Here is a 131,091-nt window from a genome sequence, read left to right on the forward strand (position 1 = left end):
TCTGGGGGATCATTGTAACTCGTGGAGCTTCTTGAAAAGTGCCATGAGTTAGAATGGAAAGCTGTTCTTCTGTCTGTGCCTACTGTGCCTGAAAAGAAAAGGAAGCTCTGAGGGAGCTGGAGAGGAAGAAAGCAGGAGTCCCAGGGGGACAGGGCAAACTGTGGTGGCACAATAAAAACTCTTTGTTTGGAGTAGAGCTGTCTGCTGTGCTATCTCAGATGTAACATTCTGACTGCACACCACTTTAAAGAGTCAATCCTGCTTCCTGGAAGCTGAGCAAAGGAAGTTACTCTTCCTATTGCATTTCTCTGGTCTTTCATCTTATGCTGATAGTCTCTTTGTTCTTTTTACAGCCCTGCTCCATTCCTTTTAGCAGACTTTATTTACAAATCGAGCTGTTTACAGGCTACATGCTGTTCTTCTACTTGTTACTTAGTTCAGGGTGTGGTATGCTCCTTTTTCAGATCTGAGGAACAGCAGTTTGTGCTTGACGACTCGTGTAAACTCTCTCCCAACAATTGGTCCAATAAGAGATGCTACCATCCATATGCTTAGAGAAGAATCAGCATATTAAACTTTGTCAATCATATACACCTTCCCTAAATATAGTAAGATGTTTAGCATCATCTGTCACTTGTGAATCAGTTACAACTACAAGCAGGACAAATTTTAAATGCCTTGAGATATATGCTTCATTAGCAAAGGGAAGAACATTAACCAGCTCTAGCTGACACTATTCTAGTACTGCAGCCGCTATGTTCTTTTGCAATATTTGATTGCTCCCTGCTATCCCAAAAGAACCAGATCACTTTAGAAAAAGAAGGAGTCAAGAATAGCATTTTAGCTTATCTAAATTCGGTTCGCAAACTGCTACAGATACTTCGATAAAAGTCAATCCTTCAGTTGCATTACCTCATAAAGGTTCACAGAACATCCCACTGACCACAACAAATGTTAAAAATAGCTTCTCTGTAACATACACATTTAGGATTTACTAACCCAAGTAACTTTTATTTTGAGCACATTGAGTGGGAGTGTTTGACAGATCCCTCATATCTGTTATACTTCTTATGACAGCCTCAATATCTGTGCAGCTAGGTATTATTTCTCTGCTACAAAGTTATTTTCTGTAAGACAATTGAATAGCTTAGATTTAGCTTCAGTTCTATTATCTACCATTTAAAAATTGTAGAAGGAATTTCAAGGAGCAGCTAGTATGCTACAAAAGACAAGCCAATGAGAAAATAAATACTTGCTTTCTATAAAAATAATTAAGTACATACAGGTAAAAATCATTGGTTTTTATGTAAATTCCCCACTTTATTTTAGCTAAGTTGTAAAGAACTAACATTCTAATATTTCAGCTATTAGATTCATATCACAAGTTGCAATTATACCATAAGAGCAACTGAAATGCCACTAAATCTATTATACCTATTATGCTTTTATCTGTTAACTTTTTCAATACGAGACATATTGCTATAGTTAAATTCTGCTAGAACAGTAAATGCCAGTATATTTCAAGATTTTAAGCAACCAAACTGGGCAAAAAAATTGCTGGTGAACTTAAATACTATGAATGCAAATTTCAGATAGCGGATCTGTGCTACCATTCATAAACAGACAGAATGACAGGCCTTAACGAAATCAACACAAATTCTAGCTTCCTTTACAGTCTAAAATTCTGACTTCTTAATTCCAACCTTGTCCCTTCTAATATACCATTTTCAAGTCTCTCACTTAAGAAAGTATTCTGTGTGCCCCAAAGTCAAGGCTTAGTCATTGATCTCTTCAACAGTTTTACTCATTGCAACAGGCAACACCTAGCCAGGTGGGCTCCCAGCTCGCCTCTGCTTCAGTTTCCCTTCTCTCATATACTTTGCTTCTCTCAGTACTTATCTGGCTAGGTTTAGGGAAGTGACTTGGCCCTCCAGCAAGGTACAAAGCCAGGAGTCTTTCACCCTAGTTTCAGCCTAGGCAGTCTTTTCTTCTAAAAAACCGTATTTTGAACCTACACACATTTTCATCCTGCTCAAACCTCCTTGGACTCCTGTCAAGCTCTTATTATTTCCTTAATATGAGACTGTTTACTTCTCATGGCCTTACCTTATAGCTTAACCTAACACAACCCCACTCAACCTGATAGACTTCCCCTCTCACAATCCCAGGCTTTTTTACTATCTTGCCAGTTTTCCTTACTACTCCACTATGGTGGCATAACAAAGGTAGGGTAACTAGGTCCCAACCCTGGGTGACAACCTGAGGAAGGGGACGGGGAGAGAAAAAAAATAGATGCTGTGCTTCCAGACTGCCACCATGCCACCAGCAGTGCATTCAATGATGTTGCATTGCCCATCACTGCTCCCAGGGTACTCAGGCATGTTACGCTTCTGTCCTCCTACTCTTTATAGAACTCTGTTGGCACTGGATTTATGACCCAGATACCTTTTTCCAGGTAAACTCAAACCCTTAGACCAACCATTACCTTTCTATTTGATAATAGGTTATTTTTATTGATACACAGTGATAGCAGATAAGAATAATGCAAATAATTCTATATCTACCAGTCCTAGAGCTGTCATCAGAGTCAAGGAACATCTGGCCAGTACGCAAACTTCATCCTGAGGGCCTCTTTTGGGTCTTAGATGTCAGCAGCCTGGAGGTCAGAGGCCAAGGCTCACTCTTCTCCCACTCTCCACCCCCACCCCCCCGCAGTGGGGTGGATGATATGGGCTGGTGGTGTGCCCTCTGTCCATGGTGGCCTCCGGTTCTCCTCTTGGGGACCTTTCGCTGCTCTGAAATCCCTCCTTTTGTATTCTTTTTTCCTTTGTGACAACTCTTCATTTCTGGTCATCATTGAGTGGTTTCTCTGTGGTCATCATACTATCCACGTTCTGTCCTGTCAGCATATTCTTTTGTGTGCGTCTGATGGGTTTGTGAAACATTTTAATTTGGGCTTTCCCAGACTCCTCATAATTTGGTCTGTTCCCCTAAAACTGGAAATCCCAAGGGCTTTGCATCTGAGGACTGTAACCTGCTGCCACCTTATCTCATGTTATGGAACAGCGTGCTACATGTCTTTAATTTCCCAGCCTGTGTGTCTGCTCACTGCTTGCTTGTCAGACACAACAGGTCTTGAGGAAACTTTCAGAAACAGGTTTTTAGAAATCAATTAACCCTTGTTGTTACCCTGGACCGTTATTCTAATGTGCATCTACTTTACCTATAAGCCAGTTCCCAAAAACAAACCTCCAAATACCATTTTCTACCCACTAAATTCCAACTTCTAAAACTAGCTCACTTCCTACCCATCCTCAGCACTCAGGTTCTCTTCTGTCCCAGAAGGCCCAGCTCTAAGTCATTTGACCCCTCATCAAATCACTTTCCTTATTTCCATCAGGAGAGGAGAACAAGGTCCATCACAGGTGCACATAAGCCCCAACCATTCTGAAAAGCTCACTCACATAAATTTATCTTTTCACCAGACCTTACCACCTATATCTAGTCTCAGCCTTAACTCAGCATTTTTCAAATCTCAGCCTGTGTTCATTTCACATCTTGGCAATGTTTCATCATTAGATTAAGCATGGCAAATACTGAGGTGTGGTCCTATTTTGCAATTCTTGTTATGTAGGTGCAGGCTATGCATCAATCATGGAGAATCCTACAGTGCTACTGCCACCCCCATGGGAGAGTGTAATGGATAGTATTTTTAATATGCCAGCCAGGTGAACACCACAAGATCCATGTGCATGCCCCCTGGCTAAAACAGTTACTTTCTGAAACATTTCCAAGTGTTTCATTTGGAAATATTTCCAAGTTACTTCTGTCCACAACCTGAATCACTCGGTTTCCTATCAAGCCCTGTCTTTTCTCACTATTGGTAGCACCAAAACCAGCCTCTTAGTCACTCTGGCCTGCATGCTGGAGATTACTTTCTGATTAAACTTCATTACAACCTCACACAATTGGTCCACAATGATTTTTTGCTATTTTTCTCCGTTTGCAGGATTGTAGCTGTTCTGTCCACAGTATTCAATTCTCACCAAATCCTTTTCTCATATTGTTCTTCATAACTTTATTTTTTCACCTTCCTGATACCTACCCTACTATCTTCTTCCCCAATAGATCCACTCTAAACACTAAAGATATCTTCATAGCTCAAGGTTATAATTGTATCAACTGCTTAATACGTTGCCTCTGTACCCTCTCCATTCCGCTAACAACGCCCAGCTCAATCACAGATTTAGCCACTTATCTTACAAGCACCTTCAAAGTTCTTTCCACACCATCTATTATGCATGGACAGTTTTCACGTCTCAGCCACAACCCTATCCTTGTGTGTGTCCTTCTTTAACACCTACTCCAATAGATACCTGTCAACTGGCAGTGACTAAGCAGATGACCATTAGGTTTATAGATATTATTAATATCTACAGTTTATTTATACATTTTCAAAACACCCACACAGCCACTGCTACAGTCACCTTCCAAACATGACTCATTTCCTCTGCATTTTACAACCACTTTTTACATCTTAGTTTGATGTAGATTACAAGCTTTTAAAAGTAGGGGTTTTCCCTTACAGTGTTTGGACAGCAACAAGCACAAAGGATTCCTGATGTGATCTGTGCCTGTGGCCACTACTATAATACACATACATTTATTTAACATGTATGTCACTCTCTCATATAAAAATTGTACATGAACCAAAGCCATTGGCAGAAGAATCCATAGGAATTGCTTCCAATGTCAGAGTTGACTTAAATACATCCAGCATGTATTGCATCATAGTCATACATTCATAGATTCTAGGGTCAGAAGGGACCTCAGTGGGCCATCTAGTCTGACCCCCTGCCCCAGAACTGTGCCCTGAGGGACTCTACTGCACACATCTTTCAGGTTGACACCAACCCATCCACCACCACTCTCCGAATGTGACCCTTCAGCCAGTTTGCTACCCAGTCTACTGTGTAATCATCCAAGGCAAATCTCCTCAGTTTATTTATAAGGATGGTATGGGATACCATGTCAAAGGCCTTCTTGCAGTCCAGATAGATAACATCCACCTTGACTCCTGAATCTAATCGTTTGGTGGCCTTGTCATAAAAAGAAACTAGGTTAGTCAGGCAGGACCTGACTGCTATAAACTCATGTTGGTTACCCCTCCACATCACATTAGCCAGTGGGCTCCCACAGATGTGCTCCTTGATAATTTTTTCTAGGATTTTCCCAGGGATAGAGGTAAGGCTGACTGGTCTATACTTCCCCAGATCCTCCTTCCCCCCCTTCTTAAAGATTGGGGTGACATTGGCCTTCCTGACTCCCCAGGTACAGGCCAAAGAAGTGTACTCCTCCTTGCTAGCTACCCCCTGCCTCCACTTCCTGCATGCTTCTTTTTTGCCCTTAAGATATCCTGGATGACCCTGTTTAGCCAAAGGGGTTTCCTGGCCTCCTTGCTCTCTTTCGTCTGCCATGGGATTGTCTCACTCTGAGCCCAAAGGATGATTTCCTTGACGAATGACCTCCCATCCTGGACCCGCAGAGCATCTAGGCTCTTGGTTCCTAGCACCCTGCTAACCAGTCTCCTGAGCCTATTAAAGTCAGCCTTTTTAAAGTTTAGCACCTGTGTCCTGCTGGGTATAATGCCCACCCTTCTCTGGATAGTGAATTTTATCATTTGGTGATCACTGTCCCCTGCGTTACACCTGGTGGGACGCCTTACCTCCTGTGTTAGGTGGAGGTCCTAAGTACAGGTTAAGAACTTGCATAAGCAGTTAGATCTAGCTGATGGTTCCTCCCAGCATATGTCTGGGTAGTTAAGGTCCCCCATGACTACCATAACTCTAGACCACACAGCCTCTGAGAGCTGCCTGGAAAATTCCCGGTCTAGCCCGTTCTCCTGGTGTAGAGGCCTATAGTAGACCCCACCACCAGGTCCCTTTCCCCCCGACCCCCTTGGATCCTAACCTACAGAGCCTCTGCTTGTCCATCCTCTGATCCCAATTTGATTACAGAAGATGTGTAATGTTCTTTGACACAGAGAGCAACACCCCCTCCTTTTTTCCCTCCTCTCTCTCTCCTATACAACCTGTAGCCCTCTATTCCTACCACCCAGTCATGAGCAGAGTCCCACCAGGTTTCAGTTAGTCCTACTAAGTCAAACTTATTGCTCACAAGCAAGAGTTCTAGTTCCTCCTGCTTGTTTCCCATGCTCCTGGCATTTGTATATATACACTTAATTCCCCTGGTGGCTGCCCCTGGTGCCCCCTTATTACTGCTGTTTAATAGGTTCTTTGATACTTACCTGGGCCAATCATGGCTGGCTGGAAAACAAAAATTCTGTTACAGATTTTGGTACATAGATTTGTAGAAAAATTAAGTCCCTGCTCTGCTTGATTCAAGCCTACTGGCTATTCATGGAGAGACTCTTGCAATCTGAACAAACTAAAAAGAACTAATCAGGTATACAAGATTCTTGGAAACCAGTGAACTCAAGATACTTGACTTCAGCGTGTTACAAAATAGGGTCAAAGAGTACATAGTATCCAGGTATCAGAATTCACTGTAGATTTAGGGGGATTTAGGGGAATTAAGAATCTAGTAAGAGCAGCGTTTCATAATGAACTGCTCAATAAAGATGAGTAAATGTTGTGTTTGTTATCACCATAAATAGGAAAGCGAGCATCTGTATGCTCCAGTAAGACTCGTAGTGGAAAACTAGGAGCTCCAAAATCATGTGTAGGTGCTACCTATACAGACTATATGAATTAACAGATCTTTCATAAATATATATATGTATCAAAGAATAAAAAATAGAACAAAGAAGAGCCATTAATAACTGAACAGGCTTTGGTTGAGACTTGATTCCTTCTTGAAATCTGCCTTCAAAGATAATAAAAAATGCAGTAGTGTTTTTAGGAAGGGAAGAAGAACCTATTAAACTAGCTACGGATGCACAGACAGGAAAAAATGTAAGCCTAGGCCCTAGTGGATTACAGTAACTTACAAACATTGAGCCACTGACAGTTTGAGGTCTTTGTAATGTTATGTAAGCTTGAACATATGCCAAAAATGTGGTAAGATGCAAATACGACACCAATCTCTAAAAGACGTTTGGGGGTAGGCCTTTTGGTTGTGTGTCTTTTTCAGCTATCTAAAACTTCTGTTGCCTTTAACATCCATCCTACTAGTTGCCAAGCAACAGTAACAAGTGTTACCACACATAAGACTCTGCCAGGTTAACCTATGAATCTTGTCACTCATTCTCAGTTTTAAAAATGCCTAATTAATGTAAGACTTCTGGGGGACAAACTGAGAAATGTTCTTGTTTGGCAGCATAGTTATATGGAGGGGACTCATCAAGCTTTCTAAAGGAAAAGTAATTCAAATAAATCTATATCTCTCTGCAAATTAATGTATAAATACAGAGGTTTCAACTTCATATCCAGTTAAGCAATGAAATAGACATCATCATCACCACTATTTATGTAGAAGGTGCTCCAAAACAGTTTGTTCCACAGTTGAGTCTCCACTTTTTAAATCATAACCTATTTCCTTTTGCAAGTGCAAAACTGTTTTGATGCATATTTGTCTGTGCTTGTTATCCATCACTAGGCTGTGAAAACATTCCCTTTCAACATTCCCTTTCAAGACAGTTTATAAGAAATGCATAATTCTCACTATGTTGGCTATAGCAGATGCACTGTTCATTATTTTTCATTAATTAGTTTAAAGTTAAGTATTTGTACTTTAACGTTCAATGTTGATTTATAGCTGCTTAGTTTTCCAAGGATGCAATGGAACTATTCATGTATGGGAAGTTATGCAACTGCATATAGTGTTTTTAAGATCATGTGTATGATGAGCAGTTGTCCCACAAAGCTTGTAACTTGCTAAGAGTGACTTTCTGTGTGGACTTCCGAGTGATTTAAGTTAGTATGTGGCTTTATTTAAACACTTCAGAAAACAACTCTGAACAAATTCCTCCCTGACCTTCAAAATTTCTTAGTCTTTGCATACGTTAAAAATAAGTTGAGGGTTTATTCTATACATAAAAATAAGAAAATTAAACAGATATATAAACAAATATACATGCGTTTTATCTTATTCACAATTTAATGAATAAGTTTTAGGTCTACGGTACATTTAAACATTCTAATGTAGATATTTTCCTGCTCAACTGCTGTCTTTAATAATGAATCATTATTTCTGCTAGAAATATATGCAACCTAAGTCTAATACAATATTAGGATATAGAGTTACAAAGAAACAACTAGCTTTGTAAAGGTCTGACTAGTTTCATTAAACTTCCTGATAAAGAAAAGGCCCCTGACTACAATAAGTATCTTTCATATCATTTAATTCACATGATAACATTCTAGAATGAGAAAAATAATAGATATTGGGTGATTAGCTAGTTTAAAACTAGAAATAGAAGCAAGTGTTAACAAGGTAGGCTGTTTAAAGCAGCTTGCTTATAAAAGCACACTGAAATCGTTTTTTCCACACTAAAACCGAGTAGACGGGCTACACAAAGCTATCATTTAAAAGACAATCAATTGAAATTGGATAGATCCCAATTTTACATTCTAAGGTCTGAACTGAAGCTTTAATAAATGGTTAAAGCCTTTAAAACTCCAGCAACATGACCAGGTTGTTGATAGGGCTAGGTACTTTACAATGAGGCCCTGATCCTAACTGTGCTGTCAAATACCATTATGATAGAAATACAGCAGCAGGAGCTGTCTCAGAGACATACACAATTAAAGTATCCCTTGTACAGTAACTAAGGACAAACTTTAGAAAACCCTTAACTCCTCATGCAGGTTTCAAGAAAGGAGAGATCATGATACTCCCCAAATATATCTAAACTAATGAACTGACCGTCAATAATGATGGGGGGGTGGGGCTGGAGCACCACCCATCCATCACTCCAGGCCGCTGCTGCCTCCCAGAAAGCTTGCACACAGCTGCCGCCGCTGGCAGTCACCACCCTGCACTGCCACCGCTCCACATCCAGTCCCACTTTGTCCTTGGAGCAGCAGTAGTGAGGGGTGGTAGGTGATGGCTACTGCATGCAAGCTTCCCTGGGCACGGGGGGCAGGGGAGGAAGATTGCATACAGTGGCTGCCATTGCCACCCACCATACTGTGCTGCCACCCCTTTGGGAATGAAGCAGGGTGGGATATGGTGGGGGGGGCAGGACCTTGCACACAATAGCTGCCACCAACCACCCCATACCGCTGCTGCCTGCCAAGAGCGGGGGGGGAAGCTTGCCCCACTGTACCCCTCCACCAGTACCCCATACCACCACCGCCTCCAAGGAGCAAGGCTGGGGGGGAGGGGAGCAAAGCCAGAAGCGCTGGCCTTGCCCCCACACTCTGTCCCCACCATCATGGCAACCCTTGGGCGTCCCACTTCGTCCCCACGGAGCACTCCAATCGGTTGTTTTAGTAAGCATTGTGATTGGATGCTGAGACAACCAATCAGAGTGCACCAAGAGCATTATGGACAGACATACAGACACACAGATGGACAGACTAAGCCCTTTATATATAGAATTAGCCCCTAAAACAGTTACATGTACATAGAGTTTAAGGCATCTTAATACAATAACTGTCAATGTTGTAATCCCCCAAAAGAAAACAAATGCAAGATCCAGAAACAAAACAACAATAATAATAAAAGACTGATTATGAATGCTGAAAAGTGTGTGTGTGTGTGTGTGTGTGTGTGTGTGTGCGCGTGCACACACATGTTTAAAGGGATAGGAGGACTTTATTTTTTTTTTTTTTAAAGAAAGCTTATCACACTGAGGTAAGTGTTAGAATGCGTATGCTGGCCGCATCTACACATTCATTAATGCACTGCAATTATGGCACATTCAGCACAGTAATCAGTGCTAGTGTGCATCAGCACAAATTCACAGATTCATAGATGTTAGGGGCTGGAAGGGACCTCACGAGATCATCAGGTCCAGCTCTGTGCACTTGAGCAGGAAAGACTGCTAGGTTCAGATGAATACTTTTTTTGTGGCATCTACTGTATATTAGCATGGTTTTTGCCTGCCATGAGAATGAGCAGTAGAATTAGTCTTCTGAGCATTAAGCGTGTCATGTAGACATGCCCAGATTGTCTTAGAAAAGTAATATTTTTTTTCCATTGAGGTTTGTTGAACAATGCTCTCTTGCTAATACTTATTTATAAAATATTATAAAAAGGGAATTTGTTATTATAGCAATCACAAAAATCTAAATGTAGAATATATAATATGGGATGATACTAAGCCTTTAATTTTCTTTGCATTTTAATTGTATAAAAAATAGCATATACACTTCAGTTAAAGAATTATTAGGTACAAAATATCTGTAAAACAGCAAGTTTTAAGCTTTGAATTGCTAGTTTCATTGAGCCTAGATTTGAAAAATGCTGAGCTAATTTGACTCATAAACCAATGGCTTCAATCAGGGTGAATTTTATCATGAAGGATAGATATTCTTTGTTTTGAGGTAAATTTCCCAATACAACTCAAGAGATAAAACCAAACGTTCATATGAAAGAATGCCATATTCTTCTGAACATGATTTATTTCTTTCCAGTGCAGTTAAATCTAATCAGTAGCATACTAATAAGTACTAAAGTATCAGCAAGGACTAAAACCCAAAAACCAAGCGTGAGGCAACGAAACAGTTTATTTTAAAGGGTGCCAATTTTAATGTCAGCAAATCTTTAAGCATCAGCAAGATTTCTAAGGCCCACTAAGTGCAAATACATGCCATAATTAACATAATGGGAATTTCGATATTTCCCCCTGCATAACCACAAGTCAGATGTAAAATAAAGAACTATGTATCATCATCATCATCTTTCATTTTTAATAGTCAGATTCTATTCCAATTGAAAAAGGAGGCTCCATGAACTGCTTTTATGTGCATTTTAGAAAAAAAAAAAACAAATTAATTCTTCTGTTCTGAGTCACTACAAATATTAAATTGCTTAGTAGGTTTAGTAGCTTCTTGCATCAATTCTTGTAGCTGTCCAATCTGTTCACCACGAAAGTGATTAAGCTTCTCTTCTGAAAGGTGGGTTCCAAACCGAGCCTTTTCTCTTGAGTGTTGTCCTTCACTAACTTGCTGCCACAGTGTTGCTGAATAGTCCTAATAGAGAATAAATAGGTCAGAAAAACATGACAAATGCAGTTTACCACCTTTTTATTATGCATCTTTCTATTATTCAGCTACAAATTGACGAAATTTGCATCTTGAATCAGAAAGAAATCCTATTAAGATGTAAATTACAATTCCAATAGATTTCATAGACATTAGGGCTGGAAGGGACCTTATAAGATCATCAGGTCCAGCCCCTGCCCAAAGGGCAGGAAGTCAGCCAGGGTCAAATGACCCCAGCAAAATAATCATCCAACTGCTTCTTGAATGAGTACAGAGTAGGTGCTTGTACCACTTATTGGAGGAATCTATTCCAGACTCTGGAGACTCCATTTAGTTCATTTTACATTTTTGCTTTAAAAAGAAATTGCCTTAACACTATGCTAATTCCAGATATATTTATTTGCAAGCTTGTCACATTATGCATTTTAATGCGCTAAAATGGTAAATTTTATTCTAAAGTCAATATTATTGGATTGAATTAATTTTTTTATTGTGCTAAAATATCAAAAGAATTCATGTTGCACATTGCTATGATTGGACAAGTATTAATTGTCAACATAAGAATAAGAAACACTCTCATTAAGCTTTACTGAAAAACCCAATTCATAATTCTACAGTTTACATACAATATTACTGCCCAACTGCACATTGTTGTTTCACAGACTGCGCTGACTACTCTTCATTTCCATGCTTTCTGTGCAATCAGGTTTGGATCTACTAAGGCTACATTATTTGGAGTCCCTCCTCACTCGCTCTCTAGCTCTGACTCAAGAAAGTACTAAAGTGCATGCTTTAGTCCTACAGACTATATTGACATGCCTAAAGCTATCTATTTATCTGTTTATGTGATGTATACGTAAAAATCCAGATTTTGAGATCAGAAGATGCCATTAAATCATCTTAACACAGGCCATAACATTCCTACCACTGTATTAAGCCTAATATTATATTTGGCTAAGATTTATTATCTGGGAAGACATCCCAGTTTTGATCTGAAGACACCATGAGATGAGAGATTCCATCATCTTTCTCAACAGGTTCTTCCAATGCTTGACATCCGTCATGTTTCAAATTGTACATTATATTTAATTTGATTTTTATCTGGCTTTAAGTCTCAGCCACTACTTCTTTTTAGGTCTTTCTCCAGGAAATTGCAAGTCCCTTTTGTACATGGCATTGTGAAGTTTACACGCTACAGCAAAGTCACTGCTCAATCTTCATTTGGACAGAGAGAAAAGATCACTCCACATCTTCCCCATTCACTGAATACCTTTCATTGGCTCCCTTCTACCCCTTCAACTTTCTAAAAATGGGGATCACTTAACAGTGCCATATATAGAATTAAAAACACTTCCCAACACCTACTCCTTACTTTCCTGGTGTTATATCTTGAACCTTAAACCCTTCTGGCACATCACTGCACTTGAGAACTACGATCCCTAAATAATTTTTTTTGGAAGCAGTTTTGTAGGATGCAGACCCCTATTCTGTTGGCTTGCTACGGTCCAATTTGTATAGTACGATATACAAATTGAATATAATATATCTGCAAGTAATCCAGACCTCTCAATAATCAAAAATAATCCAGACCTGCCCCCCCCAGTCCTCAGTATTATTTACAACTCCTTCCACATTTTCATTCATTTGCAGTTTTTATCAGTGCCCATTTTATTTTTACTTACAGATCACTGATAAAAAAAAAAAACACTAAACAGCATTGGTTGCAATACCAATACCTAAAGAACATCAAAAACTTCTGAATCTGATGATGGCTCCTTACTGACACTCACCTCTTGGAATCTGTTTTTTTTTAATCTAGCTAACATATTATATTATAGTGCTAGTTTTTCAATCAGAATACTTTATGATCTTATGTCAAAAGAATCACAAGAATGTAAATTTACCACATTTATGCAGTTCCTGTTTCATGGAAATCACATAAAATTAAAAGCAAGTTTGTTTGCGGAGTACCAAAATTACACCAACTGGCACTAATTATATTCCAATTTTATAAATATTAATGAAATCCTGTAAAAATGGTCTTCATTATTTCACTTGGGACTGATGTCAAACCGGCAAACTGCTTTGCCCTTTTATATTTATATGCTTTGAATCTCCTGAAAAAATCCTGAGAATTAATAAAAACTAATACCAGTGACCCTAATATATCCTTTGTTAACTCTTTTATGACCGTCTTGGAGAGCAAGGTATCTAAGCCTATTAATCTAAAAATATATCTCTTTTGTAAATACTTCCTAGCATCCTTCTTAGTTATTAATGGTTTAAAATTATTTCACATGGTATAAGCCTAATATCCTGTTTCTTTCTACATGTACAATAGAAACATTTTTTTTTAACTTTTCTGCCTCAGTATGAACAATTTTGTTACTTTTATCCAGTAATGGATCCCTCTTATTGTTAGGATTCTTTTTGTGCTGATGGACTTCGTGCTGATGGACTTTCAGTGATGACTTTAGCTTCCCTTATTAATTCTCTATACTTTATCATTTCTAATTTGTATTGCTTCTCTTTCTTTCCATTTGTTATATATACACTATACATTTCTAATTCCAGGCTTCACTTTCAATCCTAACCATACTCTTACTGGGCTTTTACCAAAAGTTATCCTTCTGGGGCACATTATGCTCTTACTGGTATAAGTGATCAGAAACCAGTCTATACCCATAACAGAACAGAAGTTCATAATACTTAGTCTGGTTTAAAAATGGTGGAACCTGGTCTAAGATATGGCCTGTCCTGTCCTCTCCCCCACCACCAAAGGGCAAATGTGTGTTCTGTTCATTACTGATCTAAACTACACTGCTTACAGAAACCGTGTAACTTAGATCGATTCTGCCTCAGGCTTTCTGAATATTTGTACCTAGTCATCAAGACAAATGACTTGCCTCGTAGTAAAAGAGGGCAGAGATTTTCTGCACATCACCTGCTCCACATTAAGTGCCTCTCTGCAATTTCTACTCTGCAGAAGATTAAAACTAAACTGTGTAGCTTTACCCCTAATGAAACAAAGAATGGTAGCCAAACTGCAGTGACTTAAAACCTGGGAGAGATGGCAGGCATGGGGAAAGAAGGGCTAGAGGGGCCCAATCCCTGCTCCAGTGCCACAACAAGGAGTGGACCCCTCATGGCTTCCCTGGCATCCACCCCAACATGCACATGTCAAGCAAAATATCTTCATGTGACATACTCTGACATGCATGCTGGCGGTTGCTGACCCCTGGTCTGATATATGACTGGCATCAAAACAGATGTAGCACATCATTTACAAACAATGCTTAAATAACAATTAATTCAAATTAGCTGTGATTGCTCTGAGGTAAACTGTTAATTCAGATGATTCAAAGGTACTTAATCGAGATAATGGGCTTGTCCATCTGTAAGGTTTACTGTGAGATAAAAAGCTCAAATGCAAATCTAGCCAGTAATATGTTTCTAGCCACAGACACTTTGTAGGTACTTGAAGTGGGACAATGGGCTTGTATGTCTGTAGTATCACAGGATAAAATGTTTTCTCCCAGGAGAAACCCATCATCTGTTTTTACCCTGGGATAGCCCTTTTTCCTAGGAAACCATGGCTAATTCAAGTTAATTGCCATTCAAGCTACAGGTGTAAAAAACTGTCCTGTGCCTGTTCTGATGCAAGTCAAAGACAATCAGACTCCAGATAAGCCTGACATCATGACATCAGTTTTTCCCCTAAGAGAGAACAGCTGGGATTGTTTACTTGACTGGGACTCTACCTCGGAGTTAACCTAAGCACTACAATTTAAGAGCCTGCCTGCCTGCTGTACTACTGCTGATTAGACAAAGCTGCCTGCTTTCACTGCATGCAACTTTGGAAGTATTCTGTCCCATAGGAAGGCAAAGTTCCTCTCCAGGAGCAAAGCTAGGAGGTAGCTCCCCATGGAAGGGGATGCAGACAATGAAAGGGTCTCAGAGTCCAAGTCGTCAGGAGCTAGAATCGACACCTGGACCGACTTCAAGGAGTATTCACCGGGACCAAGTTAGGGCTGGGGGTCCCAAGGAAGAGTTCTTCTGGAGAATCCAAGACTGGGTAAGAGCATGCACATGACTAACGATCACAAAAGTAGTTGATCTGCTGTAAATCTTAGCCATGTTGAGTTAATTAATTCATGCCCTTAACTATTTTTAACATATTTTCTCTCACTTATAATACTTGAATGTGCAGATATAAATTTCATATTTCAAACCACTTCAAATTTCAAAAAAATAATTTCTCATTTTTATATTCATATTATGAAATAAAACATCAACAGAATGAAAGAAAAATTCTTCTGTTTTGGTAGGCAAGGAAGTTGTATTAGATTCAAATTTTAATTTGCACTCAGAGGACAAAAAGAATAATTACACAGTAAAAACTACAATAACACTCAGTATACATTATCAGCATTAACAAGCTATAGGAAAAGGCCCATTATCTCTGAATCCATTTCTATTTAATGCCAAATTACTAAACCCAGATGCTTATACTATATTTAAGTCACAACAGCCTTATACTATTAGGTGAAATAATGAACGTTAAAGTATTAAGCGTTTTATTTAAGCAAAGAAAATATTATGACACCTCATACCCTAATAATTCATGTTTCAATTTAATAGCAAGCAACTGGCTTAAAGTAGCATTCCAACACTACCTGGGCCACAATAAGTGTTCTTCAAAATCTCTTTGATACAGGGTTGCTCTGCTGTTTCTTTTTCAAATCAAGCTGATAAAGATATGTTCCAGTACAACTACTGTCTCAAGATTTACTAGTCTTTTATTAATATTGTTATCATTGAAGTATCTGTATTATAAAGAAAGCAGTACAGCTTACTATATAATCATATAACATCCATAATTCCTATAAAAAGCCTTCAATTCCATGACTTGCTTTAAAAAAGTTACAACTGCTTTGGACATCAGTCACTGAAACCCTAAAAAGCAGTGTATGAAGGCATGCCCAGAAGAGGGGCCAGATTCCCAAGCCTCACTGGCTTCAGTCGGATTTGACACACAAAGTACTAAACTCAGTCTGAACAATGGTACTGGAAACGGTCTCCAAATAATGCTTTCCCTAAATTAAGCTTCTAAGTTTATATTAGTCGGATCCTACCACACTTGTTCTTGGTGCTCGTTATTTTGGGGGAACAGCCCTATTGACTAGGACTATTCAAATTGCAAGGCACTACTAATGAAGCACAAGTAACAAAAATCTGACTCAAGGGGATCCATTCACTTAGTGCAGAAATCTGGCAATGGTCTTTTCATTAGCATAGTTATAGGGAGAAGGAAAACTTCAAGGAAAAGATTAAATATATCTCTATACTGTTCTAAACATGTTTATTTAAAATTAGCTTGATCAGCGCCTTTTTTTTCCTATTATAAGCCTCTTCCTCTCTCCTCCTGACAGTATTTAAATTAATGACTATGCACAGTCCTAACATTAATAGACATTAAAATCAAGTGCTACTTAAAACACCCCATAATTTAGCTTCCTGAGCCAGCAACATCACCGATGCTTAATGCCCAGATGGCCTCTAAGTGCTGGGATCCAGGAGGGAACTAGTATTGGCCAACATCAGAGCAGAACATGCTGTGAAATATCACTGTGCAACATCCAGTGATGAGGGGACATCCCTATCCAGCCTCATCAGGATTACCCGTTCTTGGGATGGAGTAAAGAGACCTGCACAGGGATGAGCCCTGGAACCTCTGCCCTAAAGCCAGTGATGGATGGGGTACTGTCTTTTGCTGGGACCTCTGGAGGATGAGGATGTCTTGAGGATGTCGGCTATGATGCCTTGAGACAGGGCTGTCCCCAGGGGGTGGGGCAAAGATGGCAAATCGGGGTGACCACTCCGGGCCCTGCTCAGGTCATCTCTGCCTCCACCCCTGGGGTTCCAACAGGTGATACAAATGGACAAAGCATCAGAACCACCACTCCTAGTTTTCATCACACGTACATTACAGTACAGAGATGGCTCCCAGCAGTTGGCCTTCAGCTCTGGAATTCCCTCCCCTGGAGCCCTGCCAAAGCCCAAGCCTGGGCATCTTCTGGAAGCTCTGTAAGATGATCTTATTTGGGTAGGCATTTAGCATGTGGCGCAAAGTTGAGAGATTCAAGGAGGGGGTTATCTCATTTTAATAGTTTACTTGCTTTTGTAGGCTATTTTACCTCTTTTTGTACCCTAAACCTTCATTGGGAAGCACAGCATGTAAGAAAATACACAAATAAACAGTAAGCAATAAAAGTGGCTGACAGCTCCCAGAAGGAAGAGGGCTTTGTAAAATATTATTTGCCCCTCTTTAAAGTAGTCTTTGGCCACTATGACTTCCTAGCAAGGGTTCTGGTATTGCCAGCCCATTCTAAGACTATAAACTTAATCTTGGTAACTATGTAGTACAGTAGTGCCTAAACTTCCAGCCTTATGTGCCAGATAAAAGGTGCAGGGTCAATTCACAGGCCAGATCCCATGCAGGGTTAGTGTATGCAGTCAGTCAGTTTGTGGGTCCAGTGCACAAACTGACTGACTGGCCATACACTGGCCCAACCCCACATGTTTGGATCTGGCCATGTGTTGGTGTGATATTCTGTGCAGAGCCTGCAAGACTCCCCATAGGTCTGGAATTTGGCAGCAGAAGAGCAGCAATTAACACTGCCACCACTCCCCAACCACCAAAGGTCTGGACCCATGAAGAACTCCGCGAGCATGATAACACGGCTCCATAAACCAGATTTGACCTGCAGATCAGGGGTTGAGCACTCCGATCTAGTGAACTGCAGCTGCATGATTGAACTGATTCTCAAAGCAATACAACTAGTCAATGAGCCCTTCTGTCTGCTGATTTGCACAGCTGAAGCTTCAAACCAATGGACACCCAGCTCTCACCCACTCTATGCAACTCTCAGGCTGGAAACAGACATTGCCTTTGCTCATTTTTGTGCCGCCATAAAAATTTTTATGGGAGCACAAAGCAAACAGATGTCCATACCTTTTGTCGTACCACAAATTCTGAAATTTGTAGCTGTGACATGCAGTAATAATTTATGCCACTTTATTGCAGTAGATGTCTATTTGTTCTATGGCTGGAGAGCCTGGGCAGCCCGAAGTTGCCCATGTTCTTCAGCCACCCCAAGCAGGGGCTAAGGAGCTTCAGGGATCTGCTATGGTGCCCCTCTGGCATTCCCATGCAGGATTGGGCCTCTGAAACCCTAGGAGAGCCTGCCCAGATTTCCTTGCTTACTGAGATGCATCTTGGTAAATATAGAAAGTCAGGGTTTCCCTGCTTACTGAGATGCATCCCTGAGATCTCCAGGGCATATCTAGATAAGAAGGAAAGCCTGTCAGTTCAAGACTTGCCAGAGTCTGCCCTGAGCGTGACACCAGTTATAAATGGACATCTGGTCATTCCTGCAGACTGGGAATCTACTGCAATAATTCCATGGACTTCAACAGATACATACCAGGGAGGAACAACTCCAAGATTTGTTAGAGGGATTGTATGTAGATTTTCTTGTGAATTAGTGAAAAAATATCAAACTTTAACCACAGCATATAAGAACATAAGAACAAAACACTTCTTCACAGATTACAAAGACTGCAGTTTCATAGCTTTCACAATTTCTTGTAAAGTTGAATGGCTATAAGTTTGAATCCCGAGCAGTTTGTAGCCTATAAATCACTGACATGTTATACAAGTGAATTACTGTCTCATTCTAGTTGCAAATGTCTACATAAAGAGGAATCCAACTTGTACTGATTTTAAATAGCAGAGCTAGAAGAAAAACAACTCGTCAGACTATTCTTAGTATCCCCAAATTTTTCCTCAGTAACAGTACTGAAAACAAGTATTGTTTTAATTAATTCCCTGTGCAAATGTTTAACATTTGCACAGGGAATTAATTAAAATGTACTGTGTATCCTTCTGCCCCAAAAAATCCCATGCCATTCCTAACGATGGCAGATTCCAGAGGGGTAGAAATTCCCTCCCCTCCCCATGGTGATGACTCTGAGCAGCTATGACAGCTACTACAATAGCAAGGGTAGAGAACTCAGTAGTAACTGAGGGGAAAATCTAGATTGGTTCCTTAGGCACTTCCAATTTAAAGTCAGGCCTGGCACTAGGGTGAACGACTGAAAGAAACTGACTTAGGAACCTAGACCCATCCCATTTCTCACATCCCTATTCAACAGTGGGTAAAGCCAGGAATCTATATTCAAATCTTCTACCCACACCCCTTTCTTGCCCCGACTTCCTGTAACAAGAGCAACAGTGCTCTGCTTCGTGATACTTTGGGCAGGCATCCCCAAAATTGTCATCTAGACATATAATGACACTGGTTCTCCTTTGCTTGTGTGCATCAGAATTTCATTCTAGGTGAGTAAGTGCTTTGGATGCGTCATAAAACTTTCTTCATAGTCACTGTATACATCAAAAATGGATGCAAAATAAAAGACATGAAATAGGAGCTTAGAAACTGCTTCTATTTTTTGTCCTGATAGAAAATAAAACATTCTTCACTTTATTGTACCTCAAAGATAATGATGCATCAACACAAAAGTATATTTACAAAAGTAGTGAATAAAAGCACAAAACAAAAATACTGTACCCAATTTCCTGTGCCTGTGATGCCATTTCAGGCACTGCCAAAACTTGATCTGAATACATGCATTGGGTTTAATATGTTACTGCTGTCTGGGTAATTCAGTTATTCCTCTTTTGTAAAATCAATCATTTGTAAACTGCACTATATAATTTGCTGGAAAGCAGTGCTGTATTTTAAGATTCGGCTTATAAAAATATAAATGTGCCATTCTGTTCACTGCATACATCCTTAGCATTTAGTTTTAAATGAAATGCAACAATACACTTAAAAGATGATGGAAAATCAAGTTAACATTTAGCCTTCAAAAACTGGTGTCAGCAAAATGAGTACAAACCTGTACAAGCAGGTAAGTGAAGCTGTGAAGAACTAAGATGTGTAGAATGGCTTGGTTTTTATTACATGCTCTAAAGACAGATCACCTTTCTCTAATGCTTACTAATGTGTCATCTTTGAAATGAAAACTGCAAGCAATTTATTTGAATGAACTCTGGCTTACTCTTGCTAAGCAAGGTACCTGTAATTTACTTTGGTTCTCCCAAAAAACACTTTTGTAACCTACAACAACAAATCTTCAGTGATCACAGTACAGTATAGAGCAGTGACAATTCACAAGCCCCATCCTCCAGCATTATTATTTTGTACTAAAATACAGTAGGCATTCTGCAAAAAAATACAGACAAAATTAAGTGGTGAGGTGTGTAGTTGTATCTGTATTGAAGTCAAGCTCAAGGTACACAGTAAGATAAGGCAGACACACAAGTGTCTCTCTGTCCCCCTAATCCATGGTACATATCAGAATAGCCTCAGGACTGTAATTAGCACTGACTGAAGTAGCCTGTCCCTTACTCACCCTACCTTTATACTACCTAGGTATTCCCCTGTGCAAGGGAAATCATAAAATGGTTGTTTAAGCAGCTGTCACTTGTGTATCCCTGAGCAATCTAGTGAGGGCAATGGTCAGGTCCAGTTTCTGCCCTGAAGAGTTTACATTCTCAGAAAAAATAAACGTGGAAGAATCCCAGTCCCCAAGACTGGACAATAACTTGCTAACTCAGGACTCATATCTCTTTCTGCAATAGGAGGAGTAGTTAGTGTTTCAGCTATTACTGAAGCTTATGGGAAGTACACATTAGACCAGTCTAGGGACTGTTTATGCATTTTATGTTAAAGAGTCACTAGATAAAAACATAAATAATCCTAGAAACAAGAAACAGAACCCAGGAGTGTGCTTTCCCAGGGAAGCGCACACATTATTGGGCTACAGAGAAATAATCCTTATTCTCTCTCCAGCCCAATAAATCTTGCATTCTCATCTGCACAGCAGTACAACTTCAACAGGAGATGGAGGAGTGCCCCCAACCTAGCCTTGCCACTAGCTTGCTACTTCCCTGTGGGTGAGAGAAAGCTTGAACCTCCAGAACCTAATCACTGGACTAGTATCCTCTAATCACCAGACTATTATATAAAGTGCCTCCTCCAACTGCTATGTTTAAAAGAAGACTGATCCAGCTCTACACATCTAAATGGATGACTCATGCATTTAAGTGTAGCAGGAGTTTTCAGACTGTCAATCCTAATTTCACCAAGGCAGCAGTAGAGACATCCAATGAAGAAGCAGAATTTTGGCCAGGCCCCTCTCTTTAGCATTTGCTACCTAGTTTATACACCTTTCTGATCAACTGAGCAACTCTTGAGAATCCCATTCTTGTGTGCCAAACTGTCTTCTTGTATTGTCTAGTGTAGGAGTGTCAAACATATGGCCAAAAGGCAGGACCCAGTCCATAAACCCATTCCATTTGGCCTGCTGGGCTACCAGAAGTTGGAGGCATGGCTCCACTACCACCAGACCCCCGGCACTGTCTGGCTTTTGCAACTGCTGCCAGGCCCCTGCTGCTGCTGCCAGACCAGTTCCTATTGTAGCCACTGGCCCCTGGGATCCAGCCCAGGAGAAGCTCCATAGCTTGGATCTGGCCTGGGGCCCAGGTTAAGTCTGACACTCCTGGTCTAGGGCACTAAGATACCTAATTTAAGAGGTACTTCAAAAGCCAGGGCCCTAAAAGTTCAGTGTTACAACACTGAAAATCCCAACTATTATGTTAGTTAAAAAGGAGCAACCCACAGATTACAGTATAGTATTTACAAGAGGCAACCACACCGTATGAAAAAAAGTGTGTACATAATTTCCATCCTCTCTCTGAATCACTAACATCCACAGAACTCAAAGGGTAATTGAATGCATAATATTCATATTTGAAGTTCTAAAATACACTGGCTGGCATAAAGAAAAGGACTATCAGTCTTTTTATTTCCAGAGTTTAGGAGGAAAACACACTCCTCTGAATAACAGTCTACAGACTGTTACCTGATCCAGTGAATGCTGAAGGTCCTTAGTTATACTGATACAAGGAATAAATTTTAAAGGAAATCAAAGAGCCCCATTTGTTAAGGAGAATGAGATTCACTGTTTCTTCTACCTGAAGACTATTACATTTCTTTATAACCTTCTTGAGAAAGGCTTTCTCAAGGCAAACTAATAATGTTCCTTTGATTTACAAATAACTGAAAATCAAGAACAATTTTAGAAGTCAAAGGCAAGAGCCCAGAAAAGTAACAATTTCTGGTGACATGCACATATTATTTGCTAGCAATTTATTGCATGATTTGTTTAAAAGCAAACTTTCTAAGATTATTTTCTTTTTTTGAATCAGCTTTTGAATAAATACTCATTTATAGTCTAAATAATCTTTTGAAATAAATGATGAAAAGAATAACACTGAAGAAACAGTATCTTCACCATTGTAAGCCAGGTTGGGCGTTTCTAGTTCTACACAAATCAAATAAGTAGGGGACATAAACATAACTAATTTAAAACAGTTTACACATACAAATATGCAATACTATTTATTTATTAAATTAAGTGTCTGTAAACAATAAACACATACAACAGTGACTTTAAAGAAAGAAACAAAATGCAAGGCCTGTTAAGTTCAAAAAGCATTTTAAATTTGAATTCCTTTCAGGAAAAGCTTTGCATGTAGTTTTAAATATAACAGCATAATAAGGAAAATGTTACAAAGAACACAGCCCAGTTTCATGCACTATCCTGTTTAATTCTGCCTTGAATACAAAGTGTAGCAACCTACACTTTATCCTTAAAAACCACTTTAAAAATGTATTTAAAAGATCAAATGAAATAAAGGTACTGGATCAAATTAAATAATCTATTAAAAATCTAATCTGAACTAACAGCTATTTTACATTTCAATTTGAAGTCATGTACCTAGTTACCAGAAGCAATTTATTATTAAATTATTTTGAGTTACCTTTGTTTGTGGAAGATGTATACCAAGATTGTTTAACAAAAAAATATTAAATAGAATATAATAGCTTTATGTAAATTTCTCTGCCCCTTTTAGGCTTATTTCAATTAATCCAGTTGTGACACAATGTGGTTGTACAGGCATCAAAAATAGTCTGCTGCACTGAAGTGAACTGAATGAAGATATAGCTCTCATTTTCATGGAGATAATACATACCTAATCATTAAACCACCTGGAAGAAATAAAAAGAATACAGGTTGGGGAAAATTTTCAAATGAGCCACAGAGTTAGGTGCCCAGCTGTGATTCAAATTTGAAAATAAAAGTCTTTGGCTCTTCTGAAATCTTCAGCTAACTAACTCAGGTCTGCATAACACAGCATAGTTTATATTCTGCTGAAATTCAGACCTGACAATATAGGGTTGTGCGAAACACCATCATTTCATTTCAACATCCATTTTGCCATTTCAAAAAGACAGCATTTTGTTTTGCTGTTTTGTTTTGTTTTGTTTTGAAGCTCTGTCCTGTTTCCTTTCATCGAAACTGTTTCACTGTTTTGGTATGTTTCGACGTTTCACCCATAGGCTATAACGGGAAATTCTGAAAATGCCTAAAGCTTTGCCATTTCTTGCTTAATTTGGATGAAAATAGCAGAGATGGTAGCCCCTTCTGGGGGCTTGAAGCCTGCCAGATAGGTGCAGAGGTTTCTGGGAAACTGCATCTCAAACTATTCAAACCAAAAGTCCGGACACTTGCCAACAGTGGCAGCCTCCTTCTCATCCAGCATGCAGATCTAGGGGCTTGCACCCCCGAGAGGAGTCCGGCACAGCCCGGCAGCCCTCCTAAGGGTATGAGCCCCTGGATCTGTGCCCTGGATGAGAGGAGACTTAAGCTGCTTCACCCATCTAGGACCAGTGCTGGACGCAGGCTACGCCCACTGCCAGACAAGATTTCTGCTGCCACAGCCTTAGCCTCCTCTCATCTGGTGCAGATCCGGGTGCTCATACCCCCAGGAGGAATCCAGAACAGCCTGGCAGCCCTCCCAGGCGTGTGAGCCCCCGATCTGCACCCTGGTTGGGAGGAGGGTCAGGCTGCCATTCCCACCAGGGACTGGCACCCCCCGCTTGCCCCCCTGCTCGGCTACAGCCCTCTGCTCAGCCCACAGCCAGCTCCAGCCCCCACCATGCTCCCCGCCTGGCTGCTGTCCCTGCCACCCTGCACACTCCCTGTCAGGCTGCGGTCCCTCCACACACTCCCTGCCTGGCTCCAGCCCCCCCACAGCTTACTAGCAATAGCAGCTGCACTCTTGGCCCCGTAGCACAGCCCCCCTGCATGATGGGGGGCAGCAAGGCTCGACCCCATCTGCCAAGTATCCATGCAGCCTCTGCCACAGCGCGCTGCTGCAGCCTGGCTCGGTGTGATACAGGGTTGTGTTCTGCTTGTGGGGACCACTGGCCCAGGTCCTGCGTGCACAGAAGCAGCCAGAAATGAGACCAGTGTTATTTTGTATCCCATAATTATTTATTTAAATTGGTGGAAGTAAATGTACAAGAAGTAAAAGAGGAAGTATTAGAATAATCAAACCTTAAAGTTTAATGATTAATTTTAAGATTAGGATATATATTATTTTTAGAAGACCCTGCTTTATTATTTGAGTTATTTGAAAAATAATTACTTTATCATCTCCCTACACTGGCATGAGGAGTCCTCTCTCTGCTAATTTTAGGTCTCTCAAAGTCACAACAGCTAACATGTTACAGTGTAATGTCACAGCTACCTCAAAACCTCCTTAGATATTGACATTACTTATAAAAGTTCAGAGACATAAAGGGCCTCTGTTTTATCAAAATAGTCTTAAGAAATCTTCAAAAGTGTGCAATATACTAACATATCACCATTTTCCTGCTCCACAATGAACTAGCCCCAGCATCCAGTTGGACTCCGTGGGTGCATCCAAACAAGTGCGCACATGTCTGTCACGGCATCTCAAAGCAGTCTGAGATGCCACAAGAGGCACACTGGGAATGGAAAAATGTTCCCTGCACTGCATATTTGTGGCATGGACTCTAAATTTGATACCTAGAAATCCAGGGCAGGGCATGGATTGTGCCCTGTCCCACTCCAGGACTCTGAGTGGTGCCAGGAACCCCGTGGGGGGTGCAATGGGCTGGGAAGAGGGGTGGAGGTGGCAGCAGGGGTATGTATGAGAGAGATAGACAGGGGTCAGGAGTGGGCTTTGGGTTGGAGAGGACACCAGAGCCAGGCTTAGAGCTGCTCTGTCCCCCCTAAAACAGCCTGTGCAGGGGGAGGCCATCCTGGAAGTGAAGGGCCTTGACCAGCCCAATCCCTGAGCCCCAGTCGAGGGCTTCCCAGAAACAACATGGTAATCAGTGGAGGCTGGGCACAGGCGCAGGAAGCAGAACAGCAAGGGCTGGCAATGCTCAGAGCCACAAAAGAGTGGGTGGGGCAGCTGTAGCTAAGACAAAGCTGCTGCCAGGAGGGAGCTAGCGAGGGCAGGCAGGCGTTGCAGGTCAAGAGTGAGGGGACTGGGTGTGGGGTGAGCTGTGGGTTGAGAGTGAGGGGCCAGGACAGAGGCAGGGCACTGGCATATCAGTGCTCTACATCCTGATGAGTGAAGGGGGCAGAGGCAGTTCTGATTTTTCTGTTAAAAAAATGGAAGTAAACACCAAAGTGTATTGATATTTAGAATTGTTATTATGACGACAGTGGCACAGGTAGGCTTCCGCATTGCTTTAAAATTGTAAATATATCAATAAAACATTGCCCAACTGATCGATCTATCTCCATATACAGATTTAATAGACATTAGAGCTGGAAAGAACCTCGCAAGATCATCGGGTCCAGTCCCCTGCACAAAGGGCAGGGAGTCAGCTGCAGTCATATAATCCCAGCAATATAGACATCCAAGTGTTTCTTAAAGGTACCCAGAGTAGGTGCTTCCACCACTTCTGGGGGGAGTTTATTCCAGGCTCTGGGGACTCGGACAGTGAAGAAGTTTTTCCTTATGTCCAGCCTAAAACGGTCTTCCAGGAGTTTGTGACTGCTAGACTTTGTCTTCCTTTGGGGTGCCCTGGTGAAAAGATGTTCTCTCAGTTCCTGATGCACCCCCCTTATATACTTACAGGCTGCTATCAAGTCACCCCTAAGCCTTTGCTTCTCCAGGCTGAAGAGTCCCATGGCTCTCAGCCTCTCCTCACAAGACCTACTCTCTTGTCCTTAAACATGCACGTGGATCTCCTCCAGGCTCTCTCAAGCTTCTCCACATCCTTTCTAAAGTACAGAGCCCAGAACTGGAAGCAGTACTCCAGCTGCAGCCTCACCAAGGCCTAATAAAGCAGGAGGATGACTTCCTGGGTCTTGCTTGAGATGCATCAGTAGATGCAAGGCAAGGTTTTGTTTGCTTTACTGGCTGTAGCATCACATTGGTGGCTCATGTTCATCTTATGGTCAATCATGACCCCCAACTCTCTTTCAGTTGTGGTGCAAGCGAGTGTAGCACTGCCAAACCTATAAGTATAGTGTAAGCTTTTTTTCTCAACATGGAGCACCTTGCATTTCTCCACGTTGAATGCCATCAGGTTTTGATCCACCCACCCTGTGAGCCTGTCCAGATAGGCTTGAATTGCTAGCCTATCCTCTAGTGTAACCACTCTTCCCCATAATTTGGTGTCGTCAGCAAACTTAGCCAGTTTGCTTCTGACACCAGAATCCAGATCATTTATAAATACATTAAAGATTATTGGTCCAAGTACGGAGCCACGGGGGATACCACTTGTCACCATGCTTCATGTTGATATGGTTCCATTGACTATCACTCTCTGGGTCTAACCACAGAGACAGTTCCTCAGCCACTGGATTGTAAAGTTGTCGAACCCACAGTTCCCCAGTTATACCACGAGGACATCATGGGAGACCAAATCAAAGGCCTTTTTGAAGTCTAAATATATGATGTCAACCTCTTCTCTTTTGTCCAGGTGATTCATCACCTGGTCAGAGAAGGAAATGAAGCTGGTCAGACAAGACCTACTTGCAATAAAGCCACTCTCAGAATGTTGCTTTCCATTAGCCTGTTGTTAATGGTTTCTTTGATGATTTTTTCCAAGACCTTACCAGGGACTGAGTTCTAACTGATTGGCCTGTAGTTCCCTGGATCTTCCTTCCTCCCTTTCTTCAAGATAGGCAACACATGGGCCCTCCAATCTTCAGAAACCTCTCCCAAGCACCACGAGTTCTAAAATATCCTTGTCATTGGCCATGCTATGATGTCAGCCAATTCCTTTAGCACTCTTGGGTGCATTCCATCCGGGCCAGCTGATTTGTGGATGTCCAGCCTCCCTCACAAGATCTTCACCAGTGATGGGTGTATGTTCGCCCATACCCTGATAATCCTGCATCTTGTCTGGCAAGGTGATCCCCTTGGACTGGTGGAAGACTAATGCAAAGTAATCATTAAGCAAATTAGTTTTTTCCTGGGTGTCGGTTGTCAGCTGCTCCATTTGGTTTAACAAGGGTCCAGTGTTGCCCTTGTTTTACTTCTGACTTTCCATGTATCTGAAGAAGGACTTTTTTATTGTCCTTGATTTCTGTAGCCAGTTTGAGTTTGGTTTCAGTCTTGGCTTTCCTAGTTCACTCCCTACAGGTGCAGACCAGTGCTGAGTACTCCTCCTTGGTGGCGCCACATGACTTCCATCAGGATGTCTACGAGTCCCCTATTTAGCCAGGGTGTTGCCCAGCCCTTTTGCTACCTTTCTTATGGGCTGGGATGGACTTTCCTTGTTGTCAAGGATCGTGTCCTTAAAGAGCAACCATTCATTGTGGACTCCCCTCCCTGTCGGGTCATGGCTACTCAGGGCTTCGGCAACCAGCCTACTGAGCTTGTGAAAGTTGGCTTTCCTAAAGTTGAGATTTCTGCATTGCTGACTGATTTGCCAGCTTTGTGATGGATAGAGAAAGTAATCAACTTGTGATCACTGTCACCAAGCTTCCCCTCAATTCTCAGGTCACTCACTAGATCTTCTGCGCTGGCCAGCAGCAGATATATAGTGGCACTTCCTTTTAATCATGGAAGAACACAGATTTTTGGGTATTTTAAAGAGTGAATTTGTATTTTCTTTCAGAGAATTTGCAATTTTTAAACAGAAGACACCAGGATTCCTGCTAGTGAGGCAAGTGGTGGGACCCAGGCAGAGGAGCCTGTCCAATTGGCACTGGGGACCCAGCTGGAAGGCAAATGAGGTGACTGACATCTTACCCATTTGGGGCCAGGAAGATATGCTTTGACAGTTCAAAGCAGGCTACTGCACTGAGCACACTTTCTAGATGATAGATGCCCACATGGCAGGGCAAAGGCAAACATGGCAGCACTGCCACACAAAGGCCAACTGCGCAGCCACAGCCCAACAGCAACTGGCCCAGAAGTTCAGGAGGCTTTGCTACAGTGCCTATGCCCCAGCCCAGGAGGCCAGGCAGTCCCCATCCAGGTTTGGCAGGAATGAACCCATGGGGCTGCAGGTTCAAGGGGGTGGATGCTGTTGCAGGTGGTTTGCCTGATTGCCAGACTGGTGCTGTGGGTAGAGGGTGCAGGGTCCACTTTAGGTCAGGGCTGCTGCAGCAGTCCAGCTGGCACGGGGAGGGCTAGTGTCCCCAGTTACCAATTGGCGGGGCCCCAGAAGCTCCTGAGAGCAGGTAGCCCTGAGCTGCTTGCCAGGGTAGCTTTTTATACTGCTGGGATCAGTACAGGTGTTGGCCCCAACCTCCAGCTCCCCCTGGCTGCAGATCTGGGAAGAGCTGGGCAGGGTCAGTTTGCCCCAAGTGGCACAACTTGCCCAACACAAAATGTTCCGGCATGTGTGCTGAGGCAAAAATCTCCAAAACAAATTTGTGCCACTCTTATTTGAGCTGCTGCAAGCACACGTGCCTGCATGTGTGGATGCACCCCTTGATGTCTGTTACATGCTGCAGCATCACAGAATTATGAGGAGAATGGCAGGAATTAAAATCTCAAAAGAAAGAAAATCAGGGAAAATGAAATTAATTTATATGCTAAATGTGTCTCTCAACAGTTACGCAATTCAGAAGAGTGCTGTAAGGCTAAGTCATTTCAAAGCACCTTAGAAAAGACCTTCATATCCCCTTAAGCTCTTTTCAGAGATCAAATACATGTCAAATCTCTATCACTGAAAAGCCTGTTGCTCTGTTAACTTGATACACTACTTGTTAAATAACATATTTAACTCTCCCTTTCCCCCCAATTCTGCCTTTATAACATTTTTCCTAGGGTTGCATGCACTTTGCTTCGAGCTCAGAGTTGAGGGGGAAAAATCAAGTAAGACTAATTACTTAAAGGTGTGTTTTTCCACATAAAATGACTGCTGTTTTCCAATAACCAAAGCTACCTCAAGAGAAGTCGTGAATGTCTAGTTACTGCCACAGAATTTTCTGCATGTTTCCTATTCTCTGTATGCCTAAAACATTTGTATATTGCTAAGCAAAAATGTTTAACTGGAATAACTAAAGAAACAATCTGAAAGAATACTCAAGTGTAAGCACAGCGATATTGGGAAAGAGCCAAAAAAAGTTAAGGGAAAGTTTTCAGAAAAACAAATATGACATGCACAATTAGGCTCTCTCCAGCAATTTTAATTCTGCTCTGTCTTGCTGCCAACTCTCTATTTGCCCTTTGACAACTTGGTCTCAAGTATTAAGTTCTTAAGTTTACATTTGGATGAAGGATGCTTTATAAAAAGGTTTAAGAAATCCATAATTGTCAGTACCAACACCTGAAGAAATAATAATGAAGCTTGTACAGTTTTCACTATGGAGTATCAAGAATGGAAAAACAGCGTATTTCTTATTACACATAAATGTCTGCAATAACTGCTTCTTCTCTTTATATGTTAAGTGGCATAATTTAGAGCCTTAGCATAGGAGGTTTGTATACAAAAATATATTAAGCCATCAATCTAATGACACCTTTATACTTAGCAGCAAGAATAAAAGGAAATTACTACCTTCTTTATACTGTTTTTCAGTTCACAAATTGGCAAAGTGTATCTTTTTCTATACAACATCTATGGCTGTCAGGAAACTAAGTCTTCACAATCACTGTATAACATACCTGCTGACAGATGTATGCTTGCTCCAGATGGCAAGTTTTTCCTGGAATTTGTTGAAAAAAAATAAGGAAATCCTCAACCAAAAAACATAATCAACCATAAATGAATTTCTTTTTGGAGGCCCATTGTTAACATGAAAAAATGGTTGACTCAAAAAAGTTTGCATTTGTTCTCATGACAAAATGTTAAGAGCAAATTCTGGACGAACTCAGGAGAGGCACCGCCAGGCCTAGGGTCAGAGAGAACCTAGTTAGGAAACTTCTGGTGGGGCTGGACGTGTTTAAATCAGCAGTTCCAGATGATCTCCACCCCAGGGTGGTGATCAAATTAGTTGAGGTCATTGCGGGACCCCAGCACGGCTTTACAAGCACTTGTGGTGCTCTGGCTAGGTGCCAGAGGACTGGAAAAAGGCCAATGTGGTCCCCATTTTCATAAAAGGGAGGAAGGAGGACCCAGGAAACGATAGGCCTGTTAGTCTTACCTCAGTCCTGGGGAAGCTCTTTGAGAAAGTTATCCAGGAGCACATCTGTGAGGGATCAGCAGGGGAGATTATGCTGAGGGACAACCAACATGGGTTCATTAGGGGAAGATCCTGTCAGACCAACCTGGTTGCCTTTTATGACCAGGTCACAAAATCCTTAGACGCAGGTGGCGCGGTGGACATGGTCTTTCTGGAATTTAGGAAGGCCTTCGACACGGTCTCTCACCCCATTCTCACTAAAAAGTTAGGCGACTATGGCACTGATGCCTACACAGTCAGATGGGTCACAAATTGGCTAGATGGCGGCTCCCAGACAGTGGTGGTGGATGCGTCATTTTCGACCTGGAGGGATGTTGGCAGTGGGGTCCCCCAGGGCTCAGTCCTCAGGACCACACTGTTCAACATTTTCATCAGTGACTTGGATGAGGGGTGAAAAGCACCTTGTTAAAATTTATGGATGACACTAAGATGTGGGGAAGAGGTGGGCATGACAGAAGGGAGGGACAGGCTGCAATTGGATCTGGACAGGTTACAGGGGTGGGTGGATGAGAATAGGATGGGATTCAATACTGACAAGTGAAAGGTACTGCATCTAGGGAGAAAGGCTGGGGAACGCCCTTCTCATCAGCACAGAGGCAAAAAAGGATCTTGGAGTCATTATTGATTCCAAGATGAACACGGGCCGGCAGTGTGAGGACATGGTCAGTAAGGCTAACCCCACCTTGTCATGCATCCACAGATGCATCACGAGTAGGTCCAAGGAGGTGATCCTCCCTCTTTATGTGACATTGGTTAAGGCGCAGTTGGAGTACTGCTTCCAGTTCTGGGTGCCGCACTTCAGGAGGGATGTGGGCAGCATTGAGAGGGTCCAAAGGAGGGCCACTCGCATGGTCAGGAGGCAGCAGGGCAATCCCTAAGAAGAGATGCTATGAGCCCTGAACCTGTTTAGCCTCCACAAGAGAAGGCTGAGAGGGGTTCTGGTGGCTGTCTATAAACATACCGGGGCAGCCTGCAGGGAACGGGAGAGTCCCTGTTCCCCTGAGCACTGCCAGGGGTAACTAGGAATAACACTAGGAAGTTTATTGAGAGTAGGTACAGGCTAGACATCAGGAAGCACTACTTCACTGTCAGGGCAGCTAGGATCTGGAACCAACTTCCAAGGGAAGTTTCAGCAGTTGGTGTGTGCTCTTCCTGGATGGAATGAAAAGGAGGTCTTCAAAAGGAGGCTTGATAATCACCTAGCCAGGGTCATTTGACCCCAAATGGCCCCCATAGCAGGAGGCCAGACTTGATGATCTGCTCAGGTCCTTTCCGATCCTACCAACTATGAAACCATGAAACAAATAAAAATGTTTGCGTGATCTCAACTGTGCCTTTCCATACCTTGCAAAGTCTGTTTTTAATGTCTACTTTATCTTGTCATTTCCTAACTTTCTCATTTATCAAGTACTTGAGTGTTGCTTTAATCACTTTTTCCTCTAGCTATTGATATGTGCTGACATTTATTGTTTGAGGATTTTCTTATTTTTTTGACAAATTCAGGAAAAACTCTTGCCATCTATAGTTTTTCTGTCAGCAGGTATATTAGATTATATTAATAATGACTTATCTCACTCTGTGCTCACAAACAAAGCTTTTAGAACTGCATGTTTTAAGTAATTCTCTAATTAAGTTGCTGTCACCTCTTTTTCTAATTTATAATAAAGGCTTTACTATAGCATTAATCTAAGAGAACCCCTAGGGAAAATTTCTAAATCAGAATGCTCAAGAATAAAATGGAATAATATTTATACCATACAGGGACTACTTGAATATCTGCCCTAGAACAATACTCCTGGTAATTATGAAGTTTCTAATGCTGGTTTTTCATTAGTTATTGAAAGTGTATATTAAAATACATTATTGTACAGTCGAATCATTGCTTCTTTAAAAAATGCACAGAACAAAGTTCCAGGTAACATGAATTTTACTGGGTATCTATTCTGCAGTAGTGGCATGGGAAAATGAGATTAAAAAAACTCTAAGAGAAGGTTTATCATTCATGCAGTGTTTCCTGTTTCCCACCACAGGAAAGTCAGCCACTGTCACGCTCCCATGCTTCAGCCCCAGAGGGAAACAGCAGTTGAAGAAGTGGAAGCTGAAGTATGGGGGAGTAATTGTGGCTACTGCCATCTCCCACCTATTCCCCCACAATTCACATGCACCCAGGAGCCTTTAGTACCCCCAGGGGGCACCTAGAATGGCACACCCCACGGTTTAGAGCATTAGTGCTGGCAGTTTTGGCCTTATGAGCTAGATGATGCAGAGCTGGTCCACAGGCCAGGGTGGGCTCTGCATCACCTCTGCCCAGTCAGGATTGGGTTCCAGGGGCTCTGCACCACCTTCACCAAGGCAGGATCAGGCTCCAAGGCACATGTGCTGCCATGTGTGCACAAGTCAATGCACAGGGCCATGGCCTACAGGGTTCTCCAGAGACCTGTGTGGAGCCCTGTGGGCCAGATGACAGTGAGGGGGCTGGATCTAGCCCACCTCTACATTAGTGAACTGATGATATTACAAGAGAGGGATGTCAAAAACACAGCCTGCAGGACAGGTCTGGCCCACAGAGCTGTATTATCTACACACACTGCAAGCTAGCACTGCCCCATGTGCTACATGTAGGGCACAGAGCCCATCTGATGCAGGATGCACAGGGTGGGGCTAGTCCGGGGCACAAGCCACATACAGTGCCTGCACTGGACCAGCCCCGCACACTGGATCTGGGGCTGGTCCAAATGAAGTCCAAAGGTGGTCTGTCTAGGCCAGGTTAGGGCCTGGGGGTGGGAGGTCAAGAGTGATGGGCACCATCAGGACTAGGGGACTGTTTTCTACTTAAACTATTTACTGGGTCAGGACAGGCCACAGATGTTTACAAATGGGTCCTGGAACAAAAAAAGTTGAGAACCACTGCTCCCATGCTACGCCTATGCCAGACCACAGGTTGGATTTGACACCTGGGGCAGATCTATGGGCCCAGTGTGGGTGTCACCTTTTTGACACCCCGATTTAGGAAATAAAACAAGTTTTTACCAAATAACTTCTAATTGTCTAAAATGTCCCTATCAACTACCATACAATGCAGTATAAAGGCATAATCCAGCATCAAAACAGAATCCACTGTAAGTCTATGTAAGTTAACAAATATGAGTAAGGCTTTTAGTTTTGAAATAACACTACAAATGCATGAAGCAGCTAAGATTGTAAACCTTGCAGTGAGATATGCCTGGTGAAAATTTTCAAATATCAGTACCTATCCCTATTTGGAACCACAGAGTTGAAAAGGACCTCCAGGTCACCTGGACCAACCTCTGCACGGATGCTGGATACACTATTCTTAAACTATCTCAAATCTAAAGTCCCAATTCTGAGATGTGTGTGCTAAAGTTTCTTCAAGGTATTCCACAGCTATTGTAAAGCATTCCACACGGTTGTCTGAGTTTTTGGAAGCTTTCCTAACATGTGAGCAACTGCTTTCATATTTTGATACCATTTTGAAAAAAAAAAAAGGTAAAACTGATGTAACTTTCTGTCAGTCAATTTTAGGCTGTAAAATTCTAGACATTAACGCAAAACCAACACTCTTCTAATATATGTTCCTACAAATACTTCTCCAAATTTTCTACTTTTGTATTCTTTCTCTGTCTTATTGACTGATAAAATATCATGTGATCACTTATACTCTACATTACCATTTACATTAAGGAGAAAAATGTAATATTTTACTTTGCATCTAGCCTCGGAGAACTCCCAGCCATTTCTATTGAAAAAATGGCAAAGTATGAACGAGTACCAACCTATTTTTAATCAGTGGCAATGTAAAATTTTCTACTCCAAAGAGAACCAATTACTGTTTTACCAAGTGGATATATAATTTTCTTTGGTACGGTTTGCCATTACTGCTGTCAAAATGATCATGTATTTGAAAAATTTTTGGCATGTTGTGCTCCTACAAAAATGCTGTCTATAAGCAACTGCTAGATACAAGAACAAACAATGTGAAAGTTACAATATTCATGTAAGAGGAGGCCAGCAATTTTATGTACCTTGGCAAGCACAGTAACATAAGCCAATGATATATTACTGTCTGGAAGGTTTTAATCTACAAATGGAATATGATAATTAGTACAAGGTCATAAGATATCCCAGTAATGCAAGAGAACATTTGAAGGTGAAGCACAAAAGCATAAAACAAAAAAAAAAAATCAAACTACACCAAAAGTCCTCCTTCATGCCTTGTAGGAACATATATTTGAAGAGTGTTGGTTTTGCGTTAATGTCTAGAATCTATTACACAAACACTGCTTTTGGCTTGGCTACTAAATGTATTCAAGTGAAGCACTGTTACATATCAGTTTGACTAATTCCTAAAACACTGCTGAAACATGACATGTGTTTTGATCTTTTTTGATACCACAGGTTTGATTTTCAAAAATTATGTCTATTCAAATTCACATATCTAACATGTACTTGCACAAACCCAAAGGGTGAGAATCTGTTGTATGCACACCAGCCCAGCCTCTGGCTTCTTTACTTTTCATTCCATCCAGGAAGAGCACACACCAACCGCTAAAACTTCTTTAGCCTGACTAAGGGTTTTTGAACCCTAAAGCTTACTTAATAATTGTTTTCCAACTATTTAAGTTGCTCTAATAAACGATATCAGATTCACCCAAAAAACCTTGTCTGCAATGTAATTCTGGCATTTTCAGATAAATTGCAAGTGCACAAAGATCCGACATTGTCTGAATTTAACAGAGGCATCACTAGGATGGAGCCAGCACCCACCCTGGGCACTGCTTATGAGGGGGCACTGGAATCCCACCTCCCACCCCCCGTGAATCTTTGCCATGGCAAGGGCAACACTGCTGCTACTGCCTAGCCGTAAGAGCTGGACAGTGCAACACCATGCCAAGCAATGGAGACAGGGAGGGGTGGGGGGGGGTAAGTGGAGCAAACAGAATGCAGCTTCCCCCCCGGGGGACCCTTTTCCAGAGCAGGCACAACCCAGCACCCAATGTGCATGTAACTGTGGGGTGTGGGGAGGGAACGAACAGGGCACCAAAAGCAGCTTTCAAGGAGTCTGGCCATGGGGCTGCTGCTGTTGCTGTAGCAACAAAAGCAGCAACAGCCTTCTTCCACTCATCCATGTCTCACACCCCAGTTAGCATACCTTCCCCCCAGCCAACACCTGAAATTTTCTTTCAGCCCCTCCCCTATGCTGTGTTTAACTCACTGTGTCTAGCTTCCTATAAATCAGAGACCTGAGGAAGAATGTCTTATGTTTAAAAGCTTGTCCAACTTCATCCCAACTACATAGTTGGTCCAATAAAAGATATAATCCTGAGAAATCCTTGCTTCTCACATAATTTCTGGACCATCGTAGCTACAATATCACTCTTACACTACAGTAAGGAAACATGTCAGTAAAAATGTTTCTATGTCAGTAAACTACGTGCAGACCATCAGTAAAGAAATATCACAGGCTGGCAACCCTGATATAAAAGCACTACATAAAGCTGCTACACATCTTTCAAGACATAACTTTTTTCCTGGATTCAAGTGAAACCCTATGTAGTAAGGCTATACATATGTCATACAGCTGCATCTTTACAATACTTATATGGATGCTCTAAGTTACACCTGGGCTAGGGACAGAAATTACACATAAACCAATTTAAGTGATCAGAAACCAATTTAAACCTGTAACAGAACAGAAGTTAAGGATGCATAAACCACTTTCAAAATGGCCGAAAGTGGTTTAAAATAAACCTGGTTGAATGTACTATCAGACTTAACTGATTTAGGTCAAACCGGTTTATGGAACTTCTGTCCCAGACCCCTTCCTGATTCAAGTTAATTCCGTCCCCCAGCAGCCCGGGATGATTTGCAGCTCTCAGTTGGGCTGTGCTGTCTGAGGCAGAGGGGGAGAGGGAGCTTGAAGACCTCTCCCTCCACCTGGGACTTCAGCCAAAGTCTGCCTGGCAGGGGTACAGCAGCCTCTGCCAGGCTTTCCACACTCCCCTCTTGAGCGGAGGAAGTGGGGGCATGGCCAGACACTGGTCCTGGGTTGGCACACTGAAGCAGAAGAGAATGAGAGGGGTTTAAACCCCTCTTCATCCATCAGCACAGGTCTGCCTCATGGGAGCACAGCAAACCCTGCCAGGCGTTTCCCCCCTCGAGCAGAGGGGACATGGAGCCTGAGTGGGGAGCATTCTGCTGCTGTTCCCCTGCCAAGCAGACTGAAGCTGAGCAACGAAGAGGCGTTTAAACCCCTCTCCTTCCCCTCTACTTCAGCATGCTGGCCAGGGGCTGGTGTCTGGCCACACCCCTAACCCCTCCTCTCAAGCAGAGAGTAGGAAAAAGCCTGGCAGACCTCTGCCAAGCAGACCCCTGCATGGGTCTTGTGTGGGTAAGGGGCTTAAACTCCCTTCTCCTCTGTCTCAGCATGCTGGCCTGGGCTGGGGTCTGTCCCCTCCCCCCCACACACACACCAGTGGGGAGCAGGAGAAATGCCTAGCAGAGGCTGCTTCCTCCCTCACCCCAAGGAACACCCTGGCTGGGGGGCCATACAAGCCAGGGTAGGGCTTTAACCCCCCTCCCAATCATACTCAGCAAGCTATTGGGGCTTGGCCATGCCCCGCTCGCTCAGCTCATGCAGGGAATGGGAAAAGCCTGGAGGGCTTCTCTCTCAGCTTCCCTCCAGCCCTACAGCCACTGCCGAAAGGAAGGGAAGTCATCCTCTAGAGCCTCTCAGCTTCTGACCTGAGCCACTGCAGGCATGTGGCTGCATTTCCGAAATGTCTGTTCATTTGCTTCTCAGTCCAATCTATGCATTTTAAATTAACCTGCAAAGATTGAATTGATTCAGCCTTGGGCTTTTCAACTGTTTGTACTCAGCCTTTGACATTTGTTGGCTATTGTCCCAAGAACCTAATCCCACACCTTAGGAAAAAAGCAGTGCACAGAGGTAACCCCACCCTAGGCCCTCCCATCTGGCACATCACTATATTTACTTTACACTGTCCAAGGATTTTCCTTTCATAAAGTAAACATATAAAATCACTAGAAAAAACCACTAAATTTCATATTCAACTTTGTTATAGGTAAATTCTCAAACTAAAGAAATTGTTATGGGAATAGTAACATGTAAAAAAAAAATACATAAATAACCTGAAATATAACCTCTTATTGATTGTGTGGGTGAGTTAATTTTACCCATTTATTCCATTCCATACTTTAATGAAACAGAGATCTGAATTGGAGTCCATTTTTAAGAGAAGAAACAGAAAAGTAAAATGTTCCTCTCCTCACTAAGTTGAATATTCACCAAACAGTTAATTCTGGAAGGTACGAGTGCTGACGGCAAGATATTTGAATAATATAAAGAAGGAAAGGAGTGAAAAGGAGGAAAACTTGCAATTTAAACACTATATGCTCTATTCCAACTAAATCCTGGAGCACCTTAGGCAGATACATGCATGTAATAAAGCCTGATACCTCTCATTCACAAAGCCAAAATCAGATGAACTAAAAAGAAGATACAATACAATCTCTGCTCTAACAAATCTGCTACTTCAGAGAATAAAGTCCCCGGAAGGGGACTTTCAGGCCATTAAGTCCTGTCCTCTGCACTCACAGGCAACCACTTAATTCAATGGGAAAGCAGGCTTGATCCTGCCTGCCTCCTTTTCAGGTTTCTCAGGTAGGAACAATTTTAGTTTTTCCATAGTTCCTTTCACCACTTGGACATGTGCTCACCAGGATCTCTCCTGGTTGCCCTGACAACATTCCTATTCAAGGCAACATCACATACTTTTTAAATTGCTAGGTACTAAAAGGTTCCATGACAAATGGAAGTGAAAGAAATCCATACTGTAGATGCTTAACTCTGCCAGATGCTCAGCAGTTGAGGTATGGCTCCAGACACTGGCCCACATTTAACCCATTGGTTTTGATGAGAAGAATGCATAAAGGATGGAGTAGGAACTGTGCACTTTCTCTACTGAGTTGCAGGGCATCGTGCACCCGTGGCTGGAAGCCCCATCAGCTGACAAGGCTCCCAGCCAAAGGGGAGACCCTGCTACACGTGCAAATTAAAGCTTGACAGCAACCCACTGTAAAGTTAGTACACATTTTCAAGGTCTAACTTTATAGCTGATTGGAGCTTTTTATGGCACAACGAGTACCAGTTCATTGCACAACAGAAGTCAAAGGAACCCTTCTACATATTACAGGGAGACTATGACTTCTCATCTCAGGAGTCTTCCACAATCTTTCCAGATCCAGAATTTGGTTTAAAAAATATTTTTTCTTCTTTGTAGAAAATGGGGTTTTTTGTTTTAAGAATTGAGTCAAAATTGTTAATGCGTTCATCTCTGTGGAATACTCAGAATTGCTTTTCAATAGATGCGACTGCCCAGTTTTGAGGTCCTACTTGCTAAGGCAAAGGCTACATGGTATACCCCTTAAATATGCTGAAAACAGAATGACACCAGGGAAAGGAGTTCAAACTGGTATCTGTTAAAAGTTTTTAAAACTGCATTCAGGTTCCAAGGAGGGCAATTCCCATTTCAGAGATATTTATACAAATCTGACAGTATACAAGAATGTGATAACATATGGATGGGAAGGGATTAAATTTTGTCCATCTGACAATAAAATAGTACTTAGAGCTGACAACTGAACTCTTAAAATGCCAGCGCTGAGACCCAATTATAGCCCTGGCTGTGGAGAATCCAATATTCTCTGCAATGCTTGATTGAGTCAAACCTTTATTTTATAGAACTATTTGAATTTCAGCAATATTCCCACACACAGACAAGTACTGCATTCTATCTGGGAACTCATGGGCTGCTTCTTTCAAGACCATACAGTGTAGCCTGGCAGGAGAGATGACTCCCCGCAGTAAAAATGATCTTACCTGAATAAAAGACAAATTGCCAACACACTCTCCTGATGTCCCTGAAGGTAGCCTGGGATTTTGAAAATCAAAGTATTCTGAAATATTGAATGTTTTACAAGATGGAACAAAAAAGCAGTTTACACAAAAACAAATGTGTACTCGTATACCTACTTATTTTTAAATGATGCATGCTCAGTTTATTCAGTTATGGACTACTGGGAAGGTAAATTTAGACTCCTTTCTCTTAGCTAACTTCTTTTCTATTTGACTCAGTCAGCCTTTATACTGTAAGGTTCCTTTTATGAGCTATATTTCATTCAAATACCTGTAGTGAGACATCATATTTACTTCTAGTGAGAAAGTCGTCTTTATTTCTGCATGCTCCTTAGTGCAGCAAGAGACAACACCTAAGGATGGTTTGTCACATTATCACTTAGAGCTGATAAACTAGTTGACAGGAGATATAAATCTGTGAGATTCTGCCTGCCACCATTTGCCAAAACTGTATTCTGAACTAAATGAAGAACTCTTGCTGGAAGAATTTATGCTTTCTGATTACATGTACTAGCATGTTTCCATTACCTTCGGTATAACATCCATATTCAGCAGTGTGTAAAATAACAACTTGAAACTGCTTGAGTTTCTTTTTCATGCATTCCCAGAGTCTCTCTTCTGAAGCACATTTCAAATTCAGGTGGGTCCTTCCTTGAATTTGTAAAATGTGATTGAAGCCTCCTTGTCCTCATTTATTTCAGTATGCATCTCTTTAAATTCCCTGTTTTAAATGTCTTATTATTTTAATTATTCTTTATTCAAAATCTGGAATAAACTTGGTTTTTATTTCCTTATGAATCCATGTTTTTCCACTTACAAAACCAAAATGTTTTAGCTTGTTTCTAGTGAATTTAACTATTTTCTTTTTTTAAGTGTCTTTGCCTATATTGCAAGTGATATTTATAAATTGTTTGTTTAAAATCTACCATCCTCTGTCTTGCATGGAATAAACCAAGTGACTTTTACAACAGATGCAGATTTATTTTCAGCATGTAAGAGATTTCAAATCTGACTAACCATGCAAAAGAACAAGTATATGAAAAACAAACTATTTTAAAAATGTGTTAAGTGCTTGTTTCTTACATTCAGTTACCACTGCATTTGCTTCAGTGACAGGAAGACTACATTCTAAGTCCCAACAGTAAAGAAAATGAAACTTTTTGCTGTTTGGGGTTCTACAGTATAGGTACAAAAATACCACATGGTTTTCAAAAAGCCAATCATTGTCAAGTAAAACATAGTTTTAAATAAGAGGTTTGAAAGTCTGACCCATGCAGCAACAATTAGAAACCTCAGTTCTGATTGGATTTCAGCCAATTTTTGGAACGTGGTATATACTGCCCAGTGAATTTAGTTGTCTAATATACTTTTTCAGATGAAAACTACCTCAACTTTGACAGTATTTCTTTTATATATTAAATCCAGAGTTCCTCAGATGAAGTGCAAGTGCCTCCAGAAGCTATGCAACCAGTCAGGCAACCAGCTTGCTACACTTTGTTTTGCTTCTCTACATCCCACTGCTTTAAGCATCACTGCGGTTCCTTGGATGTCTTTCAGAAAATTACAGCATTATGAATTATGAACATTTGAGCAAAATCAAACCACAATTTTCATTGTAGTCGCATGATCCTGCCAATTGATGCAGTACATGTTAACTACTCTGGGACAGGGACACAGCATGTAACCTACTGCCTGACTCCTACCCCTTGGTGGACCTCCAAGTCCAACAGAGTCAATGGGAGTCTTTCCATTGATGTTGATGTGACATTTCAGTTGCTACCACTTGTGCTAGACAAGAAACATGACAATTTTCATTCCATCATTTTTTTTCCTTTTCCAGATCAGAATGAAACAAAGACCTCTTTTTTAAATGAAAAAACTACAGAGAGACCAATTCTAGATCCCAGAGGTGTCAAAGATATGGCCTGCAAACCAAATCCAGCCCTAGTATTACGTGTGGGTCTCAGACCAGATCTGGGCCCTGGCCAGTGTGTGTTGCATGCATGCAGGGAGCAAGGCTGGAGCCGCTGCACATGCTCATGTGGCCACAGTGCCAATCCAGGGCACCTGCTGAACGCTGATTGACGTTCTTTGCTTCAGCTTCTATGAATGTTCAATAATACACCAAGACAAAGTAAAGAGGCAATGAACATGTGAACATTCAAATTTTTAAAACAACCTGTGAGTAATAATTAACATACTTCATCGTGTTTAAAATAGGAACTCAAAAACAAATACCTCACATTAAAAAAGACTGCACTGATGATTAGAAAAGGAATGTGTTACAGTGGAAATCAAGGAAAGAGGTTTTTTCTGAAATACAGTGGGAGTAAAACTAAATACCTATGGAAAATTTCCATTTAAAAACTTAATGTAACTAGAAGCCTATAGCAAAAAGAAGGAAGAAACAAAACTGTTACTGGTCCTCATATATTCTTCCCTAGAAAAACAGACTGAGGAATAATATTTGTAAAACAGCAACTTAAGAAAAAACATTTCTTAAAGTTATTTGTCTCCTATTCATGCAACCCTGTTTATTCCATGTAACAACCAGAAAAGGACTCTAGAAAAACAGTTGTGACAATCCATTCTTTCAACTTTTACACAAATGGTCATGCACATGGCTTACATATTTCAACAGTTTAATCATATTTTCAAATACGGGACTTATAATATATGGCTGACCTCTACTGTTCATGTGTTTACAGGCAGATATTTCAAAACTACAAATGGCAAATTTCCACATTTCTTAAAAACAGAATACATTTAGTAGGTATTCATCTAGAGTCAGAAAACATCAGAGAGAAAAGCACATGTTGATCTTTCATTTAACCTCTTCTTCCCATGTTCTCTTTAAGATCAAGTGATGTTTAAAAACCATCAAAAAAACTTCCATTCATCTGTTTTGATTTAGATGAACAAAGAAACACACATCCATTTGTAAAGGCCTGTGCCAATATGACAATTCAAACATCATACACTTGAAACAACTCAAAGCTGGGAAGTTAAATTAAGGAGATGTAAGGCACCTTGCAATCACCGGTCTTCCAGAAGCTTAGCTAACAAGCAATGTTGCTACCAAAATGAGCAGAACTGACTGAACAAATAGCATGATGAAATGGAAAAACACTGTAATAATACAGCACATCCTCAAGTAGCCTTAGCTGGCAAAGCCTTTATAGAACTTGTGCCATGATTTAAAGCTGCCCTTCTCTAGTGGAAACATTGGGGGAATGCAACAGGAAGACACTGTTTGCTTTTCTCCATAAGGAATTCCTTTAGGGCTGCAAAGGTCCTCCACTGCCAATATATACTTCCCTGTACCATAGGGGTGAACCAAGTGCATAGTCTTCAAGCAGAATAGAAACAAAAAAATACACATCCCATTGAGCTTGCTATCGGACAGAATTGTAGAACAAAATATTATATCAAATCCATATGTGCTTAAATCAATTCTTAGCTAGACTGGAAGCCTCTCATAGCTTGCAAACTGGACTCTAGGGGAGTGGTTTTTAACTTCTTTCATTTGTGGATCCCTTTGGAAATGCTGAATGGAGGTGAGGACCCCTCTGAATCATAAGTGTGGGTATTTACATACTTTTGATTGATCACAGTCATCTTTTGTGGACTCCTTAGACACAGTCTGTGGACCCCCAGGGATCTGCGGACAACAGGTTGAAAACCACTGCTCTAGGGCATGAGGACTAGGGAGATTAAGCTTGTTCCCAGAACCTGGGCCAAGAGAAGGAGATGCTACTTCAACCTGCAGCTATTCCTCAAAGAATACAGAGTATTAGGACCACCAGTCCTTTTGTGCAGGTCAGCAAATGGTCCATGAATGCCATGTGTGTATTTAATACTTGGTAACCAATAAAAATACTTTACAATGACTAAAATATCCCTGCCTATTTTCTTTGTGTGGCTTCTTTTTTTGTCAGACACCTTAGAGACTGGGTAGGATTGTTCAAAGAGCTTAAGTGATTAAGAAACAGAAGTCCCTTTGAAAGCCATTGGACATGGCAAAGGTATTTGTCCCTTCAACTAATCCTAATATACAATAAAGAGATCTCCCATAAGCAAGCTTCTCAGAGTATGGGAGGTTTCTAGTTCATCTACTGTTCAACTAAAACCACTTCTCACTGCAACAGATTGAACACTCCCATGGTTTTACAGCAAAACAAGCAAACAAAAAAGCCTTATTTTACTTTTTGGCTTTTTTAGCTGGCCTGATTTCACCACAAGAATAGAAAAATACTCTTCAGAAAAAAATGGCTCCAATTTAAAATTATATTACATCGAAGAATAATGTGGAGAATATCACCAATAAATATGTAATTACTTATGGTATAATTTGCATTGACCAACAAGAGGAATGAGAATATGTAGGCTGCCAGCAACTCTAAGGAGTTTCCCTGCCTCAGTCTGCCACTTACTGGAAGGCAGATGACAGGCAAAACTGACATTTGTAAGAACCAACATGAAAGTTAGCTGTATTACTCACAAAGGACCTTTCATCCTCCTACCAATTTCTTAAATAACCTTGTTTTTCTTGACCTAAAAGCAACTTTCTCATGGCTGCAGTGCTGTGATGAGAACCAAGTGATACAGTATCAATCCTGTAACCATGCAAGTTTCTTTACAACATCCAATACATGCATTGGCTAGAGAACAACTGCATAAAATGCAGTTATGAGATACCACCTTTACAGGCTTTATTTGATATAATATCAGCTCCTGAATATGGACATCTTAGAAAGTCTTTACTGAAATCCAGGTTAGACAGGTTGCCAAGAGTTCAAAGTGAATTTCTAACCAATCTGAATCAATGTAAGAAAACGAGAGCAAAGTACAGATTTTGCTGAAATGTTTAACAGGGATGTTGAAGTGGGAAAAGCAGTGGAAAAATGAATGCAACTTAACTATCCCAAATGAAATAGAGAGGGAATATACATATACACTATTGTCAAAAGATAATTTCCAAATAAACAGAAACATTCTTAATTTTCAACTGAACTGGTAATAATGCTGCTCCTGGTTAATGTGGATTTATAATACCCAAATAATAAGACCCTGTGTTTGACAGTTCACAACTGTGCCAAACTGTAACTGAGCTGAGAATTTTCTGTTTGGGTGTCTGCCTTGGGTAACTTCTTTATTTCAGCTAGACTAGTTCAGCCATTTCTGTGAATAAAACTAGGGAAACAAATGTTTAATTGAGAAGGCCTAGCCCAAGGGTAGGCAACCCCCTGGCATGGGTGCCAGAGCACATCAAGTGAAGGCATTCTGCTTGGCACACATGACTCAGGGCAGACAGTGGGGAAGGGACTGGGGCTGCACTGACACAACAAAGATTGGGCCCCTCATAGCTCTCTCTCTGTCTGCCCCTGACACACCAACATCTTTCAAGTTGAGGTTGCAAATGTTTTTGACACTGACCAAAAACATTGCTACCCCTGATCTAGCTTCAATTTATTTTGCAGCAGGATCTTGAAATCTGTGATGGGCAGGGAGAACCCGGATGTTCAGCAAAGGTAAGGATAGGCCTTTTGCTGCCCAAGTGAAAACACAGCCAAATCTGACCAGGTTCTACATTTAAAAACAAAACTACCCTCAATTTCCATATGCTCAACAGACAGTTGCTGGAGGTTGACTGTGAAACTCTGAAAAGTCCATCTTCTTTGAGCATGGAGAGCTGGTTGTATTTTAAAGAACCCTTACTGAGGGTGCAGGAACAAACCATCCCAATGCAAAGGAAGACTATCAAAGATGGCAGAAGACCAGCTTGTCTTAGCAGAGAACTCTTCAGTGAGCTAAAACATAAAAAGGAAGATTATAAGAAGTGTAAAGTTGGAAAAATGACTAGGGTCGAGTATAAGAATATTGCTCAGGTATGCAAGAATGAAATCAGGAAAGCCAAAGTACAAGTACAGCTGCAGCTAGCAAGGGATGTTAAGGGTAACAAGGAGGGTTTATACAAGTTTGTCAGCAAGAGGAAGATAAAGGAAAGTGTGGGTCCCTTAATGGGGAAGGCAACCTAACGATAAATGATGCAGAAAAGGCTGAAGTACTCAACGCCTTTTTCACATGTCTTCACAGGCAAGAGCATTTCCCAGACTATCACACTAGGCAGCATAGTCTGAGGAGGAGGTAAGCACCCCTCAGTGGTGAAAGAACGGGCTAGGGACTATTTAGAAAAGCTGAATTTGTACAAGTCCATGGGGCCGGATGCAATGCACCCAAGGGCGCTGAGGGAGTTGGCTGATGTGACTACACAGCTGCTGGCCATTGTCTCTGAAAACATGTAGCAAGTGGAAGAGGTCCCAGATGACTGGAAAAGGGAAAATATAGTGCCCATATTTAGGAAAGGAAAGAAGGAGGATCTGAGGAACTATAGACCTGTCAGCCTCACCTCAGTCCCTGGAGAAATCATGGAGTAGGTCCTCAAGGAAGCCATTTCTAAATACTTGGAGGAGAATGTGATTAGGGACAGTCATCATGGATTCACCAAGGTCAAGTCATGCCTGACCAACCTGATTGTCTTCTATGATGAGATAAATGACTCTGTGGATGTAGGGAAAGCAGTGGATGTAACATACCTTGACTTCAGCAATGCTTTTGATATTATCTCCCACAACATTTTTGCAAACAAGCTAATGAAGTATGGGTTGGATGGATAGGCCTGTAAGGTGGATAGAAAATTGGCTGGGTTCAAAGAGAAATAATGGCCCAATGTCTAGTTGGTAGCCAATATCAAGTGGAGTGCCTCAGGGGTCAGTCCTAGGATCAGTTTTGTTCGATATCTTCATCAACAATCTGGAAGATGGGATAGAGTGCACCCTCAGCACTGACTGACAGAGAGGCCCTGCCCCTCAGCAATGATTGGCAGAGAGGCCCCAGAGGGGAGGAGAGACGAGACGGCTGCCACCATCTTGACTGCTGGCTGCCCTCCACGCCACCCCGCCCCTTGATGCTGATTAGTAGAGAGGTCCTGGCGGGGAGGGGGTAGGAGGGACAAAGGGCAGCCATGATCTTGTCTGCTGCCCTGTGTGTTGCCCTGCCAGCTGGCACTTTCTCTTCTTGTCAGTAGGGACTACTGGCTCCCATTGGGGAGCCAGCATTTTACTTTTAAGTATTTTTGTTGTTGATTACACAGATAATCCCAGATTTTGCAGTTTCCACGTAATCCACAAATTAAGTAAATCCCTAGTTATCAATAATTCCACATGAAACTAGGAGGGCATCTCAAGTAGGATCTCACAAGGATATGTCCTGCATCCAGCTCTGTTGAATTTTTTCAATAATAACTTGGTTAAAGACGAGAATACATTTATACAATTTTGTGGTGACAAGAGACAGTCATCAGCACATTCAAGGAAAGGAACAAAATTCAAAATGATCTTGACAAAATTAGAAAAGCTATCCAAAAATCAACCAGGTGAAAGTCAATAAACTGCAAGATACTATACTTAGGAAAGTGAAATCAAATGCACAAATATAAACCAGGAAGTACGCGCCTAGGTAGCAATATGGAAGATCTTGGGAATACCCTGAACCAAAAACTGAATATAAGTGAAAAAAATAAGATGTTTCTACAAAAAGGCGAATCTTATTTTGGGGTGTATTAACAAGTGTTACACAAGACACCGGAAGTATTTATATCTGCATCATTTATTTATGACTATCTCTCACTGTGCAGAAGCAGCTAACCCAGGTATGAGAAGCCATGGTAGTGTGGCACTCCATGCTAAAAAAGCATTTGTGATTAAATATTGGGTCAATGTATATGGACTCCAGGGCTGGAATAAAAAGCTGCATAGACAATCTTATGTCTTGTTGTTCCAAATATAATTTGTATAAAGAATCTTAAGTATGAAAATTTACCACTCAAGAGTTTGGGCCCAATATATAAATCGTCTCAGATAAGTCTTCGTATGTGGAATGCAACAAAAAAGAGTCTAAAGATTCAACCTTTTTACATTAATGCAACATATTCCAGCATTTCTAGTACAAATATATATTTTTTAAATTTAATCCAAAGATAAACAAGTAAGAAAATTCAAGAATCCAGGAAGAAAGTATTCAAACAAAGCAGCAAGAAAAAAATAGACTAGGATTCAGGACGGACCAGAGAAGGCATAACCATGCTATATATTTCAAATCCCTAAACATTCTAAATGTCTATCAAAAGTTTAGGGGAGATTACCCCCTGATTTTTTCTAAAATCTGTATAATCTTTTACTGTATAAGCTTTAAAGAGATTAAAATGAAAACGCCTTAGTCCTAATGCAGGAAGAAGTTTTTGAAATACAAGTATTTGCTGCCATCATGTGTACAATTCAGCAACTGCACCTGTGTAATGCAAAAACAACTGAAGATTATTTATAAACATGACTAAATTAAAATTTGCTGGCAGAATATCTATGAAAGGGTTTTACTTATAGATTTCTTTACTTACAAAAGACAGAATGGTATGGGAGACTGAAAATAAAATTATGGAGCTTTTTTAACAATTAGAGTGATCACAGAGTTAGAAAAGATTGTAGGTAAAGTACTATGTAAATTCAGTTCCCTGTAAAAGTTCTGTAACAACCAGAAGCTCTGTAGGACAGAGAGTAGTTACTAGGGCTGTGCAAAGCTTTGGTAGCCAATTCGATTCAGAGGAGATTTGGCCCAATTCAGCAGCCAAATCTCCAAATCTGAATTGAATCCATTAAGATCCAAATCGAATCAGAAGCACCTGAATTGATTCAGAAAAGATTTGGAGATTCAGAAGGCAAGCTTGCAGGAAACAGAAACTGAGAAGAGGAAGGGGGAAGAGGCTGCTCTGATACTGATATCTGCAGCTGGCCAGTGACTGTGATCTTTCCTTGGGTTCCCTTCCAATCACAGTGCTCTGGGGGAGGGATGTAGAAACAACATATAAGGCTGTCTGTGAAGTAATCTGTTTCTGTGCCTTTTCTGAGCTATCTGCCTCCATAGCCATGCCCCCACCTCAGTTTGGGTGGGCTGAGAAGGGGGTGTGGGGGAAGACCCTCCCCTCTGCATGGCAATGGAGCCCCAGCTGAGGTCTCCCCAGTGGTGGGGAAGGGGGAACATCCATCAGGGTGGCTCTCCTCCCCTTCTACACCCAGAGCCAGGAGCCAGCCCAATCACCCAACCATGCCCACTCCTTCATATCAGTGAGTTTATACTGCAATAAACCTCAATTTTCATTTTTCAGTGAATCAGGGGCCCCAAAACTATATCTTGCGGGGGCCCCAAAAAATTGTGGGCCAGCCCTAGTATGAGCTTTACTTCCCACTGCCAGCAAGCCACTCACTGTACTGTGAGTATTAAGCTACAATATAAGCTCTAAGAAATTCACTATAAAATATGTCTACATACATAACCCAGTTCCAATATAAAGGCTGAAGCAGTCAAAACTTTTAGCAATATGAAAACCACCTACAGCAAAATGAGTATCTTTTATGTTGCTACCAAATACAAAGACACAGTCAACACTTTAATTATGCCATCTCATGTATACCCTTATTTTGTTAATTTTGTAAACTGTAGTATAAAAGAGACCTGATCCCCTAACAGAATCCAGGTAAGCAAGCCAAAGGGACTCAAAGCCAGTATTACCATATGTCTAGGTTTTCCTGGACATCCTCTTTTTTGGCCCCCTGTCCTTGTGTCTGGGTGGGTTTTTAAAATGCAAGCAAATGTCCAGGTTTTTGCTCTTCCTCTGGTTTCCCAGGGATTCGCAGCTTGGGACTGCTTGGGGCTGGGAGTAACGGGCAAGGTGAATGGCTGTCAGAGGTCATGTGATCTGTGTGCAGACCCCAGCAAGTTCCCAGGTAAGACAGAGAGTGTGCATGCATGCATGCGTGTGCATGTGCGGGAGGCTGGGGGGCAAGGGCTGCAGGTTGGGAGTGAGGGGCACCAGTAGGGCTTGGGGGGGCAGGGGGTTGCAGGTAAGGAGTGAGAGGCACCAGCAGGGCTGGGGGGGGCAGGGCCTTAGGAGTGAGGGAAGTGGCAAGGTACAGGCATATCACTGCCCTCCCCCTCGCCCTCCACAATCATATATGCCTCCCCCCTCTCTCTCCCACAGGTGTCCTCTTTTTTGACACTGGAAATATGGTACCCCTAAAGCAGAGATCTGTTTGTGTGTGGAATTTCAGGAGTGGGGGCTTAACTTGACAAGACAATAGTTCTGAAGTCTGCATAACGGTACTTGTATAGAAAACTCATTATGAAGCTGAAGCAAGAAAACAAACAATATTTAAGAGATCCAGATTCAATTTCAGCACATACAAAGTACCCTTCTGCAGTCTTTCACAGGGTTGCACAGCACAAAGGTGGACATTCATACTACATATACACATATCATACTGAGTAGATGACTGCAATCATTATACAAGCTTCTGTAAAGCATTAGTGAAAAGTTGGTAATTTTGAGAAGCTGTATGTCATTTTTTTCTATTTTAATGTAGTTTAACCACAATGTCTACAAAACATGGCCAGCTGATACTATCTAGGTAGGTAATAAATTAAAATTAGTAGCAAAAAATACTTTATCTCTCTACCTGCAAATAGTACACATAGCAACCCTATGAAAAAAATAACTGTGGAAATCTGTTACTCTATTTTTCATTACCTTGCAAAGTTTTTACTTAAAAGAATACAGGACTCTCTTTGCAATGGTTACGATATTATCTTTGACTAAGATGCGTGGAGCCTTGAGGCTAACAGACAGAAGTTACAGAAGATGTTGTTTTGAAACATCTTCATCTCACCTTCATACAATTGGGGGTAGGGGTCAGATTTTCACCCAATTGGCCATTTTGGAAATTGCCTGCAGCCATGCATGTGCGTTTGGTTACAATTATAAACTGCTTTCTGGGACCAGAGCAGACAAAAATTGTCACTTCTGTCTGTGCCCAATCTGATAAAATCCAAATCTAGTTAGGGTTCCTAGGTATTACTGCAAAATTAATTAGTAATAAAAATAATATCAGTAAAGAAAAGAAAACAACTATTAACTTTTCTTCTTTTTTTATCTCTAATTTCTTAACAGTCATACTCCCTAGACCTACTAAAGGAAACTCTCTCAACAAAGTCTTTAGAAATGTTGCCTGTATACATAAGAAATGCTGAAACAGAAACTCTAACAATATTTTTAAGACAAGTCTACAAAGTCTTTGGGTCATGCTCTGTATGCGATTCATGTAGTGAAGCAGGCATGTCTGCTCTGCATGTGTTACACCCCAAAGTGTAGCAACCTTTGGTCAGGGTTAGGAGTGTGCCAAAAAACTCAGCCTAAGAGTGTGCTTACTGACATGAATTCAGTTATGAACAGCGCGTGCCCCCGGAAGCTGGGGGAGCACAGTGACTGCCTGCAGGTGGTGGCGGCAGTGGGGGTGTCGCAGCAGGGATCTCCCAAAGGTGGCTGCAGCAGTGTCAGCAGCTGTGGAGGGAGGGGGAGGCGGGGATGAGCGCTGACCAGTGGTCAGTGACCACCTGCAGATGCCGCTGGTGGTGTCTGCAGTGGCCAGCGGCAATTGGCAACCACCCGCAGTGTCGGCGGCGAGGGGAGAAGGCAGCAAGCGGCAACCACCTGCAGGCATCAGTGGCACTTTTTTATGGGGATGCACCGCCAATCTCAGGAGGTGCACATGCACCTGTGTGCACCCCTACACGTCACCAATGCATTCAGTGCTGCTTTTATGGGATACAAGACATCCATTTCAAGGTGCAGTTCACATGGAAAGAGCATGTGTGCTTCAATGTAACAATCCCCAGCACAGTATTGAGAGCATAGCCATGCCCCTACTTGAACATACAAAATTGCTTGATAAATTTTGGTCTTCATGCTACTGATCTGCATCCTTCTTGAAAGGGAAAAACAGAAATTTTATTAATTTGCAATAGAAAAGTTGATAAAGTTCTGACTAATTCAGAAGTTAGACAGGAGCCTGAATTTATTTTGCTGATAACAAGAGACTCTAAATCATTGTCACTAATTTTCAGAAAATTTGAAGCCCCGGGTCCATTGTGCACAATTGGCATTCAGTCTTTCAACCTGGTAAATTGTATGCCTACACAGCCTGAATCTCCATCTGTGTCATACATAGCTTAGGTAACGTATTTCCTGCTTTCCTCTCAAAATGCCCTTCGACCACTAGGTGGAAGCCTAAATTATCTTTTGAAAAAAGAATTCTCTTTTCCTTTTAATGCTAAATATATTAAATGTTCTTTTTTACCTTAGTCTGATTATTCATTTATTTTTATTTCCATACCTAAAGATGCAACCATGTGTTGACTGTTCCAAAACTATATTTATTAGAGAAAGTGGATGAATACAATGAAGAAAGGAATGTCTGGATATCATTCCATATGTAAGCTTAGAATTTTTAAATAATGTATTTTAGTAATAATACTAGATTCTCTAGCTACTTTACTGGCTATTGCTACAAAAAAAGAAAGAAAGAATACATATGTAAAAGATCACCCAAATACTTCAGTACTTTAAGCTTTAAAATGAATGCTGTAAACAGCAATAAAAAGGGTAACTAGTTTAGCAATATGATAGCAACATTATAAATACCAATGGCATTGCCCATACTGTTTCGAACTTAGAGGATGAAGTAAAAGCTTGTAACAAATGTATTCTCTCTCAGTCTCCTTGAAGTTGAATTTTCCATTAAGACCACACCATTATTAGAATGCAAAAAATGCAGTTGTATTTACATATAACAAAGCTAAACAACAAAAAAACTAATCAAGCGCTGTACCACATCAACATGTGCAAAGAAATGAACAAAAAATTACTGATCTTGGTAGTGGGCAAACTAATCTATAGGAGAGTGACATCACTCTCCAAATGAGAGATACCAAATACTGTTTTGTATGACAGATATGCACCACCCATCTAAATTCTAATACAGAAACCACGCAGTAATGCTTTTATAGGTCATTCCTACTCTTTTTTAAGACAAATTTTCCCTGAATAATAAGCATTCTTAACAAAGAACAACTGGATCGCAAACCTGCTTGTATCTTTAAATTTGGAGGAATGTTGGAAGAATGGGAGAGGAGTCAGGGAGTTTGAAGGCTACATTACAATGGAATTCTGTTTATGGATCTATCTAGGCAACCTGTATTCTGGTTGATCTAGCCAAGAGACCACCAAATATAAATGTTATTTTATGGAAACTTTAAAATCACAAAAGCAAAAATTCTGTCTGGTATAGATAGAGTGAATACTACCACGGCAAGCCAGTCAACCTGAGTCCAGTCACCACAGATAACAAGCCTGCTAGTCTGCAGAGCAGGCTAATTTCATATTTTTAGCCATTTTAGCTCTCTTATTCAAGAGCCATAACTAAAAAGGCATCCAAAAAGTGAGAAATTCTTTACTACCTCTTGAAAATATTTAGGAAAAAGAAATTGTTTCCAATTTGATCCTCACCACTAAATGTTTAGCTATTGCTATGAGTGAACTAGGTATTTCAGTATCAATGGGAATTTTTTTCTGATAAGTAGTTTTTCACCCACACAGTCAAAAAGCACTAAACTATATTCCAATGCATCTGGTAAATAGTGCAGAAAGCCAATGGGGAACTACTTCTAAACCTTAGGCCACATTTTTTACTGAAGTCAGAAAATGACAGAAATCTCAAAATTATATTCCACTATCAGGTAAGGACAGGACAGCCTGTCTGATGGACTTCATTGCCACTTACAGCACAATACCCAAAAAGTCAGCAATAGTCTCAGGCTTGTAAAACCTACAGAATCAGAGGGATAGTCAAGTAGGCCTTCCAGATTTCCTTGTCATAGCCCAATTTGATTCCAGTACTCAGAATACCACAGACATTTTTTCCCCCTACCCACCATTAAAAATGTTATTCTTCAACATCAGTGTTTTGTTCCTGCAATATCTCAGCCTATGTATGAGTAGCAAAAGACTTTGAAATAAGCAGAAGAGGTGGAGAAAGGATCACATCAGATCAAGGTATTCAGAAGTAGAAGATATGTTGTAAGTATGTGAAGGTAAAGAGAGTCAGTCGCTGGTAAGAAGAAAAATTAATGGCACCAAACGTTACTTCACACAGGGCCTGATGCAATATCCATTGAAGTAAATGGAAATCACATCAGTGACACAGGGTCTTCCTGGCCTAAGGACAGGCCCCACAGAAAGTCAAACAGTATATATGAATGGGACAATTTAAAACATGGCTTGTGAACTATTATAAGGCCCTTGAAACCACATCAGTTTTTTTTGACTGAATGAACAAACAACTTCAGTCATATCAACAATTTGGAACATATCAAATTTGGAATTTGATTAAATACCATTGATCCATCGGAGCCTCAACTATTCAGTGCATCTGCTTATTCGAACCCCACCCCCCCAAACTATTGTCCTTGATGCAGCCAGCCCAGCTCCTGTAGGTAGGATGGGAGGATGTGGTTTCATCTGAAGCCTGTGAACAGGGTTCCTGAAATGTCTAGATTTGTTATTTGAGAAACAGACTAATTGGCAAAACACATTTTACCCCTTGTCCCAATGTAGGACAAGGGGCAATGTGCTCCCAGGAGAAACACAAGTCTGCATGGGTGTGGAGCAGTGCAAAAGCTGAAGAATTTCCAACACCCCGTGCCTCCATGCTGTGACCCACACCAGGTCACACACCAATGGTTCCCACACTGCCCTGTGCCTCTCCACCAGGACCCATGCTGACCCATGTCTCTGCAGGACCCACTCCTAGCCACAGATTTCCCCAGCTCCTGTGCCACCCCACACCTCCCAGGGGCACATCTTTTTAAGCAGGGAAAGGCTAGGGTTCCCTGCTCATGGAGATGCACCCCTGGGATCTCCTGAGCATGTCTCTTTAAGCAGGGAATCCCAGGCTTTCCCCAAGTAAGAGGAACACCCCGAGATCCTGGGGATGTCTCTTACTGAGATTCCCCAGGCATGTCTCTGTAAGCAAGGAAAGCCAGACAGATGCTTCAAGAGCTCAATCCTGCCCAAGAGTTCTCTGGGGTGTGCAAGATTGGCCTCCTCAAGCCTCTGGGGCACCTGTCCAGCATCTGGAGAGTATGGGCAGATCTGGCTGCCTGTCCTCTCCTACCATCAATCAAACAGGCATGCACTGCAGTGAAGCAGCACAATCTATTTCTACCTTTGGGGACTTGTGGTGTGACAGAGTATGAATGTCTGTTTGCTGTGCATTTTTATGGTGGCACAAAGGTGAGGAAAGGCCTCACTTGTTTCTACCCTAAGGTCACTTTCCTAAAGAAAACGACTGCTACAGCAAAACACAACTCTGAGTCTGCTTCAGTTCAGCTCATAGGAAAGCTACCAGAACTGCATACTTCAAGGTCACCAATGGTTGAAATAGCTTCAACTGCAAGTTATTCAACCTGTCCAGTAACAGAAAATCTCAGGCCACTCTAGAGGTGGTTTTCAACCTTTTTTCATTTGCAGACCCCCTAAAAAAATTTGAAAGCAGGTGCAGACGCCACTTGAAATTCTGAATGGTGTTCCAGACTCCTTTGAAGTGTAAGTATTCGCATACCTTTGATTGATCATAGCCATCTTTTGCAGAACCCTTAGGCATAGTCTGTGGACCCCAGGTTAAAAACTACTACTCTACTCTCTGCACTTGAAACATGATGGACTTAAGAAACGAAAAAGAATTTTAACAGTATTTTCTGCTGTAACAACTCTGATCTATAATTTGTAACACAGTTGGGTAATTATCATCTTCTTATTATTGTTTTTAAACAATATATTCTCAATAATTATATGACTTAGAGGATAGTTGAGCTAATTTACTTATCAACTGTGTCAATGTTAATTCAATAGCATTTCTAAGTAATAATCATTACTGATCTAATTATACCAGCTGCCTCTTGTTTGAGTACCAATTATTTTAATTAAAATATTAGATATTTAGAAAATAGAAAAGAACAGATAATAATAACTGATATATTTCATTTTAACAAAGCTTCTTCCTCTACTGTTAGCATTTCCCCATGGATTTTAAGATACAAACCAATAATCTGAACCCAGTGCAATAAAAATATATCGGCAAAAACATGACTTTCTATTATTTTTAATGAATTTACAATTATTCTTATCTTACTCAGAGTGATCTCGTTCCAAGCAACAGCATTCAAAAAGCAGTTTTCAGTGTTGTAAATTTTAATATAATCAGATTACATTTTCCTTAAAAATACTGTAATGTCCACCTACAATTTGGAAGTTTTGGGAGTTGGTCATAAAATAAATCTTTAAGCTGCTATTGTAGGCAAACTAAAGTGACCCTTTTTGTCATATTTTAGAAAAAAATGATTATTCAGTCATTCAAAAACGAGACTTCTGCCTATTCATTTGCTTACTGAGACATCATATCTGAAGCACTATTTTTCTATAAAGTAAAAGAAAGATTTTAAAGACAGTGTTAAGAAAACTAAAGTTTTGTAGATAGACTGACTTCCTTTAAACAAATAGCAAGTAACTTCTAAAGTCAATATTTCATTTGAAATAAATAAATACAAATCCTATATACTGAACAGCAATAAATTTTGGTAAAAAATGCTAGGGCGATTTTAGCAGCTAGTAAGTGTTCAGGAAACTGGCCTGCAAAAATATCATAATCACAGACCTTATGCTGGCTCAGGAAAAGCACTCAAAAGGCCAAAACACACTCTGATTACAATTCTGTCACTACATTTTGAGAATTATTACAGTGCCTAGAGTCTACAAAGGTTGAGAACCATTTCTATAACAGCTTAGTCTATGCTAAAACCCCTTCTGACTTCACCGATGCAGGAACATGCATTCTTTTGCACAAAGGGTCAGGACCTAACACTACTGAAATAAACAGGAATTTTAAAACTGAATACATGGACCTATTTGGACAGACATCATATGAAGGATTTCTTTTAATCTGGAGATTCCATTAAATGTACCAAATATATTTCAGAACATTAAAATGACCTGAGTAGGTACTCAAAGATAATCAATATTCAAGCGGACTTTGCATCTGGACTACATTTCTGTGAATCTGCAACCTTAAATCTACCCCTCTTGTGCACGTGTTGTTACAATCTTTAATTACAAGATCACACACACCATTTCTCCGGTAATACAATATATCCTTCCCTTCTATGATTAGGGCTCTGGGTTTTCTGTTTCCCATGGAAAAACTGAAAAAAACCACGAATTTTCCCTTTTACATGAGAAAAGTGTGGATATCTCATTTTAACGGAGAAACGTGGATTTTCCAGTTTTGCAAAGAGTTCTCTGCAGGCTGGTAGAATTCCAGCCTGCAAGGGGCTGGGGGGGTGCAGGTTTATACGAGCATGTATAAACATGACCACCAGGCAGCCTGGAAAGCAGCTCCCCACAAGTAAGTGTGTGTGGGGGGGGAGTGGGACTTGGGCCCCATAGGAAGGGAGGGAGGGAAGGAAGGACTTGGGCAGGGCTGGGGCTGCTGCCACTGACCAGCTGGGGCAGTGCATGGGGCTTGGCCCTTTTCCCTGCCCCCCATGGGCTTCACTCCAGCTGTGCCACCCACAGGACAGAAGCTGGGCTCCATGCTCCACTTCGCCACTGCAGCTATTGCCTCCTGTAGATGGCAACCAGCAGTGGCAACACAACAGCAGAGACGACCCCCTAAGAGCACTGGTGCACCCCATGACAGGCCACATTCCCTGCTTAGGTGACAGGCACAGGGGCAGGTGGGAGCACCAGTGCCCCTCCTGCAAGTACTGGCTGGGGAGTGGGAGTGCCAGATGTAGCACCGAGGTCACTTCCAGGAGAGCTGCTGGCACTTCCCAGTTGGCAAGATTGGCCACGGGGGGGGGGGGGACTCCCCTGGTCAGCAAGTTTCCCCCATCAGTGAGATTGGCCACTGGGGGGACCCTCCCTGATCGCTGACTGGTTGCTGGGAGGGCACATGCTCCCCAACTAAGGCAGCACCAGTCACCCATGGCAACCAGGGCTCAGGCACTTCTGCAGGGGGCAGGGCTGCAGACCCAGGTCTCTGGCCCCATCACCCTGGCAGCTGGGGGACCCCTCCGCAGGGCTGAGTGGGGCAGGGGGCTGTAGGTCAGAGGAAAGACACCAGCAGGGCCGGGGAGACTGTGGGTGGGAAGTGAGGGGCCTGGACCTGCATCCTGGTGAGCAAAGGAGGAAGGGGAAGCTCTGATTTTCCATGATAAAAAACCTCAAATCAAATGCCAAAATGTATAGGCATTTAGGATTTATTTTATTATACTGATTAAGGCATTGGTAAGCTTCCAAACTGCTTTTAAATTGTAAATATATCAATAAAACATTATGTTCAATTGATACCTATATCTATAGTGAAGTTTCATTTTAATCACAGATTGGGGGGGGGTTATCAGATAATTTGTGATTTTTAAACAGAGAAAATCAGTATCTCTGTATATGATACACATCTTAGATGGTGCACAGTGGGTGAAGACATGTCTCCCTAGGAATTAAAATATACGTAATATTAAGCTATACACATAATAAGAAAAATCAGGTATAGAAATCATTCGTGTGTGACAGGCCCAGTTATTGTGTGCACTATACATACCATAACATACTCTATAAAAAAAAAAACCAACCTCAACACTGCTTTAATTCTGTTTTGCATTTAACAGTGTAGTTGTTTTTAAAGAGCAAGTTGGGAAAAATCTGTATATATACATTTTTTGGAAGCACAGTTATGTTTCTTGTTATAAGCAAGATGCTAGTGCTTCTAGTGCATAGTTCCTTTACTGCACCATATACACATACGTCATAAATGTACTGCTACATGATTTTCAGCAACTGTTCTAAAACCCCCAGGAGATCAATACAGACAGGCCTATTCCCACAACCCAAGTGCTTACAGCCCTCTAAAGTAAAGAGTTAAAGATGAGCTTCAGGACCTACTGCTCAGCAATAAAAGAAATGCAATTTATTCCCAAAGTTAAGTGTTCTAGGTTCTAAAACCCTTCCAAATTCTAAAGTGCAAAACCCCACAGTCCTAAAATATGAAATTATGTGATTTAGAAATAACACCTTGAGAGAGAAAGAGACTTTGGGGAAGAGTAAGATGAAATGAAGGGAAAACCAATTGGATCTGCATTAAAAGGAACTGGCTGGCAAACCTGGAACTACCTCACTCAGGATACCCATTTACTTGCCCAACTCTTCCTAAGGGTAAATTGGAAGACAGCAGTACAACAGCGTCCTTCCCTTCTGGGAAACAGCACCTTTCCTTCACTCACACAGTATATATAATGGAGGTGCTGCTTTGTAAAATCCTCAAGATGAGTAGCACCTCCAGATGAAAATCTAATCTAATCTAATCAAATTAGAGAAATGTGGACTTGACAAAACTACTATAAATTATAGATAACAATAGCTGCAAGCAAAGAGTAATTATTAACAGGTCCATGTCCGAATGTCAGGAGGTTTTGAGTGGAGTCCCACAGCAGTCCATCCTAGATCCTGTGCTGTTCATCTTGGTTATTAATGATTTAGATGCCGGTTTAGAAAGCTTCTTTAGGAAGTTTGCAGATGACACAAAACTGGGAAAGATTGCTAACACATTGGAGGATGTGAGTGCAATTCAGAAAGATCTCAACAGATTGGAAAGTTGGGCCAGAGCTAACAGGATGAAATTCAATATGGACAAATGCAAGGTTCTACAACAGGGAAAAAATAATCAAAAACACAAATATAAAATGAGTGGAACTTGACTGGATGACAGCACTATGGAAAAGGACTTGAGAGTCTTGGTAGATCACAGACTCAATACAAGTTTGCAGTGTGATGCAGCCATACAAAAGGCAAATGCAGTTTGGTGCAAGACACAGGAGTTGACAGTGCCTCTACTTGTCAGGCATCATCTAGAGTACTGTATGCAGTTCTTGGCTCCACATTTTAAAAAGGACTTGGAGAAGTTACAGAGGGTCCAGAGGTAGGCAACAAAGAAGATAAAGGGCTTGGAAGACACATCAGATAAGGAGAGGCTGAAGGAAGTAGACATGTTCAACTAGCATAAAAAGTGCTTAAGAAGGGAAATGACAGCAGTCTTCAAATACTTTAAGAGTTGCCATAAAGAAAAGAAAAAACATCATTTCTCTCTTGCCACAGAGGAGGGCATGGACCAATGGCTTGATGCTGAAGTAAAGGTTTCGAGTGTATATCAGGAAAAGCTTCTTCACTGTTACAATAGTGAGACAGTGGAATAGCCTAGGAAAGTTGAGGACTTGCCATCGCTGAAGGTGTTCAAGAAATTGGACAGCCACTGGTCAGGGATGATCTAGGTGTACCTGTGTTTATGCTCCACTAACAGTATTTCCCATGCTTCTGGGCTTTGCTGGTAGTCACTGTCCCACCTTTCTGCTACTTGTGTCAGGGTGTTTTTAAGCCTCCCTGAAAGGCATTGGGTGCTAGTTACAGCCAAAGTTGTACTTTGATAGGGGTATGCCAATATTCCTGCTGGGACCAAACCCGGTGGTTCCTGGCTAGAGGCTGCTATGAAGAATCTTTGTCTCTGTGCCCACTTTAAGCCTAGAAAAAGTTTGTATACCTAGCTGCCAAGACACACAGGTGTATTGAGAAAATGCTAGCCATCTCTCCCTCAGTGCTTCCTGTCTTGGTCTGTCATGTGGAGATTCAGTTTAATCTAATTATCTAGCACTCTGCTCCGCCAGCATGAGACACTGAAACCCATGTGCACCCTCAGGCTTGCTGATGACATACGGCACTTTGGTGGTGAAGCCACCCTGCTGTGCTTACTAGGAGGCAGATGTCTTCATCTGCATGTCACACTGTCTCAGGAGATGCAGATGTCTTCATCTGCATCTCCTGAGAGTTTACAGACAAGGTTCTTTGGGTAAATCCGATATCTTCTATTAGACTGACTATTTGAGTTGGGCTAATAAAAGATATCGGATTTACACAAAGAACCTTGTTTGCCTATGTCTTCAGACCAACAAGGCTACAACCTACACCTCTGAAACATGACCATTACAGGCATCTTATATTTAGCTTTAATAGATTACTCTTGAAATCACTTTAGGCTTAAGGTGGATTTGCAAGAGCCTCCCTGAGGTGTCCAAAAGGGAAGCTCCAGTGTTTAGGAAGACATCCACAGACACAGCTGGCAGTCTCAAAATTAGGTAACACAGTGAACATTACTCTTAAACATGATTCTTGTAAACGGTAATTTAGAGAGGTTCTGCTGAGTGCTCTTACACCCTTCTTAGATACTACACCAACAAAATAAAAGGAAGATACCAGTGCATCGAGGAAACACTGGACCAAGAAAAAAAAATAAGGACTCAGAAAATGTACCAAATGAAAGGCATTGCAACAGAAAAAACAAATGACTAGATTGAGCAACCCTAAGGCCACCTTAAAAGCTTCTGGTATCAGTGCACCAAAAAGAAAACTGGTTCTAACAAACTGCAGAGACTGGCTAAAAGGCACAGATGCAAAGAGAAGGCAAGCATCAGAATCCCAAATTGGCACAGGACAGCAAAACCAGTGGTTCTGGCAGGCTACCTTAGAGCCAGTATGTCACAAAAAACTGGCATCAGGGTGGATAAAAATGGATATATTTTTTTTAAATCATACTTTTATTTAAATAATTGTCTATTTTTTATATTATAATTAAGTTTCCCTTTTTAAAAATAAACTAGTTTAAAATGAAATTTGAATTTAATGCAGCATAGTTTAAGATATACCTTTAGTAAAATCTATTAAAATAATTTAAATAAAATACACTGAGCCTCTACAAAAAAAACTCTGAAGTTTTTAGGCTAATTTTCTTCTATTTAAGAATGAGGTGGAAACCTCTAACTTCTGAGGTCAAGCTTTAAAAACATGGCACGGTATTTCATGTATTAGGGGCCTGAGCCTGCAAGGAATGCAGGATCTATACTACTGGATGCAAAGGATTAGCAAGGTCATCAAAGGTATTGGAAGTTGGATTCTGATTCCAATAGACACCATCATGTGTACCCTTTGATCAGGACCAGCCACTAAACCCACCTGGATGGTACCAGAAGCCTGTTTCATTCTACCTGAGCTCTGATTAGTTCTGCTCTCAAATCATGAGTACTTATGATTCTTCACTCATAATGGAGGCTTATTCTCCAGCTCATGGAAAAAACAACCACCTGCTTAGTAACCCCTGCTTCTGAATGGTTAAATGGCCTTCCTTGGTCCCCTTGCATAGATGTAAACATTACTTCTCAAGTGCTCCATGTCTTTAAACTAAAATATGCAGCATGCAAGGCCAGGGGGCTGCAAAAATAGCAGAAATCATGGATTGTCAGGGGAGAGGGTTGTGTTTTGTTTTGGTTTTGGTGGGGGTGAGAAAGGGTGTGGTGGGTTATGGTACAGGGAGAAAGAGTCTTGGTTTGTTGTTAATTTCTTGTGTGAAGGAGGAGGGAGCAGAGTAAGAAGCAGTTTCCGCAACACAGTGAACAGACCTTGGGCTCAAGACAGTGTAGGAAAAGGAACAACATTCTGTGGACTATAGACTAGTCTCGATTCAATTACACATTTTTAATATTACCCCTGCACATCTAAAATGAGTTTTATTGCTAGTTTAAGGAAATATACAAGCCCTACATAAAGATATCCTGTGCAGAATAGTTTTAATATGAATTTATTAATTTTAAAATAAAGATGTAAATTTTTTTCAAGCTTTTTTATATTGATAAAAAGGCTTTAAATAGAAGATAATAGTTATGATTTATTGAATATTTTCCATATAGAACTAAGTATGGAAAAATGTTATCATTTAAGCACTGGTTAAAAAACATCTGCTATGGGAGGGTTCTTTCATTTACAATTTTTTTAAAGTAATGCACTGAGTAATAATCAGTGTAACTGACTTTTTAACCATTTTGTGTCAGGGTCCATTTTAGGCATAAGAAATTATGAGCGTCCATCATCCGCACAGTGAATTCTCCGTATCCAAAAAGAAACTTTCTTTATTACCAAGTAAAACTATGGCTGAGTTTCTAATCAAGACCAGGAAAGTCCAGCAAGACAAAAGAGATGAAGATTTCTCAGTTCATTTTTTCAATAAATTCTCTCTTTCATCTTGCTCAGAACAAACATTTCACTTACATGGTTCAGTCATTACAACCAAGTCACACTTCACCCAGCAAAACAGATATTGTTGGAAGACTTTTGGATATAGTGTATGAAACGGAAACTGAACAGTGTGCAAAAAATGCTCAAGGGAAAAACGTTAATCTGAGTCTTGACTGATGGAGCAAAGTACACAATGATCTGGCGGTAATGTGTGCTTGTATGAAACAGAAGACAGGATTGTTCATCTCACAGAAACAATTGTATTGTATCAGGAAATGCACCTACTGCAGAATATTTAAGAGTAGCAGCAGTAAAAGCTACAACAAGCTGGGCGTGTCTACACGAGACGTTAACTGCCTAGCAGCCTAATAACACTGTGTAGTATTAGGTTACTGCACTGTAAGTGTCACTAAAAACCCACGTGCTGGCGCTACCACACATTGATTTAGTACAAGGGTGTCCAACCTTTTTGAATGTCGATAATGAACTTTTTATCACCAGTGGGTCAGTAAGCCATATTCAAAGACCTCACAGGAAGCAGTATCACATCAGGAAGTGATGTCATGTGACCTTTGACACCAATGAAGTTGCAGGAAGTGAAAATGAAAGGTGGTTTAAAATCCAAAATAAAAACAATATAAAAGCAACAATGAAATAATACCAAACACTTGACTAAAATAAACACTTCCGCTTCTACTCACTTCTCAATGAATGAAAGAAGCATAATGCAAGTCAACAGTCAAACATGGAAAAGATATCAGCCAGAGTGGAAACTAATCAAAGAAACAAAATATGGGCATTTTTGAGAATAATCTTCAAGAAGATTTACTTTTATTGAATTAATAACTTGTTAGTAACACATCTTTAACAATTAGTAACAAGTTGAACCCCAATCCCGCACAAAGAGAAACAGAAGCAAACAGAATCCAAACGCTGGACAGTATTTTTACAAAGATTTTTACCTGCTCCAAATTTACGTTGGCACCCAGATCATTCATACCCTATTCTTGAGCATGCTGTTGTCTTAAACAAGCATACAGCACAGCTGCAGGGGGCTCAGCCACAGCTTTCTCTCCCTAGTGCAGCCTGGCCAGCCCATCCCGTCCCCTATCAATTGGTGGCTTCCCCACGTACTGCTGCACTTTCCCCCTGTCTGCACCAGCTGGTTGCAAAAGGCAGGAGGCTCCACCACTGCTTCTGCTGGCCAGTGCCAACCCAGCCAGGCATCCCCAGCAGCACGTGGGAAGCCAGCTTCAGCCACATGCTGCCCTGATGGAATGGGCCCAGTCAGGTCAGCACCAGCCAGGAAAAGTGGCAAGTGGCTGAAGCTGGCTTCCCACATGCTGCTGGGGATGGGAGGAGCCTGGCCAGGTCTGCACCGGCCAGCAGAAGCAGCGGTGGAGCCATGCGCCGCTCGGGACAGGACGAGCCCGGCTAGAGCAGCAGGGGCTCAGCTGTATTCCACCCCCGCCCGCCACACCGGTCAATACTGAGCGGCACATGCCTCAGCCACCGCTTCTGCTGGTTGGTGCCAATCTGGCCGGCCTCCTCCCATCCCCAGCAGCGTAGGGAATCCAGCTTCAGCTGCATGCTGCTCCACATGGGACAGACCCGCCCAAGTCGGCACTAGCCAGCAAAAACAGCGGCGGAGCCATGTGCTGCTTGGGACTGACCAGCGCAGGTAGGGGGAAAGTGCAGCTGAGCCCCTGCTGCTCCAGCTGGGCTCATCCTGTCCCGAGAGGCACATGGCTACTCCTCTTCCCACACACACCGTGTTGGCAACGTCAAGCAACATCAAGTATGTGGGACCCCGTCTCTTCCCCAGCCCTTCAGCAGCCAGGAAGCTGCTGAGTGGCTGGGGGAAGGACAAGGGGTGGGAACAAAAGTAAACAGTGTTTACTTTCGTTTCCTGTTGCAGCATCTCAGGCCTCAGAAAATGCGTTGGTGGGCCGCATGGATGCCTGCGGGCCGTATGTTGGACAAGCCTGATTTAGTACTTGGTTAACCAGGTACTAAACTTAATGCACAGTAACTACAGTGCATTAATAAAAGTGTAGAAGTGCCCACTGTGAGCAAAAGTTCAAGTATCACGTGTGTGGCCTTGTCACAGACAATGCTGCAAACGTAGCAAAGATGAAAAGAAACTTAAAAGATAATGAAACATAACATATAGGTGCAATGGTCATTTGATGCATCTTTCAGCCAAAGACTTAAGTATCCAGGCATAAAGGAAAATGTTGAAATTGCAAAATACTTCTGTAACAAGCAGTTGCTTCAGCTTCACTGAAAAGAGTTGGGGGGATCAAAGCTAATTTGCCACCAAGATATACAGTGGAATTCTGTGGTTGACTGCACTGAGCTATTTATTAAAAACTGGCCTGCTATGATGACCATCTATATAGAAAACCATGACAAAATTGATGGAAGTATCATAACTACAGTAGTCAACGTTAGACCAAAGAGAAATGTAGAAGATACACTGAATACACTAAAACCTACATCCAAAGGCTTGGACAAACTACAGAAAGATTGCTGCTGTATTGTGGATTCTGTTGAAAATTGGGAAGAAGTTCAAGAAACATTAAAGCAAGAAATACCCAATGGCAAAGTTAAATTGCAGACTGTAAAGAAGCAGATGAATCAAGCACTTATTCCACCTCATTTTCTTGCCAATAGTCTTAACACAAAGTACCAGGGTAGAAGCCTAACTGCTGAAGAGGAAAATGCTGCTAATCACCCATCAATCATGCCAACCAGAATAAATTTCAGGACTAGAGATAAATCATTCAAGCAGTACATGTGCTGAGGATGTCTTAAAGAAAAGTCACATGATGGAACTGGTGGAAGTCGCTAGCAAAGCATCTGGAACTAGAGTTCGTTGAAGTGCTTTTACCAGCAGTAGCCACTTCTGCAGGTGCAAAAAGAATATTTTCTCCATTTGGACTGGTTCATTCAAAGCTGAGAAATCAAGTGGGAGCTGAAAAAGTCAAAAGGCTTGTTTTTCTCTTCCAGGCTACAAATAAAAAGGGGAAGGTGGATGAGATTTTTTTTCAAACAGTCTAGCTAAAAAATTACTCTCATTTTAAAGAAAATTAGGTAAGTAGGAAGTTAAGCTCAAATGACTTTCACTGAAGCATCTTAGAACATTTTTCCCAAGGTGACCTGAAATAATTGGTTTAATTCACTAACCAGAGTTCACACTTCTAATAATATAGCAGTTAATACTAGTATCTAGTTAGTTGTAAACCTGTACCGTGTTTTGTTAAAAACAAAAAAGTTTCTGTATCCAAAACATTAGTTTGTTTAATAAAATTGAAGTGCAGGTTTTGTGTGTTTTAATTAAATTCAAGTTGTATTTTTAATGCAGCTTGATACAAATATGAACCTCAAAATCATATAGTGAATAAGAAATAAATATTTCACCATTTTATAGCATCCTAAAATGTAGGACTTCTAACAATCCAAATATGTTAAGTTATATGTATAGGTTGTATACCTAGGAAACATATGTACCAAAACTACTGTAAAAATATATATTTAGTTGTAAATCAACATGTTTTAACTGTTATATCAACCAATGAAAACACACCTTTCTTTAAAAAAACAACAAAAAATACAATAGGAAAGTTGATAAAAATCAATTATTTAAATAGGGCTTCTGACAGTGAAAGACTGTCAATGAAATATGAGCAAAGCACACTAAAATGAGCGCTTTGCTTTGAGCATAAATGTGTAACATGGGACCAGTCTTAAATAATAGAAAATACTACAACAGGGCTGTCCAACTTCTAAGCAGCTGGGCACTGCACGTGCAGAGTGAGCCATAGGCCACATTCTGCCGCTGCTCCACCACTGCCCCCATCCCTGCTGCACCATGCGCAGCTCTTCCCCAGGCTTACCGCTCAGCTCACCCAGCCATGCCACGCTGCGCTGCCCTACTGCGCTAGAGCAAGGAGCAGACAGAAAAAGCTGGAGGAGTGAGGGAGAGCCTGGAAACACCAGTTGCCATTGCAGCTAGACCAATGAGAGGAGCAGTGGCCAGGCAGGAGCCTGGGGGCTACAACTTAACTCCTTGCAGGCTGCCCGTTGGACAGCTCTGTCCTATGGCTAACATGGCATGCACCAAGGCATTTTGGGAATGAGGAGACAGCTAGAAAATGGCCAGTGAGCCACTGTAAGGTAGTGCAGCTGCCAACAGTAGTGAGATGAAAAGGGCATGAAACACAGAGTGCTCCACTTCTGAGAATGGCCTGCGGACTGCAAAAAGCCCCACACCTTTCCATTTATCCACTTCCTCTGTGTCCTCCCGAAGACCTTCTGGTCAGCCTCCTACTTCTAGCCAAATTCCTCATCTGTCAGACCAGGAAGGCATCTCTGGCTGGGGACAAACCAGGGGACTGCAAGGCTATTTTCCTATGGCCACGCCAACCATGTGCCCAAGCAGGGTTTCACTGGTCAGTGCCCGCAAGCTCCTCAGACCAGTTTGAGAGGCAGTGGGTACTGGCTCATGTGCCCTGCTTGGAAGCCTTGTGAACTCATGACCATTGTTTCCTCTCCCATTTCCTTTTAAGGCACTACTACACCTTCAAATCAGAGCTGGATAAAAAACAGCTACAGAGCAGTTACACATTTTCCAGGCCTAACTATAGCTGGTTCTTTTTACAGTGGACTAGTCATCCTTATCAAATGGTAATTACCTTGCATGTGTGGCCAGTCTAAATTTATTGTATACTTCACTTGCACAATAATTACTTTGCACTGGTGACCGGTCTAAGGGTGTTTGTTGCACGATAAGTACTTTGCACATATGGCTGCTCTAAATTTCTTGCACAATTCAGCAGTGAATTGCAGGATCATCACTTCGCACACACAGCTCCTCTAAATTCACTGTGCAATACACCAGTGAATGGTGCACTACTTTGCATGGGTGGCCGGTCTAAATTCATTGCACAATTCACTTGTGTGACACTGTGCCCGTGTGGCAGGTCCAGGCACAACTGACCCGTGAACTATAACATACTGACTTGGCACGTGTAGGACTACATTTGGTGCCCGCTTCCCCAGTGAACACATGTACCGTGCGGCAGGAGTCCTGGCAATAGCGGGAAGCGGGGCTGTGTGAAACGCAGCGCCAGGCGCAGCTTCCCCTGCACCTACCGCACCGCGGGCTGGGCTCTCTCCGCCTGCCCCCACCCGGCCGGGGCCGGGAACTTGCCTCCCATTCCCGCAGGAAGCGCTGGGCCTCGGCCGGGCCGACCGCCCGGTGCCGCCGGAACTCGTCGCGCACGTAGGGGTCTCCCAGCGCCCGCAGCGCCGGCGGCAGCGCCCGGTGCAGCCGCAGCAGGCGGCGATAGAGGCCGCGCGCCCGGGCCGCCTGCGCCCCCGACATCCCCAGCTCGGCGCGGCCCGGCCCGGCCTGACCGCCTCCCCGCACTCAGCCGGCGCCGGCGTGTGCGAGAGGCGCGGTAGGGGCGCCTCCGCGGCTCCTCACGCAGGGCCCGGGCCGCAACTTCGTGACGGCCGGCACAAGCCGGCACAAGGGCCCGCCCCCCGCGGGTTTCCGGCGGCTCAGCTAGAGGCGCCGCGAGAGCGGCCCTGCTCCCACGCGTCGCGGGCTCTGAGCCGCCGCTCCCCGGGCGGATCTAGGAGGCTGAAAACGTGAAGGCGCACCTGCTTTAAAAAAAACAAACTAGAAGCTTGACAAGTAGGCCAAAGGTCTAGGTCTGCATCAAGATGAAGCCAAAACTGCAAGAGTCAAAGTGTAATTCGAACCCTGCCTGCTCCCAGCCTCTTCTACCCTTAGCAATGTGGGAAGACCACACTGCAGGACCTTCAGGGTCTTTAAGTCCCTAAAGCAAGTGAACTGCCCTCCCTCCCCCCAAGCATCACCTTCCTACTTAGAGGCATTTTCCTTCCTTTCTGCCCTGCTCCTTCTCCCCATTATTCCCCTGCCTGCCACCCCTGTTGTTTTCTCCACTGCTCCAAAGCTAGCCAAGGTAAGCAGGGGCTGAGCTCATTTGGGGCAGGGGGAGCAGGGAAGACTGTGGCAATAGGGTGGCTAGAGTGTAGTTTCCCATGGCAGCCACAGGGAAGAAGAACCTCTGTCCATCCCTGGTGCCCTTGTCCCCATGACCAGCTAAGCCCAGCTCTTGTGCAGTAGGTAGAAAGGGATCTGGTGTTTCCCTGCCCCCTGGACAGCAGGAGAGAAGGGGCAGAGAGAAGGCATTTTGATCAGAAAGATGGAAGGGAGGAAGGATTTTCACCTGATTTAGGGACTTTAAAATGTCTCTGGAGTTCCCTGTGGGTTTCCTCAATCCAAAAGGATGCAGCCACCTCCTCTGGTTCTGTTCCTATCTATAGCCATCAGTGTTCTGTCTGGCTACTTGGATTCCTCCATCCTGATAGCCAGGTACCTCTTTACAATTGGGGACAGTCTTTGGCACAAGTCCAGAGCAGGGTTCATACTCTCACTTTTGGAGCAGGATGCCTTAGCTGCTTAGCCTTTGTACCCTGAACTATAAGAGAATAATAAGAAAAAAAAGCCCAGCATCCCCTCACCTTTACCCCACTATAACAAAGACAAAAATTAAGATTCTTGTAGGTGGTATCTTTTACTGAACCAACTGCATGTTTGGAATAAAGTGAATCAAGCTTTCAAATGCAAGGCATTCTTCATGAGGCCAGAAGAATGCCCTTCATTCGAAAGGTTGTCTCACTTCATTTTAACTATAAAGTTAGGCCAATAAAAGATACCACCCACAAAAATCCATGTCTCTCACCTAGCTTCTGGACCATCAGGGCTACAACATTATTCCAACACTATCAAAGAAAAACTAATATTTTTTTTGCTTGTGAAAAGAGAAGCTCCCCAGACAAGTTAGCTAGCAGAATTTTGCAAGCAGATAAAAATGCTATGTATAAATTTTATACTATAAACGTATATTATAAAATGTCTTTGTGAGTAGATTGAGCTGTGTGTGGCCCATCAAGAAAGGGACAAGATAGATTGGTGATTGGAACAGAAGATTTTTAAGTACTGTAGTAATACTCATTTGTTGTATCCATGCCCACCAAATAAACAAGAATGAATAGAAACAAGTAATTTCAAAACACAGATTTGAATTCAACTAACAAAATGTAACATTACACAATGTAATATCATCACTATTCAGACTCCCCTCAGCTTCCACTCCGTATACATCCATGAACAGAGAGATGTAGTTAGCTGTGTTAGCCTAAAGTCAGGCAGGAGGCATCTTGTCTCTGATTCAGTTAGTCTATAAGCTGCACCTGTGCCCTGCTTTTCTCCTGACATACAGCTAGTTAAGGCTTGTCTACTTAAAGAAGCTAGTGCATATTAAGCTTCATAGTAAGGGTGTGAATTTATAGCAGACTAGTAACTCCACAATAACAGCCTGTAACAGGGATATCTCACTGCAGCCTTTCTGTAGGTGGCTCTGCCTTCCTGTCTTGGGCTAACCACCTGCTTACTCTCCTGCCATGCCTTGATCTTAATTGATTGAGTGATGTAATTAGCGGGAGGCTGCCCACTTTATATGCCCGGTGTCAGGGGGCACTATCTGCGGCTCCTTTTTCCTCCCCTACACCACAGCCCAAGCCTCGCAGATGGTACTTGACATGGTTTTCCCTGTGCCTTGGCCCTCTTCTTTACTTCTGGGGCCCCCTCACTGCCCCCTCTCACTCCAGGGCTCCTCACTTCCCCCTCTTGCTCCGGGTTCCTCCCTGTCCCCTCTCGCTCCCAGGCTTCTCACTGCCCTCTAGCTCTGGGCTTCTCACTGCCCCCCTAGCTCTGGGGCTCCTCACTGACCCTTAGCTCTGGGCTTCTCACTGACCCCTAGCTCATGCCCTCATTTACTTTGCCATAGTAGTTAATGCTCTTTGTATATTATAGATGTTCCAACTCAAATGGCACCAGTAGCTAAATTATAAATTGTAGTGTTTGAAGTTGTACAGGACATAAATTTTAAAAATATGAATTAATATAAAATGGTAAATAATTTAGCAAAAAAAATTAAACTTACTGTACTTTTCCCTCTTTTCACTTGTGCCTGCATGTTGTGTGGGTGGGTGTGTGTGGATGCAGTTTTCATTACTAATTACATATTACTAATGATTATTTAAAACTGCAAATAATGGTTAACATCCAGCTGTGATTCTGCTCACTTCACATTCAAGAATTTTTACTTGTTTACTGTCTCTTAAATAAAGCAGTTATAGCACTTACAAAGTATACATTCACAAGGCTTGAGAACTAACTAGTCAATACTATACTGAACTACACAAAAGTTCTACACAGAACTGGTCAGCAGGTTGGTAAAGCTAGGAATGTTACAAGACTGGTTTAATCCAGGAAATGCTGTCCTCCAGTGTTGCTCATTCTACCTGGTAGGTCTCACATTTCTGTTCATTTGAATGGAGATTCTGTTGAAATCTGTTGCTGAAATGTAGGTATGACCCAGCAGCTAATGAAGGGTTAAAATTTTAAAGTCAGATATGCTGCTGTTAAGGTATCATTAGTGTGTGTTTGTATTGCCTATGCTATCCCAAAGTGTAAAATTGTTTTATGATTGATTTTGTAGGCTATAGTCAACACAAGAAAGTTATATAATACAGTCATTCTCAACCTTTTTTGTAGCAGGACCCATGTGTAAACACCAGTACATCAATAGCCAGTCCTTACGTCAATAGCCAGTCCTGACGCAGTGCCCCTCACTCCCAGCCTGCTGCACTCTGCCCCTCCCTCCAGGTCGCAGGCCTCCCCTTGTGCGGGGTATGGGGTGGGTATGTGGAGTTAGAGGGTGGGTGTAGGGCATGGGGGGGGCAAGAAGCCCCTTGCAAGCTGGAACTCTGCCAGCCTGTAAGGGAAAAGCCATGGTTTCCCACATTTAATTCTTTAAAGAATAATCCATTTTTAAAGTTTGTTTGCAACCCTTTGACATATTCTTGTGACCCACTTTTGGGTCGTGACTCACAGGTGAGAAACACTGCCCTAAGAGAAACCCACTTAAAGACCCAGTTCAGGAAAGTACTTAGACACATGTTTCTGTTTTGTTGACTTAAATTAATTCAACAGGTATAAGCACATGCTCAATTTAAGAATGTATTTAAGCTTTGTCCCAAATAAGGATGCTTTTGTAAAGCAAAGCAACGTACACTTACATTATCTACATAGAGATCACAAGGCTTGGGGAGAAAAAAAGTAGGAGAAAAAAAGTAGTAGTTCAGAAATGAATATTGCTATAAAGGTGGTGCACAATGAATAGTTAATATATTGCTTGAAAAAAGATGTGTTGCAGCATTTTAATGCCAAATTTTAGGGAGACATTTAATTTTTGAAAATCACAGTTATTTCCCCCTCTGAGTACAAATGACAAGAACTGTGTATGGGCTGTGATCCCATAAATAAATTTTACACATTTAAGCTTGGTTTATTTACATTTTTTAGCTTGGAGTGGATAGAGAGCTGGGCAACGTGAAATCTTATTACATTTTTGGGTGGGTCTGGTCTTTTGTGTCACCACATTGTTGTCAGTGAGCTCCTGCTTTCTATTAGCCTCCCACATAACAGCCCAAGTTTCAACATTGCTGTTCTCAATAAAGTTTTTTCAGCTGCTTAACATCACATCCAACCCACCCACATGGAAAAATCTTCAAATGTCAACAATCATGAATATTTTGAAAAAACGAAACTGAACATGAAGCACTGGTGGTTGTGACAAATGTCCTGCCTAATTCTTATTAACCTTTTTAACCAATCAAAAATTCACTCCCAAAATAAAAGGAAGCTTTTCTATAGGCTTGATGGGCCTGTCAATAGAAACTGAGTCATTAAGAAATTTAACAAAAACATGCTGTCAGGTTAAAATTATAATCCGTTCTTACTGAGAAAAGGATTTTATCTGAATGTAATTTATATCTACTTTTGATGCTTGCTTATTTTCTTACCTCAGACAATGGAGAGGACTTAATCACTTCTACTCTTTCTTATCTTTATTTTCTAGTCTGTCTTTTTCCGACACATGCATAAAGTTGTACTGTTATGACTGCAAACAATATAAAGGACTGTTTAAATCTTAGATGTAATTGTTATCAGTGAACTTTCAAACTATTTTTTATCTAAATGTTTTGATTAGTATTGGATTTTTGAATGCTTCCCCTGCCTTTTTATTCCTTCATATAAATACATTTTGGCCTACAAACCTTGACAGTGTCCACTTCATTTCATTCTTTTGGTTGGGGCGGGGCAGGGGGGGATTTGTTAAATAACTGATTTCTGTCCCATACCTGTGCAACTCTACTGAAGTCTGTGAGGGCAAATTATATAGGGGATATATTTAAATATTCCACAGCCTTCTTTAATTATAACCAAACTATGCGTTTTGTGAATTTATATGATGTCATATAGGCACAGCTTGCATAGTTCATAAGTAATTCTTTTGTGGACTGCTTAAGCCCCCTGCTGGACTGCTGCTTCATTACTCGGCTATTGGTTAAATTAAAGTTAGCACAACCTTTTCACAAGGAGGGTAGTGAAGCACTGGAACAGATTACCCAGAGAGGTTGTGGAGTCTCTGTCGCTGGAGGTTTTTAAGACCCAGCTAGACAAAGCCTTGGCTGGAATAATATAGCTGAGAATGGTCCTGCTTTAAACAGGGGATTGGATGAGATGACCCTCCTAAGGGCCCATCTAGCCCTAGTTTTCTATAACTCTTAAGAGACAGTAGAGCTTGGCTATTTCTTGCATTTGATATATTTTGCTTTTCAACACCAGATGGGTTTCGTTCCATCTTTAGGACTTTGATCACTGGAAAACAAACTACTTTCTGAAGCTAAAGGCAAAATAATATGCTGCTTCTGCAAATGGAAAGATGCATGGAGATCGTTACAGGATTAGGGGCTAAGTTCTTGTCACTTTTTTAAAGGAAAACTTTTAGCCATGTTTTTATTCTTTTCGGTAAGATTCACTCATATTCAGCATGGTAGGAGAATATTTATATTACTGAAATGCCCCCTTGCCCTATTATCTAAGTGCCTCACAGTGTTTATCCTGACAATAACCCTTTGAGGAAGATAAGTGCTTATTGATAAGATTATTTGCAGGTGGGAGACTGAGGCAAAAAGCCTTCTTAGCTATTGGTGGTTTTTTGTATAAAATTCCTAAAGCAACTTTCATCCCAACAGAACAATTTTACCTGCCTTTGTTCTAAAACTGAATGTTGCAAGGCAAAGGGGAGAGGATTTTTCAGTTTTTGTCTGGCCAATGTCAGTAGGGGAAATGACAGACTCTACAAATTATCAAGCTGTTATGATCATTGTCAAGGACACCAAGACCTGTGATTAAGTGCACTTTTTTCTTTATAACTCAAAAATGAGAAGATATATTATGCAATGGTACCATATTATTTTTAGCAGTTCTGGTTAGTCCACAAATTTAAATAATACTGTGTAATTTTAAGGGCATCATCTGCAAGCTCCCTTCTCCGCATAATTGATAAATATAAATTATGCTTCTCTTCATGCAGATCTTTTCTAAATAGCAAATCCATGTCATGGGGATAACTTACCATTTATTCCTACTCAGTTTTTTCTCCCTTAACTGATTTGCAATTCTCAACAAAATTTTATCTCTCTCACCTCTAAACTACTTATTTTTCTTAATTTGAATATATTGGAGCATCCAATTCTCCTTTGTATATTTCTACAAACTGAAATTGGCTTTACTGACTTAGAGTCGACCAAAAAACAGTGTTATGACAAAGTCATCTTCTACAGCAATGCACCTTCCGGAGTACCAGATGATGGAATGCATCTTCTACCTGGGAAACTGGTGCTTCATTTTTCAAATGAATAATGCCATGAACAATAAAAGGGGGAAAATCAAGTACAACTACAACTACAGTTCCACAAAATAATCCTACTCCTACTGAAGTTATTTGGTGTTTTCCTGTTGACTTGCACGGAAGAAGAACTGGTCCTAATATAGGGCTCTACGGTTTGAGAGGTAAAGACAGAAAAAAGTAGCAATTCTCAACAAAATTTGCCTCAAAATGATGTGCACCTGATTAAATCTGCCTCAAAATTATCTGCACCGACTGGGCAACCTTTGCAAATCCAGCAGGCTAAGGCATTTAAGGGAACCCACCCCTACCCTAGCCCCGGAATGATCTGTAGGGAAGGCAAGAGCCCCCAGTGGGACACTTACTTGCCTGTACACCAATGCCAGGAGCTTGGGGAATAAATAGGAGGAACTGGTCCTCCTGCTAAACAAGAATGACTACAACCTCATAGGGATAACGGAGACCAGGTGGGACTCCACCTATGACAGGGCCACAGGTATAGATGGCTATACCCTGTACAAGAGAGATCATGCAGATAAAAGGGGTGGGGGTGTAGCTCTCTATGTCAAAGATAGCTACATGTCCCTGCAAATTGATATTGGCATCAGGGAGGATGACTGGAGTTCCTCTGGGTTAAAATACGTGGGGAATGTGGCACAGGGGACATCATGGTAGGAGTCTACTACAGATCTCCTAACCAGAAGCAAGAACTGAACCAGGAATTTGCCAGGGAACTGGCTGAGGCTGCATGCTCTTGGTGCATGGTTTTCATGGGAGACTTTAATTAACCCGACATCTCATGGGAAGAGAACTTGGACAAATCTGATCAGTCGCAAAGCTTCCTCACATACATGGATGAGCTCTACCTGACTCAGGAAGTCTATGGGCTGACAAGAGGTAAAGCATTGCTGGACCTGGTACTGGCCAAAGGGGATGACCTAGTCAGTGACATAAGAATCAATGGAAAGCTGGGTGATAGTGACCACCAGCTGATCACCTTTACTATTCATCGCAAAGCTGGCAAGTCAGTCAGCAATACAGAAGTCCTTGACTTCAGGAGAGCTGACTTTGACAAGCTCAGGAGGCTTGTTATCGAGGCCCTAAGGGACCATGACTAGACAGGAAGAGGAATCCAAGAGGAGTGGTTGCTCCTCAAGGGAGCGATCCTGACAACAAAAGGGACGGCCATCCCATCTTGGAGGAAGGGTAGCAAAAGGGCACAGCAATCCCCTTGGCTTAGCAGGGAACCTGAGGACCTCCTACGCCTAAAAAGAGAAACTTATAAAAGATGGAAGGATGGAATTACCACCAAGGAGGAGTACTCAGCACTGATCCGTACCTGCAGGGACTGAATCAGGAAAGCCAAGGCTGCAACCGAGCTCCATCTGGCTTCACATATCAAGGATAACAAAAAGTCCTTTTTCAGATATGTAGGGAGTCAGAAAAAAAGCAAGGGTAACATTGGACCCCTGCTGTACCAAACGGGACAACTGATAACAACCCAGGAAAAGGCCAACCTGCTTAATGGGTACTTCGTATTGGTCTTTCATTAGCCCAATGGGACCACCCTGCCTAGCATGACACAGGATGGCTTGGGTGAGGGTGTATTTATACCCAGAGTTGGTGTTGATTTAGTAAAGGATCACCTTGACAGGCTGGACACCTTCAAGTCAGCTGATCCTGACAGATTACACCCCAGAGTACTTAAGGAACTGGCAGGTGTCCTAGCCCAACCATTGGCAAAAATATTTAAAAACTCATGGCACTCAGATGAAGTACCTCAAGACTGGAAGAAGGCCAATGTTTTACCCATCTTCAAGAATGGGCAGAAAATAGATTCCAGGAATTACCAGCCAATCAGCTTGGCCTCAATTCCCGGTAAGATTCTGGAGAAAATTATCAAACAGACCCTTCTTGATAAGCTGGCTGATGGCAACATCCTGAGGGACAGCCAGCACGGATTTGTCATGGGTAAATCTTGCCTGACCAATCTCATCTTCTTCTATGACCAGGTGACATATCACCTGGACAAGGGAGAAGAGATTGACATCATATATCTGAACTTTAAAAAAGCCTTTCCCATGATTTCTTCATGGAAAAATTGGCCAACTGTGGCCTTGGCTACACTACAGTCAGATGGCTGGGAAATTGGTTCTGAGGTTGGACCCAAAGAGTAGTGGTTGATGATAGCAAATTATTATGGTGCTCTGTGACCAGTGGTGTCCTTGGACAAGTTCTCTTTAACATCTTTATCAACAATGTGGACATTGGTGTTAGAAGTGCACAGGCCAAGTTTGCCGATGACACTAAACTTTGGGGCATAGCGTCCACACCTGGGGACAGGCTAGTGATCCAGGCTGACTTGAATAAACCTAGTAAGTGGGTAGATACAAACCTGATGATTTTCAATGATAAATATAAGGTACTCCACCTCAGGAAAAAAAACCCGCAGCAACCTTATAGTCTTGGCAGTGCTACGCTCTCTAGCACCACGGCTGAAAGAGACTTGGGGCTCATGACTGACTACAAGGTGAACATGAGCCACCAATGCAATGTTGCACCTGATAAAGCAAACAAAATTCTGGCTTGCATCCATAGATGCTTCTCAAGTAAATCTCAGGATGGTCATCCTCCCACTATACGTGGCCTAGGTGAGGTCACAGTTGGAGTACTGCATCCAATTCTGGGCCCCACAATTCAAGAATCTTGTCGAGAACCTTGAGGAAGTCCAGAACAGAGCCACACACATGATCAGAGGGCAGGAAAACAAGCCTTATGATGAGAGGCTGAGAGCCATGGGACTCTTCATTCTGGAAAAGTGCAGGCTCAGGGGGGACCTGGTGGCTGCCTATAAGTACACAAGGGGTGTACATCAGGATCTGGGAGAGCATCTGTTCACCAGAGTCATCCCAAAGAATGCATTTTAGCAATCCTGTTCTTCCAGATATTGCCCTATGTTCTTTAATCACCACAGCTAGTCAAATCCCTTGTTTTATACCACTTTACCTAGATGGCAGTGACCCAGATCCTCATCTGTGGCCAAATAACACACAGCACAGCTCAGAAGGTGGATACCAATGTAACTTATAGCTGCTATTGCAATATCCCAATTGCTCTCCAGCTGCGTGCTGTCATAATTTAGAACTATCTGAGAGTGACTGGGGTTTAGCAGGATACAGGGAAGTCCCAGCCATGTCCTCTTATCTACATGTAAGCAATGGGAAGAGAACACTTCAGGAGACTGTTACACCAGCTGTAAACCACAGTCCTTTGCAGAAGTGACCCTCCTGTGGCCATCAACAGTGGCTTTTTGGCTCCGCAGAGCTGAAAAGCTTAGCATAGTGTGGCCCTGGTTCACTCCCTCCCCCACTCCCCAGGCAAACCCTGGCTGTGGTCTGAGGCTAGGGGCCAGGGGCCAGGGAGGAAGGTTAAACTCACCTTTCCCTGGGTACAGAACTGCCCTGCTCTGCTGGCTTACTTACTTAGTGCTGGCCACAACTATGGACTACAAAACCCAGAAGCACCTGGAGGTAGGAAAAGAAAGTGCTGAGCAACCCTGCAGAGTCCTGCTGCTCTGAGTCTAGACTGAAAATCCCAAAAACTTTGGGGGCAGCACAAAGAGGAAGCAAACACACAGCCCATGCTGGCTGTGTGCCAGAGAGCCATGCTGTAGTGCCCCCCAGCTTCTAGCTTGAATCACTGAAGGCATGTGCATGCATTTCCTGAATCTAAAGTGAATCTGCTCATTTGCTTATTGGTTTATTTTTTGCACCTTAGACTAAACTGTAAAGACTGAATCAATTCAGCCTTGGGGTTTTTGACTGTCTGTACTTAGCCCAGGTGCCAAGTTAGGAGAGGTGCCAGAATCACTCTCCATGCCTTGGCAACTTTGCTGTGCTAGGAACTCAGAAACAGTTCTCATCTGCTATTGCTTTAAGAGCAAGAGAGCTGGGGTAGGCAGAGCACAAACAGCAGCAGCATCTCAGTGAGCATTATTTAGAAGTTCCTAGCTTAGATAAGACTGCTTCCTACCCCCAACCCCACCCCAACCTCCCTGCTCTCAGACCCATGCCTGTTCTCCACAGTTCTTGGAACCTGTGCCCACCACCCGACATTCCCACTCTCAGAACCCGTGTCCCTGACCCCTGCTTTCAGAACCATACTGTCCCCTCAGAACCTGCATGCCCCCGCCCCCTGCTCTCCCACAGGGTCAGCCCCAGGTGCCAACTTGGTTTGTTATACCGCTGATAGAAGGTCTTACCCACAGGATAAGTCTGGCATTCCTGGCAGGCAGACTGACCTGAATGGAATAAAAATAATAAAGACAGAGTAGCTAGAGCCAAAAAACATAGGCCAGGTGGAAATGGTGTTAATTCAGGAAATACTATTGGAACAAGGAGTTATGCATAATAAATTATATTTGATGTATTTATAAGGGTGAATTCATACACATGTGGACATTAATGTGGGTGACAAAGCCATTCCGAGTTACAAAACAAATATTTGAAAAAAACATTTTGGAAAGGATACAAAACCAGAGCTTCTGGGCTTAAGTCAATTTCATGATCTGTTTGCTAACTTCTGAGAATTCAAAGGAAATATCACTGGCTTTAAGTTATCCTGTATCTGCCTACTGTAAGATTTCTTGTCCCTTCAACTGAAGCATATGGTATATATTGGTTGATATATATGTATTTCCTCTTGACTCCCCAGAGGAGCAACTACAGGGAAAATTCTGCTCAGCCCAGGCAAGCCTGCAGCATGCCTAATGCTTGTGGACTCTCCAGAGAATTTGGTTGCCAAATCTGCTGTTTATAAATCCACTGAATTTGGACAAATTTGTACAGAAACAATGCAGGAAAGATTCCCACTCACTTGGCAATATTCAAGCCCTGTACCAAAATATGGACACACTAGAGCTTTTCAGTGAAAAGGCAGTAAAAGAACAGAACAATATATTTATTTTGTAAGCTCATTCTTGGAAATGTACAAACTACTTAAGCTGAAACTTTCCCTAGGGTAGACACCCACCATGGAAAATTTTAGTCTTGATGGCTGAAGTTTGGCAAAGTTACAAGCAACTAAATATAGGCCTTGTTATGAGAAGTGTTGGACAACTTAATAATAGGCAGCACTATCAGAACTTCATATGAAGTATATAGGTTCTTGGCTCCCAAATGGTTATTTTTTCAGTATTCAACACTGATATTCAATATTAAATATTGAATCCTGAAATATATAACTGTATGGATATCAAGGCTACAATGAGGAATCTGCTTTGTCTTTTTAAAAATGTAAATAGCTTAAAATGTCAATATTTAGAATTTGTATTATATTTATTTTGCTATTATTAATGATCCTTTTTTGTAAGTTTATTATTAATGTATTTCCTTACAGGTGCTATCTTAGTAGGAAGTTACTATAGTAATATATATTGGGGCTCTGTTACACATTAATTTTAGGCAACTTCTGGAGCTCTTCACCCTTGAATTGTCCACCGATTAGCTCCTGAAACTAGTTTTAAGCACTCATTAGGCAGCTTAAAGTTATGCCACTCCAGGCCAGGTTTATCTTTGATCCTTATTACCCAGTTCATGTAGCCACTCTAGGCTGCACATTAGTCAGTGAGAGCATGTGGGCAAATTAACCTTTTCCTGCCTGCTTCTCTGGACAGCCACAAGTAAGCAGGGGAAGTGTATGGGGGGAGGGGAGGGGAAGAGAGAGGGAAGCCCTGGGAGCGAGGAGGGCAGGGGAGAACCCCAAGGGGCAGAGGGAGAGGTAGGAAGAACCAGGGAGGTCCTGGCATTCAGGGGGCAAGGAGGAAGCTTGCTGGGCTGGGGAGGATTCTCCAGGCCCCTGCTGGCCTGAACATGTGACTGCTCCAAACAGGAGCTAGCAGTAACACTGATCAACATCTGAGCAGCTCACAGCGTAATGCTGGCTTGGCCAACATACGGCCGTTTTCTGAGGCCCAAGGTGCTGTGACAGGAAACAAAAGTAAACACTGTTTAACTTTCGTTCTCACCCTTTTTCTCTCCCCCAGCCTCTCAGCAGGTGACCAGCAAACACGCACTATGAGGCAGTTGGCTACCCGGCGACTGCTGACCCTCCCCCCGGGGGGAGCAGGGCCCCTCTCTCAGCTCCCCTGGCCACAGCCACGGAGGCCGGGGTGGGTGAGCTCACAGCAGGCAGGTCCCAGGACCCAGGCCGAGGAGCCCCCTTCCCGCCCATCACACGGCTCCTTTAAGCCCCGCACCGGCGTGGTCCATACTGCACTGGCGAGGAAGGAGCAGCTCAGGGCAGCACGGTCCGGTGCAGGGATGAGCGCGCGAGCATGAAACACGGCTGCCCGGCTGTCGGTGGGGCCGTGTTCCCAGGCGGGATGCTAAGGATGCTGTGTGGGGGTGTCACATGCATGCATGCACTCATGAGGAGAAAACACAAGGTCACACTTGAGCCTTCCTCCTCCTCTTCCTCCATGGGAGCTGGGGGCAAAGAGGGAGGCAGGCTGTGCATGCGTAGCCATGTGTGAAGGCTCGGCTCTTCGTCCCTGATGGAGCCAGGCACCATCCTGAGGTGCTGCTTCTCCTCCTCCTCGCTGCTGCTGCTGGAGGCCTATAGCCGGCTGCTCCTCCACGGCTTCCTTTATCTGGTGCTGTATGCCCCGGTGTCCCAGGGCAAGCCTGCGTTATGCTTCTTTCATTCATTGAGAAGTGAGTAGAAGCGAAAGTGTTTATTTTAGTCAAGTGTTTGGTATTATTTCATTGTTGCTTTTATATTGTTTCTATTTTGGATTTTAAACCACATTTCCAGACCCATTTCATTGTCACTTCCTGCAACTTCATTGGTGTCAAAGGTCATGTGACATCACTTCCTGATGTGATACCACTTCCTGTAAGGTCTTTGAATATGGCTTGCTGGCCCACTGGGTGATAAAAAGTTCATGATCTGGCCACACATTCAAAAAGGTTGGGCACCCCTTGTTTAATGTGTAACAAGGCCCTTAGTACTATGGAAAATTCACAACATACTAGAAAACGTACAGTAAACTGAAATATAATCTTAAACAAAATTTGTGTCCCCCTGTTAATTTACATAGTTCGGCAGCTCTTAAAAGGGCACATTTTAATTATAAAAATATATTTTATATCAGTGGAATATTCAGTTGAAGATTTTTGTGGTATTGCTGTTAGTTAAAAAAATTTAGAGATAACTCAAGATGCATCTATGCATATATTAAAGGTTCACATAAAATTGTCTCAAAATTATTCGGTTTTCAAGGGAAAAAGAAAGAGCCAAAGGAGAAGCTGATTAAACCAAATCAACAGAAATGTTGAAAAGTTGCCTAGTAGAACAAAAGGTTTGTAAATGCAGAGTACAGTATAATGGTTTAGAGCCCAGAGCCTTTCAATGGCTCAGTATCACTGAGACCTGCTGAGCATCTTCAGCTTTCTGTTGACTTTACAGGAGTTAAGAGCATGCTAAGTATCATATGGGAGGGCCTCTGGGTCAAAACCAAGTGAATAAAACTGGCTGGTCTACAGTGCTCTTAAGCTTTCTGATCAACTTTACATTAACCCAAAGGGAATTTAACACAACATAAACATGTATTTAAATTAATTTAGAAGAGAGCTTGTTGTCCTGTCTCCTGTTTTAATTAAATATGTTTTATATGAGAAGCATACAAATGCAAGCTATGTGGTTTCTCTGGCAGCGTTGCAGCTCTAAGTAAATACACTATAGTATTATTTTGTTTGCTTTTTTCCCCTAATTAAGCTTTTAAAGTTTCCTCAGCACTCTGTGTGGCTGCTGCAGTTTTGGCAGCAAGCAGAACTTGTGGTAAAAAGGGCTGAGAAGAACTTCAATTTTTTTCAAGTTGTCTACTCACAGATGAGGTGTAATTCCTTTCTTTTTACAATATGACAAGATAGAGGAATGAGAGTACATAGGAAATTAATGTAGCCTAGACCTTATTAAAATGTACCAGTCTATACCCAGCCCCTAAAGGAGTAATAACTTTGCTGACTATATTGATAATATGACATGTGACTATGAAAGACCAAAACTTGCTGCAGATTTAAAACACAGTAGGCCTCAGCTGCAAAAGCTGAATCCAAAGCTGAACTTTTTCATACTTTTGAGGCTGTTCTTATACATCATTTTGATTCAGCACAAAGCCACAAAGTTCAGATGTGGATCCACTTCCTCAGTGTTTGGGGGTTCTCAGATTCAAGGCTTTGCTTTAAAACCAGTTAGCATTTAAAGAATCCAAATAATTTTCTGTTGGTAAAATGAAATACACAAGATCTGATGCCATTCATCATTTTGTCATAAACAACATTCTATCAGCAAACCACATTTCTCATCTCAGAACATTTTTATCTACTTAGAAGCTTATTGAATGATTTTAAATGTATTGGCACTCTATTGAAATACTCTATTGACTCTGTGTCAATATATGGTGCTTTTCCTTAGATCGCTGGATAGAAGTCTCTTCTCTCAAGCCAAATTCAGATGTGATCATGATCCAGCATGAAACACTGCACAGTGCTGCAACTGCTCAACTTCTGTTTATGCTGTTCCTTAGCTGGAAAATGAGTAGGAGACTATAGACCAGGGGTGGACAATTATTTTGGCTGGAGGGACACTTAATGACTTTCGCTGAGCTGGTGAGGGCCACAAGGATAGTCCCACCCCTTGGCAGGTGCCCTGCCCCCTGGTCACCACCTTGGGATCAAAGTCCCACCTCCTAACCCCTGACTTTTGCCAGTGTCAGGAGCCATGGTGAGTCACATGCTATCAAGCTGGTGAGTGCCAGCTCCAAGCCTCCATGTGGGGCTCCCAGCACTCTAGTGGGGAGCTGCATGTGGAGGCACAGATCCAATCCAGTCTGGCCTGAAAACACACAGCTCCCACCCGCAGTGCCAGGAGCCTCAAGTGCTGACATGGAGCCAGCCCACCCCAGTCCAATGGTGTGTGGCTCCCAGATGGAGTGCTAGGAGCCACATGTGGCAGCATGGAGCCTGCCTGGGCCAATTGCACATGGCTCCCCACTGCTTCTAGCTGCAGTATGGGGAGCCCCATGGAGGTGGAGGCACAGAGCTGTCCCAGCCCAGCCCAATGGCACATGACCTCTGAAAGCCCACATCTCCCACTGGCTTTCAGAGGGGCAGATGTGGGTTGGTAATAATTGGAGGGCCCCCATGGGCCAGATAAAATGGCCTGGTGGGCTAGATTCAGCCTCTGGTTTGTCTACCTCTGCTACAGACCAAAGGCATTTGAGCTGTTTGTTTGTTCACCTTTTTGTTTGGTTTTACTCATTTCATCTGTGACAGGCTAGCTGGCAGTGACCTAGCCCAGGGGTTTTGAAAGCGCAAAAGATGATTGGAGGACTGTGATTCCCTTTCCACATCAATCAGGCCCCAGAGATTACCCCCCGCCATGTCCCCTGATTGGCCCCTTGGGTCACCTGGAGGGGGATAAATGGGGCAGTGTGGGCTGACTCAGGAGAGACCAGTGAGGGACAACAAGGAGGGAAGGAAAGAGCTTCACAGAGCTGGTAAGAGCTGAACCAGTGGGGCAGGAGCAGTGCCCCAGAAGAGCCTGAAAGAGCAGGACCTGCAGGCAGCAGTGGGACCCTCAGCACCACAGCATGTGGCCAGCAGGAGAGGCCCCCCACTGGGCTCCAGGATCACCTACGAGAGGCTGCAGCCAGCAGGAGAGGCTCCCCCACTCCAGCCAGGATCTGAGCAGCAACCTGAGGGGTTCCCAGCTCTGCTTCCAGCTCCTCCAATCAGAGGCCAGGCAGCTCAACATGAGGCTGGGGCTCCAGAAAGGTCAGGACCACTAGTAGGCTGGAGCAGTGGTGGCTGTGTGGCAGTGTTCTTGCTTATTACATGGGTAGATCTTGGTTCAAGTCCCAGCTGAAGTGACTTGGGATGAGTGAGCTACCAAGAAGCAAATCTTCTTGCAGTGGAAAGGGGCTATTGTGTTCTCCCCCTCCAGGTACCAAGGCCCTATGTTTCCTTGACATTTTGCATTTTGTGCCTTTTTATATTTCACCAACCCATCTCGTTTGTTCCGCTGTTTGTGTTTTCTATTTTGTTAACCCTGTTTTTTGTCAATGATTGTAAGTGTCTAACCTTGGTTGAATCCTGCCTCCTTGAGGCATTGTAGTGTCCACTATACCCTCTGATTTATGCCTGTTATGTTCCCAGTATTAAAAGGTATATGGTTAAGTCCCCCTTGGTGGTCTGGTTCAGCTCTATAGTGGGAGGGGAGTCCCTACACCTCCCACAGCGCTTGTGCACCTGCTTTGATCCCTTCAGTTGGAGAGGGGGTACCTCTTGGAGTACTGCCCAGGTTACACATCTAATAATATTCAGTATTTGTATCCTTGGAGGCCAGAGATTTTATTCTAAACATGTTTCCTCTGTAGTCTCTTTGTATAAGATCATGGATCAATGGTCCAGTTGAAATATGGAGCTATAGGCTAACCTTGCAAAAGTAAGGCTTCAGTATAAATACTGATTTTTGTCTAAGATAACAATGCCATTTCTGTTTATACTTAAAGTCAGAGCAGAGCTAGTAATGAAGGGCTTGTCACTGCTGAAATCACATCCATTAAATAGGGATTTTAATAGTAATAATAATTATAGATATTCTACTCTGTGAACTATAGGTTTGCACTCCTGATATAAGAGACTGAAGCTGTTTTCTATTTACCATAAAAATTAATTTTCAGACTAAGAAATAACTGGCTTACTATCTAAAACTCTCAATGAATTTGTAATAGAACCACTTGCTTTTTACCTTTCTATGATACTGTCTATGCCGAAATATTGAATGACAGTTTACTCTTATATATAATACAATAGTCCATTAAGATACTATAAAATACAAATCACTGTATGGCAAATCAGGATGATATATAGAAAATGATTTAGTTTCAGTATAAATGTTTATAGAGTATTATAGAAGTGGATCACTGAAAATGAGAAGGCTGTTTGAGGAAATTCTGTTGCTAAGAGACTGTAACCACAAGGTGTCATAGTAACATTTATTTTCCTATTTAACATAAAAACTTTTTTTTTTCTGAACAAAAAGTAGACACCATAGTTATTTTATACATGTGACTGTGTGAAACTTTTAAACTAATATGTTGGAAAGCAAATGAAACCTGATTCTTCAAGGCAAACCTAACCAAAATGTAGTAAAGCAAAGTAAAGGCACTACTATAGTTAAAATGGTGACTGGAGTACTTTTTAATTGCTGATTTTCCTAGAACCTCAAAAAATTCATATGCTTACTTAGATTATCTTGACAACTGTGGTGCCTCCTGGGTGGCTAGAGTAAGTTTTGTGGTCCAAATATGAGGTTCTGTGAAAAAGGTATACTTCAACTGCCTCCAACCTAAAAAGACCACAGCATCAAAATTTTAACAGCTCTTGTAAAGTTTTTGTTTCTTTGTTTGCATTTTTTTTTTGAAGGGGAAGTTTTTCCTGTACACACCTGAGGCAGAAGAAATACGGCTGAGATTTGCCTAAACTAGCATAATCAACTCAGCTTTGCTCACAGCTAGAATCCATCACCCACTAGAGTTTGAAGAATCAATATTTTAAATTATTCAGAGGAAAAGCTAGAACTCCTCTGTCACTCAACCCAAGGTAATACACCAGGTCCTGCCCTTAGCAACTTTCTAAGTTGATGCTGTAAGCAAAAATTATCTTTGCTTCATTCTGCTTCAGCTAATGGGCTACTTTTGGAAATTGTGTTCTGAGAACAAAGCTTTTAGTTTAAATATAGATCATTCAAATACTCTGATATTCCCAGATATTCAGATTGCTTGGCAAATTGCTGTACCTCGTAAGAACCAGCAGCAGATTTAGATATGCAAGTTTAGAGTTATTTGGTCCAAAAGCTTTTGAGACATAACCCCTTCCCTATTCCTCCCTCTGTTCTCCCAGAAATGATCTGTTTGTCATATGCAAACTGCTGAAAAACTCATGAGCAAAAGATGATTGTCTGGAAAATGTATATACCGCAGGAGGGATTTGGGTATAGTTCACAGTACAAATATGTATTCATTTGGCAAAGGGATATCTGAGATGTAGTTCCCCAAGAATTAGCTGCTTGTAACTATGTAAAATATATATTGGGTCCATCCTCCCCCTCGGGCAGGGGGCTGGACCCAATGATCCTGCACTAATGTCTATGAAATCTATTAAATATCTATAAGTATCTGAATGAGGGGGATCCTAAGGTTCTGACCCACATTAAATGTATAGCTTTATCTGATCCTGAGCTTGGCTAATGAATTACACCAATTGCCAGTTCTGAAATATTTTTAAATCCCTGGTTTATTAAAAAAACAACAACACAGAGCTCAACTATATCAAAGTGATTCCAGAATTTAAATAATGTTAAAGAATATGTATGATGAGAAGAGTAACATATTTATATTACTGTTCCACCCTCTTAGTGTTGAGCCACATTAAGATTTAGAAAACTGATTATTCAAGGGATTATTACTAATATAGATTTATAAAGATGTAAAAAAATCGGTAAGAGTTTATAGACTGTATTGGATTCCTCTGGAAAACAAGACTTCTGCAAAGAATTAATGTGGCTGATAAAAGAACTTCAAATTGAAAATGAACACAGACTTCTATGAAATCAGTTGAAACAAGAGAGGCCTTAGGGAAGGATTGCAAAGGTCATAGATCTCTGCATGTAAAACTGACTCCAGGAAAAAGACACTCACAGTAGGTGTCATCTGTTACAACTTACATATATATTGCCTAGACTGACAGACTGATAGATAACCATACACACAAATGTAGGTAAAGTGTTTAGCACTTACATACATTTATTGTTTCCTTGCTGTCAGTAATATTGTCTCAGGATCCTCAGGCAATTATGTGGGTGTATATGTGTAAATATAATCATGCAAATACTCAGCACTTGCATATTGCTTTACATTTTTACAGTTAAAAAGCACTCTATGAACTCCATCTAATTAAACACCTCTGTAAGTATTGTTATTCCCATTTTACAGATGGAGAATCTGAGAAGCTGTGACGTGCCTCAAGCCAACCCACACAGTTAGGCTGTGGGAGGGTTGGAATAGTAACAGAATCATTTCTACCTCTTAATTCCATGCTTAATCTCCTAGTTTGTGTTGCCTGTATGGATGCAGTGTGCCCCATGATGAATTTTACTAAAAGTATTTTGGATTATATTTTTTGCCATCATGAGAAAAGTTACCCACAAAACCAAGGAAAAGTATAGGGTGTGCGAAGAAAGTCTATATATAGATTATATAGGCTGTTCAAAAGGGAACATACAGTTATCGAGGTTTGAAGTCTTAACCCTAAAATGAACCAAAAGTTGTTCCAATAGCCCAGAGAGTTACACATACTCTTAAAGAAAAGCAGAAAAGTTGAAAAGTCATACATATTCTTTAACATTATTTAAATCCTTTTCATATTGAACAGCAAAAATGTCATCAGGCAAGGCTAAACTGTCCATTAAGGGGGAAAAGCATTACAAAAATTAAGCTCTTCCACTTGCATTTTAATAGTTAAAAAAAATACTTCTGTCCCTTTAATTGCAGTTTGCAAGGACTCTATACTGAGTCATTTAGTTTCTGTAAGTAACAACCCTGTCCTAGCCTCCTCATTGGCATTTACTCACATGCCACCCACATTGAACTCCAAATCTGGATCCAAGGATTGCTGAGCTGTGAACACTGTATTTGTATAATTCCGCCAGTAACCACCCATATAACCTCAGAAAAATCAAAAAAAAAGTTAAGATATGCTGAAGCATTCAAAAAACAGTTTGAGCACTATCTCATAGGGGGATGCTCACAGGTCTTGAGAGTGTGTTAAACTCATTATTCCTTTATTTGTTTACTCTCTAAAATGTGGGGGAAAGCATGCATCTGTCAGGTTTAAGTATTTGCTATTATTTAAAAATGAAACTTTTACATGATGACTGTCTCATCTCATGATGGCAGGAAGTCAAGTCCCAGCCAGTTTGCCACACGGCATGATCACAGGAAAGAGCATGACCATGGCCACAGAGGGCAAACCATGTCTAAAAAGGGGAAAGACTGTAAGCTGTTCATAACCATTAGCATTTATTCACTATTTACACATTCCAGAGGTTGAACAGTTACTGACTTTTAATCCTTGAATCTCCCTTGTGCAGGAATTAAACATCCCAGTTTTACTAACAGGTAAACTGAGATCATGCAATAAGTCAGTGGCAGAGTCAGATTTAGAACTGAGTATTTCCTTATTTCCATCCCCTTGCACATGTCTCCCACCCAAATAGCCACCATGTCCATTTTGTACATCCTTCATGCCAAGGTCAGATTGATGTGAGCTACCCCTTGGAGAAATGTGTAATTTGAGGAGCCTTGTTAATGTTAATAACTATGTGTTACAAGGCCTAAATTTTCAAAAGTGACCAGTGATTGCATGTGCCCAATTTGAAACAGTTTAAAGTGGCCTTATTTCTGCTTAACACATGTTCTCTGCTTTCTGAAAATAAGACTCTCTTAAAATATCTCTATTTGGTCACTTAAAACTTGAAAAACTCAAAATCCTTGTTGAAAATGTAGTCCGCTATAATCATTATAGCCATGTTTGTATAAAATCCCTGATTTATGTGTATACATGGAGCATGTATATAACATAGGCAGGTACATGACTGCACATAAGTACACCTGTATACAAATCTGATTGTTAAAAATCAAGGAAGTGCAAAGTGGATTAACATCCATTTCACTCCTGTTAGGGTGCAAAAATTAGACCTTTGGCAGAGTTGATGATCTTACTCCATGTACTTTGTTAAATCAATGTCTTTCTCTCCTTCACTAACAACATAGTAGATCATTGGAAATGAAAGCTATTTAAAACCTTGATTTATGTTGATCAGTTTAGCTAGTTATGTTTTGCATTTCTCTTAACCCAGACAATGAAAATGGATTGATTGGGTTCAGTGCTATAGAGTCCATTCCTAGTTGGTTTCTTGGCAAGAGGCTGTAATGCCCTGGTTACAAACATTAAAGAGCAACGTTTATTTGTAATAACCTAAAAACTTCTGCATCCACTGCAAACAGTAAATATGAAAATCTCTCTTCTAGCTTTTGGTTTTGTAAAAACTTGTGTTTACAATGTCTATATTTAGGTGCCAGTTTGACGTCACAATATCCTCTTTAAACAAATAGCCTAAGCAATGCTATTTTTTTCAATGGGAGAGTGACAGTTACAATTCACTATCATCTTACTGTCCAAAAGCTTCAGCAAACAGCCAGCAGATTCTTCTGGGTTGGTTAAAGAAACGCCCAGTATTATCATTCTTAATAACTTTTTTCCATAACTTTTGCATAACAGATCACATGTAACTGACTACATAGGGAATCTAAATAAAAAATAGAATGACTAAACAGAATTACTCAATAGGAGTCTAAATTGCGTCCAATCACTATAGTACAGTGTTGTTCACTTCAACCACATGCATGCATCCAAGCCAATTCAGCAGCCTTTCTAAGGTTGCATATTATTAATAAACAAGGAATATGAGTGTGGCATGTTTGCAGTTTGCAGGCCACTTAACAATATCTTGGCTAGTGCAGTTAAGGAAATCTCTAACATGCAAGAACACTTACAGCAGTCATGAAAGGAATGGTTAGCTGGGAGATCAGCCCAAAAACCTGCATTTGACTTATTCTTTGTTCATTACTAGGTATCACCCTCTCTAACATGAAAGTTCATGTTATTCCTTTTCCCATAATATTCCTTTTAGAAGAACTTACGTGTATCAGAAAATATAAGAAACATTTTCCTGTTCTTGATTTTTCTCAAGATGTAATATAGCCATTGAAAACAGAAGCCAGGGTGTCATATTCAAGCAAGTGGTTTAGCACAGACATGCATTACTTTTTTGTCCTGTATTCCGAATTTGGCAAGTCAGGACTCAAATGTTTCATTTGCAACAGTATTTGAGGGGACTATTCACTTTACAATTTACCAGTTACCAGGATGATTGCAGCAGACCAAATCTAGTGTCAAGTTCTAGGCTTGGGGCACACACCAAGAGAATGATGCTCTATGTACTGCATCACTTTTCCTAAAGTCTTCAGTAATATTTCAAGTATCTGTCATTGTCATCATAGCATTCTGTTTTATAACTACAGAAATTACATATTTAGAGTAATGGGCATGAGTGCTGGTGTGCTATGCTTTGTCTTATCTTCCTTTTCTCATCTTTTTTGCCTCCCCTTTCATACCTCTCCTCCTTTTTTCTCATTACCACTGCCTTCTGAGAAGCTTATTATTGGGTACTATGACATTAAGGTTAATCCTGCATCCCCATTAATTCAATTTCCCATCCTCTTTCTGTTGCTGCCCTGCCAGTAATACATAATTGAGTTGTAGAATCCTTCCATTTTCTTTTTCCTATTCTTGTGACAAAGTATTTAGCAGAATTTGAAGATCTGTTGGAATCTGGCAGGTTGTGCTGTGTCCACTTCTGTTTTGGCCTCAAACTTGCGATCTCTGGACTGTCAGCTTAGCACCTTGGCACTCATGCCACTCCAGGCCCCAGTGGTAGGATACAACAGGGATATATCAGAGAAAACACCTGAAAAAATACAGGTGTTTTTAGCTGCTTTGTTGCAATGTAAGGCTATGATTCAGCAAGCTCCTTCTGCATGTTTAACTGTAAGCATGTGAAATATCACAGTGCTATTCTGCAGAGCACTTTAAGAATGTTCTTAAGTCCCACTGAAGTCAGTGAATATTGAGCACCTGGTTAGAGTTAAATTCAAGTCTTTGATGATCAGGGTCACAGTTCTTAATACATAGCTTTGCATGAACTCATCCCTCAGTCTCTCAGGCTATGCTGCCTATGATCTGAGCTGGCCATCCTTCAGCTAGTAATGGCTTCCCAGGAGTTTCTTTCTACTGCTTTAGGTTCCTCTATAGCACATATTGTGCTGCTGGGACCCTTCACAGACCTTGGACTAGATGTAGTCCAATAAGATGCATTAAGAATGTTGTTACATTTGAATCTGAGTTGATTTGCTTTCACAGACTTGAGTCAATGTCTTCTTATGCAGCACACTATTCCTTTTCTGGATGCTATGCAGACACTGTGTTACATTTCCAACCCAGTGCCACTCCCCAAATAAATTGGTACAACCTGCCATTTTTAATAAGCAAGTACAATAACTTTCTAAGATGCTGGGTCTTGTGAACTGCATCATCTTGTTAAAGAAGCAGAATTATAAATTATAGGAGAAGAGCTAATAGAGCCAGGGAATTTCAAAATGATACATTTTGAATTTAAGAAGTATGAGCGGGTGTGAAATTTACTAACACTTCCTCTCATCCCTAGCTTCCACATTGTCAGAAAAATACTTGTTTTGATTGGCAATTTTATTTCTTTTTAAAGACCCTGGTATTTGAATTACAGTTAATTCACTGAATTACATTTGAATTACATTGCATGATTGACTGTTGGAATGCTGTGTATTTGTTTTGGATTATGTACAATTTATTTATACAAGCTGACAGAGATTGTATTACATTAATAGAAAAATTGACTAATAGCAATGTGGCATGCAAGCAAAGATTATATAACCTTAGGATGTCTCTATATCTTTTTAAATAGGAGATTAGGCATTTCGTTTATTGTGTATTTCTGCATTTTGGTTTTCGACAGATCTATAACTGCTGCAAATTGGTAAAGCTCCACTAACTTCAACATATATCTAGTAAATGCCATTGAAGTCAATGGAGATAAACCATTTTACATCAACTGAATATCTGGCCCATTTTTCCCAAGTCTCAGTCAATAAACAAATAAAGTCAACTACTTGGTTTGACATTTTAGATTCCAGAGAGACCCTACTAAATTTGATAGATAATGCAACCATAATTAAAACAACTTTGCATTTTTAGCTTATCCTGACATTTTGAATAGTATTGTCTGTTGTGACAGAGAATGTTCATGTATATTGAAAACACTGTTAAAAGCAGCCCAGCTGGTTAGGAAATCTCATTGTTTGATATACTACCACTATGGGGAAAACAAACTTATGTGGCTGTTAATGAAGGGTCCTGCACTGCAAGCAATAATTACTATTATTTCTTTTTCTTCAGAAAAGTATTCATTAAATTTATAACATGACCCGAGAAAAAGTGTGAAAAAGTTTTAGGAATGTATTAGGTATGATGAACTAGCCAGCTGTCTTTGGTTTAGGTTAACGTGGTGTGAATCTTGTAAAGTAAACAGTTTTTTCTTAGTAGAACAAAAGTTATTATTAAAGAACTATCACTGAAAATGGTAGAGGAAGAAGACATAGATCTATATCATGGATTAACAATCTTCTGTGAGATACTTCTCTGCAAAGTAATTTATTCTTTGATATTTTAAGTGAAATGATTGAGGATTTAGGACCAGGTCCAGTTTGGTCTCAGTAGGTGCATCTACATGTGCAATTAATGTGAAACAGTAAACTCTGGAGTTTATTGCTCTGCAGTTTATTGCTCCCGGGTGCACAATTTGAATGTGTGCCTAGGACTACAGCACACTGAGCTAGGGTGGAGCAGCCCTGGCTGGCAGGAGGCATGGGGGGTCAGCCTGCCAGCCTGGGGCTGTTCCCTTCTGGCTCAATGTGCTGCAAAGAGGCTGGATAGGGCACAAAAGTGCTCTAGTGTGGAGCCAGGTGGCAGGCAGTCTCCACACTGAAGCATCCTTATGTTCCAGCCAGCCTTGTCAGCATTTATATGTGTGCTGCTGCAGCATAAAAAACTTCACGGAGGGCTAATACTTGTATTTACAAGTACTATCCTGCTGCAAATTTAATTAGTTTATTCCAGCCTAATAGCCCTGCACATGTAGATGTGAGATGTTTACTGTGTGTAAGGGGAAGAGAGTGGGGCAGGAGAAAAGCCTCGGGAAACTTGAACAGAGAATACTCACCCCAGGAGCAGAGGGAAACCTGACTGGAGAAAGAAGTACACTGCTACATTTCAGCAGTATGTGCTCCCTGTGGATTGGGGGAGGAAGTGTGCTGAGAGGTAATTACAGCCCCAGAGAGGGGCAGTCAGTGAAAGACCAAGGCAAGCGGATGCGGAAAACACCAGAGGTTTCCCCTTCTGACAGAATCCAGCAGCTGACAGCTGGTGAGGAATGTAGTCATACTGGCCAGAGTAGTTGGAGGACCACTACTGAACTCAAACAGACATTTAGTGAGGGCATCATTCCAGGAGAGTTTGGAGAAGCTTAAAGCGGTGTAGCTGATGCCAAGGAGTCCATAAGTTCCAGGGGCCATGGCCCCTTGGTTTTCCTTTTTCTTTTTTTTTTTCTTTATGTGTTTGTTGCTTGTTTTTGGTTTTTTGGAGGCTGTGTTCCCCTCATGTTGCATCGGGGAGAGTGGCAGGAGAGAAAGTCTTCTCTGGTTCACTGAAGATACCAGCAGGCCTGGCCTTGGGTAGGAAAGGTATGGTAAGGATCCAGCTTGATTAACCCAGACCAATTATTGGGTGCAGCTTCAAGGCACCCATATCAATTGATATGTCCCAGAAGTCAGGGAGCTGTCTATTTTCTTTTTCTGTTTGGACTCAAGGATACACTTTTAAAGGACTCTTTGTAGGTTTTGATTTGTTCAAGGAGCTCTTGAAGCTTTGACCTATAGCATACCTCAAGGACTGTTTATGTGATGATATCCTGAAGGGACTGACATAGATGGATTGACCCAGAAGGTCTGTGACTATGACCAACTGATTTGAGTTCATCCATCTTGTGGACTTGATGGGCACTCATCTGAAGCTGATGGATGTATAAGCCAATGAGTTATTTAATTTGAAAATGGCCTTATAAAACCCAAGTGACTAAATATGAACTCCTAGGAGTTCCTTCAGTAATCCCCTGTCTGACCATCAGCTGCATAAGGGGCTGCAGGATCCTCAGCCCATCTTGTGTAACCTGGAAGTGGTAAGAGTTGGGTATAAGGAGAGGCAGAGCCTCACAAAGAAAGCCCTCCAGGAGACCCAGCAGAATCGTCACCAACCCTACATCCAGTTCCCAATAATTAAAATATACATCAAGACATGGTAAGTGAGAAAAGAACATCAGAAGTTGGTGATGATGATGCTACTCAAATAAGGCATCAGGCAAGCATGGGCCATGGCTTTACAGCACTCATTCCCAACACTGAGGATCTAATTAGTCTACTTCACAGTAAATGTTTCATGTAGACAAGTGCCTCTACACTTGCATTTAGTGTGGCACAATAAAATCTGGTGCAGTCCACATCAGAGTTAATGGCTCCTGGGCACAGCATCTACATGTGTGCTTGGGACCACAGCAGTTTGAGCTGGAGTGGACCAGCTCCAACCTGGCAGCAAGTTTGGGAGCATCAGCCCCAGGCTCCAAGAGGAGGCAGTGGTCAACAGAAGGGCTGGTTGGGGCATGAGAGTACCTAAAGAGTGGAGCTGTGGAGCTAGGCAGCAGGCAGGAGTTTGGCCACCGGCTGCCTGGACTAACTGGGTGCAATTTATACCCAGGTCAGCATTTACACATGCATTTAGAAACAGTTATTTTTGTCACTGTAAAATAGTCCTGTGCCTGACAGTATTATCTTACAGCAGCAAAAAATAGTTTGCTGCAGTCTACACACAAAAGAGGAGCTGCGCTGCATGCAGGAGCTGCCCTGCCCTGTCCCCAGGCCACCACCACCGCCACACTCGGTCCCAGCAACAGGGTGCAAAAGAAAAAGCTTGGGAACCACTGGTCTAGATTTAGATAGTGCTTTGTCCAAGAAGAGTGAATCAGATTAATTGGGTTTAAGTGCCTATATAATCAATGGGAAGGCTTGGATACTTCCAAAAAGCGATGCAACTGAAATGAATTTAGGTACCTAGCCACCCTATATAAAGACTGGGGAGGGGTAAGTACCTAACAGGTATGATCCAGAAAGGCCAAAGATGCTAATAGGAAATGCTAAGCAAAGGAGTATGTCCTAGACTCCAGCTCAGGGACCTGACTCCCACCATGCAATGATGTAATGAATGACTTACTGCACCCTAGGTCATGCCACTGGTACAATAGTGCTCACTCACTGGGTTCCAGATCTTCTTCAACCTCAGGGTTTTCAACTCAGATCTCCCTCTTCTCAGGGGAATGCCCTAACCACCAGGCTATGAGACAGGCTTGAAGGGGTCATCCTTCACCCCAGTGGACAGCCAAGAATGCCACGTTAGGTTAGAAGGCGAGCAAACAAGAGGGAGCATGCAGAAGTGTAACAGGGCAGCTTCATGCCCTGAGAAGCAGAAACAAAAAGGGTGGCATAGCTAACCACTAGCTGAGGCAGTGGCTATTTTTGCTGCTGCCACCTCCAAAGGCAAAGACTTTAGAGGTGGTTACACTACTGGCAGCATTCCTCTAAAATCTAGTTTTTATGGCATATCCCTGGGTGAGGAGAGACCTGGATCTCAGCCCCTGTTCCTAGGTTTTCTTATGCAATTTACATCAGACTGTCATTGGTTAAAAAAACAGAATTAACCCCAAAAGCAGAAACTAAAACCTAGATTTACCTGCTCGCTTAGCAACAGGGGCATTCTCCCTTTGATGTACTCTGCTTCTGGCCCCATGATTAGTTACCTTTGGGTTTTTGATTCTTCTAAAGCAGTTGGGGCAAATCTTTTTGGCAGGCATGCCACAGCGTAAGCCTATACCTACCCCAAATGCCACTCCAGTCCCCTTCCCCTGCCAAATATGCTGCTCTGATTTCTACTGCTTACCCTTTCTGCTGCTGAGCTCTTTCCCCTCCCTGACCTGTTGCATGCCACACACAGAGGCTGCCCATGCCACCTGTGGCATGAGTGCCGCAGATTGGCCACCCCTGTTCTACAGCATCAAACTGAATCAAAATGGACTTAAGCAGAATTTAGATGCTAAGGTGATCAAACTGGATTAAATCTGGGCATTGCCAGTTCCCTTGGGAATCTTGCAATCCAGAATGGAGATGCTGCCTAAACTTAGGTATCTACTGAAAGTTGTGGCATGTGGAACAGAGCCAAACTGTAACTTGGGTGCCTAAATTCCAGCAAAGTCCTGTTTAGACACCCATAAAACCAAACTGGAACAGGCCCTTAGTGCCTAACACAATTTTTACTCATAAAATAAATAAAAGTAGCAATAGCTTGCTATTTTTCAGCTGTTTTATTGTAGATTACGCTAGAGATTTCCTAATTTGCATGATATAATAATATTTGTAATGTAGTTAGAGAGTTCCATTTTAGGTCAAAATATGGTAGTAATAGAAAAGCAAACACTTGGCGCTTATCCCAGATTTAGGTTTTATAAGATGCCGAGATTTTTTTTTAAAAAACAGAACCTTAAGAAGCATCATTTTAAGCGTTTTTGGGGGGAAGAAACTTAATAAAAGCAATTAGTTATATTAATAAAGTGTACAGTTTTAAAAAAAATCTTGCATCTTGAACTAGGGTTCATTGGGTTATGCGAGCTAGAAAACTGGCATAAAATGACACCAGGGATGGAGAGGGGAGGGGTAAATCTTCTTGTGCAAGCAAGGTCAGAAATGAGGTGTTGGTCCAATGTGTTACATTGCTGATGCAAACTGACACAACTCCATTGCTTTCACTTGGGCTGCTCTAATTGAAACCAGTAAAGAACCGGCTCTTGTCTCAGTTTCAGTGTGCAAATAGGCCTTTACAAGATGACTTTTGCTCCAGGGTCCCCTGGGAAGTAGATTGAAGTTAACAGAAATTTTCATTTACTTCAGTGGACCCTGGCTCAGCCCATAAATAGTTTTCTGTTACCTGGGCCCCACACAACTGTCTTGGGGCCACACTCTGAGAAAGAGGTCGTGGTTTAGCTCAAAAGGAACCATTTTAGCTCCTTGGATCTCCATTCCAAATCCTCCTATCTTAAAGTTATCTGAAATCAGATCATATATTCTACTCCTTGGATGAGATACAGATGTACAATGCCTACGAGTACAATGAAGACAAACACTTAAGGTGAGATCTTCATCCCCTCATATGGCTGTGTTTCTTGGGGTAAAAGGGGCAAAACAAAGTACCGAGGCTCTAAGAACCTGTTTCTGATGAGAAACGTGGTCTCTTCTGCAGGCCCTATGAGAACATATATAAAGCTGCTTTCCAGTGAACCCTGATGTGTGAGATATAACAGGTCTGAGCCAGCAGGGGTGGCTGAGATGCCCCCTGGTGGCTGTGGGCCTCCTGCCTGGCTCCATCTCTCCTACTGACCTCCCTTAATTGCTCACCCACCATGACTTGTTGTTTCATTAAGTAAAGGAGACTACCCACAGGCCTTAGAGACAGCCTAAGTCCAATAAACTCCTCAGTGGGTCCCTCTCAGACCCCACTAGTGTCTCAATCCAGCACTTATGCTAAATAGGTCCTTGTGAGGGTGTAGGGCCTATGAGCGGCCGTGAACTCCCTAGCGCCCTCTACCGTCACTTCAGGTACTTCAGCACCCTCGGATTCTCGCCCGCCACATCTTTGATGACACTTAAGTTTAGATGGGAGGCTGCCTCTATCCCCGAATGGACGGTATGTGTGTTCCTGCCCCTATTCCATATGGGGTACCTCTGTGCACCCCTGCCTTAAGGGCTATGCGTGCCTCCTACCTCCCCTTTAGCACGCCCCAAGCCTCGCAGCTGTTCCCTGGGCATTGTTTGGCCTCCTGCCCTCTGGTGCTCTCTCTGGCACCCCTTTGGCTCATCCCGCCCCGGTGCCCCTCTCTGGCACCCCGGGTTTGTCACCCACCTGGCGCCCCTGGGCCTGGCACGTAGCCGCCGCCCCATAATCGGCGCCCCCAGGCCTGTTACGCTCTTGGGCTACTAATCCGCCCACCACCCCACTCTGGGGCCTACGATGCGCTCTTCGCGGCCATTGCCCCCTTCTCGGCCTACGCCGCACTCTTCACGCACGCTCGCTGCCCCCTCTGGAGCCTCACCCTCTCTGGGGCCTATGATGCACTTGGGGCTCAGGTGGCCGCCACCGAGCCTGGCCCCTTGACCCTTCTCTGGGTCATTTGCCCCACTGGGCAAAATACTGCCCTTACGGGCTGGGGTCCAAAACCCCGCACACCGTGCCTCTCCTCTCTCTCTGGCGCAAACAGTAGTGCCCCATTGACACCGCTCCTGTGCCACTACTGGGCACCCGGGGCCCCCAGGTTATTGGGGAGCTCCCGTGAGGCCTCCTCTCACCCCCACAGCCTCACCTGGTCCTCCGGTTAACTATAACTGAAACCTGAGCCAACTGGCTATAACACAAACACCACCGAGCCTCCCTGCTCGTATTGTAAACTCCAAGCCCCTCTAGGGCTCCCAACCCTACCTCTCGTCAGGGTGTTCTCGTCCCTAGCATCATCGCAGCCGGTCAGCAAGGTAAGGCTGCAACCACCAACTCAGGCCGCTCAGCTCAGCCACAGAGATCTTGCTCCTGTGGCTGCCAGAAGGGAACTGCTGGTCAGGCTCCGGCCTGGGCTGTTTATAAAGGCCTGGCCCTGCCCCCTTCTGGCCACTGACCCACCTGGTCGCCTTGGCAACTGGCACCTGAGCTGCCCTGGTGATTGGCAGCTCTGTCAATCTCAATCCCAGTCACGGGGCACCTACGTGACCCCATGACAGTCCTCTCAGCCTGGCAGTGCCCCTACAGTGCACCTATAGCCTTAAAGGGAAATTGTATGGCTCCATTCCTCCCCTACACCACACCCCAAGCCTCATGGGTGTTATCACTTCAGATGTTAGCTCTTCTTAGCCTCTCCCAGGACTCTTAGCCTCTCTCAGGACTCTTAGCCCTCTCTGCTCTCTGTCTCTGGGTCCTTAGAACTCTAGCACCTCACTCAGTCTTTCTTGGTGGTTGTAGACCCCCTATTCCCTTGCTCCAACTCTTCCTGGCTGGTGGGTCCTCTATTTAGGTTTCCTGGCTCAGTCCTTTCTCTGGGCTGGGGGACCCTCTGTGCCCTACTCAGCACCCTGCTCTAGGCTGGTGGGCTCTATTCTCTTGCCCTCTATACCCCACTCAGCCCTTTCTCTGGCCTGGGAACACTCTGTATCCTCACTCAAACACTTTTTTGGGCTGGTAGGCTCTGTTCCTTTGCTTAGCCCCTCCTCTGGGAAACCCTGGGTGCATCTACACACTGCCCTACAGCAACATAGCAACGTGATATGTCATTGCATAGACGCACCCTCTCTATATCCCTACTCTGCCTCTTCTCTGGGTTGGGGAACTCTCTGTATCACCCTTCTCTGGACTGCAACATTCACTGTAGGCCATGAGTCTGTCTCTGGGTAGTATTCTCTGGTTACCAGGCCTGCAGAATCATTCTTCTTCACCTACCTTCTTGGGTTCTTCAGGAGTCCCCCTGCCCTGCTGCAGAGAACTCATCTCTTCAGGCTCTCAACACTAGGCTCCCTGACCAGCTCAAGTACTGGACTTATCTAGCCCCAGTCTGTCCCTTAGCCCCCAGACCACCTGGAAGCTGCCCCTCAGGCAGCTTCTCCCATAAAATTGGCAAGCACACCATAGTGGCCTGCTACAGGAAGGGTATGCAGGGGTGGGGCTAGGGTCTGGAGTGATGTAAGAAGAGCCATGGCACACAGCTCTGTGGAGATTCTATGTAGTATGATGAGGGCTCTTGTAATGTATGCCTCCTGGGCTGTCTAAATTATATTGGAGGAGACCTAACTTCCACGTGACCTAGAATGAGAAAGATGTAAACCTGGCTCAAAACTACCCCTGCAGATTGCAAATGCGGTATTATATATATAAGCCACAGCACAGAATCTCACCCACTTACTCACTAGTACACAGGTCATCAGCAGTGCAGAATACCCTAATGCTAGTAGTCCTATGTCTACCCAAATATCTTCTCCACACCAGAAGAACATGTGACAAAATCCTGCTCTGGTCTCAGACCCCAATGTCATAAATAGCTATATACAATAAGGATGTAGAGTATATCTTTGCATTACCTAAACAAATCAGTTTTGGTCCTCTGCACATCCAAACCTGTGCTTATTTTTCAAGATTTCACTGGGGTTACTCATAAAAATAAGGAAGGCAAGACTGGGTCCAAGTTCACAGTGCCTGACCAATAAGCATGAAATAAGCAACATACATTATGTATGTTCCCCAAGATCATAATGTTCTTGCTATCTTCCTCCTATACCTCAGCTCCATATCCCTGTTTGCTGTGGCCTATTGTCACATTATTCTGGTTTTGATTTAATTGATCACCAGCTTCCCAGAAACAGACTTCTATTCTGCTTTCAGTTACACATTGACTGCAGTGACGCCATTCTAGTGTAATTATATGGTCTGCTACTGGGTCATACTGCTACAGTGAACATTGATTACATTGTATGTGTGCAAGCAAAAACACATTTTGGCATCCTCCGTTCTATTTGCCTGAAAAAAACTATTAACAATTATGGCATTATATAAAACTAATAAAAGCTAGCCACAGAAGAAGAAAAAATCTATATCTATACAGTACAGTGTGCATTGTTATCTTCAGACAAGAAAGCCAAGAATGAAAATTATCATTTGTCAATATTGCTACCTTGTTTCATTTTGCAAGGAAATGCTTCTGAACTTAATCATTCATACACATTTTCAAAACAATAGGAATAGGTTACGCCATTCCTCTGCAAAGACATAATTCAGATCTTATAAAGCCATATTGCTCTTATTGCATCAGTGAAAAGAAGCCTAATCTGTGATAAGGATCCACTAGGATGGATTCTGTCCAGACCCACAATATAAGTGCCCTTTGCTGGCTAAAAGGGTGAAGAGGGAAAGAGGGGTATAAAGTGGTAAAGTGACCTGTTTAAGTTCACACAGGCGGTAGTGGTAGAATGAGGTATAATAGCCAAATCTCCTCTGAGAATGCTACTTCTAGGGAGAAGTTATCTTATATCAGTTTCACTCTGGTAAGTTCTTGGACTCCATTAGATTTACAACTGAATCACATTCGTGTGAAATCTGAACACCAGATGTACATTGGTGTAAAGTGAGATCCAAATTAGGCCCATGGTTTTAAAAAGATTGCTATGACTGACTTAATTATTACAGAAGAGCTAGGAGCAATTCCTAGACCTAGGCTGGCTCAAATTTTACATTAAAAAGATGTGCTTCTCTTTTTATGAGAGGTTCTAACACATCCATTTTTGCAGCATGCCTTTGAAAATCAAGGGACCAAGCCCTGAGGAACAGCCTTTCTTTTTTCCCTGTGATATTCTGTTTGGGTTTTGCAGAGAGAAACTTTTGAAAGTTTCCATTTCCTTTCTGTTGCTTGGATTGGCAACAAAATAATGGAAACCTGCCAAATAACAGCTGAACATGAACATTCTAATCTCAGGTTGTCCCCACCCTGCCATCAAAGCAGCAGCAAAACACCATACTGAAGTGGGAATCCCAGAAACAGATGTCCTCTCTCAAGGAGAGAAAGGTGGAAAGACAGATCTTTGCCATGCTGTCCTGACAACTGTCTCCAGAACCACTGCATGGTCCCTATAACCCCGTTCCCACCATTCAGGAGAGCAGCCATCTACAAGTTGTCATTGAATTTAATCTGTTATCATAAACTGGGTTTAGGTTTTTGTTTCAAACTCTGCAGTGGTGATAGAACACCAACCATCAGTTGCACATAACAGATATTTTTCCTATTATCCTATAATAACTTTAGGATTTAGATATGAAAACCCACATTAAAATGTTATTTAGGCTGCAAAATCAAATAATCCAAATTTCGGAACTGCTAGATTTTGGGTGCCTTCCTTGTACCTTCTCATGCTGTGTGCAGACTGCCTTGTGCTCAACACAAGAGGGATAAGTGAATGAGGCTGCTTGAAAGACCCCTGCTTTGCTCAGGTCAGCAATTAAAAAGTCTGTAAAGAATGTAGTAAGAAATGGCAGAAAAAAAGGAGGGTTTAGTACTTAAAGTGTCACACAGGAAAACTTGATTCTGCACCAGCCTGTGCTACCATTTTCCTGTATGATACTGAATAAAACATGTAAACTAGTATGTTTGCAATCCACCACTAAATATTAGAGGTGCACTGATGTATTGGTCCCATATCAGATCAGCACCAATATAGGAAAAATTAAAAGTATCAAAAATGGGCTTTTCTGCCTGATGCAGCTGATAATGTGGCCCATAAATGCCTCATACATGCACACAGCCATAGCATGCATGGGGCCAGGAGCACAACCCAGTAGCTTGGAGACCAGTATCTGGCTGGTAAGTCTGTTGTGAGGGAAGGGGTGGGGGGAGGGAAGGGGCATGGGGACAACAGATTGAAGCCCCTGGAGTGAAAGAGGGACTGTGGCTGGGGCAGGTGCTGCTCAGCTGAGGTGAGGCAGGGTGCAGGACAGAGCTGCAAGTGGCGCATCCAAGGGGCTCATGGTTGGGGTGGCTCCCACTGCTAAATGCACCCTAAGAAGGCACAGGAGGTGTGTGCCCACAGATCTGCATGGGGTGGGGCAGGCTGCTGCTGCAGGTTGAGGCTGGGGCTTGTACCAGGCTCTTCCCGGGAGGGGACTGGCCTAAGTTGTGCTGTGCTGCATTTGGGGTAGGTGGGAGTGGCACTGGGATGGAAGGTTGGAGAGGCTATGGCAAATTTTGGGGTGGCTGTAGCCCCCCCCCCCGCCCCCATAGTCCCCTCCAAGCACTGTGTCACAGGGCGGAGTCCTAGGGGTGGTCGTGAACTCCACTAGGGCCCCCTACCGTGCCAAAGTGATAGTAAAAGCACCCTCACAATTTCGCCCACCACATATTTGATATTAACAGTGTTTATGGGAGGCTGCCCTTAGTCCTCTCTGACACAGTGCCCTGATGTCTTTGTTCTATCTTGGGCGACTCGGTGCACCCCAGCCTTATGGGCTATGCATTGCTCCAGCCACCCCTGTACCATGCCCCAAGCCTCACAGATGTACCAGACATTGTTTGGTCAATTCCACATTCCACGCCCCACGGGCGCTCTCTGGCTTGTCTCGCAGCCTGCACCCCCCACGGATGCTCTCTGGCTTCTCGTGCAATTGCCTGCACTGGGTCTTTGCACAACTGCCTGCACTGGGGCTGGGGTCAATGCACCCCAAAAATGTGGTGCCATCTCTGGCACCGGGGCCCACACCCTATCATGGAGCCCCTATGAAGCCTCAGAACAACATTCAATCCCTAACCGGGAAATACTCCAACCCATGGCAGCTACCAGGGGATGCTCATGCAGTCAGACTTCTCCTCTCTCTCTACACTGGCTGAGCTCCCCCTTCCTTGGCCACCAGAGGGGAACTGCCCTCCTGGCCTCATGCCTGGGCTTAAGAAGGGCTAAACCCTGCCCCTTCCTGTCAGCTGGTTTTCACTGGTTGTCCTAGCAACCAGCACCTGTGCTGCCCTGGTGACTGTCAGCTGAGCCTCCCCCTTCTTGCCACTAGGGGTCTCTCCCGAGCCGTTTCCACTTTCAGGCGCAGGGCACCTAAGTGCTCTGCGACAACTGCCACCATCCATTCTGAGTGCAGCCTGGCCCAACCCCGCCAGGAAGAGCCTGGCACCGCCCCGGCCCCAGCTCACAGTAGCAGCCTGCCCTACTTGACACAGATCCAGGGACGCATGCTCCCTCATGCTCTCCCAGGGTGCATTCAGGGTGTGATCCACCTCTCCCCACATGCCCCCTGGATGAGCTTCTCGTGGCTCTGTTCTGCACCCACCTCACACTGGCTGAGCAGTGCCGGCCTAAGCCCTCACCGTGGGGGTCTCAACCGGTCCCCCCCATGCCCCTTTCCTCCCCCACCCCTTCCCCCACATCAGACTTACCAGCCTGATGCTGATCTCCAAGCTGCCCAGCTCCATATCAGAATCGAATTGGTATCAGCCGATATGGCTTCTTAAAAATCAGCCATCGGTATCGGCCCAAAAAAATCTCTATTGGTGCACCCCTATGAAAGATATGCTCCTTATTTTATGAGTGCCCAACATGAGACAGCTGGGGCCTGACTTGCAGATAGACAAAACTAGACATGTTGTTTGTGTCACTGGGTGCTCTGGATGCTTAACCAATCAGGCAATTTGAAGGAATCTGGTGGCCCAAAGAGCTTGATTTTTAATAAAAACTTTGTCATTGGTTCACAGTTTTTGTCTCGGTTTCCCCTTCTCTAAAATGGGAATCATAATATTCTCTTATCTCACAATGGGGAAAAAATCATCAATATTTGCAAGGCATTTGTATACTACACTGATCAATGCCTTGAAAAGGCCATGAAAAAATGACTAGCCCTATTCAATGCATAGTGTACAATAAGTAATCCAGGAACACTGATGTAATGAGATTGAATGATTATTCTGGCACATGTACACGAGGGGCCAGCAGGGGAGATTATGCTTAGGGACAACCAACACGGGTTCATTAGAGGCAGGTCCTGTCAGACCAACCTGGTGGCCTTCTATGACCAGGTCACCAAATCCTTAGATGCAGCTATAGATGTAGAACATAGTCTTCCTGGACTTTCGGAAGGCCTTCGACACTGTCTCTCACCCCGTTCTCATTAAAAACTGGGGGACTGTGGTGTCGACACCTACATAGTCAAATGGGTCACCAACTGGCTGGAGGGCTGCACCCAGAGAGTGGCAGGTCATTTTCAACCTGGAGGGATGTGGGCAGTGGGGTCCCCCAGGGCTCGGTCCTCAGGCCTGCACTGTTCAACATCTTTATCAGTGACTTGGACAAAGGGGTAAAAAGCACCTTGTTCAAATTTGCTGATGACACCAAGATGTGGGGGGATGTGGGTACGCTAGAAGGAAGGAATAGGCTGCAATCGGACCTAGACAGGTTACAGGGGTGGACGGAGGAGAATAGGATGGGATTCAACACTGACAAGTGCGAGGTGCTGCACCTGGGGAGGAAGAACCAGCACCATACCTACAGGCTGGGGAACTCCCTTCTTATCAGTACTGAGGCAGAAAAGGATCTTGGAGTCATCACTGATGCCAAGATGAACATGGGCTGGCAGTGTGGGGATGCAGTCAGGAAGGCCAACCGCACCTTGTCATACATCCACAGATGCATCTGAAGCAGGTCCAAGGAGGTGATCCTCCCCCTCTATGCAGCACTGATCAGGCTGCAGCTGGAGTATTGCGTCCAGTTCTGGGCGCCGCACTTCAGGAGGGATGTGGATATCATGGAGAGGGTCCAGAGGAGGGCCAATTGCATGATCGGGGGCAGCAGGGCAGGCCTATGAGGAGAGGCTATGGGACCTGAACTTGTTCAGCCTCCACAAGAAAAGGCTGAGGGGGGATCTAGTGGCCTGTTACAAACTAGTCAGAGGGGACCAGCAGGCGTTGGGGGAGTCCCTGTTTCCCCAAGCACTACCAGGAGTGACCAGGAATAACGGTCACAAGCTGGCAGAGGGTAGACTCAGATTAGACATCAGGAAGCGCTACTTTACTGTCAGGGTGGCTAGGATCTGGAACCAACTTCCAAAAGAAGTGGTGCTGGCTCCTACCTTGGGGGTCTTTAAGGCAAGGCTAGATGAACACCTTGCTGGGGTCATTTGACCCCAGTACTCTTTCCTGACATGGCAGGGGGTTGGACTTGATGATCTGCTCAGGTCCCTTCTGACCCTACTAACTATGAAACTATCTAATTCCTTGCACACCATCCATCTTATGCCCTGAATAGGGAAGAGTTCTGGTGAAACAAGTAAGACAAAACAGTACATGGCCATGTAATTGAAGGCCATCTCAGAATGTAGATTCACAAAGATGCCCGGGCATTCTAAATTCTACATTTGTTAACTACTAAACACTTGACTTCACAACTTAACTCACTTTCTTTTAATACAATTGGGATATAAGCTTGCTTTCTCCAGGGCTAAATGTGTTCCTTCACAGGCAAGGTTGCTATTTTTAAGAGTGAAGGTTTTGAAATGGCTGAAGTATTTAGGTTTGAAGACACTTCCACTAAGCATGTACAATAATTACTTTTCATAAGATTCTTTTTCCTGCAATCATGATGATAACCTATTTATTCAAGCCATACTTAGTGTAGTATCATCACAACACTCGCCTGGTATTCGCAATGCAAAATCTATTGAGATGATATAATGATGTCAAAATGAAGTGCTGTCAGTGTAAATCTATAATGGTAGACATAACGGTGTCAAAAAATGAAAGGAAATTATATCAATGTGTGTTCTACTACTGCTCAAAAAAACTGTTAGAGGAAAAGGTACCACAATTTGGAGCAATGTTTGTTATGACAGACATGCTCAAATAGCTTGAAAGGGAAACTGGAATTCACCAGCCAAATAGCTTTTTATCCAATAAATTTATCAAGAGTTTCTGTTAATTTCCTGTCTGAGTATCTCTGTGTGCATAACAGTGCTTTGTGCATTTAATGGTCAATTCTCAAGAAAACCAAAATGAAAACCCTCCTTGCTCAGTAACATGCCATGAAGACACATGCACTGTCAATTTCTTTCAGTAGAAATGATGAGGCTATGCATGAGGGTTGACCAGGGCATAGACAGGCAGTCTTAGGCCTTGAACAAGGAAGGAGCAGTCTGGAGACTGGAACATCCACCAAAGCTCCCTCCCAGCTCCCTAGACTGGGAATGCTGGGGCTGGGGAATGGACAGGGGGCTTTGCCCCACTTTGTCCCTCTCCTCTACCCCCCTCCACAACCAAACCAGGAGGGCAGCATACAAGTGGTCATTCTTGCAAGACATATTTGCTTGCAAAGAAGATCTCCCAGGTTAATACCTGGGACAACTTTCTCCTGGAGGGGGCATGCTTCCCCCAGGAGAAATTGAATGAATGCTGAATATTTGTAGTTTTTACCAGAAGAACATCAATTCTCTTGGTATAAACATAATGTGTCCGTAGCCTTAGTCGGAGTGGAGGCCAAAGTCAAAGCTTACCAGAGTTTATGAGAGTGGAACCCAGGGTAAAAGCCAGATATCAGTCCAAGTTCCGAAATACCATACCAAAGATCAAGACAGGGTTATGGTCAGATTAAGCAGTCAATCCAGGCCAGGAGATCCAAGAAAGAAACAAACTGGAGTCAAAGCAGGCAAGCCATAAGCAGCTGCACTCAGTAATACTATTGCTAGGACAAGGCCTTGCAGGAAATGGGAGGGTGTTATAGTTCTCCAATCAGCGACTTGCAGCTCCTCTTTGTTGTCCAGTTCTCCAGTGAAAAGATCATGGGGTGGTGTAGGTCAAGCTAGGGCTGGCATTTGGCCGGCTGCTTAATGGCACTGCAGCTTAAGTGGGTATAAACAGGTTCAAAATATGGGGGGACTCGAAAGGGCTGAACCCCACCCCATAAGAGATGAGAGCCCCCAGCCTGCCCCACACCTTTCTAAGCATCTCAGGCGGTGGTAATGCCGGCGGCTTATTCTGGCTTCTGGCTGCCACCGCTGCAGACCCCCACAAGAGTCAAAGTATAATTTGAACCCTGACTATGAAATCTCCTAGTTTCAGTCTCAAAGTTCCAGATACTCTGGGCCTGGATACATGGCACGTTAATGCTGGCATATCTTAGTTTTGGAGACAGGAATATCAGTAAGTAGTCACCAGAAGATCAGTAATCTAAGATGTAGCTATGGCTGCAGTTGCTATCACAAAGCTCCTAGATAGCAGCAATAGTCTATTACTATTAGATGGTGTGTATTTATCAGAGGCTACCCTGGATAGAAGCAGATGCAAAACACCTACATCAGTATAACTTAAGCAGGTGTATATTTACCCAATTTTTCCTACAATAGCTCTACACTGGATTCTATTAAATTACACCAGGGTAGATGTTATGCTGTGTATCCACTTCTTGTGTACACTACTGCAGAGTGGTTACAGTGCTGTTGATGCATCATGTGTACTGGCCACATACCTATATCCATTTTTCTATTTTATAGTGGTCATAATTTCTTTAAAAAGATTAAATTATTTGAGGAAACATTGTTGTAGTTAACTGTACCCATTCTATGCTACACCACAATGCAGGGAGGCATTTATTATCTGAAGTTTTCAGGTAACCAAAAAGAAAATAAATGACGTGGTACATGAATTTACAGATTCCAGAGTGGGAAACACTTATGCAGAAGAATAATCCTATTGAAGCAGGTGATTGACATACACAGAATTACTCGCGCAGAAGCAGTCACAGAAAACTCTTATAAAGAAGATAGAAAGGGAACTGGCCAGCAGCTCAAAGAAAAATGTATAGCTCCCAGACTTCAATAATATTCATATTTATTGAGCAATTTACAAATATTATACAATCAGTTCTCTAGCTGGAATACAGAGTAATGATACTGACCTATCTCACAATTTAAAATATTTATTAAGTACTATTTTAGGTTAAAAGTATTTTCAGTTACTGGTAGAAGTAGAACTACATCAAACAAACTGAATAGGCTAAAACGGATTAGTACAGTTAGCTTGTTCGACCTCCTGCATAACACTATTCGTATGATTTCCCCCAGTGATTCATGTTTCTAACTTTGCAACCAGAGCATACCATTTACTTATGAGATTTTCAAAATGAATTAGATTTGGCCTACATTTGCCTCCACTAAGGTCAATGGTAAACCCTTATGGATATCAGTGGAAGTAGATTTAGGTTAACGCTGAATGGTTTTGAAAATTCCGCCCTAAAAAGATGTCCAGCCTTGATCTGAAAACCCCAAGTGATAATGAATGTACCAGTTTCCTTCTCAGCTATCCTAATGGTTGATTACCCTCACAGTTCAAAACTTGCCAACCACTCCTCTTTTGGGCTTTGTGTCTTCACTTTCTAACCCTTGATTAGAAAATGAAACTTCATGGCTTTTGCCCTACATGTAACTCACTCAACCACACTGTTCTGTAGGGTAGATGTGTCATATGGTTCTTTATATGATCCTTGAAATATTCCTCAATTATAGAAAGCTTCTCTTATTGTGGGTGTAAGGGAAGACACTGAACATATCTGCCTTGTCTTGCTGGTGTTCAATGTATCTACTGTACCAGTGGTTCTCAACCTTTTTTGGACAAGGACACATTTGTAAACATTGATGGCCAGTTCCAACCCAGTGCCCCTCACTCCCGATCCACCGCCTGCCCCCAGGCCCCAGCCCCCAGTGTGTGGGGCATTGGGGGGCCCCAAGCAGCCCCTTGCAGGCTGGAATTCTGCTAGCCTGCAAGGGAAAAGCCACGGTTTCCCATGCTTTTCTCCTTTAAAAGAAGGAGAATCCATTTTTAAAGGTTGTTCACAACTCTTTTAAAGGAGAATCCATTTTTAAAGGTTGTTCACAACTCTTTCATATATTCTTGTGACTTGCTTTTGAGTCACTACCCATGGGTTGAGATACACTGTACTGGACCACATACATTTGGAACTGTAAATAGTCATACCATGTTACAAAGGCATTCATCTTCACAAGCTGATTTATTAATATGGTATCTAGTACCATAATAAATGCTTTAGTTGATTCAGCCTGTATCCTTAGTATTAACAACACTCTAGATAGTGATGTACCAGTAGTTATAATACTTCCTTAGTTCCTTCACTAAGACTTTTCTGGGGTTCTACCTTCAAATATTTACTATACTTTGAGGAACGGCACTTGGTTTCCACAAGATAGCCTGGGAAGACTTTTACTGAGAGTGATATAGAAAATAAAAAAGTGATACATTAACCATCTTCCTTTAACCATTATCATTCAAAACCATTATTGAGTATTTCTTCCATTTTCTAATAACTGCAACTTTATGAAGCATCTTTCTCACAACAGATATATTACTTACTTTTCAAAATTGCAATATCTTCTGAACATGAAAGAGAACAATACCTGCTTACAGTGTGATGTATAACTTTTCATCAAAAAGGAATAATTTTAAATAAAATAGAAAGTTGAGATTATGATCAAGATTTTCAAAAGAACCCAAGAAAGTTAGATATCAACATTTGATTAAAATATAAACAAATTAGGAATTCTTTCAAAAGTATATATTTGACTTAGGAATTTAAATCTCATTTTTTTAAATGATATAGATATTTGGCAACCTAAATCTCATGCAAAATCAGTGGGACTTATTCTCCTAAATCTAGTCAGTTGACATTGTTCATCTGAAACATTTTTTCAGTAAGCAATTCAAATTTGTTGGCACCAAAATTTTTCATGAATTCATCTCAGATTTTCCAAGTATTCATGTTGAATCCCTCCAAAGAATTGAAATTGTATAGACATTTCATTTCAGCTTTTTTAAATAAAATATTTTGATTTTCAAATTGAAATTACATGCAATGTCAATATTTTCATTCTAGTTTTTAAATAAAAATGAAAACACTCAAATATACAATAATAAAGTTCAAATTCAACACTTGCTTTACATCAATAAAATAATCCATTTTATTTGACCCAAAACAATTTATTTTTTACTGTAGGGTTCCTTGAGAGTTAAAGTTTTTTGCTTTGAGTTGACACAAGATGGTTATTTGTAAAGAACAAGAATGATCAGTTATTCAAAAATTCTACTTACACTAAAACACTTGAGAATGAGACTTGAATTCTTGGTACTTAGTTTAGGTGCTTTTAAAATACTGCATTATCCCACAAACATATGCATAGTAGAAAGCAGCATTGCTGAGGTTAGAATTAGGATTTTTTCAACAGCTGTTCTACCATCTTTTCTGCTATAGAAATGATGTATAGAAGTATACACGGTTTCAAATGAGGACATTAGAACTAGTCAAAACCATTTATGAAAGTTTTCAAAAATATGCTGTGATTCTTTTAAATTTACTATTTTTACTGGTTTTGACTAGTCAACATTTACCAAAAATTCAGAATAGTTCCCATCACCACAGATCAGTTCTTCAGGTTTCCACTTTGACAGAGGCCAACTCTACACCAAAAAATAATAAAGGTATAGACTAATTATGTAAGTCATGCTAATCTGTAAAAAAGTTTAGATAATTCATACATATATTTAAACATTAAATTAAAATTTGGATTGGTTTAAAAAGTTGAAAGTTATCCATTTGTTTATTTCCCAAGTAACCACAATTTTCATTAAACAAACACGCCTGGGTCTTTTGTAAGATTTATTTTTTAAAGTGAGTGAGTCTATTGCTGTGTCAAATGTGTCTCTCTGGAAAAGCTATTGACTTTTCCATTCTACTGCTTTAATTTTCTTCTACTTCTGTGCATTGGAATACGACAGGTGGGTACTATGTGCGCCACTGATTATGCTGTGTAACACAGCAGGGAAACCTCTTATCTCAGACTGGTTGCCTAGTTGAGAAAAACACATTTAGGATAGTAAACACAGCTGTAGAAGAAGTATTTTGTATTTCCTTGCTGTTTGTTTTAATGTACTAAAATGACATAATTATGGAAGTTTGCAAAAATGCCAAAATGTAAACCACGATAATATTTCTGTATATGAGCTTATATAATAGGCTACATGTTTTGGTATATGGCTCAGAATTTTCTAACAATCCCAGGGAACTTAGACAATTTTATTTTTTCTTCTTATTCATCTTTGTTATATTACAAGATATAATGCCTTAGGAAATACGAACTTAAAAGTTAAAGTGATTTACAGGTTATAGTTATTAGAAACTGCTTAAGTTTTACTCTTTCCATTTTTTTGCCAAATTGGAACCTTTCTGAATTCCTTTCTACCTGTTGTTTTCCTTTTAACTTAGTACAAGGATATTTTTAAGTTGGAATATTTAAAGATCTGTAAAAAGAATAGAAGTGTTGTAAATCTAACTGCCAAAACTTCATCTGAAGAAAATGAAATCTGAACTTGGGAGGGAGGATATACCTTTTTCAGTTTGCAAAGGTGTGAGTCATGCTGCCTCTTTTTCTATTCAAATGATGCAGAGATGTTTTCTTCTGTGATGTGTAAAGTCTGCTTTCCAAAGAATGAATTTAATCACACACTGTAAGCATTTGCCCAGGCACTTGCTCTTGCACCGGGTGAATAAATGCCACTCTCTTGTTATAATTATGAAAACAAAGTGTGTACAAATCTGTGATCTTCAGCCTCATGTAAAACTCTTCATTAGTTGGTGAAATAAAGGTGGGCAAGGATTAAAGAAGACCTCTCCTCATCTCAGTCCTGAACCCCTCAAGATTAACCATTATTTTACTAAAAGAACTAATCTGGTCTCCAATGTTTCCTGGGTTCATACCCTGCCCATATGAAATATTTCCTTTCAATTTCGCTGTTTTTGTTCTGAATGGAGTTAAATTTAATTTGATGTTTGCGTTTTTAAGAGCAGCAATGGCAGCAGTAGTTTGATGGACTCCTGGCCCCAACAGTCAATTCAAGTTTTCACCTGTTATACCTATATAGATATTTAAGCACAAAGGAGCCCTGTCCAGTGTCCATTGAAGCTACTGAAAAGATTCACTGAAACTTCAGTGAGGTTTGCATTAAGCTGTATTGTCTCTCTCCATTCCAGGATAGAGGCTCTTGTGTTGCCCATGTTGTAATTAGACTTCAATCACATTACAGAGAAGATGGAGGGAAGTCTGAAACTACAAAGCTGCAGATCTTATCTGGTCTCACCTCCTGTATAGCACAAGCCAGGAGGCCTCTCTGCACTGAGATGGTTTCATCTGTCCCAAAAAATCCTCCAGTGGACCAAGCTTTAGTATGATTCAGCCTAAGAAATTTGTCCCTTGGGTTTCTAAACCTCAATGCAAGATTAGACCCATAAATAGGGATCTACTTAAAGCACATGGAGGGGAAGTAAAAATTGCAGACTGTGTGTGGTGCCTAGTGCCGTTTTTGCAATCTTTTCACAGCAAACCCCAGCCACACTGCTGATTGGCTGAGGGGACCCAGCGGTCCGGCCACTTGCTGCTGATTGGTGGAGAGAGCTGCCCTTCATGTGGCCCCACCCCATTGCCACTTACTGGAGGAGATGGGTGAGCCCACAGAAAGACAGTCCTCTTGCCTAATCAGCAGCAGAGGGAAGAGGGGGTGGCATCTATCTTGGCTCCTCCCCTTCATACCAGCAGTTCCCCACCACCTGGGAAGGCTGTGCAGCGGGCCACAGCAGCTGCTGCCTTCCACTAGGGAACCAGCATTTTATTTTTAGTAAGTTTTTTTTTCTGGCAATTCTGTGCAAAATCACGAGGAAAGCCAGTTTTCTCAGTGATCATGGAAACCGCCCATTTTGTGGTTTCCACAAAAACTGCAAAATCATGAATTGAATAGGACCCTACCCATGAACCTACAGGAGGTATCTATCTATTTTTTATTGCAATGAGGCCAAATCTTTTCATTGTATTCATTAAATGTTAAAAAACAACTTTCTGAGACCAAAGGCCAAGATTCAGTCAGTTGTTGGCAAAGCTTCTTTACTTCTTGAAATGTTAACATTATGTGTCCTAGTGGGTTTTGAACATTTTCCTTCATGTTGACACTGTCAGAAGTCTCCAGTAAGATTACCATTTGATAAAAAGAAATTACTGAGATATTCCCCTTTCCTTCTTCATCTGATTTTCTCTATGTTGATTTTTGTGAGCATTTTGTATCAGAAATTGATCATTTAATTGATGAAGAGCACTCAATGTGATCACTGTGTGTTTTCTGGATATCTTTTTTAAGAATTGATCTGTTTGGGTTTAATTCAAAAAAATCATTAAAAAATACAAAATCCTTGTCATGTCCAAACACTTAGTTGTGATGGCAAAGCAATGTTATTCAAAACAGAAATGTGTTATTAGACTGTGCTAAGTTAAAAGCTACTTACATTCATAAAATTGGTCTGTAATATATTTAGTACTTGAAGGTGTAACAGGTAAATGAAATTCTGCTTCATTAACATGTGACCATGAGGAAGGAATATTTCTAGTTATAACTACAACATTTTCATAACATTTCTGTGTATCTGTAGTCTGTTTAGGTTTATCTTTTCACATCATACAGAATGTTATTTTTTATTTAAAGGTAACAAAATATATCTTCATTAAGCTTCTTTTATTGCGGCCAGATTTTGCTCCCAAACACCAAGCCGAGTCTATAAGTAAGGGTGAAGCAAATGAATGGAGTCATATTTAAGTCAAATCATATATTAGACAATTTCTGTCTGCTGTCCATATTCTACCGTGACACAAATGTCATATGTAGGTTTGGTGCAGAACAGTGGCAAATAAAGGCAAATATTCCTCAAGCATCTACTAGAATGTGGATTAAGACTATGGTACAACAAATAGAAGAGATCTTCTGCCTTTTCAAGGGATAGAAGCAAGTATTAATTGCCTTCTAGAAGAACCGCCCCTGTTATCTCCTGAGTACCGAAAGAAAATGTAGTCTTAAAGCAAAATAGAAACATAACCATGTGGCCTTGATTTGGAATATTGAAGATCTCTAGAACCAGAGGTAATGCAGAATTAGCCATATGGAGTGTATTTGCAGCACACAGGAAAAAATAACTAATATCTCAGGAAATCTGCAAAAGAGTGATAGAAGAAGATTCATTTATTTCGAGGACCAGTTGCCATTATGATCATAAAATCTGACCTCCTAAATAATGCAGGCTATTACTCACCCAGTAATTTCTGCAGCAAACTCATAATATGTTTGAACTGGAGCATATCTTTTAGGAACAGACCTGATCATGATTTGAAGACTGCAAGGGATAAAGAAGTCATGATATCACAAGGTAAATTGTTGAAAACATGTGCCTTATTTATAACCTGATTTTTTTTCTGCTGTTATCAGAAATCTTTTCCTCATGTAGGTACTTATGTGGATGGATCTTGATGCAGAAGAAGTGAGTGACAGATAAAGAAGGTACTCTATTTCTCAACAAATTTTAAAAAGTGTGGCATCCTCCAAACCAGCATATTGGTGTTGCTGTAGTCATCAACAGATGGCAGGACCTGTACAGCAGATCTAACTCAACCAGGAGCACTATTTTAACTCTATAACAAGAGAAACACCCCATTAAGAATTCTAAGTTAAAGAAGAAAACCCCCTCCGTGTTTAAATAACTTAAGGTCTTCACAAATGATAAGAAAAGGACACCATTTGCAAAACATATTAATAATACATGAATATAAGGATAGCTGTATATATGGTTAATTTGGAGCAGGCCAGTGGAATATTAGAGTAGAGTAGGTTTATTTTTCATCCAAGAAGGCTAAAATCAATTAAAAAAAGGAAGACGAAAAAAAATCTCTTCCTTCTACATTTGAGAACGTCACAGTTGTTATACAATTCCTTCTTGAGCAGCAAGAGTCAATTATCGGTGATGTCAGGTTTTCTTCCCACAAGGGGAAGGGGCTGGTGAACTTGAAAAGACTGCATTTCCAAACCTCAGGTCAGTTGTCCATTAATACTGGCATGAGAAATCAGGAGGGATAAATACAGAGCTTGTCACAAACCTCAGTCATGACTTCAGGGTAGGCAGAAACTTAACTGATATCTTAAAGCCTATTGGCTCGTTATTCAGGTTTCAAACCTAGATTAATATATTTTAATTGACTGTTATAATAATCTGTTTTAATTGCTTACACAATACAGGCTGTAGTATTTCATGAAGACCCCCATGGGTTGGATCCATAATTGCTTGTAGCTGAAGACACTGTTCCACCTATGCTTAGTAAGAAGGTTGAGTAACTGATTCTCTGTCATGCTGATCTCACCATACCTTTGTTACTTCTTGACTAGACTCCTGAGCCATTCTAATAGTTCAGGGAGCATATAATGGAGAAGCCCATCTACTTACTAGTGCATTATGAAGGTAGTATTTGTACCCATGCCCTTTGATCTCCACTGGTACATGAAAGAGCAGTACTGCAGTGGGCACCAAGTGAAAAATTCTGACAGTCTCAGTCAAAATTCCACCAAGGGATTCTGAAAGTGAATCAGCTCCAGGACTCCTCTCTACCTCCCTGGTCACACTTGGTGCTAACGTGAAACACTAGCTCCAGCCCGTAGCCACACTGGTGATCGAATGAGCAGGCCTAATCTTTGGTATCTATGGATGGCCAGCCACAATCTGTGAGAGCATGTGTGCTCTCACACAGAAACAATAGTAATGTTCGTAAGAATCCAAAAGCTTCTCCACTAGCCACTCCGCTTGAAAAATCAGACTGTAGTAGAACATTTAATGTGTAGAGAGAAAAACGAAAAAAATTCTTTGTCTTGCTGAACCAGCTAGCTGCTACCTCTAGATCCTGAAACTCCACAGAAAGATTATGTAATTCTAGCCAAATTGCCAGGATCTGGTTGGGCCCCTTTGTCATTTTGATCTGCTTGGGTTCATATATCCAAAATCCTTCTTTCTAGTCTTGTCAGGTCACCATGTCTGCTGTACCGTGGCACCTCCTCTATAACATAAGAGAATTCTGCTTAGCCCATCACTGAAAGATTTACCTCTGGGATCAGATCCATTCTATTGCCCTGGTTGTACTCTATAGGATTTTCAGCCTTTTAAACATCTCATGGCATTGCTTGCTTTTCTGATGGATGCCCATTTCATCCATTTACTCAAACATATAGTCATGCATTAGAAAGTTGCTTATGGTCAAATCAGATGGCTCTGCATCTCCTCCTCCACCTAGACCAATAGTCACCAACTACTCTATTGCAATTGACCGGTTGATTGGGGAGCCCCTGACAGTTGATCTCAGTCTGGGGGGCTAGCCAGAGGCTGTGTGAGCAGGAGCAGCGGGATGCATGTGGTGAGTGGTGGGACATGAGTGGTGGGATGCACATGGCTGAGCTAAGTCATGCTCCCTGCCACCGGGGCCAGGCCAGGTGAGTGGGACAAACCCCTCCATGTCCCCTACCACCGGGTGAACGGGGGCCAGGCTGGGCTGAGCCAAGAGATGGTTGGGGCATGGGCAGCTTGTCCAGGTGCACAAAGGGGCTCCTACCACTGCACGCACCCCAGCAGAGACTGCGGGGGGTATGTGCCCCCTGATCTGTGGGCAGGGTGAGGCAACTACCACTGCATGCTGGGCTTTGTGCTCTAAGCCCCACTGCAGCTCAGGGCGCAAAGCCCAGGGTGCAAAGCCCAGCATGCAGCAGCAGCCGCCTTGTCCCACACACAGATCGAGGGGGCATGTGCCCCCAGGCTTTTGCCAGGGTACATGCAGTGGCAGGAACCACCCCCCCACACACACACACACACCCCTGGATGAGCCACCTGTGCCTCACTCACCCTTGCCCCACTACCTCCCTCACCACAGGGGTCTCAATCTGCCCCCTCTGCCCCCCAACAGACTGACCTGCTGGGCAGGGGGGCAAGGAGTAGGGGTGCCGGGGGGGTGCACTAGACCCTGGATTGCACTTTACTTCAAAAAGTGATCTTCACCTTTAAAAGGTTGGAGACCACTGACATATACAAATACTAGCACCAGCCACATGCCTGCTGGCAGCATGCTTGTGAATTGGTCTTTGAGAGCCAATATTGTTGATGTAATCAGAGGAAACCATGAAAAGGGAAGGTATTCTGTGTGAAAACACCATGCAACTGTTCAGCATTGTGTGCAGCACAATCATTGGAACTAAATGGTTTTGTCCAGCTTGTCCTCCTGTGTAGTGGAGTGCAGTATGTAATACACTGGGCCCACACAGTGTACCGTGGGATTGCAAAAGAAGACTGTTAGCATCACTGGGATTATTTAATATTGATCTTCACAGTGGTACTTCGCTTGTGGTGATGGTAACAGAGTAGCCTCAAGAACAAGGCTAATTCAAATTATTATTAGCAGACCTGTGTATCATTGAAAGCATGTTCTGTGTGGATCTGATGGTGTTACAGGCATGTAATTTGGTAGTTAGCTTATCAAATTTCTCTAGTGGCTAAAGGGAGAGGGACCAGGCTCACATGCTATTGATTCTACTTATGGTGGGATAGGACATGCCAGAAAACAAAGAACATGTGTGCCTTCAAGAAATGGCCATGCAAAGGTAAATGCTGATAAGGAACATAGACCACATCCCTTGCCATGAGCTGCAATTGCAATTGCGGGTGCTTGGCTGTGCACTGTAATTTTATTAGAGAGATCATCTGTCAAGATGACTCTGGTACAGTGGAAGGAAAATTCAAGTAATAAGAAAGGCTCCTCTGGCTGTGAAGCAATGCAACATGGGATAGCAGTGGGAGGATTACCTGAAGCTGTACAATTAATGGGAAATATAAGGATGCATGCACAGGATAGTGATGTCTGAAACAGTGATGTCATTTCCAAAGCTGATTGATTTAAGTGGGATAAAATACCAGCTAAATGAAAAATAAAAAAGAACTTTTGTGTGTGGGCACAAGTAAGTTTGTGCTGAAAAACTTATCCTAAGTTCAAGCTGATGCAATAGTGTCGATTCTATGGGAGCCTGGGTTTTCTCTACACCTATCGGTATGCTAAGAGCAAGGAACAAAAGCTGGTCTCATAATTTCCGTGACAAAAGCTGGTTCTAAAAATGACAAACTTGCATTTCCATCAACATTTTCCCTGGACTTCTTAAAGTCTCTGGCAAAAAAGCTCAAACACCAGGGATTTTCTGCCATCAAGTCAAAACCCAAAAGGTTTTGTCTGAAAAGCAAAAGCATTTTGTCTTAAAATGGAAAGGTTTCAGCCCCAAATGGAACCGCTTCTGTGGAAAGCTTTTGGTTTCCACCCCAAGCCAAAAAAGTTTCCCTGAAATAGTTTGGCCAAAAAAAAAATCCATTCTTTTCTATTAAAAGCAGGGGGGAGTTGGGGGGTGGGGGTGACAACTCAGGTTTCCATTAAAAGACAGATTTGAGCGGAAATGTTCAGCCCCCTGCAGAGCTTCCAGAAGAGGCAGCACCCGGGTTCAAATTACATTTTGACTCTTGAGGAGGGGTCTGCAAAAAAACAGGGCTGCCCATCACGATGCCCTAATAAAATTGGAGCCCCCCAGGTTCTGAGTTTCAAATCTTACAGGGGGGCTCTCGTCTCTCATGGGGTGGGGCGGCTCACCCCCTCGTAACCCTTGCGCCGGGCAGCACAAAGCCCCCGGCACCTGCCCCCTCTGCGGGCAGCCCGCGCGGAGCAGGAGGCTGGCCCAGCAGCGGTGGGCAGTGGACGGCAGGGGAGAGCACCCAGGTGCCCCCGGCCGCTGACCCGCCTCCCGGGGAGCCGCGGCCACAGCAGGAAGCCGGGGCCCGGCCCAGCTGGGGGGAGGCTGCGGGGAGCCAGGGCAGCGGATCCCTCCCCGCGTCTCTCCCCGCCCCGCTCAGCCGCTGCTGCCGCCTCTCAGTCTGGCCCCGCAGGGGAGGGCGAGCCCGTCTCCCCAGAGAAGGTGCCGAGCCAACCCGCGGGGGGGCGGCGCGGGGGAGCGGGGCGGCCCTGGCAGGTAGGGCCGCGGGGGGCGGCGCGCAGGAGCGCCTCTCCGCCGCCGGGTGGTGCTGCGAGCCCGGGCATGGCCGGCGGCCCGGGAGCCCCGAGCCCTGGCACCGCGGAGCCGGCTCCTTCCCCCCGGAGCCGGCTGCCAAGCGCGGGGAGAAGGGGGGCGCCGCTGTCTAGGCAGCTCTTGCTTGCGCCCCTGGGAGGGGTGCGAGCGCCCAGCGAGCGGGACGCCCGGCAGGGCAGCGGGACACGCGACTGCAGCGCCCGCGGGGCCGGGACCCGGTCCCGGCTCTGGCCGCTGCCGCCCTGCCCGGGCGCGCTGGAAGTTGCAGCGCCTGGAATTTATGGCACAAAGGAGCTGCCCGCTCTCCGCTCCCTCCCTTCCCCCAGTCCCTACCTCCTGGCTGCAACCGGGACCTTTTCATCCCCACCCCCAGTCGTAAACCCCCACTTCCCGCCCCTGCAAAAACAAAGTCTTTACAATGGAGATTTTGCAGGAGCCGCGGACGTTTTTTCCCCAAAGCAAACAATGCGTCCGGGCGCAGCACACGGGGTAGCCCGGCCCGAGCAAACAGCATCCACACCGGGGGGGGGGGTGCTCAGGTCACTGGAAACAACCCCGAGTTCGTTTTCCTGGATGTCTAGTAAACCCCGATACGTTTGTGCCGGGCTGCCGTGAAATGCCTCGCGGCGTCAGCGGAGCGGGCTCCGCGCCTGTGTGAGGGGACACGGGGGTTACGGCTGCCGGGCGCGGACGGGGCGGCGGGGGGAGCGGAGCCCCTGCCCCGAGGGCGGCGACAGCAGCGGGGTGGCGCGGGCTCTCGTTGGGAATAAAGGGAAGCGGGCGGTGAGCGCAGGGAGCGGGACCCGGCTCAGCCCGCCGCGGCCGGCGCTGCGCTGCGCTCGGGATGGTCCGGCGGGGCACCCCGTGTCACAAGAGCCAAGGGCGGCAGGAGCGGGCGGGGCGCTCGCGTGGCACCGCCGAGGCTTGGACGGGACACGAGCGCTGCCGGGGAGCGGAGGTCCCGTCCCGCCCCGCCGGGCTGGACGTGGCCCTGGTCCGGATGCTGGGGCTGAGCCAGGCGGGGAGGGCCGCGCCCCGGGGCGCTGTGGAGGAGCCCGGGCCGGGGCTGCTGCGGCTTTTCCCGCAGCCCCCCACGGCCGGGGACCACGATCGCCACGGCCTTTACTGCGTGCCGAGCCCCCCCCGGCCACAGCCGATCCCGCGTGGTAGCTCCACGCCGCCCTCCCCTGCCCCGGGCGGATGAGCGGGGTCTCGCTAAGAGCAGGGGGCGGCAGGGCCACCCCCACCCCCCCGCAGGCCCCGGGCGGGGGTGGCCCTGCCCCCGGCCCCGCCAACAAGTCCCGGCTCCCGACGCTGCTCAGGAAAAAAAACAGGAGGAAAAAAGGGAAAAAAAGAAGGAAAAAAACCCAGCCCAGGAGGGGTGGGGGGAGGGGCCGGTCCGAGCGATCAGAGCTTTGTCGTGCGGAACTGGCTGGGCGAGGTAGCGTGCGGCTGCTCCCGCCTGCTCTGGCCAATGGCACCCGCGCCTCCCCGCTGTGCGTAAGAGCGCAATTAAGGATTTAACCAAGCCTGTGCTGCGCCGCAGCCAGCAGTCTGCCCGCGCCGCCGCCAGACGCGGAGACTCCACCGCCTCCCCCAGGCATGTCTGCTCGGCGCTGAGCGCCCCCGGCCCGGCCCGGCCCGGCCCGGCGCGGCCCGCGATGACCGGCGTGTTCGACAGGCGGGCGCCCCCGGTCCGCGCCGCCGAGTTCGCGGCTCCCTTCCAGACGGCGCCCGCCATGCACCACCCGTCGCAGGAGTCGCCCACGCTGCCCGAGTCCTCGGCCACGGACCCCGACTACTACAGCCCCGCGGGGGGAGCCGCGCACGGCTACTGCTCGCCCACCTCGGCTTCCTACGGCAAGGCGCTCAACCCCTACCAGTACCAGTACCACGGCATGAGCGGCGCCGCCGGCTCCTACCCCGCCAAAGCCTACGCGGACTACGGCTACGCCAGCCCCTACCACCAGTACGGCGGCGCCTACAACCGCGTGCAGGGCTCGGCCAGCCAGCCAGGTGAGCGCCCCGGGGCCCCGGGCTCGGCGCGGCGCGGCGCGGACCCTCCCCGCAGCCGGGATGCGGTGGGGCCCGGCACCCCGGCGCGGAGCGGTCTTTCCAGCCTGCAAGGGCCCCGCATCCGCCGCCCTTCCACCCGGCGCACAGGCGCTTGCTCGCCAGATCCCCCGGGCTTCCCCCGCTGGGATCCACTAGATCCCGAGGCAAGCGAGCACAGCCCCCCTGGCCCGCGTACGTGGTTGCTTGCCCTCGCTTCAGCCTCGGTGGCTGAGCCTGGCAGGGAGGGCTCCCAGGCGCGGCCGAGCCTACCCGCGGCAGAGCGGAGCCTGATCCCCGGGATAATGGGCTCTCTGTCCGCCCGGCTCGGCCCAGCCTGGCCCGGCCCGGCCCGGCGCTGCCTGCTCGGGCCCTTTGCCTCCCGGGCCGGACGGCCGGGGGGAATCGCCGGCGCCGTCCGCTCGGAGCGGGCAGAGCTGGGCCGCACCGCACCGCACGGGCCCCGCTCCGCTCCCCGCTGACCCGCTCTCTCCCGTTCCCGCGCAGAGAAGGAGGTGGCCGAGCCGGAGGTGAGGATGGTGAACGGGAAACCAAAGAAAGTTCGCAAGCCCCGGACTATTTATTCCAGCTTCCAGCTGGCTGCCTTACAGCGGAGGTTTCAGAAAACGCAGTACCTCGCCCTGCCCGAGAGAGCCGAGCTGGCCGCCTCCTTGGGACTAACTCAGACGCAGGTAAGAGTGAGCCCCGGCCCCTCGCCCCCCCGACCCCGGGCCCGATCCCGTTTGCCCGGGGGGAGCTCGGGCTCGCCCCCCTCCCCCTCAGCCGGGATGAATTGCGCTGGTCCCTGCACTGCCCGACCCCAGAGCCGGCCTGGCTGCGTGGGCGAGGTGGCTTCCTGCCAGCTGGATCCGGGTCGCAGCCGGCCCCTGCAGGCTCGGGCGGCCTGGCTGCTCCGCGGGGGCAGCCTCTTGCGACTCCCCGCTCCCTCCGGAGGTGCAGAGGCGGCCCGGCTTCCCGGGGGGGCCGCGGCAGGCCGAGGGCACGCGCCGGGTGTCAGATGGGTCTGACAAGCTGCTCCTGCAGGGCCGCGGGCCTCACGTGGAGGAGGGCAGTGGCGGCCCCCCCACCCCCGACAGGGCACCCCGAGACCTCCCGCATTGGCCCTGCTGATTCCTCCCTCCCTCCCCCCCCTCCCCCACTTCCAGGTGAAAATCTGGTTTCAGAACAAGCGCTCCAAGATCAAGAAGATCATGAAAAACGGCGAGATGCCCCCGGAGCACAGCCCCAGCTCCAGCGACCCCATGGCCTGCAACTCGCCGCAGTCCCCCGCCGTGTGGGAATCTCAGGGCTCGTCCAGATCGCTCAGCCACCACCCCCACGGCCACGGCCACCCGGCCGCCTCCAACCCCTCGCCCGCCGCCGGCTACCTGGACAACTCCGCGCCCTGGTACCCGGGCTCCCACCTGCAGCCCCACGGCGCCCTGCAGCACCCGCTCGCCCTCGCCTCGGGGACGATTTACTAGGGGCCGCTCGGGGGGGCCTCGCCCTTGCTTTTCCTTTGGGCCTTTGCCCCTCCTCGGACGCCGGGGTTTTGCCGTCGGAAGGGCTGGAAGCAGCGGCCGGGGGGGTTGGAGAGGGAGACCAGACAAAGGGGTCCATGTGTAACGCTTGTGCATGTAACTTATTGCATTTCAAAGGCAACCCCCTCCCTCTTTTATACAGACGGACCTGGGGAGGGTTTCTCTCCCCCTCCCCCCGCCCCTCTTTTATTTTATTTTATTTTATTATTATTATTTTTGTTGTTGCTCAGCTGTGGACACTATCAATGGTGCCTTGAAATCTATGACCTCAACTTTGCCAGAGACTTTTTTCCAACGTTATTTTAACCCTGTAAATACGTGTAGATAGAGGAATTAAACTGTATATTCTGAAGAAATAAAATTATTTCCACCACCACAGTCCTTGCCCCCCACAGCCAATTCTTGCCGGCGCCTGGAAGACTTGGAGGGGAGGAACTGATGCTGGAGGGATGCAGGGCGGGGGTGGGGCGCCGAGGGGATCAGGCCCTGTGGATCCGTTTGGTTTTCAAAGGCAATTTCCCGTGACGCTGGAGCTGAACCAAGCAGGAGATCGCGCAAAACTGAGCTGGAAATCCAGCAGGGCCCGAGCCCTCTCCGGCGCGTCGTTGCCAGGGTTTTGGAGGGACACCCCCACCCCCACGCCCCATTATTAGCGCCTCCGTGCCGGCGGCTGGGAGCATCGGACTAAGCCCTGGGGGCGGCAGGGGGCAAGAAGGGGGCTGGGAAACCCGGCGCGGACCTGCCCCCGAGAGCCCACCTCTCCGATCAAAGACCGGCCGCCGCCCCGGGGCGGGAAGAGCAGTGCTCGGCCGGGCCCGGCCCCGGGCTTCATTCCGGCGGCGCCCAGAAACGGGCCAGAGGCTTTGCCCCGAGGGCCCCGGGGCACTCTCTGCCTGCAGGCTCCCCGCCCTCCGCCGCCCTCTCCCTGCACTTTTTCCCCAACCCTCCTTTGCCACTTCTGTCTGGCAAGGCGGGAGCCCGGCCCGCCGGGGGAGACAGGTTGGCGCACGAGACCCTGCCTTGGGGCCTGTGTGACACACGGGCTTGGGGCACCCCTGCCCGCCCCTCCCCCCCCCCCCGCCCTGCCTGAAATATCCCTCTCAGGGGCTGCGGGCAACTTGCTCCGCTTCTGGCACCAAGCACTTGCCGTTATTATTAGTAGTAGTAGTAGTACTGGTATCCTCAACCTCAATATGATTATCACCACCATTATTACTGTTATCACTATTACTCATTACTATTACTTATTACTCCTATCACAATTACTCCTGTCGCTATCACTATTACTATGACACATTACTATCACTAGTACTATTACTAGCATTATTACTATTACTCTGCTGCTTGAAAGCACATGTACAATGGCAGACCTTGGCAAGCACAATAAAGGACCCCAAGCACGTGTAACGAAATGGTCAAACGTGGTGCAGAGACAGGAGAGGACGACGACTATTAGGCTTATTCCTAGCACTGTAACTATGACTTCTTACTACCAGGATCACTGGCAGTGTCACTGCATTCCTGCATAGTTTCCAGGTTCCCGGGATCTCCCTGACTGCCACGGGCGGCGAAGCTTAGGCTCCAGCTCCCCCCACCCACGCCCAGAGCCCCCTCGCTCCTGCTTCCCGCTGTGGGAGCGGGGCCTGGGGGGCGTCTGGGGAGCCGCTGCAGGCTGCCCTTCCCCGGGTAGCCTCACCTTTGCAGAGCCCCCGGGTTGGACACAGGCGGGGAAGTGCATTTTCCAGGGCTGGCTGGGCCTGCCTGCCTCGGGGCCGATGGGTTGGTGACACCCTGCCAAGGGGAGGTGGACCCCTCCGAGGGAGGATGCCTCATCTCTGGCGCCTCGATATAGAGGGGCGCGAAAGGGCCCCGTGTGGTCAACCCTGGCCTTGAAGCCTGCGGCTGGCATTGCATAGCTTGTCATTAAGGCAGCGGCTCCCTTTCCGGAGCGGACGGAGCCAGCTGCGCCGAGATGTTTGACTTCTGGGCTAGTGCGGATTTCGCTCCTGCTTGGGATGGTGATGATGATGATGGTGATGGTGGCGATAGCTGCTCAGCCCAGCCCCAGCCACTCAAGAAGGTGTCACTGGGGATCCACTGCAGGGCTCCAGCCCGGGGAGCAGCGACGCGCGCAGCTGCAGCTGCAGAAGGCGCCGACCCCTGCCCCAGGCCGCCGTTTCACATGACCGCCCCGGAGAGGCGGCCAGCCCCAGCCCCGCTCCAGCGCAGGGTGCTGGAGTAAGCGCGCAGTGGATGCGGTTGTGCGCGCGCACACGTGCGTCCCCCGGCCTGAAGGCGCCCCCGTCCCCCGCCCCGCCGCCGCCCGGGCCGTCTGTCCGCGCCCGGAGCCAGCCCCGCGCCCTGGTGCCACTCCATCCCGGCCTCTCCCGGGAGCGATCGCATGAACTGTCCTTTGTCTGACGCTCAGTTCCTGCTCGGCGGATTCCTGCTTCCCCCTCCCCCCGCCCTTCCTGGCGGCCACTTCCATGTGGAGCTGGGGCAACCCGGGGAGCCGAGAGGAGCTGCATTCCTGCGGGTGCCGAGCGGCTCCAGGGCTGAGCCGCAGGGCCTTAGACACACACACACGCACAGAGAGCAAGCCACAGCCCCTGCTGCCCTTGATCTGGCGGCGCATCCGCCCTGGAGCTCTCCCACCCACAGATCCACCCTGCTGCCGGGCTCGCCCTCGGGGACTGAGCGCAGCACACACGCAGCCCCAGCCGGGCCAGCTGGACACCAGATCTCTCCGCCCAGCGCCGGCAGAAAGAAAAGCTTGCTCAGCTGCCCCCACCCCGACACGCACCGACCATAGGGATGTGCTTCTGCTGGGCTCCCCTGGGCCAGACAAAGAGTCCTCGCCTGTCCCGGGTACCCACTAGGTACCTCCCTCCAACCCCCCTCCGCACTTTCTCCAGATGGGGGTGGCTTGTCCTGCAAGAGGTACCCGAGTTTCCTTCCACACGCACGCACGCACCCCAACCTGTCAGCACAGAAAGCCCAGCCAGACTTTTTTTTTTTCCTCGCTTTCACTTCTCTCCAGCTTCCCAATAAATTATCCCGAGTTGCCCCAGTCCTTTGTATAGACATTTCAGGCCTCCAGACGTTGCACATTTCAGATCTGGCAGCGTCGAGGCAGGAATATATCATAAACGTGCATCGCACATGTGGTATTGATTAAATATTTCTACCACGCAATTTCGCGTCTGACAGACTTTAGGTTGCTGGGTTCTGGATTACAGAAAGTATATCTATTGCTTCGGGAAAGTCAAGGGAGGGGGGGAAGTCAAGCAACCCTCCTTGCTGCCAGGCATCTGAGCGGTGCCTGCAGTAATGTAATAACCTGTTTTATAGGTCAAGCAAGACCCGTGAAGATAGGAACCGGGGACTTCGCATTAAGCCTCCTCTCTCTCTTTTTTTTTAAAGGGAGATTCTGCGTTAGGGCAATGAAATGTTTCTGTCCTTTGTTCTGCAGGGCCTCTGTTTACAAGTGATTTATGAGGATCAGCGCAGGAGTCTATCTGCCAGGAAGAGATGCCTGGTTGAGCCTGGTCCACGTCTTGCACCGAGATGTCTATTCAGACAAACACACAAACAAAACGCGGGGGGGGACCTTTCACCGCAGCAAACCCCTCGGGGTCGCCGGGAAGTTCCAGCTCACTCCGATGCTGGGAAAGACGTAGCCAGGCACCAGACCCGGCTCAGCAAGCCGGGAACGGAAGGGGGGGGGGAGCATTTTTCTGATTTCTGCCCTCCAAAACCCCTTCAGATGTGTGGTTTAAAAAAACAAACAAAACAAAAAACCCCTGCAGTTCCACCCTGGTGCAACAGAGACAAAGAAGGGCCAGATCCCGAGCTGGGATCCATTCATCTGCCTCCGTTTGCCTACTGACCCGCGGAGTCAGAACCTCTCCTCTGTGATGTGTGCCATAATAACGCACTTGGGAGGCTTCCGGCTGGCGGTCGCCATTGATCCGCTCCTTTCCCCGCGCTCCCCTCCTCATCGATTTCCGCGAACAAAGATGCACATGAAAGGATGCGCATTGCCGCGCGCCCACGTGCTGCGGCCGGGCCGGGCCGGGCCGGGCGCTCCGTGCCAGCCCTGGGCGCGGGGCTCGGCGGGGCCGCACTCACCCACCCGGCTCCCCGCTCCCCGCGGCCGGAGGTGGCGGCCACCGCTGTCCTCCCAGGGGCCGGCCCCGGGCACGGAACACGCGCCACTGATGATCTGACCCATTAAAGCTGGAGCAGGCTCACGCCTTTCACACTCGAGGTCAATAAAGGCTAATGGGGGGGGCCTCCGGCGAGTGGCCCAAGCGGTCCCCCTGCCTAGCTGCAGGCAGTCGGCTTAGGCAGGCTCCCTTAGTTTAATTAATTGCAATTAAGAGGCTCTGCGCTCATTTCCTAGAGGGCTCCCGCGGAGCGCGTGGGAACTGAGCGGAGGCCTAGGGGCCCTAGACTCACCTGCGGACTGGCCGGCTGCGCCCGGGTGTTTGTGTGGCCGTGATTATTTATTGTGAGGAAGCAAACATTGCTGCTGCTGTGCCAGCGGTGCGCGGAGGGCCCGGGCGCCTGCGAGAAAAGCAAGCACTTGGCTGGCAAATTTGCGTTCCTGAGGGTGTGGGAGGGAGCGCGGGGCCTCCTTTTTTGGTAACTAGGGAAATAGTGCCTGGGAAGGGATGAGCCGCGAGAGGGGTGATCTGAGACATCAGCTAGCAGAAGCATCAGCCCCTGAATACACAACGCGCTCGCACGATCTGAGATTTGGACACGTAACGCTGCAGACCACTGATTTGCTATTTTCTTAATTCCCGCTCTTCTTATCCCCTATGAATCAAACAGTCTTTTGTCCTTCAGAGTTTGATTTGATCGCTACTGTTCACATTTCACTTTTGTATTTTTCTCTTCCTATACCATTACTCATTGAGTGCCCCGTGAAATTACAATCGTACATTTTCAACTCAGCAGCCCATTTGCAGTGCAAAAATAGGGTCTAAATAATGGCTGAATTAGCCCTACTGGACAGTTTCAGATGTAACACTCTGTAATAATTATATTGCAGGCTGGATTAGGATGCTATTATCATAATCTGGACGTTTACAATTATCTGTAATTTGCAAAGATGCGCCAGGTCTTGATTACAGCAGTTTTTTTTATCAAGCTAACCATCACTAAACAGTGACAGTAATAACAGCTAATTTTGCTGGCAATATAAGAGGTGCTGGGGTGTGCAAACAATTTCACACCTGGATGTGCTCACTCAACCAAGAATATAGCGAAAGAGCTTCTGCCCTGAGACTCAGAAAAATATTCTCCACTGCTTCTGTTCAGTATAGATTTCTAGACCCTGATCATTGCTTAACAGATTTGCACTGGGGGTAAGTTTTTTTATTTCTTGCCTACTTCACCGCAGAGCTCAGCTTTGTCTGTTCACACGTTCGGGGTTACTTGTGTCATTTGTAGAGCACTGTTTTAGGGAGTCCGACCTCTGTCCTGTTTAGTGGGGTTATTTCTACGTAAGCAATAGGATTCGGGCTTCTTGTTCTGGAATCTGTAACGGGAGCTACGGGGAAGTCTCTTTTGCTGCAGGTATCTTTGCACGTCGGCTCTCAAAGGCGATCAGGGGGACTTGGCTTCTGGTTAGCTGTGCCGGAGGGAGGCTGCTGGCTGGGCTGGCAGAACCAGGCTTAGGAAAAGCGAGTCCCTTTGAGGGGAACAGAGGAGCTCACTGGGGCTTTCAGTGCAGCGAGGGGCTCTGCTGGCGTGTGTGCCTCGGGCAGGAAGGTGCCACCAGGGGCAGGAGGGACTGAGGACCTTTCCGCCCGAGCCCAGTGCGTTGCTTATTACTACCGCGCGACTGGAAGAACCTGGGATCAGGGGAGCCTTACTTCTTTTGGGATCAGGCACATCGGCTGCCACCAGTCTCCCCGGCTTGCTTTCCAAAGCTGCTCTAGGGCAACAGGGCAGGGGGGCACCCTCGCGGTCTTACTGCGGGACCAGGGTTAAACGCGCCCAGAGGTGTTAAGAAAAATACCTACCCCACCCCGCAATAATACTGGATTTGAACCCAACGGGCTGCAGAATAACAATGCCACGAAGCCCCGGGTTTAGGCGGAGGGGAGGCATGTTCCTGATCTATCTATAGATGACGCTGTTTCATGAGAGTCTCCTTTGGTGGCAGCTTCTTAATGTCAGATGACACCGTCTTTGCTCTCATTTGCTCACCATATTCCTCCTAGAAGGGCCTGCTTGTGTCACCTCACCTCTCTGGATCAGACTAATTGGCATTTAAAATGTATCTTTGAAATATGCGGAAATTGCAAGGAAAGCAAAACCAAAAAAGAATAGTGTGTGGAGGGGGCAGCTTTTCAGTGCAGTCGCCCCCTCCGCTGCTTCCTGCACGAAAACACCTCATCCCAAACACACGAATCCAGCCCTTCAGGTCCCTCGTATTTATAGATCGGGCTTGGAGATGCAGTCAGCGGCTATGAAAGGGTTAAGTATTACCCCGCGCAATTAAGCCATTGCGGCTGCAGTTTTGGAATCTGCAGGGGAAGGTCCCCGGGGGGTTGGGGGTGAGCGGCCCTACCAACGCGCCTGCTTGCTGTGCTTCACCTGGGTTTCCGATTCACCTGCATACACGGAGGCTTGGGAAGTGTAAACTAGATTTTCCAAAAAAAAAAAGAGAGAAAAATACTCTTGGTTTAAGTGTATGGTAGCTTTCTCTCCAACGTAATTTGAATAATTCAGTGAGCCCCACTACCAGCTGTACTTCTAAAGCCTCTTCCATTCTTTTCAGCATTATAATTTTGGTTAATTTTCAATTTTAGGTCCTACGTCTCTGCAATTTGTGTATGAATAACAGAATAATTTTCCTCTTTTGTTTCGCCTTTCCTGTTCCTGAATCTAAATAAAGATGGCTTTTTAGTATTAAAAGTGGAAGAAAATTACAGGTAATTATCTTTGACGGTAAAAACGCTGTAATCAGCGGGCTACATGAAAAATTACTCTAATTATGGCTGCATTTAAGAGAATGGAAAAAAACCTTCTTGTGGATAAAAACCTTAAATTGTCCCCAATGTCTGCTTCAAATTGGATGGCACTGCAGCTGGAGGCTTTGTTCAGAATTGATCCTGGGGAGCTCTGAACCCAAAGTTTCACAGTGGGAAAGGGAAAAAAAAGAAAAGAAAACATTTTTCCTAATGTAACAATACGAATGGTAGAAAATGACAAGACTGATCGGTTTTAAACCATTCTGAAGACTGACTGAGTGTGGAAGTTGCTCAAAAAAAAAAGGAGCTGGTATATTGGTAAGTAGTCTTTGCTTTGTGTCTAA

General features: G+C 43.9%; 2 protein-coding genes and 1 long non-coding RNA gene across 5 annotated transcripts; 1 reads left to right on the forward strand and 2 right to left on the reverse strand.

Moving 5' to 3' along the window:
* Window positions 1-10,676: 10,676 nt before the first annotated feature.
* Window positions 10,677-68,440, reverse strand: SDHAF3 (succinate dehydrogenase complex assembly factor 3). 3 transcript variants are annotated; one of them, XM_090046969.1, is made up of 2 exons: window positions 67,923-68,429; window positions 10,677-11,159 (listed from the first exon to the last, which is right to left on the reverse strand). In XM_090046969.1, the coding sequence occupies exons 1-2, from the start codon at window positions 68,232-68,234 to the stop codon at window positions 10,959-10,961; spliced, it is 513 nt and encodes a 170-aa protein (XP_089903095.1). In that variant the 5' UTR covers window positions 68,235-68,429; the 3' UTR covers window positions 10,677-10,958. The 3 variants fall into 3 exon arrangements, with proteins under 3 accessions (XP_089903095.1, XP_089903096.1, XP_089903097.1); XM_090046970.1 differs by having other exon boundaries at window positions 68,061-68,416; XM_090046971.1 differs by lacking the exon at window positions 10,677-11,159 and adding an exon at window positions 63,649-65,858 and having other exon boundaries at window positions 67,923-68,440.
* A 46,683-nt stretch (window positions 68,441-115,123) lies between these two features.
* On the reverse strand, window positions 115,124-128,316 carry LOC149864866 (uncharacterized). Its single transcript, XR_016442605.1, has 3 exons — window positions 128,220-128,316; window positions 115,331-115,411; window positions 115,124-115,231 (listed from the first exon to the last, which is right to left on the reverse strand). It is a non-coding gene; the product is annotated as an uncharacterized LOC149864866 (long non-coding RNA).
* On the forward strand, window positions 121,650-124,120 carry DLX5 (distal-less homeobox 5). The gene is made up of 3 exons (XM_090046973.1): window positions 121,650-122,181; window positions 122,725-122,909; window positions 123,384-124,120. Exons 1-3 carry the CDS (start codon window positions 121,827-121,829, stop codon window positions 123,699-123,701), a joined length of 858 nt encoding a protein of 285 aa, XP_089903099.1. The 5' UTR covers window positions 121,650-121,826; the 3' UTR covers window positions 123,702-124,120.
* Window positions 128,317-131,091: the final 2,775 nt, after the last annotated feature.

Source organism: Crocodylus siamensis, chromosome 5, assembly GCF_052110815.1.
Source record: "Crocodylus siamensis isolate JL-2025a chromosome 5, ASM5211081v1, whole genome shotgun sequence".
NCBI classification, from domain to species: Eukaryota; Metazoa; Chordata; order Crocodylia; family Crocodylidae; genus Crocodylus; species Crocodylus siamensis.

Excerpts from the sequence above, each read along its gene's own strand:
- SDHAF3 (XM_090046969.1), bottom strand. The coding sequence starts at position 68,234 with ATGTCGGGGGCGCAGGCGGCCCGGGCGCGCGGCCTCTATCGCCGCCTG. Across the intron at positions 11,160-67,922 it reads GCCAGGACTCCTGCCGCACG|GACTATTCAGCAACACTGTG; the intron begins GTACATGTGTTC and ends ATTCTCTATTAG.
- DLX5 (XM_090046973.1), top strand. The coding sequence starts at position 121,827 with ATGACCGGCGTGTTCGACAGGCGGGCGCCCCCGGTCCGCGCCGCCGAG. Across the intron at positions 122,182-122,724 it reads GGGCTCGGCCAGCCAGCCAG|AGAAGGAGGTGGCCGAGCCG; the intron begins GTGAGCGCCCCG and ends GTTCCCGCGCAG. Across the intron at positions 122,910-123,383 it reads TGGGACTAACTCAGACGCAG|GTGAAAATCTGGTTTCAGAA; the intron begins GTAAGAGTGAGC and ends CCCCACTTCCAG.